The 144,179-nt window shown below is 33.5% G+C and overlaps 6 protein-coding genes and 2 pseudogenes across 8 annotated transcripts; 6 read left to right on the top strand and 2 right to left on the bottom strand.

The window, feature by feature from the left end:
• The first annotated feature begins 6,675 nt into the window (after positions 1–6,675).
• Positions 6,676–31,818, top strand: LOC111988362 (uncharacterized). Of its 3 annotated transcripts, none has more exons than XM_065775838.1 (8): positions 6,676–6,961; positions 14,477–14,809; positions 16,477–16,773; positions 24,784–25,080; positions 25,440–25,703; positions 27,442–27,939; positions 28,064–28,213; positions 30,911–31,818. In XM_065775838.1, the coding sequence occupies exons 2-8, from the start codon at positions 14,485–14,487 to the stop codon at positions 31,060–31,062; spliced, it is 1,983 nt and encodes a 660-aa protein (XP_065631910.1). In that variant the 5' UTR covers positions 6,676–6,961; positions 14,477–14,484; the 3' UTR covers positions 31,063–31,818. The 3 variants fall into 3 exon arrangements, with proteins under 3 accessions (XP_065631910.1, XP_065631909.1, XP_065631908.1); XM_065775837.1 differs by having other exon boundaries at positions 14,465–14,809; positions 16,441–16,773; XM_065775836.1 differs by having other exon boundaries at positions 6,677–6,961; positions 16,441–16,773.
• Positions 31,819–42,380: 10,562 nt separating this feature from the next.
• Positions 42,381–52,939, bottom strand: LOC111986742 (protein DMR6-LIKE OXYGENASE 1-like; annotated as a pseudogene).
• A 32,627-nt stretch (positions 52,940–85,566) lies between these two features.
• Positions 85,567–88,432, top strand: LOC136068542 (putative beta-D-xylosidase). The gene is made up of 3 exons (XM_065775835.1): positions 85,567–86,238; positions 86,558–86,971; positions 87,378–88,432. Exons 1-3 carry the CDS (start codon positions 85,878–85,880, stop codon positions 87,977–87,979), a joined length of 1,377 nt encoding a protein of 458 aa, XP_065631907.1. The 5' UTR covers positions 85,567–85,877; the 3' UTR covers positions 87,980–88,432.
• An 8,137-nt stretch (positions 88,433–96,569) lies between these two features.
• On the top strand, positions 96,570–99,457 carry LOC112012758 (MLO-like protein 2; annotated as a pseudogene).
• Positions 99,458–111,124: 11,667 nt separating this feature from the next.
• LOC112012754 (MLO-like protein 6) lies at positions 111,125–117,863 on the top strand. Its single transcript, XM_024045135.2, has 15 exons — positions 111,125–111,446; positions 111,831–111,888; positions 112,010–112,248; positions 112,898–113,014; positions 113,320–113,380; positions 114,316–114,404; positions 114,840–114,914; positions 115,098–115,192; positions 115,292–115,341; positions 115,578–115,618; positions 115,719–115,892; positions 116,008–116,043; positions 116,509–116,576; positions 116,723–116,783; positions 116,993–117,863. The coding sequence occupies exons 1-15, from the start codon at positions 111,324–111,326 to the stop codon at positions 117,431–117,433; spliced, it is 1,728 nt and encodes a 575-aa protein (XP_023900903.2). The 5' UTR covers positions 111,125–111,323; the 3' UTR covers positions 117,434–117,863.
• Positions 117,864–123,537: 5,674 nt separating this feature from the next.
• Positions 123,538–125,432, top strand: LOC112012761 (tetraspanin-5). The gene is made up of 3 exons (XM_065775834.1): positions 123,538–123,643; positions 123,867–123,894; positions 124,439–125,432. The coding sequence occupies exons 2-3, from the start codon at positions 123,883–123,885 to the stop codon at positions 124,850–124,852; spliced, it is 426 nt and encodes a 141-aa protein (XP_065631906.1). The 5' UTR covers positions 123,538–123,643; positions 123,867–123,882; the 3' UTR covers positions 124,853–125,432.
• A 10,199-nt stretch (positions 125,433–135,631) lies between these two features.
• LOC112012760 (uncharacterized) lies at positions 135,632–136,345 on the bottom strand. Its single transcript, XM_024045144.2, has one exon. The coding sequence runs from the start codon at positions 136,343–136,345 to the stop codon at positions 135,632–135,634; it is 714 nt and encodes a 237-aa protein (XP_023900912.2).
• Positions 136,346–142,382: 6,037 nt separating this feature from the next.
• LOC136068525 (MLO-like protein 12) lies at positions 142,383–144,131 on the top strand. The gene is made up of 5 exons (XM_065775817.1): positions 142,383–142,709; positions 142,811–142,868; positions 143,033–143,262; positions 143,658–143,774; positions 143,935–144,131. Exons 1-5 carry the CDS (start codon positions 142,578–142,580, stop codon positions 144,028–144,030), a joined length of 633 nt encoding a protein of 210 aa, XP_065631889.1. The 5' UTR covers positions 142,383–142,577; the 3' UTR covers positions 144,031–144,131.
• The last annotated feature ends 48 nt before the right edge of the window (positions 144,132–144,179 follow it).

The raw sequence follows: 144,179 nt of genomic DNA, 5'->3' as shown, positions 1-144,179 counted from the left end.
GCGTGTAGCAAGATTTTGAGGGGCTATTGTGGAGCCAAGAAATCGGGTAACCTTGGCCCACTCCAAGCCAAGCCCAAATGGGCCACGTCGAGGAAGGATGACTATCCGAGGCCAATTTAGGGAGAAACTCTTTTTTGGATCCACGCCAAGGACCTCTTCGTCCTCGGCATACTGAGGATAATTTTAGGTGGGGACAAGCCCAGAGCAAGTTGTCACCTCCACACTTAATATGCTCATCTAACCCTTTTGGCCGCATTAATGGGGATGTAACCCCTGGGCAGGGCGACATCGATCAGGGTGAACCACTTGAGCATGGATATGACCTCCGATGGGATAGACGGTTAGGGGGGAGGCCAATAGATGATCGACAGAAGGAAGAAGGAAGGGGGTGAGTGAGAGATATATAAGGAAGGGAAGCAAAGTGTAAAAGGGGGTTTTCTAGGGGGGGGGGGAAGATAGGGAAAGAAAAACCTCCTTGGCCATGGTCCGAGGAGCATCCCCAAGTTGTAAATTGTCCTTAGTATTTTTCAATAAAAGGAAAATAGTTCATGCTTCATGCACGCCGGCCAGCGCCTAAACCTTCGATCCACTCTCTACAAATTCATTGTTCTGGGTTCGTTGGGCCTTCATCCCATATCCTTTGGGCTTGGGCTACAAAAATCAACCCTACAGATGCATTGAATAATTAATTGTGTTTATATATTACAAATCTAATCAAATGTCAAATTGTTTAAAATTTTAATGAAGTGGCACATAGTACACTTAGTCCTAAATCTTTTGAGGCTGACTATTGATATTTAATAAATTAGTTAGGGTTGATTATATGTTAGATTCAAAAAATAAAATCTTAACCTTGAAATAGATTCCCTCCTAGTACGGTGCGAATGTCTTTCTTTATTGTCGTTAGACTTGAAGTTTGTCCTTTAGAATATTTAGGACCGTTTGAAAGAGAAGTTAAAATAGTATTGTTTGTAATTTCTTTACTGTCGTCAGACTTGCAATTTAAATATTTAAATAACTACATAGCTATTGATTTTAAATCATCTTAAAATTTTGTAAATATATAAAGTATAAGAAAAAAAAATAACTTAATGGTAGATTTGTTAAAATTTGCATTCAATAAAAAAAAATATATTGAATTGTATAAGATAGTTTAGGATTGAACCAAGTTTAACTCTCTCTCTCTCTCTCTCTCTATATATATATATATATATTCTTCTATTTACAAAATTTATTTCTATATTTTTATTTTATGAAGAAAAGGGGCATGGAGTTCATCCCAAAAAAAAAAAAAAAAAATAATAAAAAAAGGATAGAGAAAAATTATAAAAAAGAAATAAAAATTATCCCGAAAAAGTAACATTCCATGAGAAAAGGCTTTCATTTTCATGATTTGTTTACTTTTTCCTAGATCTCTAACATGCTTTCTCACATGCCAACCATTCGTCAAGGAACACCTTTGGACAGACACCTAGTGCGGTGCGAATGTCTTTCTTTACTGTCGTAGACTTGAAGTTTGTCCTTTAGAATATTTAGGACGTTGAAAGAGAAGTTTAAATAGTATTGTTTGTAATTTCTTTACTGTCGTCAGACTTGCAATTTAAATATTTAAATAACTACATAGCTATTGATTTTAAATCATCTTAAAATTTTGTAAATATATAAAGTATAAGAAAAAAAAATCTAACTTAATGGTAGATTTGTTAAAATTTGCATTCAATAAAAAAAAATATATTGAATTGTATAAGATAGTTTAGGATTGAACCAAGTTTAACTCTCTCTCTCTCTCTCTCTCTCTATATATATATATATTCTTCTATTTACAAAATTTATTTCTATATTTTTATTTTATGAAGAAAAGGGGCATGGAGTTCATCCCAAAAAAAAAAATAATAATAATAATAATAATAAAAAGGATAGAGAAAAATTATAAAAAAAGAAATAAAAATTATCCCGAAAAAGTAACATTCCATGAGAAAAGGCTTTCATTTTCATGATTTGTTTACTTTTTCCTAGATCTCTAACATGCTTTCTCACATGCCAACCATTCGGTCAAGGAACACCTTTGGACAGACACCTAGTGCGGTGCGAATGTCTTTCTTTACTGTCGTCAGACTTGAAGTTTGTCCTTTAGAATATTTAGGACAGTTGGAAAGAGGAGTTTAAATAGTATTGTTTGTAATTTTTTAAAATATATATAGATAAAAAAGTGTGTAAAAATATGTATAATGTTATTTAAAAGTTAAAAATGAGTTGTTAAAATGCTCTACTAAATGGGCCCTTAGATCCTCAAGTAACATACTTAAGGATCTAAGTATTCAAAGAGCATGTGTGTGTGTAATAATTGAGTTGGAATTAGATCTATAAGAATTTCTTATAAAGCCTTATATATTTATACTCTTCCTTAACCTTGCCATGTAATATCTTATTCAAATGATAAATTAAATAGTTTTATATACAAACATAATCATAATAATTACCATAATTATCATATTTTGTATTTAGGGGAAGACTAGTCACCCATTTCTTATCATCTACTTATTTGAATAATAATAAATAAGTGGGTTCCAGTTAACTTAACTGATAAAGTCTCTGATAGTTGTATAAGAGATTTGAGATTTAATCCCCGACTACACCAAAAACTGTTTAATGTCTTGGTCTGATGATAAAAAGATATCATCAAGAGCGGACGCCGTAGGTTGAAACTCTCTAAAAAAAATTAATAATAATAAATTTAAAAAAAAAAGAAAAAAAAAAAGGACTAGGGGTCACGTGAAATTCTGTACTAACTTCTGTAAGAAAAAGAAAAAAAGGACTAGTGGTCACGAGAAATTTTGTATTAACTTTTGTACCTAACTTCACCCTCAAAAAAAAAAAAAAAAATAAAATAAAATAATTGTACCTAACTAATTCAATAATCTCAACAACAAGTTTGGTCAACCTTTGGTACGCATTCAATATTCACAACGGTCTCATTTAAAAAAAAAAAAAAAAATGCTACTTATATAAAGTGTAGGATTATAGGTTTACATTGTTGTTCATGTAAAGCTTATACAATTATAATTATTTGCATGAATAGTATATGATATTGTACATTGTTAATGTAATGTGTACAATATTATATACATTTGTTCAATCTATAATATAAAGTATATATGAATAACAAATGTAAAAAAATAAATTTCCAAAATATTATTCATAACGTTCCATAAAATTTGATTGCCATATCTTTAAAAAAAAAAAAAAAAACATTGTAACTTTAAAGCTGGAAAAAGGTGAAAAATATAGTTTGTGAGATGTTTGTAAATTCAAAAATTTTAGTATCACATAAAATACTATAATTTTGTCATAATTAACTGTCCACATGAAATATTATGATCGGTAAAGAAAAAATGATGATTTCACGTGAAAGTGACAAATTACTAATAATATTACGCACATATTATAATTGTGACAAAAGTTTTGGTGCTTTATTTGGTAAAATGAGTAATTTTAAACTACAAAATTTTCAAATTTAAACATTTGATTAATGATATAGCAATTGATCTTTGATCTTTTAGAAATTTTACTAACATAGAGTATATAAGAAGAAAATGTAATCCAACAATATACTTAAAATTCGCATCCAATAAAAAAGATATTGAGTGAGAACCAAGCTTGTTGCGTAACTTGATGACCAAGAGTTTATTATACCACACACAATTTAATCAATTTTAATAAGTTAAGAGTTTTATAATTCAACTAGATAGTAATTCTAGACATTTTTAAACGAGACATCTAGAATTAAAAATCCTTGCTCCATAAGAAAAGGCTTTCATTTTCATGATTTGTTTACTTTTTCCTTGACTGAATTGTCGGCATGTGAGAAAGAATGATCTAGAATTAAAAATCCCTGCTCCATAAGAAAAGGCTTTCATTTTCATGATTTGTTTACTTTTTCCTTGACTGAATTGTCGGCATGTGAGAAAGAATGATCTAGAATTAAAAATCCCTGCTCCATAAGAAAAGGCTTTCATTTTCATGATTTGTTTACTTTTTCCTTGACTGAATTGTCGGCATGTGAGAAAGAATGATAGCTAAAAGAATTATTAAATCTATATTGCCCAAGGGTGATTTATTGGATGTCTAACTAGCCAACAAAATGTATAAGCTGGCATTTCGATTCGTAATTTTCATTGCCTATTCCTTTAGAGGTCCTGTAATCGGGTGCTTTTAAAATAATTGTTATTAAACAATTTCAGAAAAGTTTTAGTATTACTTTTAAGAAAGATATAAAAAGCTATTAAAATATTAATTAAATTTTTTCTTTTTTCATAAAAAGATTTTTTAAACAAATACTTGGAGCATCCATTAACTTTACGTTTTCTTTATTCAGTCAAGTATTAGTGAACTTAAAACTTTGGTAATTGATTATTATCATACATAAAGTTTATCAATGCTCTATTAAATAAGCAAGTTGCTGAAAAATAAAATAAAAGGCAAGAAGCTGAGTAGGAGGAGGAAAAAAAACAGAAGAAGAAAGAGCAAGTTGCTGTAATTTCAAAGGAGAGTAGTTCTTATACATAAGCAGTGTGGGTGTGTGTAATCATTTCATCAAGTGACACCTACCACTCAGTGGCACTTACGGGCAGCAGTTTTGGAAGACAGAACCCCCAACTTCTGTAAGTAATTACTTCAATTTACTTAAGGATCTAAGTATTCAAAGAGCATGTGTGTGTCTATTAATTGAGTTGGAATTAGATCTATAAGAATTTCTTATAAAGCCTTATATATTTATACTCTTCCTTAACCTTGCCATGTAATATCTTATTCAAATGATAAATTAAATAGTTTTATATACAAACATAATCATAATAATTACCATAATTATCATATTTTGTATTTAGGGGAAGACTAGTCACCCATTTCTTATCATCTACTTATCTGAATAATAATAAATAAGTGGGTTCCAGTTAGTTTAACTGGTAAAGTCTCTGATGGTTGTATAAGAGATCTGAGATTTAATCCCCACGTATACCAAAAACTGATTGATGTCTTGATCTGATTATAAAAAGATATCATCAAGAGCGGACGCCGTAGGTTGAAACTTTCTAAAAAAAATTAATAATAATAAATTAAAAAAAAAAGAAAAAAAAAGGACTAGGGGTCACGTGAAATTCTGTACTAACTTCTGTACCTAACTTCACGCTCGAATCAAAAAAGTAAAAAAGAAAAAAAAGACTAGTGGTCACGTGAAATTTTGTATTAACTTTTGTACCTAACTTCACCCTCAAAAAAAATAAATAAAAAAAAAAAAAAAATTGTACCTAACTAATTCAATAATCTCCACTACAAGTTTGGTCAACCTTTGGTACGCATTCAATATTCACAACGGTCCCATTTTAAAAAAAAAATGCTACTTATATAAAGTGTAGGATTATAGGTTTACATTGTTGTTCATGTAAAGCTTATACAATTATAATTATTTGCATGAATAGTATATAATATTGTACATTGTTAATGTAATGTGTACAATATTATATACATTTGTTCAATCTATAATATAAAGTATATATGAATAACAAATGTAAAAAAATAAATTTCCAAAATATTATTCATAACGTTCCATAAAATTTGATTGCCATATCTTTAAAAAAAAAAAAAAAAAACATTGTAACTTTAAAGCTGGAAAAAGGTGAAAAATATAGTTTGTGAGATGTTTGCAAATTCAAAAATTTTAGTATCACATAAAATACTATAATTTTGTCATAATTAACTGTCCACATGAAAGATTATGATCGGTAAAGAAAAAATGATGATTTCACGTGAAAGTGACAAATTACTAGTAATATTACGCACATATTATAATTGTGACAAAAATTTTGGTGCTTTATTTGGTAAAATGAGTAATTTTAGACTACAAAATTTTCAAATTTAAATATTTGATTAATGATATAGCAATTGATCTTTGATCTTTTAAAAATTTTACTAACATAGAGTATATAAGAAGAAAATGTAATCTAACAATATACTTAGAATTCGCATCCAATAAAAAAGATATTAAGTGAGAACCAAGCTTGTTGCGTAACTTGATGACCAAGAATTTGTTATACCACACACAGTTTAATCAATTTTAATAAGTTAAGAGTTTTATAGTTCAACTAGATAGTAATTTTAGACATTTTTAAACGAGACATCTAGAATTAAAAATCCCTGCTCCATAAGAAAAGGCTTTCATTTTCATGATTTGTTTACTTTTTCCTTGACTGAATTGTCGGCATGTGAGAAAGAATGATCTAGAATTAAAAATCCCTTCTCCATAAGAAAAGGCTGTCATTTTCATGATTTGTTTACTTTTTCCTTGACTGAATTGTCGGCATGTGAGAAAGAATGATAGCTAAAAGAATTATTAAATCTATATTGCCCAAGGGTGATTTATTGGATGTCTAACTAGCCAACAAAATGTATAAGCTGGCATTTCGATTCTTAATTTTCATTGCCTATTCCTTTAGAGGTCCTGTAATCGGGTGCTTTTAAAATAATTGTTATTAAATAATTTCAGAAAAGTTTTAGTATTACTTTTAAGAAAGATATAAAAAGTTATTAAAATATTAATTAAATTTTTTCTTTTTTCATAAAATTTTTTTTTAAACAAATACTTGGAGCATCCATTAACTTTACCTTTTCTTTATTCAGTCAAGTATTAGTGAACTTAAAACTTTGGTAATTGATTATTATCATACATAAAGTTTATCAATGCTCTATTAAATAAGCAAGTTGCTGAAAAATAAAATAAAAGGCAAGAAGCTGAGTAGGAGGAGGAAAAAAAACAGAAGAAGAAAGAGCAAGTTGCTGTAATTTCAAAGGAGAGTAGTTCTTATACATAAGCAGTGTGGGTGTGTGTAATCATTTCATCAAGTGACACCTACCACTCAGTGGCACTTACGGGCAGCAGTTTTGGAAGACAGAACCCCCAACTTCTGTAAGTAATTACTTCAATTTTTGGATCAAATTCTTCGTTTGCATGCATGGCTGTGTGATGAAAGTTATTTATTTTATATTTGTTGTTAGTAAAATGTTAATTTTCTCTACTGTTTTCTACACCCAGATCAGACGCTAGTCGTGGTGAGGTTTTCTGAATCTATGAACATAAAGTATGTTAGTTCATTAGGAGAGAGAGAAGAAACGAACTCAAATCCTCTATTTTTATGGTTCCTATTTGTTGAATAAAAAATACTATGGGACATATAGATACATATCTATGTTGGAACGGATCCAAATTGCCAAATCTTACTCTTTGCTTGCTTTACTAATTCCTCATGATCTCTTCTTCTTTGTGGAACACCTTCAAGTCACCGGAGAGGCTACTAGAGTCTCTCCTAATTTCCACACTCCAATTTCTAGGGAGCAGTAGATGAAGTCTTAGAGAGATGACTTATTTTGAGAGAGCACTAAAANGTAGTGGACTTGCACTTATCTTTATCACTAGTCCAATCAGCATCAGAATAACCTCTCAATCTCAAATCTCCATCCTGATAGCAAAGAATGAGATTCGATGTCCCACGAAGGTATCAAAAAATCCTTTATTGCTTGCCAATGAATAGGTCTTGGATTACTTTAATAACGACTAACCAAACCAACTGCAAAACAGATGCCTAGTCGAGTACAAAACATAGCATACATCAGACTTCCAATTGCACTTGCATATGGAACTCTTGCCATTTCTCTCTTTTCCTTTTCTAATTTAGGGCAATTTTCAAGGCTTAATGTATGTCCCTTCTCAATTGGAGTGTCTATTGGTTTGGAATTATGCATTCAAAATCACTCTAAGATCATCTTTATGTAAGTTTCTTGGGACAAACCAAGAAGTTTCTTTGAGCGATCCCTCAAGATCTTAACTCCAAGAATATAATTAGCCTCTCCCATGTCCTTCATTTCAAAAATAGAGTACAACCATCTTTTAGTGGTGACAATCATCTCCATATCATTTCCAGACAACAAAATGTCATCCACATACACAGACAGGATAAGCAAACTCTTTCCTAATCGTTTGACATACACAATGGTCATCTTCCATCATTTTGAAACCAATCGAAATGATAGCCTTATAAAATTTGAAATACCATTGTCGAGATGCTTGGTTTTGGCCATAAATGGAATGCTTAAGGCAGCACACTTTATGCCTGTGTTCCTTGACCTCAAAGCCAATAGATTAATCCATATAGATCTCCTCGTCTAGTTCTCCATTGAGAAATGCAATCTTTACATCCATTTGGAAGAGTTCCAAATCCAAATGTGCAACAATAGCTAGAATAAGACAAATAGAGAAAAATCTCACTACTGGGGGAAAGCCTTTTCATAGTCTATCCCTTCTCTTTGGGAATAGCCATTCGCCACGAGACATGCCATATATTTTTCAATTGATCCATCTGCCTTGCGCTTTATTTTTAAAACCCATTTGTTTCCAGTGGTCTTGCGCCCAGGTGAAAGGTCAACCAACTCCCAAACTTGATTCTTTGCCATAGAATCCATCTGATCCCTCATAGCAACTAGCCATTCATGTGAAGCAAGTGAAGCTAATGCTTCCTCATAGGAAGCAGGCTCATCAATGTCCAGTGAAGCACACATGAAAGATTCTCCTTCAATCTCAAAATGATGATGGGGAATAGTTCACCATTCACTTCTACGTACCTTGGATCCTTGTTTGTCACTATCTAGGGGTTTGCTCCCACTAGGAGCCAAATCACTCCTACTATCTTTGGTGATTTTAGGATAAAGTTGTGATTTTCCACCCTCATCCAAAGATGGTATGACACTTTCAAGTTCTTACAGCTCATAAATCTGAAGATTTTATTTTGCTTCATTGATGCTTGGAAAATCATCTTCAATGCAGTTGATATCACGAAACTCTATCTTAGTCATTCCACTATCAAAATGTTCACCATACATTACATACCCCTTGAGCAGTCTGAATATCGTATAAAGATTTTATTATTTGCTCTAGGGCCTAATTTCCCATACTTATGGGAAGTACTGTTAACAAAACCTACATAACCCAAGGTCACAAGTTCTCCAAATTGGGTTTTGCACCATTCCATAACTCATATGGTGTCGTGGGAACTAACTTAGAAGGCACACGATTAAGGATGTTGGCAGTAGTCATCAATGCATCCCTCCAAAAAAAATTGGAAGGCTAGCTTGTGCCATCATCGATCTAACCATCTCAAATAGAATACGATTTCTTCTCTTTGCAACACCATTTTGTTGTGGAGTACCAGGAATCGTCAATTGCCTGCATATCCCTTTTTCCTCACACAGTCCGTAAAACTATTTATACAAATATTCACAACCTCTATTAGTTCGAAAAACCTTTAGGTTCCTTTCTTTATGATTCTCAACCTCTGCCACAAAGCGCTTAAAGCAATCTAATGCTTCAAAGCAATGGAAAATCAGATAGACTTAACTGAAACGTGAATAGTCATCTATATATGTGAGAAAATAAGAGGCATCATGGCATGCCTTAACATTCATAGGTCCACAAATGTTCGAATGGACTAATTCCAAAGGCGAGTTACCCTTGGAGCCTTACCAAAAGGCTTCCTATAGGCCTTTCCAACTAGACAAGGTTCACACATAGGTAGGCTTACATTAGCAATAGACCCCAATAGGCCTTCTCTAGCTAGTCTAGCCAACCTATCTTTTCCTATATGTCCAAGTCTAGCATGCCATATAACAGAATCAAAAACATTATCATTATGAGCAATAAAAGAAAAGGAGGAATGATCTAAATCCAACATAAAGAAATCATTAGATAAATAACCATGTCCATACAAGGTTTTATTTAAATAAAAATCCAACTGAAGACCATCGAATTGGAAACTAAATTTAAGTCTAAGCATAGTAAGTATTGAAAATAGATTACATTGGACACCAGGTGCATGAAGCACATCATGAAGAAGTAATGTACATCCTAAATGCAATTTGATTTGGTAGGTTCCAACTCTTATGACTTCTTCTTGAGTTCTGTTACCCAAAATAACATACTGTATGCCTGTTGCTATTTTTTGTAATCCACATACCTAATTCTATCTCTAGCCATATGTTTGGTTGCTCCTAAATCTACAATCCAGCTAAGAATAGTATGAGCAACAAAAACATGTGTGCAAACAAAAGTAATACCAGAGTTGTTAAGAATGGATACCTTCTTCGGCTCAGTGCACTCACGAGCGAAGTGACCCTTCTTATCACAGTTATAACACTTGAACATTGCCTTGTCCTTTTTAGCACGCTTGCCCTTCTGGCACTTTGCTATCTTGCCTTCTCTAGGCCCAAGGTTACTAGCTCCTTTATCATTCCTCCCTTGTCTGCTGTGTTTAGGGTTGAATGCTTTTCGCTGCCTAGATTGAGCGATAAAGAGGGTGTTTTGGTATGCCTCCATGTGTTTTGCCTCAAGCTCGAGATGATAAGAAATATTAGCAAAAGTATTGATATTCTCACTGTGTCAAAACAAGCTTCCTTTGCCCCCTTGTAGGATCAGGTAGTGAATGTATCATCATTGTAACCTGCCATTCATTAGAGAGATTATTGCCAGCAACCTTTAGGTCACGGATCAAGGAAGACATCATCCTTAGATGTTTAGCCATGCTATATATGTTTTGAATCCATAACATATTGTTCAAACTTCAAAGTAAGAGCTCGCAACCTAGTTGCTGAAGTTGCTCCATATGCAATCTTAAGATGGTTCCACATCTCTTGAGCATTTGGGTCATCCTCAAACTCTCCAATTAGATCATTGTGCATGCTAGTTAGCATAGTGAACTGTGCACAACGATCTTTCTTAACCCAAGACTTATAGGTCTCCAAGTCACGGCGATGTTGGGTAGTATTCCCATTTTCAGGTTGCATCATCATATTGGTTAGGGTTTCAAGGACCTCTTGTTCATTAAGTAGATATTTAATTTTATTTCCAAAAATCCAACTAGACCATGATATTCCTTTCTACATAGTGAGATCAAAAAATTTTCTAAGCTCATAATCATCTCTCACTATGTAAATTGGAATAACACATCTAATTGATTTTAAATAAAATTTTGTGAGGAATAAAACATCTCATCATCCACATATCAAATCATGCATATAACTTGTATCCAAACATCTTTGTGCACAAACACATTGTGCATAGGATCCACTTTAAGTCCTATTGGTAATTCCATACAACATGCTAAGACAGAATTTGAAAATTATTGGTAACCGTGAAATACATCCCATTACATGGCTTCCAAAATTAAATTACATAGCCTTAAAATTACATTGCCAAAAACAATGACCCAAAGATAAATTGCCAAAAAACACTGGCCCAAAAATTAAATATCCTAAAACCCTACTACAAAGATTCTATTTGTAATTGAAAAATTGGGGATGCCACGTTACTAAATAATTTCAAGAATTGCCCTATCCATCCATAATAACAATAAATAAAAATATACATGTTGTATAACATATTACCAATACAATCTCCATCCAAATTCTCTAGAAAACATACATACATCAAATAGAATATATGGCGGCTTTTGGATAGAGATATGCTACAATCTTAAATCATAGAGATGAGCCAAAGAGTCTCACAAACCTTAGGACACATAATCATCACATAATAAATTACGTTAATGCATTCATATATATATATATATATATATATATATCAATTCAATCATATCACAATATGTTAAAAAGACATCATAAATTATTTCAAAGGTTAAATAAATTCCATGAATAATTATAAAGAAAATTAGAAAACTAATTTCACAATTTTATCATATTTTCACAATTTTATTTTAACATCACATTAAAAAAAAAAAAAAAAAAAAAAAAAAAAAAAAAAAAAAACGCCAGCACAATTACTTATATTAAAAATATGTCACACTAGAAAAAATGAGGTCAAAACAAGATTAAGAATATTTATAACATTACTATAAATTAAAAATAAGAGCCCACTGTGCATGTTATAACATTAGATTTTTCACGTAACCTTTCAATATGTGTTCTAACTCATTGCTACATAAGCAATAATTACGAAATCCACAACCAGAGCCGTGTGGCTTATGTTTGTACAATTTCCTTGTTGAAGTAAACAACTAGTATAACGTGTAACTAATACACCAACGTGGCCTTGCACAATATCCTTGTCAAAAGGAAACAAGGATAGCTAGCTAGTTGTGTTTAAGTAGAACTAACGCACTAACATCCGTGGGACTCCTATCTTCTTCTTCTTCTTCTTCTTTGTATTTTTATTTATTTTTATTTTTTTAATTTTATAGATAATCTCTCACGTAGTGGGATACAAAGTTTTTGGTTAAAAACACGTATAGTACAAACAATTTATACGTGCGTAAAAAACTATATTTCTTTTTATGGTTCATCGGCTTCAACCTTAGACATCAATTTAATTTTTAGATTTTATGTAAATATTTAAAATTACAGTTTTTTTCCCCCCTCTCTTTACATGCCATAACATACCTCAAAAAATATAGATCTGAAAATTAAAAATTGCTTAAACTTTTAATCTTTTTTAGCATGCATATAAGATTATATATTTCAGAGATCATAGCATCATTTAAGAGCGAAAACAAGCATAAAACGGCTCTGATGCCAATGTTAAATAAAAAAATACTATGGGTCATATAGACACATATCTTTGGTGGAATGGATCCAAATTGCCGAATCTTGTCTTTGTTTGCTTTACTAACTCCTCACGATCTCTTCTCTTTTGTGGAACACCGCCAAGTGGCTAGAGAGGCTATTAGAGTCTCTCCTAATTTCCACACTCCAAATTCTAGGAAATAGTAAATGGTGTTCCAGAAAGATGGTTTATTTTGAGAGTGCACTTTCCACATTCCAAATTCTTGGGAATAGTAAATGGTGTTCCAGAGAAATGACTTATTTTGAGAAAGTATTCAAAAACTATATATATGTTCATTCACTATAACTTTTAATCAATATCAGTAAGTTTAAATTTAAAATTACTTATCAGATAACCCATGTGGACGATCCATTGGGTCAAACCAACCCAATTTCTATCTCTATTAAAGTAGTTATGACTGTTAGAGATATAAACATATGACTAAGGCCAATCCTACTTTGTGTACAATCCAACTTTTTTACTTGTACTAAAACTGTATTCACCATATTTAGTGTATAGTTAGTTTATATATATATATACATATATTCATGTTAAGTTCATTGTAACACATGATTTATACTAGACTCTCATATAATTAAGATGTAGCTACACAACTCACATGTTTTTCTATTATCTATTCTATGCTTCTGTGCTTCTATATCTATTTTAGTATATTCAACCTAGTATCTGAGTTAATATTCAACTTGGTATTAGAGCCAAAACTTCTTTCGTGGTCTCTAGCAAATTATATAGACAAACTAATTTCTAAACATTACAATTGTTCATGATTAAAAACCTAAAAATATGGTCCTAAGAGCATTTGCATTGATTCGTGCAAAAATTCATGTTTATTTTAGAATAAGAACTTACTTTTTAAAACATTATTTATTAGATTATCTATTTTATACTACATTTCATTAAAACATTAAAATTTCTTATTTTTTATTTGTTTATCTTTCTTCACACACAACAATAATTATACACTCTTTTCCTTCATATTCAAGATATGTAAAGAAAAAAAAAACTATATGCAAAATGAATAGTATTAGTGTAAATTTATATGGTTACTATAGCAATAATGCATATTTACACAATTTTGGCTTGATGTGGGTAGTTCTTGTACAAAAATGTGTAAATTTGACACATTTTCCATTATACACCCTCTAAAATGAGTGCTCTAACACCCTAAATCCTCTTGCTTTAATGCCAAGTGAATAAGTACAACACTATTTCATAGGTTGCTAGAGATTCTATTAAACAAATTGAACTTTGTGCTAGGCTTTTGTTTTACTCACAAAAAACAAAAAGGAAAATAATAAAGTTTCAAACTAGTTTACAAAATTTTTGATATATTGCTGATATGGTTAGTGTTTATTAGGAAGTAAAAAGTAATGTCAATGGTGGGTTTAAAGGAGAATCAATAAGAATTTTCCTTATCAATAATTTGTAAAAAAAGTTTGTGTTTATAGTATTATTTGAAGAAAAAAAAAAGAAAAAAAAAAAGCTCTTATTTCAGTAAATTGCGTTATGATTTTTTAAGCGACTTTACTTATCATCATTCAATTAAAATGCCTTTCCATTTTCCTTCTTTTAGCCATTAGGGCATGTGTGTGTACTTAGCATATTAGGAACCTAATCCCATATTAATCAGGAAAAATTAAAAAGTAGCAAATGATTAAGTATTACATTAGTTAGTAGCCTGTACTCCCTAAAAGTAGCTTAGGGTTGTCAATCAAGCAACTATCATTGAAGCAAAACAAATCTTCCTTTTATTAATGCTGTATATATCTTCCTAATAGCAAGCAGATGTATTCACAGATTTAAACATGGCACCAAAGTCTGCCCCGACTGCACCTGTCAATACAATTCTTTGGGACCCAAACAATTATTTGGATTGGAGTCTTCGAGTGAAAACCAGATTGACAGATCAACAGCTCTGGGACATTGTGGAAGGAACCAATGAACCACCCAAAGCAGAAAATGATGAATTTGCTTTTAAGGCTTGGTCTGAAAAGAATGCCATGGCTTTACAAGTGATTCGGCATTCATGTGGATGGCCTTTTAATTCGGCGATTGGGAAGATTACTTCGGCTAAAATTGCTTGGGATACTTTGGCAGCAATATGTGCACTCTACAAAACTAGTTTCATAGGTATCTCTAGATCTCTCTCTAAAATGCGCATGCTCAAACATTTTTAACATATGACAGTTATAATATAAACCGTATAAAAAGTATATTATAGTATAAGGCCCCTAATGAAAAAAACCCTTAAAATTTTATTAATAGATCTATCAATATACCAATGATAGAATTAAGTAAGTACAAAATATTCACCAATAAATAAAAAGTAATTTTTTTATCAAAGAAAAACTATAAAAAGAAATTTTTTTTCATTAGATGTTTTTTTTTTTTTTTTTTTTTTTCCTTAGTTTTTTTAGTGTAGAACTTATTATTCTCCCACTAGTAAATAAATTTATTCTCAAATTTTATTTTGAGAAATTAAATATATAATTTTTTAAAAATTTTCAATCATAATTTTTTACTATTTGGTTGCTTCACTCATTAGATAATGCTTATTTTAGTTGTACATAGTCATTGAATAATACTATTGATTCTTTTTAATTTGTAATTTTATGTCTAAAAATTTAGATTTTAAATGAAAAAAGTCCAAAAGTTAAATGAATCTTTTATTAATGTTCAAAATATAAGAATAGACCCCACTTTAAATAGTAGCCTTAAGCCCCACAACAACTTAAGTCGACCCTGCTTTGTAATAAAAATTACTTTCTATGTTACCTACTTAACTTTGAATCAAAAGAGTTGGTTTTAATGGCTTAATTACTTCTATTGGCATTTTTTTTTTTTTTTAATTCACTTAACTTATAGTTATAAGTTTGATGTGTGGACATATAGAATTGTACACATATTTTTTCTTTATTTAAGTTTTCAATTGTTTGTCCATATTTGATTGTGAATCAAAATACTAAATTAATTATAATTAATAATCAAACGAATAAATAAATAATTTAATTTTTTTTATTATAAAGTTTCAACTTATGATGTCTGCTTCTAATTATTGTGTTTTGTATCATCAGATTAAGATACTAATCGATTTTTGGTGTAAGCGAAGATTGAACCCTAGATTTCTTATTCAATCATCAGAAATCTTACTAGTTAAGTTAATTAGAACCCACTAAATAAGTCAAATTTAATGTTACAACAAAATAGTATTGATATTTTAGTACATGTATATGCTCATTAGGATTTAATAAGATAATATGCCTTTTTCAAAAATTTTGTATTGAATATTATTTTTGCAATATATTTATAAGTTATGCAATAATTAATGTCAGGAGTCTCGCAGCTCAACTAGTAGTTCCTGGTAATTCCAAATAAAGACATTCACTTCTCTTCCTACCAACTATCGATTTAAGTTATGTAAATATGTTTACAAGCTATATCCTATTCTAATTTTGATATTAAAAAATTAAGACAAATGTGTCTACTTGGTATATTAGGCTCCTAATCCTAGTATACTCTCTTCTTCTTCTTCTTCTTCTTCTTCTTCTTCTTCTTTTTTTTGTTATTTTTTATTTTTTATTTTTTTATGAGAAAATATTTTATTGCTCTAGGTAAATTTTAAAAGTAGCACATAACGAATTTTATTGCAAGTAGCTTAGGGAACTCAATCAAGCAACTGTCATTGAGAATTTGATACATAACGAATCTTCCTTTACCAATGTTGTATCTATGTTCCTAACAGCAAGCTGACGTATTCACAGATTTAAACATGGTATCAATGTCTACCTTGACTGCAGCTGGTTTTAAACGTCTTGAGGACATAGAAAATTATATGGATTGGAGTATTCAAGTGAAAACCAAATTGACAGATCGACAACTCTGGGACATTGTGGAAGGAACTAATGAAATTCTTGAAGCAGAAACTGATGAAGCTGCTTCTAAGGCTTGGTTCGAGAAGAATGCCATGGCTTTAGGAGTGATCCGGTATTCATGCGGAGGGCGTTTATGTTGGGTGATTGAGATGATTACTTCGGCCAAAATTGCTTGGCATACTTTGGCTGCAATTTGCAAACTCCCCATAAGTAGTTACAAAGGTATCTCTAGATCTCTTTCTAAAATGCACATGGTCAAACATTTTTAACTTAAAGATATATATATATATATATATATCAAGCATGAAAGACCTAGGCTAACCAACGGTCTAAACCAAGCAAAACAACTGTAGTTATTACCAACCAAACAATAAAACCTCAATTATATATATACATACCAACCGATTACACCAACAATATTTTCTAGGATACCTACTTAACTCTGAATCAGTAGTACTGGTTTTAATGAATTAATTGATTCTGTTGACATTTTTTTAATGCATTTAACTAGCACGTAGCTCCATGAATATGCATGAGTACATTTTTAAGTATAAAATTAGATGCATTTTATAAGTCATACACATAAGCTTTATTATGTTCATTAAAATATATATTTTTTAATTCTTAAAAAGTCTTGTAAAAATATAATTTAGTAGAAAATGCAAATTGTTCATGCTTGTGAATTTTATTCTAGGAAAAAATTATTATCTTACTTCTTAACATAATTTTTTCTATTACAATGCAATAAATTACAGTTTAAGTTTTTTTAATTATATTTTTAGAAAGATTTTATTCTTGAGTTATCTTACTTTTTTTTTAAAAAAAGAAACAAACTAACTATTAAACACACACACACACTTTTTATTTTTCTTTTTTTGCTATAAAGACTGCAATTTTATTCAAAAATCAACAAGAGAAAAATACATCATGGTTAAGAGTTTGCACTAAGAAGTAAGGAGTCTCTTCCATCCATGTTATATAGTCAACAATACCTAAAGTATGTTTTGCTAATACATGAGCTGGTCTATTACCTTGCCTACGAATGTGTGAGAAGTCAACCCGGCAAAAAACCCCCCACAAAATACAAGCATACCCGATATGACAGATGCCACAGAGGAGGGAGGAGAGGAATGACCACAAAGAGCATTATACACTACCAGTGAATCCCCTTCCATAATAAAATCATTGATGCCTACATCCCTTGCAAAATGATGACCCGCTTCAACTACCTTCGCCTCCGCCTCCAAAGCTCCCAAAGGGGCGTTTATCTTCTTGCTTAGTGTTGCTACCAACTGGCCATAGGCATCACGGATTAGGACCTCTACCCCTACTGATTTTTGTGTTTTAAAGACTGTGCCATCCACATTGATTTTGTATCTTGTTGACGATGGAGGAGACCATCCCACCACTTAGGCCAATGGTGACAATTCCAGTAAGCAATTCGCACTCCTGTATTCTGCCAAGTACTGTGAACTCCATTGAATAAGAGCCTCCCCAGTCTTCTTAATACCTCCATGGTGAACTTCATTTCGATTTGACCATATTGACCATGCAATAGTGACCACCATCGCCACTTATCCTCATCCTAAGCATCCAGCATCATCAAATGCCACAATAAGTCAAAAAACGATTTGATGGTGGATGGTTCAAAAGAAAAGTGGAGTTTGGTACATTGCCATATCTTCTTACCTCGCTGGCAGCTCCAAAACAGGAGACCTGAGCTTTTCGATCGCTTACCCTTTGCACTCCTCACACCGATCCTCTTTCAACACATGGCATGGCATCAGGTTTACCTTTGTGGCTAGAATTTCTCAACAGGCTCTCCAGGCAAAATGTCACACCTTATGAGGGACTGGTATCTTCCACAGTAATCTCCAAAATCTTTGAAGCCTACTACCATCCGAGCTTGAGCTAGAATTTCCAGGCCGAGAGAGCTCCATCGCCATCCTGTATGCACTACGAACACTAAATAAACCATTATTAGTCTCAGCCCATATAAGTTTGTTAAGGAGTAAGTGTAGGCTTAAGGGAATGCTCTTTATATTGTCTGCTTTATGGGGAAGGAAAACTACCTCCACCACCTGCGATTTCCATCCAATTGGATCATGTAAAATCAGTTCACTAACCCGGGTATCGGCATGTAGGAATTGTCTAGGAGACACCACCTTGAACGTAGATGAAGTAGGCAACCATTTATCTCCCCATATTCAGATAGAATCACCATTTCCCACGTTCCATTGAATGCCATGTTGAACCAAATGTTGGGCTGCCATCATGCTTCTCCAAGCATAAGATGGGTTATTCCCCATTAAGGCCTAAATAAACTCTGTGTGAGGAAAGTATCTAGCCTTAAAAATTAAAGATGATAGACTAGTGAGTCTTGCATTACTTGGAGCCTCCATCCCTGCTTTGCAAGAAGAGCAAGGTTAAATTGCTTTAATTAGCGAAACCCAATACCTCCATCTGCCTTTGGCTCACACATTTTATTCCAACTAAGCCAAGCCAATTTTCTCTCATCTCCTCTTTTACCCCACCAAAAGTTTCGGATCATACTAGTTAGATCATCACAGAGAGGATCAGGTATTTTAAAGCAGCTCATAGTGTATGTTGTTATAGCTTGAGCTACAACCTTAATCAATACTTCCTTGCTTGCTTTTGAAAGAAGTTTCTCTTTCCACCCTGCTAATTTTTTGTCAAGCGCTTCTCCTTGATGTCATTGAAAGTGGTTCTCTCATTCCTCCCACCAAGGATGGTAAACACAAGTACTTCTCATGCTGTCTAATCACTTGTGCCCCAAATCTATTTTTTATTTCTTCTTTAATTTCTCCAGGAGTATTTTTGCTAAAAAATAAAGAAGTTTTGGCTCGGTTCAATTGTTGGCCAAATGCATGCTCTTAAACCCCAAGGATTCTTTGTAAAGTGTTACATTCTTCTAGAGTGGCCTTGCAAAAGATAGTTTTGTCATCAGCAAAAAAGAGATGTGATAATCGAGGACCACCCTTGCACACTGTTAGACCTTCCATCTCACCATTATCCACTAACTTCTTTATTAAAGCCAATAGTCCCTCAGCACTTAATAGGAATAAATAAGGGGATAAAGGATCTCTTTGCTGTATGCCCCTAGTTGGTATGATATGACCCCTTGGTTTTCCATTAATCTTTATTGAATAAAAAACCGATGTGACACACTTCATGATCAATTTCCTCCATTTCTCCTCAAACCCCAACTTTGCCATAATTTTTTAAAGACATACCCCTTCCACCCTATCATAGGCCTTGCTCATGTCCAACTTCAGCGCCATTTCACCTTTTTTTCCTCCTTTCTTCCCATTAATGTGGTGCATGGTCTCCAACGCTACAAGGACATTATCAATAATCAACCTTCCATGCACAAAAGCACTTTGAATGTCACTAATAATGGATGGCAAGATTTTCTTCAATCTATTTGCAATTATCTTGAATGTAATCCTGAAAACCACATTACGTAAACTAATAGGTCGAAAATCATTCACCCTTTTGGGTTCTTTAACCTTAGGAATTAGAACTATATGAGTCTCATTAAAATTAGGAGGAGACAAACCATGATTAAGAAAATCAAGAATAGTTTTAGTAACCACCTTACCTATGTTCGGCCAAAAATGCTGATAAAATAATGGGGGCATACCACTCGGGCCTAGAGCTTTCAAAGGATACACTTGCTTCAAAGCCACTTTTATCTCATTGGCTATAAAATCCTTGTTTAGGATTTGGTTCATATGTGGCGTCACTTTTGGCTGAATGGCTTGCAAAATTTCATTGAACTTTGTTGGTTGGCTTTTTAAGAATAAGTCTGTGTAATAATCCACCACTATATCACCCATCTTCTCTTCATCTTCTTGCCAAACATCCCGTGCATCTAACAGCCCTTCCAATTGATTTTTTCTTTTTTCTTTTTTAATTTAAATCTTGCCGATGCTTTTGCATGAAAAAGCTTTGTATTTTTGTCCCCGTCCCAATACCAGTTTATTCTTGATCTTTGATACCACATTGCATCCTCTTTCTCATGCCAGCAATTCAATTCCACTCTTGTGTTCCTCATGTCTTGAATGTTGCTTGGAGAAGTCAGTTGGAGCTCTAACCATTCAAGGTGTTTCTGCAGTTCAGCTATTTTCTTCACAATGTGTCCAAACACGTTGTTATTCCACGCTTCTAGCTCAATCTACATTTATCTATGCATGAAATTAAAGGGAAGTTCGTTTATGCTACCAGACCTTCACTCCAAGCGTTCAACACCACTTCTTCACAGCGAGGATCCTTGAGCCACATTGATTCAAACTTAAATAGTTTCTTCATTCTTTTTCTATTATCCTTTCTAACCAAGCGGAGCAGCAACGGGGAGTGATATGAAGCCGAGGAAGTAAGGTGGTGCAATTTTGCCATTAGAAACAAGTCCACCTAATCGACTGTAGCAAGTGCTCGATCAAGCCTTTCCCAAATCTGTCCTCTATCCCTCCTTTCATATATCCAAGTGAATTTCGGTCCCACAAAACTGATATCTCGCAAGCCACACCAATTAATTGCATCCACAAAATTCAGCATCTGTTGTCTTGGCCGACTACTCCCTCTCCTTTTCCGACATGCCACTGAGCTCATTAAAATCTCCAATGACCAGCCACGGTAGTGATGAAGTGGTACTCAGATGCTTCATCTTGGCCCAAGACTCTGGTTGTTTCGATGTTTTAGGATTACCATAAAACCGAGTCAAATGCCACAATCCATATTCAGTCCTACCATCCACTAGTGCATCAATATGTGACTGTGAAAACATTTGGATATTTAGTTTCACCTCTTCCTTCCATAACATTGCCAGCCCACCGCTTAAACCATTACTGTCCACAAACAAACCATGTTTAAAGTTACATTTATCCCTAACCATTACCATCCAATCCTTATTTGATTTTGTCTCCATAAGGAAGACAACTTTAGGCTCTTCTCTTTTAATAACCTCTTTCAAGGCATTAACTGTTCGGTGGTTTCTAAGCCCCTGGCAATTCCAATTTAAGAGAGTCATTAGACCCGGTGGGGTTGCTTAACAACCTCCGCTGATTTAAATTCTGATGCCAAGAGCATGCTTAAGTTCTTCGTTTCCTCATCCATTCTGACTTTCTTTTCTTTTTCTAGTACCTCACCCTCCTCATCTGTCTGACTTGCTTTCTTCTGTTTGGGCCCTTCCTTCTCATATAGACATGTCTCACTAGAGTGATACGGCCTATCATTAAGTCTAACCCATGTACCTTTGGGCCAAGGTCCTTCTTCATTTAAGACCCTTAAAGGCCCATTGCCTTGTTGGGGGTTTTTTTTTTTTTTCCTTTGTTTGAAGTGACCACTCCTTTTCTACCTNTAGAGACTCCCTAAGACAAAAGCTACCTCCGACGACAAAAAAGAATATGATAAATTATGTATCTGAATCTGGAATGCTACCTTATCAAAAGTAAGATCCTCAATTGGAGTGGAGATGTCATACTACTAAAAACTACCAAATATCTATCAAAGACCATGGTTCTCCCATTAGCACCTTTTCGATATCCTCTGCCGACTGAAAAGCAAATAACAGTCTGTTGTTCCTTGCATCACTCACTTTGAATGTGTTTCTAGTGCGCCATAGTGGTTTGAAAGTTTTAGCCACCACCTCAATGTTCAACAACGGCGAATGAAATACTTTGCTGCTAGAACAAAAATTATGGGCTTTTTTATTTTTTGACAAGTTGAACTTATCACCCTCTTTCTCGGATAGTGATAATTTTTTCCAATCCTAGTTAAATCCTCCATACCGATCCTATTCTGTATCCCAAGCCCTTTGAAAAAACAGCCTCCTAGCCCTACTAGTAACGTTGTTACTAGAGGGAACTCAACGTACTCCCCAAAGAAGGAGGGAAACAGTATGCTACGGTATGGAGAGAAGGAGGACCAACCCTAACCCTGCAAGAACAGAATAATAGTATGTTTACACACACACACACTTAATTACACTCTTTCACTAAGTTCAAACACATTACTTAATCCTAAGTATAACTACAAAAGAACCTAACTCTTGTATTAGTAAAGTAGGGCTTTAAACAATAGGAAAGAGTTACATTCAAGCAATGTGGGACAACACCCACTTTATCTAATTCATACACAAAACAATATTCTCTCTTTCAAATAATAAGGTTCTTTTAAAAATAATTTGTTGTCTAGTTGTCATAAAATAAGTTAAACTTTTAAAAACTAGTTCAATATGCTATAGAATTATTATATTTAAAAAGGAAATAGTTCTTATTGAAAGTGATGTTACATTTAATATAAAACTAACAAAACTCTCAATTGTTGCAGTTCGTGATAAATACTTGTATCAAGATTAAAAAATTTATTTGACACTTGGCACAAAATTGGACTTTAATTTTAAATTTAATTGAATTTTTTCTCAATTTTGGCTATATATTTAGTTAATGATTGAAAGAGTAACTAAATAGGTCACACGGGGAATGGATTAAGTACAAAGAGGCCCATGGGCTCAAAGGCCATAAGAATAAGATAAAAAAAGGAGAAGCAATAGGTCCAACCCAAGGCAATTATAGAAGGAACGATCCAAGCACCAATGGGGGAGAAAGCTAAGGGACCTTAATGGGTAATAAGGTCCGGTTTACTAAAGAACCCCTCTCTCTTTAGGCACATGGCTAAGGTGAATCTTATCCTCGGCCCATGACCAAGAATATGATCTAATCAAGGGATAACCAAGAAGTACTTGAAAACCATCAGAGAATATAGTTGATGAATTAGGGAAGGTAGCACCTAACCTAGCAACCTTCACCTCTACATTAAATGACTATACCTACCAGTCAGGATGCATTTGATATTGAATGACTTGTCAGAACAGTGCCCTTCACCCGTCCACCCAATTACTTTTTCAAAAGAAGGGAGGATACCTCTAATGTGACACATATCATCCTCCCCTTCCTCCACCATACAAATGATAGGAGAGAGAAAGTCCCAACATGTATAAATAGAGCCCTTCTACCATCATAAGAGGGATAAAAATATTAGAGAGAGAAAAAGTGTGAAGTGTAAATCCTAACTTGTAATAATTTTCATCAGCTAGTTCTGAAGGGAATATAAGAGCATTCACATTAGTTTATCTAAATTTTTCTATCTATTTGAGTATAAGAACTTACCTTTTCTATTTTACACAACTACTTTTACAAAACACTCACACCATATTATTTATTATACACTCCATTTTATTTAAATAATTATTTTTTATTCATTTTTTATCATTATTTTACTGAAGCTCACATGACCACCACAAAGGAAAACCTTCATGGCTAGACCTTCGTTTCCTTCTTCTGCTATTGCCATTGCCTTTCTTCTTCTTGGTTGCTTCTTTTTTTTTTCTTTTTCTTCTTTGATGATTCACATGGTTTGTATAAGGGTTTGATGACTTATATGATTTTGTATATGAGTTTGATGTGTTTGAGATCTAGATTTAGGATGTGTTTGATGAACTTGATGATTTGTAGAGCATTTTATTGAGATTTAAGAGGAGATGGAGAAGGAAGAGAGTAGAGGAAGAAAGAGAATTTGTTGTGAGAATTGAGAGAAAAAATTATTAAAAAGTAAAATACAAAGCTAGAGTAACTGTGTAATTGGTGTAGCAAAAATGGAAATCTATAATGTTTTATATAGATTGATATGGGGAGTTCTTGAAGAGAAATTTGTCAATTTGACACGTTTTTCTATTATACATCCACTAATGTAAATGTTCGAAAGACCTTTGCTATCAATACAATCATATTAGTCTTGATTTAATCTTTTGCTTGGTTCTTCCATTGTGAATTGCCTTCCATACTTATAAATTAATTGCAGAGTTAAGTTTACTCTTCTTTAATTAGTATTTTGACCAATATATGTCAGATTTAATGTTAAAAATTTAAAATAAAATAGTATTGATATTAATTTTGTACATGTATATGCTCATTAGGATTTAATAACTAAGATAATTAGTTATCTTCAAAAATTATGTATCAAATAATTTTGTTTGCAATGTATTTATAGGTTATGCATTGCCAAGAATTTTGCCACTCAACTAGAACATTTTACCATTTCTAAAGGAGACATTCAAGATTCAATTCCCCTCACTTCCAACTATCAATATAGGTTATGCAATATGTTTACAGGTTATAATCTACTCTAATTCTAATATTATAACCTATGCAGATGTCTTTAAAAATCTTGAGGATGCGGACAATTATTTGGACTGGAGTCTTCAAGTGAAAACCAAATTGGCAAATCAACTGCTCTGGGACATTGTGGAAGGAAACGATGAAGCTCCCAAAGCAGAAAATGATGAAGCAGCTTTTAAGGCTTGGTCTGAAAAGAATGCCATGGCTTTAGGAGTGATCCGATATTTCGGCGAAGGCCCCTTAAAGTGGGTGATTTGGAGGATTACTTCTGCCAAAATTGCTTGGGAAACTTTGGCAACAATATGCACACTCCCCAAAAGTAGTTTCATAGGTATCTTTAGATCTCTCTCTGAAATGCATGTACACACACACACACACACACACACATAAAAGTGATTAACTTTATTTTTTCTTGGGTGGTTATCGTCACAAGAGACCTGATTCGCTCCTCAACTCCATCACCTTAAACTCATGAAATTAATGTTACTAATTTATTTATAATATTAGGAGATATATTAAAGCCCAACAAGGTAATCTATCAATTTATTCTCTAATTTATGGAAAAGACAACTTTAGCGAAATATCATATTATCTAAATTCTATGAATTATGAAATGCAATTTATAACATCTTCACAGAACCAGTTTCGTATGTAACATAATATATTTAATTGCTGTTCTTCTACTTTTAGTTCCTGAGGAATATGATTATGTGGCTTGGAGCGTCCGGATGAAAGCCTATTTGAAGGCTTGCGAACTTTGGGACATCGTTGAAGCAGCCACCCAACCTCCGAAACCCGAAGATGATGAAATTGCCTTTAATGCTTGGAGCAAGAAGGATGCCATAGCTTTCTATTTGATCAGGGAATCGTCCTCTGCATTTTATAGCTCTCTGTTTCCTGGTGGAACTGCCCAAAATGCTTGGGATATCTTGGCAAAATTTTACAATTCAGAAGGTAGCTCCCTCTCTTTTAATTTGCTCCTGTACAGAATAGTAGCTGTCTCTCTTCAATCTTTTTTTTTTTTTTTTTTTTTTTTTTTTTTTTTTTTGAGAAGATTCTCTCTTCTATCTCTTGAACATGAACATGCTCAAACATTCTAAAATAGGCTTAATCCGCAAGACAATGACAAACTTATATATACAGTGTAAATCCATGAAAGACAAAGATACAATTCACAATATTAAAATTTTAATTTATTAATAATATCATTTTTACTTGATTTTGTCAACAATAAAAGTTCGCCCAAAGGGAAAGATAATAAGTGATCTTCATTTTTTTTTTTTTTTTCGAGAAGAGGAAAAGTGAATCTTTTGAATGGAAAGGATGTTTACATAAATGGAAAGATGATAGTTATAGTTATGAGTTATTCTAGGTGGAGTTTTTATTTATTTATTTAATAAATACGGTAGAATTTGAATTTTTGATGTTCATTCTTGATGATCACACTTTATCATCAGGTCTAGACATTAATTGTTTTTGGTGTATGCATAATTTCAGTCTATGTCTTTTATTAAAGTTTGAGAGAAAACATAATGCCAAGAATAATCCGTGCCATAATATTTGGGTAACTCTAGAGACAATATCACCAAGTCTTTTTCACTCTCTTTTTAATAATTATTTTTATTATGAATTTTGAGGAAGCATCATAGCCTTCATAATAGGACATCCTAAAATGAAAAAATTAATTTTCTTTTTAAATATAGTAATATAACTACAATCTTATAATAATCCTCACAAAATGATAGTTATGTCACTTTCTTTGTTATCAATAAGAAATAAGAAAGTGAAGTCTCAGTCTTTCGATAGACTCTACCCACGAGACACCTCAAAAGTTCTATGAACTAAGTGTGGTGGATTAAACCTGTGATCTCTGAATTTACGCTTTTCCCTAAACCAGTAGACTCATCACTTAAGTACCCACTTGGGGTGACCCTTGATGTGACCTTGATTGTTGTTAATAAAAACTATATTTTCACATCAAGAGTCTTATAACTCGATTGAAATCTCCGAATATTTCTAACAGTGATATTCAAAGTTTACAATGTCCCCCTCTTTCCAAGCCCCATTTGTGGGAATTAAAATAAAAAACTATATCTTCACATCAAGAGTCTTATAACTCGATTGAAATCTCCGAATATTTCTAACAGTGATATTCAAAGTTTACAATGTCCCCTCTTTCCAGCCCCATCTGTGGGAATTAAAAAAAAAAAAAAAGAAAAAAAAAAGAAAAAAGAGTTATATCTTCACTTAATAGACTCATCACTTAAGTACCCACTTGGGGGTGACCCTTGATGTGACCTTGATTGTTGTTAATAAAAACTATATCTTCACATCAAGAGTCTTATAACTCGATTGAAATCTCCGAATATTTCTAACAGTGATATTCAAAGTTTACAATGTCCCCCTCTTTCCAAGCCCCATCTGTGGGAATTAAAAAAAAGAAAAGAAAAGAGTTATATCTTCACTTAATTTGCACTGTATGTATTTTGGGTGGAGTTTAGGGTATAACTCTCGTGCAAATAAGATTATTTTTTTAGTTTTATTTTTTTCTTATTTTTTATAATTGGATAGTTGGGAGGTTTGATCCGTAACTGTTTTTATTGAAAACATCAAGAGGTATAAGTTGAAATCTAGATCAAAAATCTTGTAATTGCTATTAGATACTCTAAATCTTTTGTTAAAAACTTTGCAGGGAGAGAGAACAGTGAACTCCGTAAGTATGTATTACTTAAGCAGTATATTCGTGACGGTAATTGGGCCGCAGCTAATCAGTTCATTACTTCCAATCCGGGGGCAGAGAGTGCAATAATTTCAAATACAAGAAGTACGGCTTTGCACATTGCTATCATTGCTGGACATCTGCATATTGTGAAGGAGTTGGTAAACATGTTACCCACAGACAAATTAAGAATGACGGATAAAGATGGTAATACGGTTCTTGGTTGTTGTGCTCTTGTTGGAAACACCCAGATGGCAAAATGCATAGTTGAAAAGTGTCCAATGTTACTTAGCATTGGAAACAAATTTGACAAACTCATTCCAGTCGTGATGGCTCTTACTTGTAACTCCAATTCAATAGCTACGGCTCGATATCTCTATTCTGTAACTCCTCCAGGAAGTCTTAGTCCTGGAAAGGGCAGTGTAAATGGTGCTACGTTTGTTACTCGATGCATTTATTCAAAAAATTTTGGTAAGAAGTTTAATTAGATTTAAGTATACACTCATTATTATTACTATTATTTGACAATAACTATGCTTTCAAATATTAGCTATGATTCCCTTTCAATTAGTTCCTTCTGTTTGCAACTCAATAGATATGGCTTTGGATGTGCTGGAAAAATTCCCTACTTTGGTGACTGCTTTAGATATCGAGGAGGAGTCCCCTGTGCTGGCATTAGCTAGCATGTCTTTTCCATATACGAGTGAAAATCAACTCATATCTTGGAAACAATGGATCTATAACTGTGAGTCTCACTCTCTATTATCTACTGCCTATTAAATTATTTTGCTATTTTGCACACACCTTGGATGGATTTATTTATTTATTTTTTTGAAAAGGATGGATTTAATTTATAATACTAACTGCAGCACTAAACAATATTGCGAAGAGAACAAATTAGGATTTTATGTCATACATAAAATAAAATAAAAAGAATAAATATATCATTTAAAACTAAATTAAAAAATTCAAATTCAAACTAACATATATTCACTATATGTTAAAAAGGAATAAATAAAATAAAAATACTAAAAATAAATTTTCCTTATACATTTCTATTTATTCTTTTTAAAATATGGAATTTGACATTTTTTAAATTCTGAAAATGATCTTTAATTTATTTCACATTAAAATTTTCAGCAATTTTACTTTACCTATATAATATAATATTAATGAGTCTTATTAGAAAATTATCTTTCATTTTCCTTAAAAATTTTGTTTTAATAATATTTATGACCGAAAGGTCATATGCTACATAGTTTACGTTTCCATAATCTACTAATTAAATAAATGATATACATTATCTCATTATATTTCCAATATTTACCTAAACCAAAAAATAATTAGTGTTGACAAATAAAATTTTAAAATATAATAGCCAAGCCTAAACAAAAATTTGAAACCACTGATCCTCAACCCTCAATTGCTCAACATTATGTTTTACAACTAGTTTCTAACATGTACAATGCATAGGAAAGTTTAGCAATACATATTTCATTCATAAGTATTAAAATCATATTCTATACATATTCGATTATATGTATATAAACATATGAAGTTAATTCTACTTACTCTGTTGCATATCAAAGTTCCAAGACTTCTAAATTTCTATTAAGATTATATATAATTTTGTTAAGTGTAACTTATTTTAATTATTTATCTTTTTATTTTCATGTTTGACGAAATATTCAATTCTATACATTGTGCTTCCATCATATAATTTAAAGTATGTTTTCATTTACCAAAAAAAAAAAAAAAAAGAGTATGTTTTCAATTGTTTTCATTGACTATTTTATTGTTCATTTTTTATGAATATTTGTGAAATATTTTCTTTAATTTGCATATGAATTTTTAATAAACCCATGCCTCACGCGTGGGCGAATAATGATAGTTTTTTCGTAGACTTGATAAAAATTTAACACCTCATAATGATACTAATCAGTGTTAAGTATACTTAGGATTCGAACCTCAAATTTTTTGTCGTTATCAATATTGAAACCACAACGCGAAATGATGATAGTTTATACAATAAAAATTATGTCTTGTAATTTGCAATCACTCCATATGAATGGCCTTGCCCTTAGACGGTAGATCCTTTTACCCTTTATTTTATACATGTAAAAGTTTTTATCTTCATAAATAGAAGAGCTCTTACCACATAGTAGATATATTAAAATTATTATGTGAATTGTTATGAACAAAGTTTAGCTATAAAACTTGTTGTAGCCTAAGACTACAGCTCTACTCAATAAAATAAATGTTACTGCATACTTTGAAGATTTAATCGTTGAATTGCATGTTCTATATGCTCTTAATATACATGTCAAATTTTGTGTCAGTCAGATATTATTTACCATATTATCTATAAGCTTATATATTATGCATAATTTTAAACAACAAAAACTTGCAATTTAAACAATTTATTAATGACATAACTGTTGATCTTAAATTTTTTTGAAATTTTGTAATTATAGAGGATATAAGAAGAAGATGTAATCCAATGATGGATTTCTTAAAGTTCAGCTCCAATGAGTAAGTTTGTAGTCTTAGACTACAAACTCATTTTGTACCTAAACTTTGTCCAATTGTTATTTGAAATGTGTTTGCGCTCAACACTGGTACTGGGTGAAAGTTTTCATTTAATTGGTAAAATGGACAATTTATTGAATTAGGATCATGTGACTTGGACATGCAATTTTTAAAATATGGAGTGGTGATTGCTTTGCAAGTTTTAGTAGATTGGAGTGCAAAGTAGTGCAATGATCCCCATAATTTGAGGATGAATCAATTCAATTAATCCTAATTTAGAATATAGGGTAAAATACTATTTTGGTCTCTAAATTTTATAAAAAAGTATGTTTTTGGTCCCTAAACTTTAAAAAGTTTTTTTTTCATCTCTAAATTTTGTAAAGAGTTTTTTCAATAGTTTACTGACAAAAATAGGGATGAAAAAATAAAATTTTTAGTAGTTTAGGGATGAAAAAAAAAACTTTTGGTAAAGTTTAAGGACATGAATAAAACATTTTCAATAGTTTAAGGACAAAAGATGAACTTTTCAATAGTTTAGGGACAAAAAGAAAACTTCTTAAATTTTAAGGATGAAAAACAAATTTTTGATAAAGTTTAGAGGCCAAAATAGTTTTTTTTTTTTTCCATAGAATATATTTAGCAAATACAAAACCCAAATTATTCAAAATTTGTTTAATGTTAAGTTGCTTTAGTCTAGTGGATTTTAATTGTTTTCAACTAAAATATAACAGTTGATCGCTTCTTATTATTTCTCTTTAAGTTTTTTTAAAAATAAAAAGTAAATATTATAATGTCGACAAGGTTACGTAATAACATTGAAATAGTCATAAAATTAAAAATTAATTTTTTTTACTTTTACAATTATTATATATATACTTTTTACTCAAGATTCATTGGTCAATTCTGCTGAAAGGTATACGCATTCCCGGGGTTGATGACATCAATCAAATTCCTGTAAGCATCCAAAAACCAGAAAAGGGAAAAAGTACTCAAGTAAGAAATATCGGATTAGGTATGTTCCCATCTACACTCTCCTTTCTTAGGAATTTTATTTTGTCACAGTGAAAATCATATTTTTGTGCAACTTTATTTTTCTTTTCAAGAAAATTTAGAGACAACAAAATTTCAATACATTTTCATAATATTCTTATTTCATTTTATTAATTTGGACTTATGATGGTTTGACATATCATTTATTGTAAGAATATTGTGAGATATTGTAATGGTCGTAAAATAACTTTTTTTTTTCTCACACGGTAATGGAAAAATGATATTTAAAATATTTTTTGGTTGCTGGCAACAAAAATGGAGAAACTGATTTGGTTTTTTATATATACTTGATTAATCTGTAAGACATTGTTTGAAAATAAGAGAAAAGAGAAAGAAGAAATAAAAATCAAACAGAAAAGGCATAAGCTAAGATGTCAAAAGAAGGGAAAGAAAAAGAAATTAAGAATTTGAACTACTTTTTTGGTGATATTTAATATCTCAAGACAAATGTCTTGTTCAGAATTTATGTGATATTCTTATTTATTTTAAAATTTTCTTTTAATAAGGACTTTTACTTACTAAATAATGAAACTAGGAATTAGAAAAACGGAGTATAAAGCAAAAAGAGGAAAGATAAAAGAATTGTACAATGTTGAGAAGAAAGTGGTAGAAAGCCACAAACTAGCGAAAGGACATATATATATATATATATATATATATGCAAGTTGATGAGGAAACTTGACTTACTGATGAGTTGGTAGAGTTGACTTTCTGGACGGATTTCATATTGGTTCAAACTGTGAGTTGAGTTATTTGTCTTTCTAGAAGCAANTATATATATATAACTGAAACTTTTGAATCTTCCACAATTTTTCACATCAGCACAATATTTAAAAAAAAAAAAAAAAACATAATAAAACTTTTCTAAAACCCGACCTCGATGCTCTGCCTTCTCTTTCTCCAAAATTCACGCCATGCCTTCTCTCCCTCTACCAGCTCCCTAAATCCAACGCTCCCCCATGCTCCTCCTCTACTAGCTCCCCCAACGATTAGACCCACGGCAAACCAATAGCAAAGCATCTAAAGACACTGTTGAGGTCTAAAAAGTTACAATGCTACACCAAGGCCCAAAATGACACAATGAGTTGAACTCCATAAAAGAAAAATAATAAAAGGCTTGAGCTCACAATAAGGAAAAAAAGATTTAAGCCCAAGACCCACGAATAGATAGGCCTTAGGGCCCATGAAATGAAGGGAAGAAAGAAAAAGCTCAGCCCGCCAAGATTAGAAAAATACTAGGGAGTCTAGTGGTAAGAACTAGACCGGGGGACTGTTAGGAGCTCGGGGTCCTTGGGACTTGCAGTAAAACTAGGACGAGATTAAGACAGCTCAAAAGGATTGCCAAGAAACACAAGGAATGAAGAACAGATACATCCTTATCAGCCACCCAATGATACAGAAAGGAATCAGAAAGCTTGGAGACTAACAATTCATGAACAAAGGGCTAGTACCTCAGGGAACCCAGAAAGAAGAACCATGAAGGGAAGTAGCTGGGAAAACTTTCAACCTGGCAGCAATGGAATCGGCTTACTATGGAAAAATGACAAAAGGAAAGATAGCCAAAGAGTTGAGTCTAAAAAGGTAAGGTTTAGAAGCCTTGAAGGAAGAGAGATTAGAGGTTAGTTCTCTAGGGATACCCCAGAATGGAAAGTTAGCAAAAGGCTTTTGAGGAAAAAGAACCAAAAGAAAAAAATTACGAGAAACAAGGAAGGGACCAGCCACCAAAGTTGCTGGCACAACATTGGCTCTAGTACCTAAGGGAGCAAAGGAGGGGAATCAGGGGTACCCCGGAACCCTAAGATGACACTATAAAAAGGGGAAGCAACCAACAGTGAATCAGAATAGAATCATTGAGAAAACTCTGTCAAAAACTCAAAGAAAGTAGTAAAAGAAAGGAAAATATCACTCGATATCCTCAAACAGCCACTATAGAACATACTTGGATTCAAAGGGATTCAAACTTTGCAAGTCTTAGAGGCTTAGAGAGTCATCTAAGTCTGTAATTTTTGAACTTATTTGAACCTTGTAACACATCTTAGTGAGCACATTGTAATACACAATTAAGAAAAGTAATGAAATATCTCACATTGTTTTAAGGATCCTTAACGATTATTCTGTGTCTTTCTTTATCACATCGCCCCTTTACTGTTTCTTGTTGTTCCATGTGTATATATTTCTTGTTTGCTAGTATGTATATATTGTAGGATTTTTGCTTTGTGCACCACTTGGTTTGTAATCAGCCTATTTAGCTGTGGTGAACTGAGCCTAGTCTCTTAAAACAACAATTAACGGGCCTAAGGTCCTTGCTTCTTGTTGTAGGATTTTTGCTTTGTGCACCACTTGGTTTGTAATCAGCCTATTTAGCTGCGGTGAACCGAGCCTAGTCTCTTAAAACAACAATTAACGGGCCTAAGGTCCTTGCTTCTACTTGGGCCTGGACTTTGTCCAAAAAAGGACCCTCACAGACGCCATACCCACAGATTCCTCATCAAAACCCACCATACCCACAAACCAATAGACATCTTCTTCCTCAGAACAGAGGGCGATGTCTTGAAGAAGTAAAGTAAGAAGAATGCTTCCTCAGAATAGAGGTCGGCGTGGACCAATGTTTTGAATATAGTTCTATTCCGACCGGGCTGAAATGTGAACACTGAAAATTTTTCATACCTTGAGAGTGAAATCTTGGGGAAGAAGGGAGATGGGAGAAAAAAAAATAAAAGAAAAAATTGATAAAAAGGAAACTATGAACCTGGATTTGCAACAAGAAACGAAGGCTTGAGAATTGAGAGGAACAAATCGAAGGTGAAAACAACTGGTGGGAGTTACGATGCTGCAGAAGGAAGAAGGAAACAAGCAAAAGGAAGAAGTAAAAATAAAGAGTGAATGAATTTGTGGTGGGGGTTTGGAGAGAGAGAAGAAAATGTAAATAAAATAAAGATTGTTTGGCTTTGATGAGAAGTTGATGTGACAATTGGCTAGTACGGGGGAGGGAATACAGGATTAAATTGGTAGGAAAACTTTTGTTTTGGATTTGGGCTTAAGCTTAACTTTTAGTTGGGTTTGGGTTTAGTGTTTAAGCGTAGCTTTTGGTCTATTTAAATCAACTCAAAATTAAAATATAACCTAACAAAGATAATTATTTTATTCTTATAATACAAAATTACAAATAAAGGTAAAATAAACTAAATTCTAGACATAAACATATTTTATGTTTAAAAATATTTAAAAATATGCCTAAATATAAAATTTAATTAATCATTTAATTGTCGTACCCACTCTGTGTCGTATCCTTATTTTTCAAAAAATTTTGTACTCCCGTATCTGTATTCGTGTTGTATCCATACCCGTGTCCATGTCAGTGCAACTTAGGTCACGGCTCCACCATAGACTTCGTTCTTCACTATCCGCTTCACCGTGGACTAAGTGATACTTTACCTTGTGTTTTTGGTTAGAGATAGTGAGTTTTGTAGAACATGGGTCATTTATTTATGAGAAAGAGGTGAGGGTATGAATTTTTGGTTATATCCCATACTGACCATTGGTCTTAAAAGCCATGGTCAAAATGGTTTACAGCTAAGCTATTTAGATTTATTTTTTATTTATTTATTTGTATTTGTAATAAAGAGTTAAAATATTTTAATGGCATAAAGTCATAATCATATTTGATTTTAAAGATATTTTTATATTGACTATTGCACTAAAAAATATTTCAAATGATAAATATTTATTTAAAGTCTATAATAAATTGCTAGAAATGTCATTTTGTTTTTAAGCCTCCTTTATACTTGAATATCTTTGGATATTTTAAATATTAAATCAAGATCATTAATTTGTATATATTAATTTTATTTATTTCATATTAATTAATTACTAAATTAATTATATATGACATTATTGTGGTTTGACCTCGGTTAAACCTAGGTTCGACTTTAAAAATCTTGAACCTCTTTCTTTACCAAGTCTGAAAACCAAACCACATTTCATTTCAATTTTGAGATCCTCTGTTCCACCATGTTATATGTATGTCATGTTTCTCTTATCTTCTTTTGTCAACCTATTCTTCTTCTTTTTCATTATTTTTAGGTTCATATTATAATTGTAATATTCTAGAAAATGTAGTTGTTATTATTATTATTGGGTAAAGATTTGGGTTTGGTATTGATATATTAGTTAAAACATCTTAAAAAAATTATATGAATTTTGACCAATAATATATAAAGAAATATATGTTTCTATATTAAATTGGACTATTTTAATTAATTTTTCTATTTTTACTAATTTAATATATTTATTTATATTTTGAATTGGACTATTATTATTTTGAAACCTTTTAAGTTGGATTATTTTAGTTAATTTTTTTTTTATTTATACTAATTTAATATATTTTTCCATGTAAGGCTTTCTTTCTTTGTGAACAAATTTCAAATCCATTCCATGGGTTTATCTCAGATTTTTAAGATTGTTTAGCACTATCAACAACATTGCATAAGTGATAACTTAAATTCTTCATTCATTGTTAGTTTTAGTTTTTTAATAGTCAATAATTTTCCCATGCATCGCACGAGTTAACAACTACTTATAATCAGTAGCATTTCCAGAGAATCCTTATAATTAGTTGACGTGTGCAGTAGGAATTATACTGTCACATTACTTGGCAGGTGTTACTTATCATCATTATAAGGATTCTCTGATGTGTGAATGGTTTATCAATAGAGTTGCAGTGATTTATATTGCTATACTTATCATATAACATTGAATTTTTTTTCATTCCTTTGTTCCAAAATATATTAGATAATCGATGTTCTTGTATATATGTTCCATGAAAATTTTATTTTTAAGCGTCTTTTTTAAGTATACATTTAATTTATAATTATCATATTTTTGGAATGTAGATGGATAACCCATCACTTTCTGCTGTCATAATGGGGGTAGCTATATCTGTCATTGCTTTGGGTTGTTTTTTTTTTTTTTTTTTTTGGAAGAGCTAAGATCTAGGAGCGTTATACCTACAGAACCTCATGTCAATCAAGACTATGAAAGAGTCATATATGAGTGATATTCTCTATAGAGGTGATGCACGTTGTGTCTATAATATAAGAATGAGACCCTTTGCTTTTTATGCGTTATGTAGAATTCTGGGTGAGAATAATTTACTTCAAGAGACCAGTCACATGTCCATTAGAGAACAAGTGTTAATTTTCTTACACGCTATTGGGCATAATGTGGGGTTTCGAGTTGTTGGTGGGAGGTTTTGTAAATCAACTAAGATAGTGCACTGATACTTTAAGCATGTCCTTAGAGCAATTCTAAAATTGTACAAACATGTGATTAGACTACCTAACCAAGATATACCCTTGGAGATAAGGAATAGCAACAAGTTTAGCCCCTATTTCAAGGTAAGTTTTAAAGACTTTCATTTTCCTTATTTTATACTGAACGGTTTTAGATCCCTTAACACACAACCAGATTGAGTAGCCTAGTCAAATTAAGCAATTCTAGGTTAAAACAATCAAACAATCATATCAAGAATATATAGCAGCGGAATAATAAATAACACAAGATATGATCACCCAGGAAAACCAAACCGGTAAAAAACCTAGAGAGGATTTTACCCACCGATCCTTAAGGCAAAACTGAATTCACTATGAAAAAATCGAAGTTCATACAAAAGGACTTACAAGCTCCCCACTCGCTCCTAGATCTTAGCTCTTCCAAAAAAAAAAAAAAAAAAAAACAACCCAAAGCAATGACAGATATAGCTACCCCCATTATGACAGCAGAAAGTGATGGGTTATCCATCTACATTCCAAAAATATGATAATTATAAATTAAATGTATACTTAAAAAAGACGCTTAAAAATAAAATTTTCATGGAACATATATACAAGAACATCGATTATCTAATATATTTTGGAACAAAGGAATGAAAAAAAATTCAATGTTATATGATAAGTATAGCAATATAAATCACTGCAACTCTATTGATAAACCATTCACACATCAGAGAATCCTTATAATGATGATAAGTAACACCTGCCAAGTAATGTGACAGTATAATTCCTACTGCACACGTCAACTAATTATAAGGATTCTCTGGAAATGCTACTGATTATAAGTAGTTGTTAACTCGTGCGATGCATGGGAAAATTATTGACTATTAAAAAACTAAAACTAACAATGAATGAAGAATTTAAGTTATCACTTATGCAATGTTGTTGATAGTGCTAAACAATCTTAAAAATCTGAGATAAACCCATGGAATGGATTTGAAATTTGTTCACAAAGAAAGAAAGCCTTACATGGAAAAATATATTAAATTAGTATAAATAAAAAAAAAATTAACTAAAATAATCCAACTTAAAAGGTTTCAAAATAATAATAGTCCAATTCAAAATATAAATAAATATATTAAATTAGTAAAAATAGAAAAATTAATTAAAATAGTCCAATTTAATATAGAAACATATATTTCTTTATATATTATTGGTCAAAATTCATATAATTTTTTTAAGATGTTTTAACTAATATATCAATACCAAACCCAAATCTTTACCCAATAATAATAATAACAACTACATTTTCTAGAATATTACAATTATAATATGAACCTAAAAATAATGAAAAAGAAGAAGAATAGGTTGACAAAAGAAGATAAGAGAAACATGACATACATATTACATGGTGGAACAGAGGATCTCAAAATTGAAATGAAATGTGGTTTGGTTTTCAGACTTGGTAAAGAAAGAGGTTCAAGATTTTTAAAGTCGAACCTAGGTTTAACCGAGGTCAAACCACAATAATGTCATATATAATTAATTTAGTAATTAATTAATATGAAATAAATAAAATTAATATATACAAATTAATGATCTTGATTTAATATTTAAAATATCCAAAGATATTCAAGTATAAAGGAGGCTTAAAAACAAAATGACATTTCTAGCAATTTATTATAGACTTTAAATAAATATTTATCATTTGAAATATTTTTTAGTGCAATAGTCAATATAAAAATATCTTTAAAATCAAATATGATTATGACTTTATGCCATTAAAATATTTTAACTCTTTATTACAAATACAAATAAATAAATAAAAAATAAATCTAAATAGCTTAGCTGTAAACCATTTTGACCATGGCTTTTAAGACCAATGGTCAGTATGGGATATAACCAAAAATTCATACCCTCACCTCTTTCTCATAAATAAATGACCCATGTTCTACAAAACTCACTATCTCTAACCAAAAACACAAGGTAAAGTATCACTTAGTCCACGGTGAAGCGGATAGTGAAGAACGAAGTCTATGGTGGAGCCGTGACCTAAGTTGCACTGACATGGACACGGGTATGGATACAACACGAATACAGATACGGGAGTACAAAATTTTTTGAAAAATAAGGATACGACACAGAGTGGGTACGACAATTAAATGATTAATTAAATTTTATATTTAGGCATATTTTTAAATATTTTTAAACATAAAATATGTTTATGTCTAGAATTTAGTTTATTTTACCTTTATTTGTAATTTTGTATTATAAGAATAAAATAATTATCTTTGTTAGGTTATATTTTAATTTTGAGTTGATTTAAATAGACCAAAAGCTACGCTTAAACACTAAACCCAAACCCAACTAAAAGTTAAGCTTAAGCCCAAATCCAAAACAAAAGTTTTCCTACCAATTTAATCCTGTATTCCCTCCCCCGTACTAGCCAATTGTCACATCAACTTCTCATCAAAGCCAAACAATCTTTATTTTATTTACATTTTCTTCTCTCTCTCCAAACCCCCACCACAAATTCATTCACTCTTTATTTTTACTTCTTCCTTTTGCTTGTTTCCTTCTTCCTTCTGCAGCATCGTAACTCCCACCAGTTGTTTTCACCTTCGATTTGTTCCTCTCAATTCTCAAGCCTTCGTTTCTTGTTGCAAATCCAGGTTCATAGTTTCCTTTTTATCAATTTTTTCTTTTATTTTTTTTTCTCCCATCTCCCTTCTTCCCCAAGATTTCACTCTCAAGGTATGAAAAATTTTCAGTGTTCACATTTCAGCCCGGTCGGAATAGAACTATATTCAAAACATTGGTCCACGCCGACCTCTATTCTGAGGAAGCATTCTTCTTACTTTACTTCTTCAAGACATCGCCCTCTGTTCTGAGGAAGAAGATGTCTATTGGTTTGTGGGTATGGTGGGTTTTGATGAGGAATCTGTGGGTATGGCGTCTGTGAGGGTCCTTTTTTGGACAAAGTCCAGGCCCAAGTAGAAGCAAGGACCTTAGGCCCGTTAATTGTTGTTTTAAGAGACTAGGCTCGGTTCACCGCAGCTAAATAGGCTGATTACAAACCAAGTGGTGCACAAAGCAAAAATCCTACAACAAGAAGCAAGGACCTTAGGCCCGTTAATTGTTGTTTTAAGAGACTAGGCTCAGTTCACCACAGCTAAATAGGCTGATTACAAACCAAGTGGTGCACAAAGCAAAAATCCTACAATATATACATACTAGCAAACAAGAAATATATACACATGGAACAACAAGAAACAGTAAAGGGGCGATGTGATAAAGAAAGACACAGAATAATCGTTAAGGATCCTTAAAACAATGTGAGATATTTCATTACTTTTCTTAATTGTGTATTACAATGTGCTCACTAAGATGTGTTACAAGGTTCAAATAAGTTCAAAAATTACAGACTTAGATGACTCTCTAAGCCTCTAAGACTTGCAAAGTTTGAATCCCTTTGAATCCAAGTATGTTCTATAGTGGCTGTTTGAGGATATCGAGTGATATTTTCCTTTCTTTTACTACTTTCTTTGAGTTTTTGACAGAGTTTTCTCAATGATTCTATTCTGATTCACTGTTGGTTGCTTCCCCTTTTTATAGTGTCATCTTAGGGTTCCGGGGTACCCCTGATTCCCCTCCTTTGCTCCCTTAGGTACTAGAGCCAATGTTGTGCCAGCAACTTTGGTGGCTGGTCCCTTCCTTGTTTCTCGTAATTTTTTTCTTTTGGTTCTTTTTCCTCAAAAGCCTTTTGCTAACTTTCCATTCTGGGGTATCCCTAGAGAACTAACCTCTAATCTCTCTTCCTTCAAGGCTTCTAAACCTTACCTTTTTAGACTCAACTCTTTGGCTATCTTTCCTTTTGTCATTTTTCCATAGTAAGCCGATTCCATTGCTGCCAGGTTGAAAGTTTTCCCAGCTACTTCCCTTCATGGTTCTTCTTTCTGGGTTCCCTGAGGTACTAGCCCTTTGTTCATGAATTGTTAGTCTCCAAGCTTTCTGATTCCTTTCTGTATCATTGGGTGGCTGATAAGGATGTATCTGTTCTTCATTCCTTGTGTTTCTTGGCAATCCTTTTGAGCTGTCTTAATCTCGTCCTAGTTTTACTGCAAGTCCCAAGGACCCCGAGCTCCTAACAGTCCCCCGGTCTAGTTCTTACCACTAGACTCCCTAGTATTTTTCTAATCTTGGCGGGCTGAGCTTTTTCTTTCTTCCCTTCATTTCATGGGCCCTAAGGCCTATCTATTCGTGGGTCTTGGGCTTAAATCTTTTTTTCCTTATTGTGAGCTCAAGCCTTTTATTATTTTTCTTTTATGGAGTTCAACTCATTGTGTCATTTTGGGCCTTGGTGTAGCATTGTAACTTTTTAGACCTCAACAGTGTCTTTAGATGCTTTGCTATTGGTTTGCCGTGGGTCTAATCGTTGGGGGAGCTAGTAGAGGAGGAGCATGGGGGAGCGTTGGATTTAGGGAGCTGGTAGAGGGAGAGAAGGCATGGCGTGAATTTTGGAGAAAGAGAAGGCAGAGCATCGAGGTCGGGTTTTAGAAAAGTTTTATTATGTTTTTTTTTTTTTTTTTAAATATTGTGCTGATGTGAAAAATTGTGGAAGATTCAAAAGTTTCAGTTATATATATATATAGATGAAGCCGTCTGTTTTACTGTCACACTATTCTAGAAACGCTAAATTTCCTACTGCACTTGTCAACTGATTAAAGAAAAATAGGGATTTCACACATCCTAAAAATCATGTGGGGTAGTTATATTAAAAGACCCTATTGGTTTTGGCTTTACGCATAAAAATGAATAAACTCGCATAAAAATATATGCAATTATGTAAAGAAATTATGTAAATGAATAAACACGCATAAAAATCTTTAGCACTAGCCCATACAAAGCCAACATACTGTACAAATAGAAAACAAATAAACACGAGAGTTGAACACCATATCTGTGAGGGAGAAAACAAAGAAAAAAAGTACCGTTGTAGATTTGTTTGTCCTTGCAAGGAAGAGCTACTGACGGATCTGTGAGGGAGGAAACAAAATTAAAAAAATAAAATAAATAAAATAAAATAAAATAAACTTATCAGATAACAGTGTTATAGAGGGAAGAGAAACAGGGAGAATAGAGAGACAAACAAAAAGTGAAATCAATGGAGAGAGAAGAGACCAGAGAGCGACAGTGTGGGTGTGAGAACTGCGAAGAGAGAAAAAGTGAAGGGAAGAGAAGATTTGAGAGTGCTTACCTTGAGAAAGAGTGAAAGAGCGCCAAACCAGTATTGTTTCCCGTGGCAACCAAAAGAGAATATATATAGGGGTTAAGAGCCGTGAGGGAGAGAGCTTGTTTTCTGAATATTTTTATTGGAAAACAAGCGATAGAAAATAAGCCCTCTTTTTATTAGGGTTTTCCATTAACTAAAGCTAGTTTTCCTTTAACTGGTTTTTTTAATGCTATCAAACATTAAAAAATGTGAAAAACTATTTTTACAGAAGATTTTCCCACAAAACAAATAGAGCATAAATATAAACTATAGTAACTTTTTACTAAAGTAGTAAGACCCCACACGTTAAATAATCAATTCTAGTTAAACCTCAACAAGATGTTCCATGTCTCTAAAAAGAGATTATGAATTTTGTCTTAAGAATGCATGTTCCCATAATGCTACGTGATCAAGATAGATTATCATGATTGATATATTAGTCTTTATAGATGAAATGTTCAATTTTATTACTAACTATGAACTAGGGTTTATGAATTTACAAGAAACTTATGATTTAGTTATTATGTATGCAAATCTCATTCTTATACCAAAAGTACAACCAATGCATCATGGACTACAATATAATGTCCAAATATTCGAGCAAAAAGTATTCTCAGAACATAAAACAACTTTTATTATTTATAAGATAACGTCATACAATTGGATTTTAGGGGAATAGTCAAGATCATTGTATATTGTAGGCGACATGAAACCCTAAGTGATTATTATTAGTTCCTGACCGCTAAAAAAGACAACAACAATAACAAAAATAGGCACCTATACAGGGCAAATCAAGAGTTCAAGACCACATTCCTAATGCTACAGCTCAAAGCTCCCTTTACCCTCCTCGCTCCTTCTTGCCTGTAGAATTCATCCATATACTCCTTGTAACTATAGTTTCGATGCATTGGTGGGTGTCCCTTATTTATCAAATCCTCAATTGGACCAATTACAGGGTCATTATTTGGTGCATAGAACATTGGTAATGATAGTCGTGGCAACCGCTTGTTGGTTACAGCTTTGTGTACCACACTCTTGTACCTTCCATTACTCAAAACCTATACAAAGTGAAAACATGACCACAAAAAGTCAAAAATATTCGTATTAAATTTTAGGGTAAATTACAATTTACCTATCTGTGTTTTGACCAAAATTTAAGTTTTCTACCTGTGTTTTGAAATTTGACATTTTACCCACTTGAGTTCTGACCTAAATTTAAATTGCTTACCTATGGTTTGAAATCACATAATGCAAGTGTGTCGCTGGATTCTTTTTGATCTTATATTTTTATGCTTTTCTAGTTTTTTGAGAAAAGATACATAAAAGTAAAGCAAAATTACATATTTAGCCATGTTTTTAACATAAGTGAGTTATGGAAATCTAACTGAGTTAACCTCAAGTGAGTAAAGTGTCAAATTTCAAATCACATGTAAGCAATTTAAATTTCGGCCAAACCACATGTGAGTTAGTTGTAACTTACCCTAAATTTTAAATCTGCAACTTCTAACCACGCAGCACAATATATGTACGTGTTCAATTTGAAATTGAGTACTACGTGCAATGTTCAACAAGAAACTACGTCAACAATACTAATACCAACAGACAAAGTCACCCAACTTCATAAGAGAATTCCAACCATGTACACAATTGACTAATTTGGTAATCTAATCATTAAAAAAACAAGACTAATTGGCTTATAATGAGCATCCATTTGGCGTTTAATTGTTTAAAAAAAAAAAAAACAATTTAAATTTATTTATTTAATTGGTTTGCTAGAGAATTATTTCTTAGTAAAACTGTAAAAGATGAAAAATAACGATACTATCTCCATTTGATCAGCCATATTGACGACGAATGCATCCGGCACAGGTTCAACAGGTACCCACTTCCCATCTATGACCACTTGGAGGCCAGAGACCCCCTCCAACTGAAGGAGAACCATGAGTGCAACAATATCATTATGAGCAGGCAAGTCTAGGGCTGTAAATAAACCAAACCGATTGTGAACAGCTTGGGCTCAGCTCGAAAAAAAAGTTTGTCCATGTTTGTTTGTTTATAAATAAGCCAAGCTTGAACCTTAGTTTTAGGCCTGTTTAACAAACAAGCCAAGCCCAAGCAAAAAAATTTATTCATGAACAAGCTTGTGAGCTATTAGGCTTAATACATAACAATTCAAGCATGATTCATTTATAAGTTTATATGTGTTAGCTAAATATACTTATTACATATATCTTAATAATGAGATGGCCAACATGAAACCAATACTTATATTACCTTAATTTTTTCCTTCCCTTTAAACTGACCAAGAACCACTTTAGAATATGGTTACATTTAAAAATAAATAATTAATTAAGTAGGCCACATATAATCCTTCCCTATCAATCATCTAAATTAAAGTTATGAAACATGTTAGTATTTTCTCATTCATAATAATTACAAATAGGTATTTTTCTAGTCCTTCACCATCTAATGTGAATGTAAAAATTATATTTTGAACCATTGCTGAAGCTATAGACAATGAATAGTGAATTAATTAATTTAATTATGTAAATTATTAATTTGAATAATAGCTAATCATAAGTAAGATTAGATGCATGATAAAATGAGTGCACTATTTTTTTTTCTTTTTTCTTAATTTTAGAGATTTAAGCATTTAATAATATAATTTTTTTAGATCTCATGCTCAAAAACTTGACCTGAGCTCAAGTTTGAGCGTAATATTAAGCTTGAGTTTGGCTTGACTAATTAATCAAGCCAAGTCATGCCAAGCTCAAGCTTTTTGGCTTTCCCACATGTTCAAGCTCAAACACTATTTTTAAGCTTGTCACAAGCTCAAGCCAAGCTCAAGCTTTTGATTTTTCCTGACGAGCCAAGCTTGAATATGCACTACTCAACAAAGCATGGCTCGTTTACAGCCCTTGGCAATCCCATTGTGAGCTCAAGATATGGGCATGATGGATAGTAATTTGCTTGAGTATAGAGGGCAGGCCTCTCACCTATCTTCCTCTTTAAACAATCCTTCTCCAGGCCAAGCCCTTGGGACATCAAGCTAAGAAGCCTATCCATTAAGCCTCCAATCTCCCTTGCATATTCAGCAAAAGCTTCTCTATAACAATCAAACAAACATGCATGTGACATAAAAGTTATTAGCTTGTGCAATCAATCAAACTTAAAAATAAATAAAAAATAGAACCCTAAAGTTACAAATTTTTTTACAACAAATTTTACAGACTGTTAATATAATGAACAGTTATTAGTAAGTAAAAAGGAGATGATAGTGATGAGTCTAGATGAAAACTAATAAGAATTTGCCACATTAATACTTTGTAAAAATGTAATAAAATAGTTGGAAAATCCTAGATCTACAAATATTTTCTACAAATGACTGATGTGATGAGTGGTTATTAGTAAGTGAATTCATTACAATAATAGTTTGTAAGAATGTTATAAAATAGTTTATAGCAGTAGAATTACTATAAAATAAAATAAAAATAAAATAAGTTTGTATTTGAGCATTATACAAAAAAAATAAAAATAAATAAAAAAAATAAAATTGGTATCTAAGAGAGGAAAAACAAAAAAGAGGTAAAGTAGGCCAAAGATACCAATACAGAGGAGGATTTTGGGTAAGAAATGAGTAAAATATTCAGTAGGATGCCAAGGGTGCGTGAAGGTCTCTATCAGAAAAGCTATGGTAAAAACTATTTCTCAGTAATTAGAAAAAAAAAAAATACAAAGTTTCGTATATATATGTACAAAGAAGAAAGAAACTACCAAAAACAAACTAAGTTTCACACATGTTTTATAGTATCTATAACTAACATATAAATGCACTAACTACTAACAGTAACTATACTCTAACTAAAAGTCGCTTTGCTACTTTAAGCTACAGCTTCTATCGTTCAGCTTCAAGTCTGTTCTGCAGTTGACCTAGCAACCTTGATCCTCTTCTGTCAAGCCCCCATCTGCCCTTGCTTGTGTTTATTGCCATTATTCTGATACTCCCCCTTAAGGGAAACTGCTAAATGTATATTGATCATTCCCATTTTGCAAATGAGACTTGAAAATTGATTAAAATTCAATGTCTTGGTCAACAAATCTGCAAGCTAATAATAAGTCCTAACATGATTCAATTTAATGACCTTTTCCAACACTTTGTCTCTAACTACATGACAATCTATCTCAATATGTTTTGTCCTTTCTTGAAACATAGGATTTGATCCAATGTGCAAGGTTGCCTCACTATCACAGAACAGCAAGCCTTTTGTGTTCAACACCAATGTCTTTAAGAAAATATAGTATCCACACTATCTCACAATTAGCCACTTCCATTGCCCTATACTCTGCTGAGGACTGAGGATCTAGACACTGTAGATTGTTTCTTTGATTTCCATGAGACCAAGGAATCCCCTATGAAAATGCTATAGCTTGTGACAAACCTCCTAGTGTCAAGACAAGCAGCCCAATCAAAATCTATGAAGCCCTTTACATGTAACTCTGTCCTAGCTAAAAACAAGATGCCTTTCCCTAGTTCATTCTTCAAATACTATAAAATTCTATGCACTGCATCCAGATGTAGCTTCCTTGGCTTGGCCATGTATTGACTCAACCTATGAATAGCATATGTGATGTCTGGCCTAGTGATGGTCAAGTACAATAGCCTCCCAATAAGCCTTTTATAAGCACTTGGGTCTTTGAGCTCTTCCCCTTCATACTTACTCAACTATACATTTTGCTCCATCAGTGTTTTAGCTGGTTTACACCCTAACAAACCAACATCATTCAACACTTCAAGAGTGTATTTTCTTTGACAAAGTGATATACCCTTATCTGGCCTTGAAATCTCCAAACCAAGTACCTCAAGTCACCTAAATCTTTCAACTTAAACTTCTGATCCAGCAACACCTTGAACTAATCCACCTCCTTTTTGTCATTACATGCTATCAAAACATCATCCATATAGATCAATAAAATCGTGAAACAATGACCCTTTTGTCCAATAAAAAGGGGTAGTCTACCTTGGACTACTTAAATCCCAACTGAACGAAGGTGTTAGAAAATTGAACAAACCATTGCCTAGACGTCTACTTAAGCCCATAAAGAGACTTATTCAACTTACAAACCATCTCCCCCTGGCTCTGAAACCCTAGTGGAAGAGACATATAAACCTCCTTAGAAAGATCCCCAAGTAGAAAAGCATTACTGACATCAAGCTAACCAAGATACCAACCTTTCATAGCAACAACAACCAAAAGGCACTTAACAAAAACCATTTTGGCTGACAACAGGTGAGAAGGTTTCATTATAATCAAACCCTTCCTTCTGTGAGAAACCTTTGGCCACTAACCGAGCCTTATACCTCTCTATGGAACCATCAAACTTGTACTTGATTTTATAAACCCATTTACAACCAATGGGCTTCTTATTGGCAGGCAAGGGTGTCAAAGTCCAAGTGTGATTGGCCTTTAAAGCTGCTATTTCAGCAGCCATGGCCTCTTGCCATTTAGGATCAAAAACAACTTGGTAACAGTATGAAGGTTCAATAACAAAAGAGATTGGAGAACAAAAATGCTTATAAGAAGGAGAAAGAGAGTGATAAGAAAGATGAGAAGATAAATGATGAGAAGTACCTGAGTGGAGAACAACAGTAGTGTGAATTGAGGATACCTGATTACAGTGATAGGCTTGGAGGTAAGAAGGTTATTTATGAATCCTAGCAGATCTTCTAAGGGAATTAGATCAACCAAAGGCTCGGGTGGTTCAACAGGGACATCTTGTAAGAATTCATCATCAAGATCAGTGTGAACTTGGATAATAGGATCAACAATAGGATCAAATGATAGAGGGGCAGAAGGTAAAGTGGAAGAAGGAAGAATTGGATCAAAAGAATCAAAAGAAACAGAAGGAAAGCAAGGCAAAGGAATGGAATGAGCAGGTAATGAAAAGCAAGAATTAGATTGATAAGGAAACATAGACTCACGAAATACAACATCTTTGGAGATGAAGCAGAATGAGATTGAAGATCAAACAACTTATAACCCTTTACATCAAAAGGATAACCAAGAAAAACACATCTCCTTGCTCTGGGAGAAAGCTTAGTCCTAGTTTGAGCAACAGTAGAGGCATAACATTCACAACCAAACACTCTCAAATGATCATAGCAAGGAGGTTGTTTAAAAAGAAGCTCATAAGGAGTTTTATTATTCAATAAGAAAGATGGTAATCTATTAATCAAGTAAGTAGCAGTAAGGATGCAATCACCCTAAAATTGAATAGGAATATTAGACTGAAAATGTAGAGCTCTAGCTATGGACAAGAGATGTTAATGTTTTCTCTCCACAACAAAGTTTTGTTGTGAAGAGTAAACACAACTGTTAGGTTCTAAATGTTTAGAACAATTAGCAAATCGTGAACACAAACTTGTCTAGATATAGATCTTAGAGTCTATAAGTATTATTAGACAATGCTCAATGTGATTCAAGTCAAAATTCAAGAACATACAAGCTCCAGGAAGAAGATTTCATAATATGCCTAGTTCGATCGATCGAAGAACAGGCTCGACCGAACGAGAATCATATCTGTAGAATTTTAAGTTTGCCCAAACAACAGTTTAAGCCCATTAAGGATTAGGGTTTAAGATCTACTTCTCCCAGTATATAAAGGAAACCCTAAGCATGTTTTTACAACTTTTTAGAGAGATTAGAGTGCATTTTGTGCCTCCTTCGTAGATCTAGGGTTTTGTACCCAAAAGCTTTCTAAAGTTGCTCTTTATGCTGTGTGTGTAAATCCCTTGTGAGATCTAAAGGTGTTTGCCTTCACATACACTTAGGGTTATCAAGAACTAGATTTATGTCAAGAGCTTGATGATCAATTCAGTTGTTGTTCCAAGAGCTTAAAGATATTCAAGTGGGTGTGTTTATGCTTGCTATGAATCCAAGAAAGAAGTAGTCCGTGGACTTAGAGCTATCACGTGGTCGTGGTAGTAAGTTTCCTACTCGAGGTAGCAATAGGATGTTAGTGGTCTAAGTCGCTATTGTGTAAACTTCAATTCTTTCATATTGGATTTGTTTTACCTTGAGAATAGTTAGGTTAAATCCTCCCTAGGTTTTCAACCGGTTTGGTTTTCCTGGGTTATCATATTGTTGTGTTCTTTATTTTTCGCACTTTACAATGATATGATATATTTGTGTTAACCTAGATTTGATAATTTGACTAAGTAATCACTTGGCTAATTAACTAAGTTAATTTGGTTATGTTTTAAGGGGTCTAAAAACAAACAACAACTATGTTGATGCACAGTGCCATTAGAACTATAGAAATCTGGCATTTTAAATTCCATAGCATTATCAATTCTTACAGATTTGATTTTGCATCTAAATTGTGTAAGAAACATAGAATAGAAAGAAAAGATGAGGGGTCTAACTTCATATTTGGATTTCATTAAGTATACCCAAGTTGCTCTGGTTGCATCATCAACCACAGTTAGAAAATACTTAAAACCATCCATAGTAGGAGTAGCATAAGGTCCCCAAACATCTAGGTGAATCAAATCAAAGGCACAAGAACTGAGTTTATTATTGAAAGGAAAAGGCATACATTTTTGTTTAGCCAGAGGATAGACCTTACAAAGATCATTACATGGTTTTTTCAAAAAAGGAAAAATATGACCTAAAACTTGAAGCTTAGCATCTAATGGATGGCCTAATCTTGCATGCCAGAGAGAAGAAAGGGAGCTTGATGACATTGCATCAGAGAAAGGATGAAAAACATCACCTAATTTATGGTTGGCTAGGATATCTAAAAGTGCAATAGAAAAGGGTTGTTGAAAAGTACCACACTGTAGCGGGTACAGTCCATCAACTATATGTCCCACTCCAATCGTTCTCCAAAAGGCAAGATCCTATATGAATCAAAAGGTAGACAAAAGAAAAAGACAATATGGTTAAGATTTAGTAAAAGAATTGACAGAGAAAAGATTGAAGGTAAAGAAAGGTACACATAGAACATTGTGGAGGATAAGAGACGATGATAAAATAACAGTGCCAACATGTGTTACTAATGCTATTTCTCTAGTAGGCAATTGAACCATGGACTAAGTAATAGCAGTAATAGTGGTCAAAAGATGGACAGAACACACTATGTGATCTGTGGCACTAGTGTCACTGACCTAAGTATTGGAATCATATGCCCATTAACCACTTGTGCAGAAAAAACTGAGTGACTAAAATCCATACCTGCCATTGTAGGAGCATTAGAAGATACCACATTAGCCATGGTAGTAGTGAGTGTGTCTTTCCATTGAACAGGTGGAACTAATGGAGAACTAGGAGTGCCAATAAGAGCAAGTAGCTATTGATATTGCTCTAAAGTGAAACTAGGTGTCACATGTCTTGAAGAAGCCAAAAAAGAGAGATCTTGGGGCTGTGAAAGAAACACTTGATGTGCCATTGGATTTTTTCCTTTGAACTTGTAACTAGGAGGGAATCCATGCAACTTATAACACTTATCTATGGCATGACCAGATTTACCACAATGGGTGCAAATTGTCTTATCTTTTCCTTTATTCCCATTGTTACCAACATAATTGACCCCAGAATTGTCATTGAAATTCTGTGATTTAGCAATCAAGGCAGCTGATTCAACCCTTGTATTGGAACAATGAGCAACAGACCTTTGTGTTTCTTCTAGAATCATCAAGGAATAAACTTTATTGATAGATGGAAAAGGATCCATAAGCAAAATTTGTGTCCTTACTTGTGAAAAAGGGTCATTTAGCCCCATCAAAAACTTCATAACAGATTCTCTAGATTACAAATCATTAAGTCTCTTATTCACATTACATGTACATTTCCCACAAGTGCAAGAAGGAAAAGGACCATTGTTTTGTAATTGATCCCAAAGAACCTTAAATTGAGTGAAGAAATCAGTAATGGAAGTCTCACCTTGATGGAGTTCTGCAATCTCCTTTTGAAGGTTGTAAATCTTAGGACCATTCTTTTAAGCAAGGTGATCTCTCAAATCATTCCAAATTTCCAAGGCAGTGTCTTCATAGATGATACTAGCTTGAAGCTTAGGAGAAACTGAGTTTGTCAACCAATTTCCCACCATATTATCACACCTAATCCAAGCTTGAACAGCTGAAGGTGTGGACACTAATGGAGATGACAAAGTGAGTGTGCCATCAATTAAGCCTCGCTTGTTCTTGGTGAGTAGAGCTTTCCTTACTGCTCGTGTCTAAGCTGAGTAATTCTCACTCCCTGTCAAAGGTTGAGTCACAAGCACAGTGCTTGGACTCTCTCCATGGTGCAAAAATAGAGGATCTTCCATTGGAGAATCATGAGCAGATGGAGGAGCATTCTCTAATGTGGGAGCAAATGAAGAAGCAGCGGAAGCCATTGATGATAAGAAAAATCTTTGGCAAGTTGAGAGAAAGAGAAAATTGAGAGAAAAATCGAAGAGAAAAACCAAACCCTAAATTGGAATTGGGGAAAATATCTAGAAACTTAAAGAAAATTCTAGAGAGAGAGCTCTGATACCATATCAGAAAAGCAGTGGTAAAAACTAATTCTCATTAATTAGAAAACAAATACAAAGTTTCGTGTGTGTATATATATATATATATATGAACGGTTTTAGACCCCTTAAAACACAACTAGATTGGTTAGCCTAGATTAATTAGCCAAGTTGTTACTTAGTCAAATTATGCAATTCTAGGTTAAAGCAATCAAATAATCATATCAAAATAATAAAGCAGCGAAATAATAAAAGGCACAATGATATGATCACCCAGGAAACCACACGGTAAAAACCTAGGGAGGATTTGACCCACCGAGCTTCAAGGCAAACTTGAATCCACTATGAAAGAATCGAAGTTCATACAAAAGGACTACAAGCTCCCCGCTCGATTTCCTAATGCTACTCACCAGTAGAACTTACTGACACGACCACGTGCAAGCTTCGAATCCACGAACTCTTTCTTTCTTGAATTCTTCAATCAGCTACAAGCACCCATGCTTGATATTCTTTAAGCTTCAATGGTAGCAACCAAGTTGATCATCAAGATGTTGATACTATCTCTAACTTGAAAATCCTAAGATTTGTGTAAAGGAAAACTCCTCTAGATCTCACAAGAGATTTACACAAAACAGCAATGTATGAGCAACAATACAACTGGAGCAACTCTAAAAACGTGGCTAGGGTTTTGCCTTATATACCTAGGGCAAAAACATAAAACCCTAAACGTTTAATGAGTTAGGGCTGAGTTGGAAATTCTGCAGAAAACGCAATCTGGTCGACTTTCGATCGATCGAATCTATTCTTCGATCGATCGAGCCAGACCGAAATGCCCCAATGCATCTACAGTCTCTCGATTCCAACTTTACAATAATTAAACAACTTTGAGCACACTATAACAAGACTAAACATATCGTTTTGATCATAGTTTGTCAATATTACAAATTAGAGTTCTAAATACATAAATTCCTAAACCTTTAGAACCTAACAATATATGTACAAAGAAGAAAGAAACTACCAAAAACAAACTAACTTTCACACATGTTGTACAATATCTATAACTAACATATACACATGCTAACTACTAACAGTAACTATGCATTAACTACAAGTCGTTTTGCTACTATCATTCAGCTTCAAGTCTGTTCTGCAGTTGACCTTGTAACCTTAATCCTCTTCTGTCAAGCCCATCTGCCCTTGCTTATGTTTATGGCCTTCATTCTGATAGTCTCACCCCACATTAATACCTTTCCTTGGCCTTTAACCTTTTGGGAATAATTGAAAAGTTTTACAAGCTTGGTATGATCTATTGTTAGAAACTATGCCTTCTCCTCTGGATGCAACTGAAAGAACTCTATCACCACAGCCAACACTCTTTGACATAATTCTTTGGGGACTCATGGTTGATAATTTGAAAGAAACCATATTTCTCACAAGCTTGTGATATTTTTGAAACTAAAGCTCGACAACAATCTCGACAGAAAGATTTCTATCAAGATTTAAAGTTGAAACTCGACAGAAGCTTGACACAAGCTGTTTTTGTCGAGACTTACGAAATCATAAATTCCAGATCTAATTTTCGGCCCATGCTTGAATATTTGTATAGGGTTTCTTTTCTCACAACCCTAGACATATATAAGAACTATTTTAAAGGCCGTCGCACATGCAAAAAAGTAACCTAGTGCCTTGTTCTCTCTGAAAGAAGCTACTGCGTCTTTAAGCTGACGGTTTTGTGACCAAGGAGCTTCCTAATCTTTATTGTTAATGAACTGAAGAACTTTGCAGCTAACAACCTCTTCAAGTTGCTAGAGTTAGTCACGTACTGTGATCCATACATATTGGTTAGTCATGTACTAGGATTCGTGCATCAAGCAAAAGATTGCCACTACAATACAAGTCCAATTAGTTATTGAGGTAAGGGTTCAATTGTAGATTGGTATTTTGAGATAGGCCAAAGGGTTTAGTAAGATTCCTTATACATTTAACCACTTGTGTTTGATAATAGTGGATTCTTGGGAATGGTGACCTTAAAATCACCCGATGGGGTTTTGCCTCGATAATTTTTCCTATTCATAAACAAATCACCTGTATCAAATTTATTTTCTGTTGCATTTAGATAATTTGGTGATTTGTTTGTGTTACCATGCTATTGCATGAAATTTGATCTAATTAATTAACTTGGGTAATTAATTAATTAATTGCAAGGGTACATTTCATTTTGCCCTATCAAATGGTATCAGAAAAGGCACACTCTAATTAGATTTTAATCTTTACTGTGTGATCCATTGACCCCTATTTGTCATTGATAGAGGACAGTCTCTTAGTATACCTCTTTTATTTGATGGCACTAAATATGCATATTGGAAAGTACGCATGAGAGCTTTTTTACAATCTTTAGATGAGAAAATCTGGCAAGCTATGGAAATTGGCTAGGTGAAGTCAAAGGAAGCACCAGCTAATTGGGATGAGGCCAAGATCAAAGTGGCAAACTTCAACAGCAGATCATTGAATGCCCTATTCAATGCGATGACCAATGAGGAGTTCAAGAAAATATTCTTAACTGAAACTGCAAAGGAAGCATGGACCATCCCCCAGACAGCCTATGAAGGGATTAAGGCTATCAAGAATTCAAAACTCCAAAGGCTCACAACTAGTTTTGAGGAGATAAAGATGAAGAAGGATGAGACGTTCGATGAGTTCTATACCAAGTTGAAGGACATAGTGAATTCAGCATTCAATCTTGGTGATCATATTCCCAAGCCCAAGATTGTGAAAAATGTGCTCAGATCTCTCTTTGAGAGATTTCATGCCAAGATAACAGTGACTGAAGAATTAAAGGACATTGACACCATTCCTTTGACAGAGCTGATTGGAAACTTGCAAACCTATGAATTGGGTTTGACTAGACTTGGGAAATGAACCAAAAGTAAGAATATGGCACTAAAGGCCAAAAGTAATGAGACTAATGAGTCTTCAGATGATGAAGATTCTAAAATGAAGTCCTACATCACTAGGCAGTTTAAGAAGTTCATGAAGAATGCCAATGTGAAAGGTTTTGATAAGGACCGTAAGCAATCCAGTTCTTCTCAATTCAAAAGTCAAGACAGAAGGAAGAAGGATGCTAAAGATGACAGTCAGTATACTATTCCCTCCAGATCAAAGTGCTTCGAATGGCAAGATTTTGGACACCTGAAACAAGAGTGTCCAACATATCTCAAGTCGATTAGTAAAAGTAAGGCTCTTGCTGCTACCTTGAGTGATACCGAGCTTGAGACTAAGTCAGATGATAGTGATGACAAGGGAATCTTAAGTGTTGGGATTAGTGCCTTCAATCCTATTGTATGATGCTATGTATGATATTATTTATGACATTATGTATGACATGATGTATGACTTAATTTTGTGATTAATAAAGTTGTTTTATTATCATCTGAAATAATTGTAACATGAATATTCGGATATTATCATATAGTCACGAGATGCATAGTATGTTATTTATGTGAAAAGTCACAGAAGATATAAATCACAGGTTCTTAGTAAACTCAGAATTTAGTTCGTAGTCGATGATGAAATTGGGCGTTTCATTTGCAAAAACTATAACCTATTAACTAAGATGATTTGTCTTGATCATGGAAGTTGTGACTTCTAGTTGATATGTTGATATGTTTTACGAGTTAAGACATATTGAACTGGACCGCTATGAGATTTATTTTTCTCCTAACGACTGTTAATTGAATAATAAATCTCACGACTTCTATTTTCATGAACTCTTAATTCTGAGAGAATAATGGACCTGATCATGAAGTGTAGGTTGTTTTGATATATCAAAAGTAAGATCTAAAGTAACGGTCAAAACCTCAGTATGTTGGGCAGCTACATTTAGTGTTGATGGAACATATATTCTCAAGATGGAATTCATAGTCTCTTAATGAAGATATAAAATATTCCCTTGAGATAAGTTTAAAGGGTTTCTTATTCAGAGAGTTAGGCCTAAACACTTTAGTAAGACTAAAATATATATTTATGAAATTGGATTTCATAAATATATGGTGAATAACATTAGAGGATTAAACCGGGTACACAAGGATTAAGATGTAGTAATTTACAAAGTGGCAGTCTACATTCATGACTTTGTATTACTACGAATATTTTATGAAGGGGCTGTATGTACAATAAATTCTTGGAATATAATTTATTAATAAAGTCTAGAGTGCAATTATATTCTTATAGTGGTATTGAATATAATTAATGGTAACTTTGGACTTGTCAAGAGTTGACAGAAAAGCTCAAGGCCCATTGGAGCTAGAGTCTTATTTGTTCCATTTTGATCCCATTTCAAGCCACACACTAAAACCCAATTGGAAAGGCCCAAAAAGTTAGCCCAATTAGATAATTAGTTATGTAGAGAAAAACATACATAATTTTATGTGGAATAAAAAATGGTTTGTATGTAAGGAAGAGACACAGTCTTTGATTCTCTCTAGAACATACACACATAACTGATTAAGAGACCACACTTCTTGGGCATCAAGTAGAATTGGAGTAAAGATTAAAAGTATTCCCAAGTACTTTTGATTTTGGTTTTGAATTTCACCATACCAAGGTACACTCTCTTAATTTTATATTCTGAAACTTACATAGTACATGTTATCGATTGCGTATGAAGTAAATTCATTTAATTCTTCCGCTGTGCATCTTATTTTCCATCATTAAGTGCCTTCACCGCTACAGTCAATCCTCCTAAAGGGACTACAGAAGTTGCTGATGAAGAAGAAGACTTGGTGGAATCAAAATTTGAAAAGATGGATAAGCAGGATGACATCTATACAACCTATGCAAAATTATACAAGGTTTTAGAAAAGCATGAAAAACTGTATAGGTTGGCCACCAAAAAGCTGAGCGATGTGAAACTTGATCGAGAAGAGCTCTCCACAAAGTTTGATGAAGCAAACCAGACCATTGGAGCTTTGCAATTCAAGAACAACTTCCTTGCTAAAAGGACAAAGAAGCTTAAAACGGAACTATTCCAAGTCAGAGCTCAATTGGAGAGGACTTCCAGTGCAAAACTGGATGAGATGCTGAGCTTTCAGAAATCTACTTCTAACAAGACTAGATTGGGGTATGAATTCTCTATATCTCCTAATATTGCCTTTTCTAGTAACAATGTGTTTGTCTCACCTGCTAATTATGATATTTCTGAGAATGTTAACACTAAAACTGAAATAGCTAGTGAGAACATAGATAAGGGCAAATCTATTCAAGGAGAACCCCTTAAGTTTGAAAAGAAAGAGACTAGGAACCCTCGGACTAAGAAAGACAATAATAAAAAGTCTTAACAAAAGAAGTCGCATTTCTGTCATCACTGTGGAGTTTCAAGGCATACTCATCCAAATTGCTATAAGTGGTTAGCCACTCAAGAAAGCAATAGTATGCTCTTGTCTAGAAACTAGAATCGGTTTCCATCCTCTCTTGCTCCTCTAGGAGATCTTCTTAAAGCCATTATGTTCCTTTCGAACCTTAATGGATTCAATTCTTCCCCTTCACCTCAAGATCAAAGGTTTGCAAAAAGGAAAGGTCCTTCCTCCAATTCCAAAGTGTGGAAGGAAAAAGGCTCCAAGTGATTAAGTCACTTCCTCTCTCTTTTGTTCTTGCATGTCCTGTTTGTTTGTTTTTAAGCTTTTAAGTCAGTCTAGTTTTATGTTTTGTGTGTTTCCTTTCATATATATACATACATACATACATATATATATATATATATTGGTTGCTTTTAGTTTTGCTTTATTTTTTTTTCATAAAAATTTTTAAAAAATGAAAAATAAAAAAAATACAAAAATAGTTTGTGTCGTGTATATTGGTACTTGTGTACCCTGGATGGCCATTGGAAAAAAAATTTATAAACTTTGTATCTCTTGTAGCTTATGATAGGTCAAAAATGTATTGACTTCTTGTAATGAATTAACCAATTAATTAGCCAAGTTAATTAATTAATTTAATTAGCATGCGATAAGCATGGTAGCACAAAAAAATCACCAAGTTAATATGCAGCGGAAAATAAATTGACACGGTGATTTGTTTGAGAATGGGGAAAACCTACATGGCAAAAACTCCACCGAGTGATTTTAGGGTCACTACTCCCGAAAATTCACTATTATCATAACAAGCGGTTACAAGTAAAGGAATCTCAGTACCTTATACCAACCTACAGTTGAACCCTTACCCCAATACCCAATTAGACTTGTTTTGTAGTGACAATCTCTCCTTTCAATGGACAACTCCTAGTACATGACTAACCAATAAATGTGCGGATCCCAATACGTGACTTAATCACCAACTTGAGAAAGCTGTTAACTGCAAAGTTCTTTAGTTCATCAACACGATGAAGATCATGAAGCTTCTTGGTCACAAAACCTAACAGCATATAAACGCAACAGCTTTTTCAAGTGAAAGATAAACTAGAGCAAATTCTATCTCCGATCACAATTTACATGAACAAAACTTTGCTTCATACTCGTGCAACCTCTGACGACCCTTAAAAAAATCTTATATATGTTTCGAGTTGTGAGAAAAAAAAGCCCAAACATCTATACACGGATTGGAATGAAATCAAATCAGAAAAACCGATTTTCATAAATCTCGAAAGATACCTTATATATCGAGCAGCTGTCAAGCATTAGGCTAGAACAGCCTTTTTCTTAGGACATATGTGAATCATGTTAGAAACATATGTCAATATAGAATTAGCTAATCTTTTGACAAAATGCACTTTACTTGTAATTGAATAGATCTAGGATGTGTTTAATACTTCAAGGAACAAGGTTTCATATTCAAGTGTTAAAACCATGCAAGTCTATCCAAGAATTAAGTGAAGAAGTGCTGGATTTTAAAACTCGACAGCTAGTATCTATTGAGATATAAGAAGTTGTTTTAACCTGAGGCTCGACAGCTGCTCGATAGATAGAGTATCTGTCAAGGTTTATGAAAATCAGTTTTCCAGATCTGATTTCATTTCAATCCATGAATAGCTGTTTGGGCTTTCTTTTCTCACAACCCTAAACATATATAAGGATTGTTTTAAGGGCCATCGCAACTGATGCAACTAAATGCAAAAGTTTTTCACAAGCATATTGTGAACCGGAGATATATGCCCTAGTTCATCTTTCTCTTCAAGAAACTACTGTGTTTGTACAACATAAGGTTTTGTGACCAAGGAGCTTCATGATTCTCTTTGTGTGATGAATTGAAGAACTTTGCAGCCAACATCCTTCTCAAGTTGGTGATTAAGTCGTGTACTGGGATCTGCGTAATTAGTTAGTCACATACTGAGAGCCATGCATTAAAAGGAGAGATTGTCACTATAGAACAAGACCAATTGGGTACTAGGGTAAAGGTTCAACTATAGGTTGGTATAAGGTACTGCGATTCCTTTACTTGTAACCACTTATTGTGATAATTGTGGACTCTCAGGAGTGGTGACCTTAAAATTACCCGGTGGGGTCTTTGCCGTGTAGGTTTTCCCCATTCGTAAATAAATCATCGTGTCAATTTATTTTCAGCTTCATATTTAGTTATTTGGTGATTTGTTTGTGCTGCCACGCATATTGTATGTTAATATGATTAATTAATGAACTTGGCTAATTAATTGATTAATTCATCATAAGGGGTCAACATTCTTGGCCTATCAAGTGGTATCAGAGCAAGCACACTCTGATTAGGTTTCAATCTTTGCTATGTGATCCATTGACCCCTATTGTCATGGCTGCTACCGTCATGAAAGGATCTTTGTTTTCAAATACATCTTGTTTCTCTACTCTTTATTTGTTTAAGTTTATCAGAAAATGCAAGTTTAAACGTTATTTGAATTCTATCATGATGATCATTAGAAAAAATCTTAGATTGACAAAGAAGAAACTAGACTGTCTCAGAATGAACATATGCAAAGGAGTTTGTATGAGAAGAGTGAAAGTTAAAGGCTTGGTTCATAAAAGGCAGATGAGAGAAAACACCATTCCCACTAATCTGTCATCTAAGCACGAAGTGTGCTTCATGATGAAGTCCGCATTTAAGGTTATGGACACGTTTTTATGGTACCTTAATAGTAGCTGCTTAAGACACATAATTGGAGACTGATCTCTCTTCAAGGTATTCGAGTTTAAGAAAGGTGGCAATGTCACTTTAGGTGATGGGAGCAAATCACAGATTAAAGGAAAGGGAATTATCTCTCTACCTGGACTGCTAAACATTGCAAATGTTCTATATGTAAAAGGTTTGAGAGTGAACCTGTTAAGCATAAGTCATATTTGTGATCAAGACTTTATGGTACTATTCTCAAAAGGGAAATGCCTTGTCATGGATGAGTCTAGAAAGAAACTCATAAGTGGTGTTTGCACTCTAAACAATTGCTATGGTTTAGTCCCTGATGTTGATATTGTGTGCAATAGTATTCGGTTGCCAAACGAAGATTTATGGCATCAAAGGATAGGACATGCTACTTACAAACATCTCTCAATTGTATCTAAGCATGAATTGGTGTTAGGGATGCCCAAGCTCAGTAAGGTAAACAATGTTGTGTGTGGACCATGTCAACTTAGGAAAAAGACAAAAGCTAAACATCCACTACATCTAAACCATTGGAGCTACTTCATCTAGATCTCATCAGTCCAACCAAAATTGAGTCTCTTGGTGGAAAAAGATACATCATGGTTGTAGTAGATGACTTCACCAAATACACTTAGGTCATCCTTCTACAATCCAAGTATTATGCTCCTGAGCACATTGGAGCCTTGTGCACAAGATTGTAGAGTGAGAAAAGGTTGAAGATTGATCAAATTTGAAGTGATCACAGTAAAGAATTTGAGAACTCATACATAGAGTCATTTTGCACTAGATCATGTATATCTCAAGAATTATCTGCTTCTATTACTCCTCAGTAGAATGGTGTAGTAGAAAGAAAGAACAGGGTTATTCAAGAGATGGCTAGAGCCATGTTGCACAACAAGGATGTTGCTAGAAAATTGTGGAGAGAAGCTGTTAACACTGCATGTCATACGGTTAATAGGGTGTATTTTAGACCCAGTACCAAGAAGACTCCCTATAAGTTATGGAAGGGAAGGAAGCCAAATGTTAAGTATTTCAGGATTTTTGGAAGTACTTGCTTCATTCTCAAGGATAGAAAGAATGTAGAAAAATTTGACTCTCAAAGCGATGAAGGAATATTTCTGGGATACTTCTCTACAAGCAAGGCATATCGGGTATACAACAAAAGAACCAAGAAGGTAATGAAAACTGTGAATGTTGTTATCAATAAATCTTCAAAGTCCGGTTCTAAGAAATTTAGTGAGGAAATCCCCAAAGAAATTCTTTCTCTCGAGCCCCCAAGGACATTCAAGAAATTGTTGATCAAAAGCCCGCATCTCCAAGTACTCCCGGCACTCCAAGTGTTGTAGAAGGTTCAATAAACATACCTCCTTCTCCTGATTCTGAATCACATGAAGAGAAATGACCTTCCTCCAAGATTAAGTTAAATCATCCTCCTAAAATTATTGTGGGAAACATGAATGAACTTACACTAAGGAAGTGTACAGTTGATAAATGTGTTGCTAACTTTGTGTTTTATTCTTGCTATTTGTTACAAGTTGAACCCACTAAAGTTGAGGAAGCTTTTCAGGATGAAAGCTGGGTTGAAGCTATGCATGATGAACTGCTTAAGTTTCAAAGGAATAATGTTTGGACTCGAGTACCTAGACCAGAGGGTGAGCACATCATTGGCACAAAGTGGATATTCCGTAATAAGACTAATGAGGAGGGTAATGTGATCCGCAACAAGGCTCATCTTGTAGCTCGAGGATACTCTCAAATGGAAGGAGTAGAGTATGATGAGACATTAGCTCCAGTAGCCCGTATGGAGTCCATCAAAATTCTCCTAGCCCTGGCATGTCACTTAAAGTTCAAACTTTACCAAATGGATGTAAAGATTGCTTTCTTGAATGGGTTCCTTAAAGAAGATGGCTATGTGGCTCAACCAAAAGGATTCATTGATCCACACTTTCCAGGTCATGTGTTGTACCTCAATAAGGCACTTTATGGTTTAAAGTAAGTTCCTAGAGCTTGGTATGATTGGCTCACATAATACTTGGTGTCACATGGGTTCACAAGAAGAAAAGCTGATCAAACTCTCTTCATCAAAAGGGAAGATAGTGAGTTGATAGTTTCTTAAGTCTATATTGATGGCATCATCTTTGGGTCGACTAAGGATAAACTTGCTCATAGTTTCTCAAAACTCATGCAAGCCGACTTCAAGATTAGCATGATTGGAGAGTTGACTCACTACCTTGGTTTGCAGATCCGTCAACAAGATTCAGGTATATTCCTATCTCAATCTAAATATGCCAAAAATCTTGTGAAAAAGTTTGATTTGGAATCTACTAGTTTTGTTAGAACCCCTATGAGCCCAAATGTTAAACTCATAGTTGATTTGTTGGGGATTTTTCTCTTTATAGAAGCATGATAGGTAGTCTTCTTTACCTTACTGCTAGTAAACCTAACATTAGTTACAATGTGGAAGCGTATGCTAAATATCAAGCAAATCCCAAAGAGTCTCATACGATTGCTTTGAAAAGAATCGTATGTCAAAACCACTGCCGACTTTGGTGTGTGGTATAGCAAGGACACAAATGATGTCTTAGCTGGATATTCTGCCGTAAACTGGGCTGGGAATGCTGATGATAGAAAGAGTACATCAAAGGGTTGTTTCTATATAGGTAATAATCTTGTCTCTTGGATGAGCAAAAAGCAAAATTTCATCTCATTATCCACTGCAGAAGTTGAATACATCGCTACTGGTAGCTGTTGCACTCAACTTTTATGGATGCAAAACTCCTCCTTGATTATTGTTAAGGACATATTTTATGTAGTTGGCTAATCCTTTGACAAAACGCACTTTACTTGTATTTAGGTAGATCTAAGTTATGTTTAATACTTGAAGAAACATGTTGTTCAAGTCTAGTATTAAAGCCACGAAGATTGGACCAAGAAACAAGTGAAGAAAAGGTGTTCAATAAAGCTGGACAGATAGCTCGACACCTACGGATAGATAGCTCGATAGCTGCTGAACACCTCCTCGACACCTGGCTATCTGTCGAGCTCTTCAACTGATTCTTATCGCATTCTCGATAGCTTCTCGATAGCTAGTCGATCGATCGAGAAAGTTTTTGTCTCCTCGACACCTTCTCGACACCTCCTCGATAGCTGCTATTTGTTGAGATTCATTAAACCTCGACACCTGCTCGACACCTTCTCGATAGCTACTATTTGTCGAGGTTACGAAAAATCAGATTTTTTATTTTTGGGCCAGGCTTATGTATTTGTGTAGAGTTTCTTTTCTCACAACCCTAGACCTATATAAGGCTTATTTTAGAGGCCGTCACATAAGAGAATATAAGGAGAACATATGCAAAAAGGTGATTGATGCCTTATTCTCTCTGAAAGAAGCTACTGCGTCTTTGGGCCTTAGGGTTTTGTAACCAAGTACTTCTTGATCTTCATTGTTGATGAAGTGAAGAACTTTGCAGCCAACATTCTTCTTTCTTAAGTTGGTGAGTGAGTCACGTACTGGGATTCGTGCAAAGGAGTAAGTCACGTACTGGGATCCATGCAACAAAAAGGGTGGCGTTCATATATTGAAGAGTTCAGAGGTTCTGAAGCGATAGAAAGTTTCTGCTGTGAGTTCATCTATGAGGATTGTAAAGTCTAAGGACAAAGGTTTTGTACTAGATCTGAAACTTCTCTTTACTATAGTGGATTGTTTTTCGGGAAAGTTTCCCCCAGGTTTTTTACTGTGAAGCTGGTTGGTTTCATTGGTTTTCCTGGGTCATCATATCTTGTCTTATTTATTTTTTCCGCTGCATGATTTTGACATGATATTGATGTTTGTTTGTTTTAACAAGTTTGATTCATAATAAATCTAATTAACAACTTGGGTTTAAAACTTGTTAATTCTATCAACCGGGGTCTAAATTTCCCAACAAGTGGTATCAGAGCGGGTTCACTCTAATTGGATTAATTTCCTGAGTGTGATCCATTGACCCCTGTTGTCATGGATAGAGGACAATCTTTATTTATTCCTCCTTTATTTGATGGAACTAATTATGCGTACTGGAAAGTTCGTATGAAAGTGTTCTTGCAGGCTCTAGGTGAACAGGTATGGCAAGCTATTGAAGTTGGCTGGATTAAGCCGAAGGAAGCACCTATGGATTGGGATGATGCAACAATTGTAGCTGCAAATTTCAATAGTAGGGCCTTGAATGCTTTGTTTTGTGGGGTGACTAATGAAGAATTCAAGAAAATTTCATCCACTGAAGTTGCCAAGGAAGCATAAACTATTCTTGAGACCACCTATGAAGGTACCAAGGCAGTAAAGACTGTGAAGTTTCAACAACTCACAAGTAGTTTTGAAGAAATAAGGATGGAGGAGGACGAGACATTTAATGAGTTCTATGCCAAACTCAAGGATATTGTGAATTCTGCTTTCAACATTGGAGAATGTATTGCAGAATCCAAAATTGTTAGAAAAATCCTTAGGTCCTTACCTAAAAGATTCCATGCCAAGATTACTGTCATTGAAGAAGTCAAGGACATTGATCAAATTCCTTTGACTGAACTTGTAGGGAACCTTCAAACCTATGAGATGGGATTAGGCTCAATGGGAAAAAGGTGGAAAAAGCAAAAACTTGGCTCTTAAAGGTATAGAGGAAGAGACTGAGGACTCTGAAGATGAAGATCAAAGTGAAGATGAGGATGAGGATCTAACCTTCATAACTGATGAGATTATCAAGATTCTTCAGTTTAGGAAAAATGATAAGGGCAGACCTCCTAGGAAACCTAAATCCCCTAGGAAGGGCAACAATGAAAAACCCCTTATTCAATGCCATGAGTGCAAAGGTTTTGGTCATATGAGGATAGAGTGTCCAAACTACCTCATGAAGGAAACGACCGAGAAGCCAAAAGAGAAAGGGTTGGTTACTACCTTGAGTGATACTGAGGATGACTCTTCTGATGAGTTTGTGGATGAATGTCGTCAAGTTATGGCATTTGCTGCCACAACCGGTAAGGTGATTGTGGAAAGTGCTAGTGACAGTGAGGATTCTTTTGATGATGAAGTACCTAAGAAGATGACCCTTCAGGAAGCCTCTAATAGGACTGGCTTAAGATATGCTGTTTCCTCCAGCCCTTCCTTATCCACAGCTTCTAGATAAAGGACTATCTTTGTGCCACAATCTGAAAAAGGTAATAGAGGTATGAAATCCAAAACTGATTTGGCTAATTCTAAATCCTTTGTTAAGCCTTGTGTTTGTCATCATTATGGTGTTGCTAGACACATTCGTCCTAATTGCTTTAAGTTGTATCCTCATAAGCAATTGTCCAAACGGTCACAGGTTTCCTCTCAAGCACCTACACCTTTGTTTGGAGAGTTATTAAAAGTCTTGAGCTTTTTAACTCAATTTCAAGAGAATTCTAATTCTTCTATGTCCTTTAGTAGACATACTAGGACACGTGCCTTTTCATCTTCACGGCCAAAGACTCGTGCTGTGTGGGTGAGAAAGGAGCCTAAGACTTAATTGTCTTTTCTATTTGTCCTCTGCTTTGATTCTTTCTATCTAAAGTGGGACTTTCTTTGCTTGATTTCTTATCTGCTTTTGAAATCATGCTTTCATGCATCTACATCTTTCTATCATGCCTTCATGCATATGCATTTTTCTTTCATGCATTCATGTTGTTTATCTATTTTTGTTTGGTTGTTTAGTTTTTAGTTTGTTTTGTTTTCAAAATAAAAATAAAAAGGAAAAATCAGAAAAATACAAAAACAGTGTGTGTTTGTGTACATTGGTAATTGTGTACCTTGGATGGCCATTGAAACAAAGTTTTCTAAACTTTGTATCTCTTGTAGTTTAGATGAGCATCTCTATGAACAATTAAGCGAGTGAGCTTTGTGGCTCTTGTTTGTGATGAGTAAGATTAGGTTATCTCTGAAAGCTTAACACTCATATCACTCTTTTTGACGGGTAGGATTAGAAAATCCTAAGAGAAAGGCATAAATAACTATCTCACCACTGTTGCCCACCAATCATAATATGACACCTATATGCTTCGGCATAGCAAAAGTGCAGTGTCAAAGACATTCTTATGCTTCGGCATAGCAAAAGTGCGATGTCAAATGCTTAACATCTTGGGTATTTCTTTTCTCTCTTTTATATGCCCATGTATGATATGCTAAAATAAAAGAAAACATGCAAAGAAAATAAAAAGCAAAAAGATAAAAAATGCTTTAAATATGGTTGCAAACGTGTATTCTAGGAAATGTGAGAGTTATAGGATGTACCTCGAAGGTGATAGTCCCCATCAAACAGTTATGATTGTGTGTGAGTTAAAAGTTATTTTCTCTTATCTCAGATCGTCATAACATGTATACACATATGCAATCTTGCGATGTTTTTCACACACAACACGCAATATTCTTTGCTACTTTTGATACATATGCAGGTACAATGTGATTTGGCCATCACAAGGTTTTACGTGTGCTATTGTATACTCACTAAACTGTCTTGACTTGTTTTTGAAATATAAAATTGGTTAGACTTGTTTAGTGCGTGTGTGTGTCTTTTTGAATCTATGTGCTTAACATTTTTGTTGAGAGATTTGTTTTTCACATGGTTTGCATTTTTTTTCTTGTCATCCATAGCATCTTGTTTCATTACATTCATGCATTTATATGGATTTCTTTGTACCTCCTTGATCATCCTTGATCATCTTTATGTTTCTCGGGTTAAGCTTTCTAACTTCTTGTACCCTTTGTCAATCATGACAAAAAGGGGGAGAGAAATTGTGACTTTGTGGTTTCTTTTTTAAGATTCTACAAGTTAGGGGGAGAAATACATTCCTTTGTAAGGGGGAGATGTGATTCATCTTGTTAGGGGGAGTGCTTACTTCCTTCTTCTTGTACCTTGGGTCTTGTGACCATGTTTACATACATTGTGCTTATCTTCTTTATATGCTGATGTATGTTTCTTTCACCTATCACTACATGTGTTGTTTTTTTTCTTTCTTTATACACATGTTTCTTTACTTGTATGCCATCTATTTATTTCTGTTTCACACAAGATGCCTTGATGAGTTTTGTTTAAAGTGTTTCAGAAATACAGGTTGTCAAAGTCTACTTGCCATAAACTCTCTTCTTGCAAAGTTTTTCAAGAGTTTGTGTTACGATACATTTTATTGTGTTCAACAAGTGAGTATGAGTTGAGTGATTTATGACTCTCTCATATGTTGATTTGTTTGTTGTGGTTTTGTCATGGATTGCCAAAGGGGGAGATTGTTAGGATATATGTGGTTCACTTGTTAAGAACATATGTCAATATTTATGTAGTTTGCTAATCCTTTGACAAAACACACTTTATTTGTAATTGGGTAGATCTAGGATGTGTTTAATACTTCAAGAAACATGTTGATCAAGTCTAGTATTAAAAACATGAAGATTGGACCAAGAAACAAGTGAAGAAAAGGTGTTCATTAAAGTTGGATAGATAGCTCGTCACCTGTGGACAGATAGCTCGACAGCTTCTCGATACCTCTCAACAACTGGCTATCTATCGAGCTCTTCAGTTGATGTCTATCGCAATCTCGACACCTTTCGATAGCTGGTGGATCGATTGAACAATCTCCTGTCCCCTCGATAGCTTCTCGACACCTCCTCAACACCTAGGTTTCTATCGAGGTTAAAATCTCGACACCTCTTTGACACCCCGATCGATCGAGGTTACGGAAAATCAGAATTTTCAGATTTGATTTTTGGGCCAGGTTTATGTATTTGTGTAGGGTTTTTTTCTCACAACCCTAGATCTATATAAGGCTTATTTAGAGGCCATAACATAAGAGAATACAAGGAGAACATATGCAAAAGGTAATCGATGCCTTATTCTCTCTGAAAGAAGCTACGCATCTTTGCGCCTTAGGGTTTTGTAACCAAGTGCTTCTTGATATTTATTGTTGATGAAGTGAAGAACTTTGTAGCCAACATTCTTCTTCTTTAAGTTGGTGGTGAGTCACTTATTGGGATTCATGCAAAGGAGTTAGTCATGTATTGGACTGTGTAACATCAAAGGGTGGCGTTCATATATTGAAGAGTTCAGAGGTTCTGAAGTAGTAGAAGGTTTTGCTGTGAGTTCATCTACGGGGATTGTAGAGTCTAGGACAAAATTTTGTACTAGATCTGAAACTTCTCTTTACTATAGTGGATTGCTTTTTGGAAGGTTTCCCCCCAGGTTTTTTATTGTGAAACTGGTTGGTTTCATGGGTTTTCGTGGGTCATCATATCTTGTCTTATTTATTTTTCTGTTGCATGATTTTGACATAATATTGATGTTTGTTTGTTTTAACAAGTTGATTCATAATAAATCTAATTAACAACTTGGGTTTAAAACTTGTTTCTATCAACTGGAGTCTAAATTTCCCAACATCTTCATTTCAAAGCACACCTCCTGTGATATCTTATAATTCATGTGATACTTTTTGTTAATGATTTTTTTAGAGATAATTCTAACATGTTCTAATTTCGCAATTTAACATTTTTTCTCTTAGACTCCTAAATATTGTACATAAAGAGGTATCATTCAACTATAAGACCCTTTGCTTTTCGTAATGACTTGAATAGGAGAGTAGATAAAAACAATTTAATGAAATAAGTGGATACCACAGGAGATGGATTAGAAAAATTAGAAACTAATGGTATCAATAAAAACTATATCAACTATAGTGAATAGGTGAGTATTTTGGAAATTATAAAGTATTTTTGAAGTACAACTAATACGATATTTCCCTCAGAGAAAAAAAAAAAAAAAAAACCGATATGGTATTCCAAACTAGTTACCCTTCAAGTTTTTCAAAAAATAAAAATAAAAATCTAGTTACCCTTCGAATCCATTAATTTTTGAGTTTATATCATATTTTATTATTATTAATTAATTTGTTTTTATTGGTCTGAAATACCATGTCATTGTATTTTGGAATCACCTAGTAATTGCTTGTGTATTTTTTATCAGTTTTATATTTTGGGTCTTTAACTTTCAATACCAAATTAACTGTGCAAGCCATTTATATATATTAAACATATGGATAAACAGTTATACATGAATTAGTCTTTAGATTATAAGGATGATGATCTATCAAATCACTGCTACCTGTGAATTTGTGATATTATGATTGGAAATTTGGAAGTGGTTCATGGCTTCTACGGCTAGACTGCTAGAGGGCAATACCATTATTATAATAGTGAGCCACGTAAGGACGATAAGTATTACAACGAGTCTAACGATATAATAAATTTCATAATTTTTTTTTAACAATTATTAAAATGTAGAAATTGTGATTGATGTATAATAAAAATAACGTTAATAATAATCCCATTTAAAAGTGATATGGCACACTAATCTTAGTTTACTATCTCAACATGTTGTGAAAGTTAATAAAATATTAACATTGTTCTGAATATTATTGTCATTTTATAAAAAAGCTGAGTCATCTTGGCATTACTTGGGTCCCCTTTAAAGTGGAGGAAAAAAAAATCGTAGTCAAGTTGTCCCGACCAATTTGCACTTGCCCTTAACTAGGGTTGTCCACGGGTCGGGCCGGGTTGGTTTTGGACTTAACCTGAACCCGACTCGCCGGCGTCGGGTGGAAGGCAGAGGGACCCGAAACCGACCGTCGGCGTCAATCGGTCAAGTCGGTTCGGGTCCTGGTGATGCACGGATCGGTTCGGTCGTTGGAGAGAATCGCCAGATCCTACAAATGTCGCCAGAATCTTCAAAAACTTCGCCGGAATCTGCAAAAACTCACTCCATTTGCACAGAAAATCACCGAGATCACGAGATCACCACTGGATCTGGACGGAGAACTCGAGATCTCCACTCGATCTGGGCGAAAATCGCGAGATCTACATCGGATTTGGGCGGAGAACTCAAGATCTCCACTTGATCTGGACGGAGATCTTGAGATCTCCACCAGATCTAGGTGAAGAACTTAAGATCTCCATCGGATCTGGGCTGATCTGAGAGAGAAAAGGAGAAAAATCAAATAAATCTACCAATTCTTTAGTTGGGTTGACTCCGGCAGGTTGAGAGAAGTGAAAACCGAAACTCGAACCGACGAGGGTCAAGTTTCATTGGACAAAACCGTCACCGACTGAGGTGGTGCTCGGGTCGGTTGGCTTTCGGTTCAAGTGGCGGCGGGTCAGGCGGTTCCGGCTGGTCGAGCAGGTCCTGGACACCCCTACCCTTAACAACACAACAACCTTTATTGACCATCCATCGTGAGGATGGGGAGAGCCAGTTAATTTGACCAACACAGGGTATTAATATATGGAACTATCATTTTTTTTCTTTATTAATCACACTCTGTTATGTTACTATTGTAGTAAAAAGTTGTAAAAATTTTTATGGTTGTAGACTTTTTCAAAATCAAATAAAGAAAAATTAAAAAATTGAAGCAAGCCAGTTGCATTGAATTTTCAATTCGTGGCCGGCAGAAATATTTACAATCATGACTAATTTTCATTAGTTTTATAGCCCTATGAAAGGGTAATTCTACTATACCCTCATTTTTTTTTTTTTTTGGTACGGTATCAATATCACATGTGAATGTACTTTTGTTACATTCAATGGTTCTCTTATTTATTTTTTTACATTTGATGATTCCATTGTAACATTGGGCATTACTAACATCTTATTTGACGTCACATTGGGATTTGGGCAGTACCAACATCACATGTAATTGTATTTTTGTCACATTCGATAGTTTTCTTAATTTTTTTTTCTCACATTTGATAGTTCTATTATCACATTAAGCAGTACCACATTACATATGACAGTACTTTTGCCACATTTGGTTGTACTTGTATTTTTTTCTAACATTTGATGGTACCATCTTCAAATTGAGTGATACCAAAATCACATGTGATTGTACTTTTGTCATGTTTGATGGTTCAACTTTTTTTTCGTCAATGATGGTTCTATTGTTACATTAGGCAGTACACCAACATCACATTTGACCGTATTTTTTTCATATTTGGTTGTACTTTATTATTTTTTCTCACATTTGACGGCGCCGTCCTCACATTGTGCTGTACCAATTCATATGTGACTGTACTTACTTGTTACATTTGGTGCTTCCTTTATTCTTTAATCACGTTTAATGGTTTCATTGTCAAATTAGGCAGTACCAACATTACATTAGACCGTACATTTCTCACNTCTATTAGTAAGTAACCTGATATACCAGGTTATCAAAACATCATATTTAATGATACTATCCTTACATTATATAATACTAACATCACATGTGACTGTACTTTTGTCACATTCAGCGGTTCTCTTATTTTTTTTTCTCACATTTGATGATATTATCCTTAGATTATGCAGTACCAATATCACATGTGATTGTACTTCTGTTATATTTAGTGGTTCTCTTATTTTTTTTCTCACATTTGATGATACTATCCTCACATTGTGCAGTACTAACATCATATGTGACTGTATTTTTGTCACATTCGGTGGTTCCCTTATTTTTTTTCTCACATTTTATGGTTCCATTATCACATTAGGCAGTACCAGTATAATATTTGATCGTACTTTTCTCACATTCGGTGGTACTTTAATTTTTCCTCACATTTGACAATTTCATTATCACATTGGGCAGTACCAACATCACATGTGACTGTACTTTTGTCACATTCGATGGTTCCCTTATTTTTATTCACATTTGATGGTTCCATTGTCACATTGGGTAGTACTAACATCACATTTGATAGTACCATCCTCAAATTGTGCAATACCAATATCACATGTGAATGTACTTTTGTTACATTCAATGGTTCTCTTATTTATTTTTTTTACATTTGATGATTCCATTGTAACATTGGGCATTACTAACATTACATTAGACCGTACATTTCTCACATGGTTCCCTTTTTTTTTTTTTTTTTTTTTTCTCACCAATTACCATGAGACCTCCAAAATCTAAAAAATGACTCAAATACCTTTAGAATCTAAAAAATGACAGAATCACCATAAAACTCAAAAAAATTTACCAAAATTACTATAAAACCCAAAAAATGATTGAAATAACCATGAAACTTAAAAAATGACCAAAATACCCTTAGAACAAAAAAAAAATTGACCTAATGACCCTGAAACTTAAAAAAAAAGGATAATTACACATAATCCACCTGTGGTTTGGGTGAAAATTACTTTGCCTACCTGTGGTTTGAAAAGTGTTACTTAACCCACTTGAGGTATGTTCCGTTTGTTTTCCGTAACCCACCTTTGATAAAATCATGGGTAAATAAGTATTTTTGCTCATATTTTATATCTCTCTCCTCCCAAAACAAAAAAAAGACACTAAAACAAGAGAAAATAAGATCAAAAAATGCTATTTGTAAGAATTTAGAAACTTGTCTCAAGAACTCCAATAAATCACAAACTATATTTTTGTAACACACTCAAAAGAAAATAACACAAAAGGAAAATTTTACTCATCACATTAACTTATTTTCTTCTCAATACATTAATTTATTCCTCACGCAAACACACAAGCAAAGAGAGAGAGAGAGAGAGAGATAGAGAGAGAGAGAGAGAGAGAGTATCACAGTGAGACACGGAAGCAGTGAACCCAACCCTTGAGCTTGAAATCGACCTCACCGATCTTACCAACCTCACTCTGTTGTATGTCTTTCACTCTCTGAGACACACAAAAATTTATTCCTCACGCTTTTTCTGCCCCTCTCTCTCTCTCTCTCTCTGTTTTGTCCATGTCTCTCTCATCTCTCACATTCCAGTTCAGATCGTTGGTAGCTTTGGGTCGTGGTGGCTTGGGTGATGACTGTGGAGGAGCACGAGTTGGCTGTGTTGGTTGGGTATAGGTTTTGAGGAGGAGCACAGTGTTGGATTGGGTTTGGGTTTTGAGGAGGAGCATGATGTTGGGTTGGATCTGGGTTTTGCCAAATGTCGTCATAATCGACTCTCCCATGTCAGCGAAGTCTATCTTAGTGGCAATGGCAACGACAAAGGCGACGGCAGAGGCTAGAAGACTAACGGTAATGGCTTAAAGATTGGTCGTTTTTGGGTTTATATTGTGTGGGTCTTGGGTTTAGATCAATGTTTCAGTGGTTTCTTGGTTTGATTGATGGTTATATCTTGTGGGTTATGGGTCTTGGGTTTGATCAATGTTTTCGGATTTCGAAGATTGGTCTTGGGTCGTGGTGTTTGATTAGTAGTGGTGGCTGGTGATTCGGTGGTGGGTTTGGCAGTGGCAATGGGTGTGGATCTTGGTGGTTGTTTGTGGTTTTGTGGGTTGGAAATTTTGTTGGAATTTTTGGGTTTGTGATGTGTTAATGCTGTAGTGGTGGTGGCCGGTGTTGTGGTGATTTTTTTTTTTTTTTGGATTTTGTGGTGTTCTAGTGGTAGTGGTGGTGATGGCTTTGGTGGGTTCTTCATGTTCAAAATTTGTGTGAATGGAGAGAGAGACAAATACCAATTTTTGATCTTGTTTCTCATGCATTTTTGTTCTATTTTTTGTTTTGGGAGGAGAGATATGAGCAAAAATACCTATTTACCCAATTTTAATAGAGGTGGGTTATGGAAAACAAACGGAACATATCTTAGGTGGGTTAAGTGACACTTTTCAAACCACGGGTAGGCAAAATGATTTTCGCCTAAACCACATGTGGGTTATGTGTAATTATTCCTTAAAAAACAAGGACCAAAATTACCATAAAACCTAAAAAATGATCAAAATAACAATGAAACCTAAAAAATGTCTGAAATAATAATGAAACCTAAAAAATGACCAAAATACTTTAGGACAAAAAAAATGACCACATGACCTTGAAACTTAGAAATTGACCGATATGACCTTGAAACCAAAAAAATGACCAAAATGATCTCGTAACCTAAAAAGTGACTGAAATACCCTTAGGACTTAAAAAATGACTTAAATATTTATAATCCACTTAATAATAGTGAAAAAAACATTTTACCTAGTACTTGATTTCTTGAAACTAAAGTATCATATAAAAAGAAAAAGAAAAAAAAAGGATAAAGATAAATCACTCCACAGTCTATACTCTAAATACTTATTACTATCTTAAATATTTATAATTCACTTAATAATATAAAATTTACAAAAGAAAAAAATGAAAAAAAAAAAATTACTCAGTACTTGATTTCTTGAAAGTAAAGTACTATACAAAAAGACAAAAAAAAAAGAAAAAGAAAAGAAAAAGAAATATAAATATAAATATAAATTACTCTGCAGTCCACAAACTAAATACTAATTACTATTTTAAATATTTATAATCCACTTAATAATATAAAATTTACAAAAAAAAAGTGAAAAAAAAATTACCTAGTATTTGATTTTTTGAAAATAAAGTATCATACAAAAAGAAAAAGAAAAAGAAATGATAAATCACTCCACAGTCCACAATCTAAATACTAATTAATATCTTAAACATTTATAATCCACTTAATAATATAAAATTTACAAAAGAAAAAAAATGACAAAAAAATTACCCAATACTTAATTTCTTGAAAATAAAGTACCATACAAAAAGAAAAAAAAGATAAATCACTTCACAGTCTACACTCAAAATACTAATCACTATCTTAAATATTTATAATCCACTTAATATAAAATTTACAAAAGAAAAAAAAAAGTGAAAAAAATTACCAAGTACTTGATTTCTTAAAAATAAAGTACCATACAAAAAAGAAAGAAAAAAAGATAAATCACTCCACAGTTTACAATCTAAATCTTAATTAATATTTTAAATATTTATAATCCACTTAATAATATAAAATTTACAAAAGAAAAAAAAAGTGAAAAAAATTTACTCAGTACTTGATTTCTTGAAAGTAAAGTAACATACAAAAAAAAAAAAAAGATAAATCACTCGATAGTCCAAAATCTAAATACTAATTACTATCTTAAATATTTATAATCCACTTAATAAAAAATTTACAAAATAAAAAAAATGTGAAAAAAAAAATTACGCAATACTTTATTTCTAGAAATTAAAGTACGGTACAAAAAGAAAAAGAAAAAATGGTAAAGATAAATCACTCCACATTCCATATTTTAAATACTAATTACTAACTTAAATATTTATAATCCACTTAATAATATAAAATTTACAAAAGAAAAAAAAAGTGAAAAAAAAATTTGCCTAGTATTTGATTACTTAAAAGTAGAATTGCATGCAAAAAAGAAAAGAAAAGAAAAAGATAAATCACTCCACAATCCATAGTCCATAATCTAAATACTAATTACTATCTTAAATATTTATAATCCACTTAATAATATAAACTTTTAAAAAAAAGTAAAAAAAAAAATTATCAAGTACTTGATTTCTTGAAAATAAAGTTCTATACAAAAAGAGAATAAAAAATAAATCACTCCACAGTACATAATCTAAATACTAATTACTATTTTAAATATTTATAATCCACTTAGTAATATAAAATTTACAAAAGAAAAACAAGTGAAAAAGAAAACTACCCAGTACTTGATTTCTTGAAAGTAAATTACTATACAAAAAGAAAAAGAAAAAGAAAAAGATAAATCACTTTGCAATCCACACTTTAAATACTAATTACTATTTTAAATATTTATAATCCATTTAATAATATAAAATTTACAAAAAAAAAAGTGAAAAAAACTTACCTAGTACATGATTTCTTGAAAGTAAAGTACCATACAAAAAAAAAGAAACTAAAAAAAAAAAGATATAGATAAATCACTACACAGTCCACGCTCTAAATACTAATTACTATCTCAAATATTTATGATCCACATAATAATATAAAATTTATAAAAGAAAAAAAAAGTGAAAAAAAATTTACCCAGTACTTGATTTATCAAAAATAAAGTATTATACAAAAAGAAAAAGAAAAAAATGGATAAAAATAAATTATTTGACATTCCGTACTCTAAATACTATTTACTATCTTAAATATTTATAATCTACTTAATAATATAAAATTTACAAAAGAAATAAAAAAAGAAAAACCAATTTTAAATACTAATTACTATCTTAAGTATGGGTAATTCTACTGTATACTCCCTTTTTTTTTTGGGTATAGTACTCACTAGTAGACAACCTGCTATATCAGGTTACCAAAACATCACATTTGATAGTTCTATCCTCACATTGTCTAGTTCCAATCTCACAAGTGACAGTTCTTTTGTTACATATGATGGTTCTCTTATTTTTTCTCACATTTGACGGTTCCATCCTCAAATTGTACAGTTCTAACATCATATGTGACAGTTCTTTTGTCATATTTGAATCACATGTGATACTTCTTTTGTTATATTTGGTAGTTTCCATGTTTTTTCTCACATTTGATGGTTCCATCCTCATATTGTGCAATTCTAACATTACATGTGACAGTTCTTTTGTCACAATTGATGGTTACCTTATTTTTTTTCTCGCATTTGACGGTTTAATCCTCATATTGCATAGTTCTAACATTGCATGTGACAGTTTTTTTGTCACATTTGATGGTTCCTTTATTTTTTCTTGTATTTGACGGTTCCATCCTCACATTGTGCAGTTCCAACATCACATGTGACAGTTCTTTTGTCATATTTGTTGGTTCTCTTATTTTTTTCTCAAATTTGACGGTTTCATCCTCATATGATGCAGTTCTAACATCATATGTGATAATTCTTTTGTCACATTTGATGGTTCTCTTATTTTTTATTTGGAAATTTAGACCCCGGTTGATAGAATTAACAAGTTTTAAACCCAAGTTGTTTATTAGATTTATTATTAAGATGATAGAATTAACAAGTTTTAAACCCAAGTTGTTTATTAGATTTATTATTAAGAAAACTTGTTAAAACAAACAAACATCGATATCATGTCAAAATCATGTAGCCGAAAAAAAAAAAAAAAAGACAAGATATGATGACCCAAGAAAACTAATGAAACCAACCAGTTTCACAGTAAAAAACCTGGGGGGAAACCTTCCAGAAAAGTAATCCACTATAGTAAAGAGAAGTTTCAGATCTAGTACAAAACTTTTGTTCCTAGACTCTACAATCCCCGTAGATGAACTCACAGCAGAAACCTTCTACCGCTTTAGAACCTCTGAACTCTTCAATATATGAACACCACCCTTTGATGTTGCACGGATCCCAATGACTAACTCTTTTGCACGAATCCCAATATGTGACTCACTCACCAACTTGAGGAAGAAGAATGTTGGCTGCAAAATTCTTCACTTCATCAACAATGAAGATCAAGAAGCACTTGGTTACAAAACTTTAAGGCGCAAAGACGCAGTAACTTCTTTAAGAGAGAATAAGGTATCGATCACCTTTTGCATATGCTCTCCTTGTATTCTCTTATGTGACGGCCTCTAAAATAAGCCTTATATAGGTCTAGGGTTGTGAGAAAAGAAACCCTACATAAATACAAAAGTCTGGCCCAAAAACAAAAATCTGAATTCCTGTAATCTCGACAGATAGCAGTTATCGAGGAGGTGTAGAGAAGGTGTCGAGGGGACAGAAACTTTCTCGATCGATCGACCAGCTATCGAGAAGCTATCGAGATTGCGATAAGCATTAGCTGAAGAGCTTGATAGATAGCCAGGTGTCGAGGAGCTATCGAGCAGCTATCGTGCTTTAAAATTTATCACTTTCTCACTTGATTCTTGGACAAACTTGCATGGCTTTAACACTTGAACTTGAAATAAGGTTTCTTGAAGTATTAAACACATCCTAAATCTACTCAAATACAAGTAAAGTGCGTTTTGTCAAAGGATTAGCCAATTACATAAAATATTGACATATGTTCTTAACAAGTGAACCACATATGTCCTAACAAAGTTGTTAATTAGATTTATTATGAATAAAACTTGTTAAAACAAACAAACATCAATATCATGTCAAAATCATGCAGCGGAAAAATAAATAAGACAAGATATGATGACCCAAGAAAACCAATGAAACAAAATAGTTTCACAGTAAAAAATCTGGGGGGAAACCTTTTCGAAAAGTAATCCACTATAGTAAAGAGAAGTTTCAAATTTAGTACAAAACCTTTGTCCCTAGACTTTACAATCACTGTAGATGAACTCATAGCAGAAACCTTCTACCGCTTCAAAACTTCTGAACTCTTCAATATATGAACACCACCCTTTTTGTTGCACGGATCCCAGTACGTGACTAATTCCTTTGCACGAATCCCAGTACGTGACTCACTCACCAACTTGAGGAAGAAGAATGTTGGCTGCAAAATTCTTCACTTTATTAACAATGAAGATCAAGAATCACTTAGTTACAAAACCCTAAGGCGCAAAAATATGTTCTTCTTGTATTCTCTTATGTGACGGTCTCTAAAATAAGTCTTATATATGTCTAGGATTGTGAGAAAAGAAACCCTACACAAATACATAAGCATGGGCTGAAAATCAGATCTGAAAATCTTAATTCCCGTAATCTCGATAGATAGTATCTGTCAAGCCTCATTAAACCTCGATAGATAGCTATTTGTCGAGCAGCTGTCGAGATATAAACTTCAACAGATACAACTATTGAGAAGCTGTTGAGGAGTTGTCAAGAAGACAGAAGATTTTTCGATCGATCCACCAGCTGTCGAGAAGGTATTGAGATTGAGATAACAATCAACTGAAGAGCTCGATAGATAGCCTAGCTGTCGGGAGGTGTCGAGTAGCTATCGAACTATCTGCCTGCAGGTGTCGAGCTATTTGTCCAGCTTTTTAAAATAATTGTAACATCACTCATTTTCTCCAAATTGTCACCCATGTTTTGCAATAAAGATGCTGACAAGTGACTACAGCAGATAGAGGGATGAGTGAAACCAAAAATCAAGCTCATCCTCATTTTTCAACATGATTGACTGGACACGTGTATGTTTGAGGTAGGGTTAAAAGTTAAAATTATTTTACTATTTAGTTTATTTTTGTTACTATTTATAGGCCTCACGATATTTTTTGATATTATTCATAAGTTTTACTGTACTATTTCAACTAACTTTTACCTTTATTTACAATACTTTCAGCAATAATTTTTTAATTTCAGAAAAATAAGTTATATTTAAACACATCCTAATACATTGTCAATGGTCGCATGCGAGGTCCAGTTGCAATTCGCAGCAGAGTATTGTCACGAAATTGTGGGAGGTAATCCCACCACTTCTCCAACTTTCTAGTAATTAATTCCGATATAGAGTTGTTCAGAAGTCATAGCCTCTATTAAATCAATATGAATTTTTCTTTCGTACATTATTGCTAAAAGTATTATACGTTTTTTATTTTTTGATAATCTACAAGTTATCTCAATGCTATCAGGGCACATGCATTGAATCATTGTGCCACCCAATTGGACAAGATTATTATTCCTAGTTAAGCAACCAATATAATACGTACCTTGTTCCAAGTCTACGGCCATGTTGGGTCACTTTTTTCTGACTATCCCCACTGTGGATTCAATCGTGTCATTTAGTCTGTTGGCTATTGTTGTTGTTATCAGAGAGACTCCAAAGCCATGCAAGTTGGCTATATTTAATTTTATTGTTTTTTGAGGGAAAAGGGGACCCAAGTGTAATGCAAGGATGACTCAGCTTATAATCTAAAAACTAATTCGTGGGTTTTTTTTTTTTTTTTTTTTAACCTAACACATGTTTAATTGTTTGTCACCACTTTTCCAACTCGCTCTTTTTGGGGAATATGATTTTATAGAGGTGGAAATGTTCAAACTTAAAAGTGCTTCATGTTTTGTAGAGCAATGCTGGAGATACAAACTTTTTTATATCGTTTTTCATAATTTGTTAAAATGACAAGCTATCATTGGAGCAACTTTAATTTCACATAGGTATATCATTGGCATAACTTTTATTATGTATCAATCACAACATACCATATAAAAAAAGTTGCCAAAATAATTATAAATTTTTTTATGCCACTAAATCTAGTGGCAGAGCTAGATTTCATTTTAGGAGGGGCAAAATTGAAAGACAAAATTAAAATTAAAATTAATCTAAATATTTTTAATCGATATAAATAACAAAATAGATAAACAATTATATATTAATATGTAATTGTCATACAAGATCAAAAATAATATAAACTTTAATTTATATTTGATTACCTAGTTTAATTTACTCAATTGGAAGATTTGCAAAATATACTTTGATACAAGTTCGTTTAGATATACTTTGAATCGAAATCATTATTATGATTAGGCTTCTCCATAATCTCAATTGCTTATAAGTATATATTTTATATCATTAAAATAAAGAAAATTAGTTCATAGTTAATGACAATCGAATTAAGAGATTAATCTAAAGATAGAGAATTTAAAAATATAGTTTGATTCCTTAAAATAAATTGTGAAAATAAATCAATGTGAAAGTGTTAAGAATATATAAATTTACTTGCAAAGTATTACTCTCATGGCCTTGAATACTCTTAAAAAATTACGTAGAATTCAACATTTCTTTATCTATTCTTTTAAGTGGTAAGAACTAAGAAGTTAAAATTTGGGTCTATGGCAAAAATAAAGTGTTTGAAACTGTAAAAAAGTTAAGATAGAAGAGAAAAAGATTAGTGGAGGCTAGGGTTTTATGTTACAAACTCATGGGTATAACTCGTGGCTCCATTCATCTATCAGTTTTATTAACTCGATTACTCGAGGTGGTGGTTGGCTTTGATACCAAATGTTACAAATCCATGGGTAGAAGTCACCCTTGAAATCCAGCTGGCAAGGGGATGGTGCTCGAGAGCTTATATACACATGTTTAAACTTTCACTTAAGTAGTGTGGGACACTAGGATTATAACATTTAGTTTAATATAAAAGGTGTTAGGTTCTAAATATTTAGTTATAAATGTTTAGGTTCTAAATTTGTTGTATGTTGGTAAACTAAGAACAAAAACATATCTGGCATAAGATCTTAAGGTCTTTGAATTGTTTTAGACATTGCTCAAGTTGATTCAAGTGACGTTTCAAGAACATACAAGTTGCAAAAAGAAGAATTGCAAAACTGTATGTCAAGCTCGATCGATCAAAGAGAAGCCTTGATTGATCAAACTACGATCTGTAGAATTTTAAATAAGTCCCAACAGCTCATGAAACGTTTAGAGTTTGAGTCCAACACTCTTAAGTATAAAAGGAAAACTCTAATACATGTTTTTCAAGTCTTGAGAGTTACTCTTGTGAGATTTTGTACCTTCTAAATTTATCAAGCACCTACTAGTGATCAAATCCATATTGCTAGTAATGGTGGAGTAAAGTTCAAGGTATGAACATGTGGTTCTTGTGAGAACAGATCTAGATCAAAGAAGTCTGTGGAGTTCAGAACCTAGTTTGGTAACTGTGTCAGATTTACTATGAAGTTGTTATCTTAATTGTATATCTCATTTTGATATAGTGGATTGTTCTCTTAGGATAGTTCCCCCAGATTTTTTTACCTTGAAACGAGTCATTTCATTAGTTTTTTTGGGTCATCACATCTTGTGTTATTTACTTTTCCTTTGTGTTTGTTACATTTGATGAATGTTACATTTGATGAATGTTAATGTAGATCTGAATAATTAACCTAATTGACAACTTGGCTAATAAATTAAGTTAAACATATTGTGTTTTCCAGGGTTTTAAATCCTTACAAAAGGTCTTATATTTTATTTATTTTTGTTATGATTATGTGGGTCAAATAATTCGAAGGACAAACTGTGTGAGAAAGGCACCGTGGGATAAAAATTTGTCGTCACTTAAGAACATGTGGCTAGAAAAATGGGATTATGGCTACTAAGAGCATTCACATCAGGTGTGCTAAATGATAAAAATTTAGCATTTAGCACACCAAAAAATAAAAACCTTCCAATACCAGGTGTTCCAAATGCCAAATATTTTTGACATTTGACATAGTGCCATTCCATCTTTGGAATGGTACGGACAAGAAATGGTAAAAATTTATTATTATTTTATCTAACTTTTCTCTCTTCCCTCAGCATATATCTCTCTCTTTCTCTCCCATTTGCTTTTCTTCTCTTCTCTTCCCCTCTCTGAACTCTCTCTCTCTCTCTTTCTCTGTCACAGCCACCCCCACTGATCTCACTACATTGCCCATAAACCCACGTCCTCGAGACTGTCTTGCCGTCGACCTCACTCATCGCTGTCCACCATGCAGCACCGTCCACCTCCCACGTTTTCCACCATTCCATGCCGCTGACCTCCCACCTTTGGATCTCTTAATCGGCCACTTTTTATTGTGGTTGTTGTGGTGGTTTTTTGGTTATTGCCTTGAAAAAAAAAAAAAAAAAAAAAAAGGTGGATGTGGGTTGAGTTTCATAGGTTATAATGGGCTGATGTTGGTGGGTTATGGTGGTGGGTGTGGCCTGATTTTCATGGGTTGTGATGGGTCTATGTTGGTGGGTTATGGCAATGGGTGTGGGCTGATTTTGGTGGTTTGGTTGATTTTGGATTTTAGCTATGGTGGTCAGTGGTAGTGGGTTGGTTTGTTGATTTTGGGTTTTGGTTATGGTTGTCAGTGGTGGTGGATTGTGGTGGTTGTAGGCGTGTGCTATGGGCTGTGGTGGTGGTGGTGGTGGTGGTGGTGGTGTGCCATGGGCAGTGGTGGTGGTGGGCTGTGTAGTATATATTATTATTTGAAGTTTTTTTTAAATGTTATTTTAATGTGTTGGATATATTATTTTAATGTATGGAATTGAAGAATAGAACATGTGATGTAGGGTATATTGTAAATGGTCGTGTTAAAATAATAAGGTAGGTTTTTTAGTGTGTTAAAATGACATATTTATAGAACACTTGATGAGAATGCTCTAACTATCAAGTGGGACCTAGAACACTGTGTTTTGTTTGGAAAAAGACAAATTAACCTACTTTAGTGTTATTTCTTATGGAACCTATGTAAGGTAAAAGAAAAATGAGTACTATTTCTTCTCTAAATACTACATGGGTACGTTACTATATAGTATTTTCTAATGAACTTTCTCTCTTATTCTGGGAGAGAACTGAGAAATTTATTTTAGCTGTCTTATTTAATAGATAAAGGTTTCTAAATTTGTTGTTCCGTCTCTATAAGTACTAATCTTTGAAAGGGTCAAAGTTTTTTAAAGGTACGTTTGGTACACTGAATGTAAATTACAAAAAGAATGGTAATCTTTGTAATGGAATAACTAAACCTATTAATTAGTTTGGTTGTGAGTTGTAACATTAGAATAATACTTATGATCTATTTTAGGAAATATCTCATTCATACAATTATATTTCTTAGAAAATAATATTTTTGAAATTTTAGAGAGATGAGTTATTTTTTTAATGATTTTTTATTTCCATAATTGTTAGGTGGATATGGAAAGTTTATTTATTTATAAATATATTAATGTTAGAAATTATTACATATACTAAGGAATAACTATTACAGCTCTCTTGGAGATGAATAGTTATTCCTCATTTTAAAGAATAGCTATTCATAAAGAATGACTAATTTTTGTAATAAAAACATAATCAAACTATAGAATAACTAAACCATAGGAATAACTGTTATATTACAGTACCTATTACAGTTTACTAAACGTGCCATAAGTTCTAATAGTCTTTGTATTACTACCTTCTCTGTCTCATCTGTAGACTTAGACTTAATTCATTTCTACTCTCTATATAAACAACAAACGAACTCTCTCTACGCACACAGCAGAATAACTTACGTATATATACAAGCTACAATTATTTTGTTGTGGATATCATCATCACGACAGTAATTAATTTCCTCCATTGTTTCTTTGACATTTCATTGTAAACTTTCTTAGAGTTTTGCTTCCATGGTGGGCAAGGACATTCCAAAGCCAGGTGAGTCTGAACGTTCAGTGGAGCACACTCCAACATGGGCTGTTGCAGTGGTCTGCCTTGTGTTGGTTGTTATTTCTCTCTTCCTTGAACATATTATTCATATCATTGGAAAGGTAAGCTTATCTATTTATCTTAACATTCGTTTGGGTAACCTGCAGTTTCTTTTGTTTGTATTTATTTTTTCTTAATGAAAGATTCTTGCATTCCTATGTAGTGGCTAAAAAACAAAGACAAGTTACTCTTTACGAAGCACTTGAAAAAATCAAAACAGGTACGTAGCGATCATGATAAACTACCAAAAAGTGAACTTAATTTATTTAACTATTATTCCAACGCTCATAGTTTGATCTCTAACATATCTTAAAAAAAAAAAAAGGTTAAGTCTGTCCAAAGCCTAACACTTTTTCTTTGTTGGATATATATTTTTTCCTTTTTCAGAGCTTATGATATTGGGATTCATATCCTTGCTCTTAATAGTGATTCAAGCGCCAATTACTGATATATGTATACCCAAGAGTGTTGGAGCCACTTGGCACCCCTGTAAAAAGGGGTACAAAGAAGAGACAGATTTCCAGGATAAATGCCCAGAGGTAAGCTCAATGATTTTTTTTAGTTTTTTTATTTTTTGGATAAGACTCTTTTTATTTTATGTTTCCAAATATGTTGGTGTTCTGGTGTAGCTACTTAATTTAAATGAATTTAATATTGTGATACCACCAATGAACTAGAGAAACGTTGTTGGAAACTTGGAATAGAATCAATGAATGTTCCCATCAAAAATAGAAAAGAAAAGAATCAATGAATGTTATAAGTAATAAGCTGAATATCATAATAAATAAATAAATATTTGAATGATTTTTTTGTGACCTGTAATATATCAATTTGTAAAGTTTATAAAAGAAGCGGGGATGATGAATTTCGTTGTAGGGATATTGGGCCCGAGAGCCCATCATTTGTTCGTGTTACGGGTTTGTGGCCCAATCCGAGGACAAGGGGTTGTCCGAGGAAAAAGAATCTATATTAGAAAAGACCGTGTTAGTAAATAGAGGTTAACTTTGACCATAATGGCTCAAGAAGGTGGGCCGAGGGTAAATACATCCTCGGCTGATTGATGCCGAGGTCTGAAAGGGTTGTCTATCACTCAGGGTGATGTTCCAAGAAGTCTAGTTGTTGTTGATAAGTACCGTGGAGGTATTGGATAGGAAAGTACCCTAAAATATCTAAGGAGAAAGCTGCTGTCTCCGTATTAAATGCACTGCAGCTAACTTTCTGGACGCATTAATATGGAGATAATACATGAACAGTGTTGTTTCAGCCTTACAGCTACTATACAATGGCATAGGGGAGGGGCTGATAGGATAAATATTAACACCAACCCTCCAGTATACACGTGTGAGGTGGGAATGAGAAGAAAAGATGATATAAAAGGAGAAGAAGGCAACAAGAAGAGGGGATCGGGAATTGAAGAGAAAAACATTGTAGCTTTCAGGAACTAAATTGGTAACCAAATTTGAGAACAATATATAAGAACAGATGATAGGCCACAAACTGAATGACCCCTTGTGATTAAATCAATTAATTAATTAGCCAAGTTATTAATTAATCAATTTATCATGCAAACGCATGGAAGCACAAACAAATCACCAAATAACTAAAATATGCAGCGAAAATTAAATGACACGGTGATTTGTTTACGAATGGGGAAAAACCTCATGGCAAAAACCCCACCGGGTGATTTTCAAGTCACCACTCCCAAAAAAAAAAAGATAATCATTTGTGTTCAATTAACTTTTTTAAAGACCATAAGCTTGACAACGTTCTAGAGCATATCAATTAATATTGCCTAGTTCTTCAAATGAAAAGAATTGGATCTGAGTTACTCTCTCATTTATTGTAAGGTGAAAAACCCATCAAAAGCAATCAATAACATTGTCAAGGGAAAAGGCAGATGTACTTAAAAAATGAGTTTTTTTTTTTAAGTTGTACATAATCACCGTACACACTTGGTACGATAGTCACTCCACAAGTATAAATGCTTGTGGAGTGTGAGGGTAAGGGCGGGGTTCAAGTATTCAAGAGAAAATTTTACATTCATATGCATTTAGATTAGGTTAGAGTAAAATTTCTATTATGTAAAAAAAAAAAAAATTAAAAAAAAAAAGTTGTACACAAATGCAACAATTTACAATATACTAGCTAGAGTAGGCCACAAAAACAAGACTTCAACGTGTATTCTTGTAATAGATCCTTCGATAATAACAGTGACTAATGACATGTTTGGATGTTTAGAAAAAGAGGGGGAGTAGAGTAGAGGGAGGGAGAGTAATGCAATTACCTTATTTGGAAGTTTTTTAAAGAATGAGGGGGAGGGGTTTGGAGGGGTTTGGAGGAGTTTGGAGGGGTTTGGACTCCCTCTAACCCCCCAATTTTAATTCCCCCAAATTGGAGAGATTTGGAGGGGGAGTAGAGGACATAAACTATTGATCAAGTAAATTACCTAATTTATCCTTATTATATTAACAAAATTACACAAGGGGAAGGGCTAATTACTCCCTTCCCCCTTACTAATTTTAAAAACATCCAAATAAGGTGGAAGTGAATCATTCTCCTCTACTCTCCTCTCTACTACTCCCCTTCTCTCTACTCCCCTCTACTCTCCTCCCTCTCTAAACTTCCAAACAAGCTATAAATTTTGTGTTATCTATCAACCGACTGCAACCATTCTCTTTTTAGAACTTAGGTCAGGAAAACAAAATGTATGATACTAAGTGAAATAAAAAACTGCACCTAAATAGATAAGTTAAATAAAATTTGACTTTAAGGAATATTTTGGTCATGTTTTCAGGTTTAGATTTGGACTGCGGGCCTTTCTTGGCTGTGCACACTGAGGATGCAGTTAAAAAAGGCTTGTTGAATGAGATAGATGTCAACAGTGCTTTAGCCAACACACTCAATGTCCAAGTGAGACTTGGGATGTTTGATGGAGAACCGTCTAAGCATCCATTTGGGAACCTTGGCCCAAAAGATGTGTGCACCCCGGCTCACCAAGAGCTCGCCCTTGAATCAGCCAGGCAAGGCATCGTTCTTCTCAAGAATCGTGGGCCTTCACTGCCTTTATCCACTCGGCGCTACCGTACTGTCGCTGTTATTGGGCCTAACTCCAATGTCACAAATACCATGATTGGCAACTATGCTGGTAAACTTATGTTTCCTTTTTCTTCACTCACTCTGCCTTCCTTTTAAGCCTTTTGTAAGTGCTATTCAAAAACCAAAGTCCACCTCTCATTTTCTTGGGATACTAATCTGGGCACGGGTCAATATATTGTGTGTTCTCTAAGACCCAAATTTAGGTGCATAGATATTTCATCCAAAATGGGCTCAAAGCCCTCACCAGTTTCTTTTGTTGGCCTATTAGCTACTATTTAGTATGCCCCAAAAAAAAATACGTGGTCGATCCTAACTAATCCCATTGAGATTCCATGTCCAACGCTTGATTGTTGTTATTGTTTTACTAGGTGTTGCATGTGGATACACAAGTCCCCTACAAGGAATTGGGAGTTACATAAAGGCAATTCACCAACAGGGTTGCGCCGACGTAACTTGTGCCGACGACAAGCTCTTTGGTGCAGCAATTAATGTTGCTAGTCAAGCAGACGCAACAATTTTAGTGGTTGGGCTTGACCAAACTATTGAGGCAGAATTCAAGGACAGAGCTGGGCTTGTTTTACCAGGGCGCCAACAAGAGCTTGTATCTAAGGTAGCTGCAGCCTCAAAGGGTCCAACCATATTGGTGTTGATGTCTGGTGGGCCTATTGATGTGGCTTTTGCTAAGAATGATCCACACATTCCTGCCATCTTATGGACCGGTTACCCGGGTCAAGCCGGAGGAGCTGCCATTGCTGATATATTGTTTGGAGCATATAACCCAGGTTTGCTTTTCCTTGACAAAATGCAATTCCCTTTTTTGTGGAAAATCACATTTAAATCCTAAACTTTAGGATTAACAAATTAAACTTTGTAGTTTTAAAAGTAACAATTTAAGCCAAAAGTCTTATAATTCAACTAATTAGCACTTGACACTATTTTTTCCTTAAGAACTACTTCTGATGTTTCTGATGGGGACATCTAAGTTCAAATCCTCTCTTTATAAATTATCGAATTATAAAAATAAAAATAAAAATATTAACAACTGAGACAGACTTAAATCTAATAGTTTCAAAAATAACACCCTAAACTACGAGGTTTATGTAATTTTCCCTTTATTTTTTGATTCTATGGGCTGCTCAGGTTGGCCTTTCCCCCAAAAACAACAACTAACCTTTCTGTGCTTTGCAGGGGGCAAGTTGCCTATGACATGGTACCCACAAGGTTATCTAAAAAATTTGCCTATGACAACCATGGCAATGAGGTCTAGCCAATCCACAGGCTACCCTGGAAGAACCTACAGATTTTACAAAGGTCCAGTAGTGTACCCATTTGGGTACGGAATTAGCTACACAAAATATGTTCACACCATAGCTAGTGCTCCAACTGTGATTTCTATCCCCCTTGATGGTCGCCATGCTCGTGGTAACACAACCACATCTGGTAAGGCAATCAGGGTGACCCATGCAAAATGTAACAGGCTTTCAATAGGAGTGCAAGTAGAAGTGAGAAACAAAGGCTCTAGGGATGGCTCTCACACTTTGCTTGTATTTTCTACACCACCTGCTGGGCATTGGGTTCCACACAAACAATTGGTAGCCTTTGAGAAAGTGCATGTCCCAGCAAGGGCTCAACGGCGAGTCCTGATTAATATACATGTGTGCAAGTACCTTAGTGTTGTGGATAAGTCTGGAATTCGAAGAATTCCAATGGGCTTACATAGTCTTCATATTGGTGATACCAAACACTCAGTGTCAATCCAAGAAGCAAAACTTAGTGTTATCAAGTCTTAAATTTCTTCGTGGAAGGACACCCATGTGCCATTTTTTGTTATGGCAATTGTATCATGGTCATGGGCATAGTAGAGAATATTTCTAGATACTAATTAGCACTCATTATTTTCAACTATTACAGTAGGCGTTTCAAGGTACAGATTGAAGGAAATAATGGTCTACAAGAAGGAAAATAGGAAAAAAAATTACAAAGAAGAGCGGAAGTTTAAAGATTGCTTTGTATTTGTATGAAGAGGAAAGGATATACCAATCTATTCTTCCATTTGAAAATTTTTCCCCAATTTTTTTCTAATATTGAGATTGTAATTTGGCTTTGATATTGAAGCCGATTGTTTCAATTGTGCTCCTATTGTAATATTTTGAGTGAGCTTAGTATGTAACATGCATGACTATGGTCATGTCATTAATTTGTTGTGCACATTATTGATTTACGATGACATGGTTATTGGAATATCTTAAGGTAACATTATAAGATTTTCCCATTAAATCTTTCAAATTCGTTATTTCTAGTTTTTATTCAAAATGTGAGACACATTACATTTATTCAATTTTGTGTGATTTTCAATTTTTTTAAGAGCATGGGATTTTTTTTTTAAATGCAACACATCTTTAATATGAACTCAAATTGGAGACAATTTCCATGAGTCTTGTAGCTTAAGTGCAATGTTTGGTAACGTTGTTTGTATTTTTTGGAAATACGTGTGGGTGAAAAAATGTGTGAAAATACGTGTAATGTTGTTTAAACACTGAAAACTGTTATTCTAGTTACACTACCAAACAACCCCGTCTGTACTTCCTAGTGTTTCTAACAAGAACATTCAGGATTTAAATCCCCACACCTCAAAAATTTGGAGAAAATTAGAAGATTTAAATGGAAGGGGATCCTTTAGGCTAGTATGGACATAATTTCAATGGCATTAACCATGTTCTTGTTTTTAGGTCCCTCACCATTTGTGATTTGCTTTGGATAATTATAGATTTATATTAAGCTAAGAAAGCGGAACAAGGCGAGAGCAAGTCATCGCTGAATTATCCATTATAAAACACCACAAAACGATTACAAAACACCCCAAAACAGAAACAGGGGAGGAAAAAACAACAAAATCTAAGACTTAGGTCCTTCCCAAATTGGCCAGAGCATCAGCGGTGCTATTTGCCTCCCGGAAAGCATGTTGGGCCATATTATTGTGGATACTAATTGATATCTAGAGAGACAAAAAGAACAACGAGCCCAGTAATTACCATACCATTGATTCAACCATGGTCCATATGACTACTGAAAAGAAAGCAGCATATGCGTATCCTAGTTCAACACCATCTCTTTTCTGACTCTGTTGAGTGGGTATGGAAATTGAAGCAACAACAAAAGGAGGAGGAGAAGGAGGAGGAGGCAATACGCTATCAGAAATATACCAGAATGCGAAGAAGGTACAATTGAGGACCAGAGATGCTCGAGTACTCCATTGCTGGTGTTGGTTTGGACTCACCAGAACTATCAGTTTCAATCAAAACAAATTATTGTTGTAATAAATTGCTTAGAAATAGGTTTAATGTTTCTTCAGCTGCTATCTAGGCTGTGTTTGTTTCGTGTAAAACGTTTTTCGGAAAATACATATTTTCCGGAAATGTTATTTTCCGGAAAAGAAAAATATTTTTATGCGTTTGGTTGAATTATGAAAATTGTTGTGGAAAATATTTTCATGTGTTTGGATGTATTCTAAAAATGCTATTTTCCGGAAAAAATTTCACATTTTCTCAACAACACAACAAATTCCGGCAACAACACAACAATAACAACAACAACAACACCAAATTCCGGCAACAACAACACAACAACCACAACACGACAACCACAACAACAATCAGTTCATCAAAAAAAAAAAAAAAAAAACTTGTTCAACTTTTCTGCATTTAAAAAGAAAAATAAAAAGAATTGCATTGCCTCTAATCAAGATACAAGATCATTCAATTGCATCAACTCTACCTATAAGTGGGTGAAAAAACAACAACAACTAATGGATCCTCAACAAATTAGTCTAGGTTGGCCATTGCACAACAATAGGCGAAATCTATGGGTCACTACAATCCACCCTGCTCTACATGTCCTTGCATGTGGGGCCCATATCCCTACGGTTTTGTTCTCTCCCAAAGTACACAGTAGTGGAGGAAAATGTTTCTACACATTTACGGGAAGTCATTCCTTATAAGCACATTCCCTAGGCAATGTGGGATTCTCATTGATTGCAAGACCGCTTTTGGGTCTGTAACGACTTGCCCCCAACTGTGTATTCTGGGCCCCATACCCCTCACAATTTTATTCTCCCCTAAAGAAGACAATACTACATAGTTAGGGCGGGGTCATTGCAATAAAGGCTCGAGAAAAATTTAAATCCAATGCTGGAAGTGCAAAGATGACAAGATAATTAGAACATACAATGCTGTAAAGGACAATTATGCACATACTTAACATGTGTTAAATTAAATTTGAGTATGAGAATAATTCTCCCTCTCTCTCTCTCTCTCTCCTCTCTCTCTCTCTCTCTTCTCTCTCTCTCCCCTTTTTGATAGGAAAAGGAAAAAAAAAAAAAAAAATCAAAAAAGAGGATTTGGTTGGTTAAGCCGTTTTAGTTTGAATTCAAGTACTCACATTAGGAAAGGCAATTTTGATAGAGAAGCAAGATAATTGGTCAAACACAATGAGATTTGAAATTATTATAAATTAGGGGCTGCGTTTGTTTTGGGTGAAAAGCATTTCCGGAAATGCTTTTCTGAATTTACGGGTGTTTGGTTGCATTTGAAAATTGATTTTCCGGAAATTAATTTCCGTTGACTGTCGGTCAGAGGTGAAAATGGATTCCGTTCCTATTTTCACTTCAAATCCTATTTTCCGGAAAACCAAAAACAGAGAGCACGAAGAGGGAAAAGGGAGAAAGAAAGAGAGAGCCCAGCGCCATCGTCCATCCAAGCCCAGCGCCATCGTCATCCAAGCCCAGCGCCATTCGCCGGCGGCCAAGAACCGCCGATCCAAGCCGAGAGACCATCGCTGGCGACCACGAACCCACGAACCCAGTCCCCATCGCCTCACTGCAACGATCACGCCTTCGATCTAGTCACACCTTCGATCGCGCCGCGCTGTCGCCGTCGCCGTCGATCGTTGATCCTTTGAACCCAGCGCTCTTCGCACCGGCGAGTCACACCGCGCCGCGCCGCGCCGTGCATCGATCGTCGTCTTCCTCGATCTCTCCGTTTTTTTTTTTTTTAAGTTATTGTTGNAATTCTTTTTTATTTTTCTTTTTTAATGCAGAAAAGTTGAACAAGTAATAGAAGAGGCTGAATCTTTAAAACAAAGTTTGGATAAGTATTTCTTAAGGAATTAAAAAAGGGTGATGGAAGCCAAAGAGAGGGCAGAATTGCTTGGAAGAGCTGTATGTAATCCATTCTTTTGGTTAGGAAATGATACCGAATTCGTATGGGGCAACCCAAACTTAATCAATATAATAAATGGAAATAGGCTGGATGAATTTATTATGTATTTTCTGGTTTTATGAGATAAGAAAAAAAAAACACTCAATAATTTAAAGGATAGATAAGTTCACCACTTAAGTAAACCCAAAGAGATATAGAGGGCACCACCCAAAGGAATTTAGCTAAGAATATAGAACTATTTTGGCTCACCACTCTATGAGATACAAATTAACACCACCCAAGAGATATACTCGCCACCCAAAGGAATCCAGCCAAGAGATAAGAGATGATTTAGAAGAAATCCATCTTCTAAAAAACACAAAATTTTTTTAATTTTGAAAATATACTCTAAATTTTATTTGATTCAGCTAAAGACTTAAATAGATCTTGAAACAGCCCCCCAAGCATAGGAAAATGAAAATAATAATAAATACATTCACTTAACCTAACCAAAATCAAATATGACTCTTAGGAATTTTAGAAACACAATAAAATACTTGTCTGCCTAGGAGAAATAAAAATAAAGTCTAATTCATCCTAGGAGACACTAAATAAAGACTATTTGATTTATTTTTTTTATTTTTTTTGAATGGAAGATATAGAGACTATTTGACTTGATTAATAATATAAAATAAAAAAATTAATAAAAAAAAAAACATTTTAAAAATAGTGGTTGTTATTCTGATCTTCAAGGAAAGCTTTTAGGTCGGACTGACATCAGATTAGGTTTGTTGGATCTTGGGGGACACTTCGGTGTCATACTTTCTGGCTTGAAAAGGACTTGCCCCAAAGTCCACTTCATCTTCTTGAGCTTCATAGTAAGGATAAAGATCAGAAACATTGAAGGTTGCTAAAACACCATAATCTCCAAGCAGCTCAATCTTGTAAGCATTCTCACCAATTCGTTGCAACACCTTAAAAGGTCCATCTACTTTAGGTTTCAACTTAGAAAACCTTTTGGGGGGAAATCTTTCCTTCCTAAGATGAATCCTAACCAATTCACCTTCCTTGAAAGTTACTGGTTTTCAATACTTATTGGCTAGTGGGTCAATTATAAGCAAACTCAGCTTGGGCCAAAAGAAGATCCCACTGTCTAATGTTCTTCCCCACAAAGCTTCTTAAGAGATTTCCCAAACTTCGATTCACAACTCCAGTTTGCCCTTCTGTTTGTGGATGGTATGAAGAGCTGAATTGCAATGTAGTTCCAAACTTCCTCCAAAGAGTATGCCAAAAATGACTTACAAACTTCAAATCATGATTAGAAGTGATAGTTTTTAGAACACTGGTGTGCTGTCGTAGGCAACCAAAAATAAAACCTATACTTCTAAAAATATATGTAGTAGTGCAAGTAAGGATCGTTCCCACAGAGAGTATCTAGCCTAATTTTATGCTACATGAACAAGGAGAGGAGGGGTTTTGAGTATAATGAAAACAATTTAAAGAAAAACAACTAAGGAACAATTCAAATTAAAGTATCAAAATCAATCAAGAGAACAAACCTTGGTCTAAGTCAACATCCACCATCTGAATTTTACAACTGATCATCGATGCAAGTATATATCAATTCACACTTTGAATATTCACCGTTGGAACTATTTTCCTATCTTTCTTTAGTTGCAGTTAATTAGAAAACAAGCGATCTAATTAACCCTAACTACTAAACAACCCAAGACAAGCGCTAAAGGTTTAATCTAGTAGCAGCCTTAAGAACTAGAGAGATCGATGAAACTAAACAACACAAACACAAGCGGTTGCATTTAATTTAGTCGAGCGTTCTTCCTAAGATCTAATAATTTCTGATGCAGCAAATCATTAAATCTTGATTGCTTCACAAGTTAGAGAGATCAAACAATTACGGATTTGATATCTAACCTAGTAGTAGATTGAAACGAATAATAAACTAGTAGGCCTACTAATAATTAAACGAGACAATCATGAAAATAAGCACAGAAGAACATCCGATATTCAAAGCATAAATTAAACAATAAAAACAAATTAGATCTCACAGTTTTATTGATTCCGAGGCTTCAGTTTTCTTCAACCAAGTATAAAAGTTTTAGCCACACAAAGCCATGACAGAAAACACAAAGGAGAAAATTAGAGAAAAGGGGAGAGAGAGGCGTGTGTGTGTCTATAATTCTGATTTATCCTCCCCTTTTACACGTTAATTCCCCCTTTCCCAAGCCTACAAAATCTCCTAAAAATATTCTAAATAATAACATTCAAATATGACTAATTAAGGAAAAATATTAAAAATAAAACAAAGTCCTAATATAACTAGGAAAGTGGTATTTTTCAACTGGAAATTTCGTGCATCACATCTGGAACCTTCCAAAAATAAACCACATTAGATCCATGTATTAGAATTTCAAGTAAAGGAACATTCCAGAACGTCAACAGTGCAGGTGCAGCAAATTCAAGCCCGATTTTGACCTTGATGCGGCCCGTATCTCTAAAAACTCAAAACATGAAAGTTGTAGAGCTTTGTTTTGGCGTTCCATAGCATCTTGGATCATCTCAATTGGAGCTCTGATGAGAGAGTTATGCCCAGATTATGAAGCAATGTCAAAGCTATCCAGAATCACCCAATTAACTACGTTTTTGCATCCTAAATCAAAATATAAGAATAATGAGTACATTTAGGCACCAAATAAATATAAAAGACTAAACATTAAGGGATAAAAATATGACATTTTGCATTTTCATCAAACACCATGAAGCTTGACTATTTCTCTGAAATACAAATCAGCAATAAAAGATGCATCTGCAATTTTGTTACAAGGAACAAAATGAGACATCTTTGAAAATCGATCAGCAACCACCATGATAGAATTACAATCCTTGTTCTTTGAGTTTGAGGTAAACCCAAAACAAAGTCTAAGTTGATATCTTCCCATGAAGCCTTGGGAACTAGTAATGGTGTGTACAACCCGGTGTTCTGACTGTGACTCTTAGCAATTTGGCAGGTTCTGCAACTTCTCACAGGATACATAACATCATGAGTCAATTTGAGCCAATAGAATTTTTTTTTGCACAAGAACCAAAGTTTTTTCTCTTCCAAAGTGTCCGGCAATACTTCCTTTATGAGCTTCTTGAATAATTGCTCTTGGTAAAGAACATTAAGGAATGCACAATTTGTTTTCTTTAAATAGAAAACCTTCTTGCTTCAAGAAATGATTAATAGAACTGTTGGAACAATTTTTCCACACATCACCAAAGTCTAAATCATTGTTATACACCTCTTTAGGAACTTCAAAACCTAACATTTGCACCTCCATAGTGTTTAGCAATGAATGTCTTTTAGTCAAAGCATCTACCACTTGATTCAGCTTTCCAGACTTGTGTTTGATAGAAAAAGTCTATGATTGAAGAAATTCAACCCATCTAGCATGTCGACTGTTAAGTTTTTTGCTGACTATTCAAATACTTCAAAGCTTCATGATCAGAATGAAGTAGAAACTCACTTGAAAGGAAATAATGACTCCAATGATTCAAGGCACGAATAATGGCATAAAATTCTTTATCATAAGTAGAATACTTTTTCTTGCATTCATTCAATTTCTTACTAAACAAAGTAATAAGCTTACCCTCTTAGCTGAGCACAACACCAATTTCTACACTTGAAGCATCGCAATCAACTTTGAACAATTTGTTGGAATTTAGAAGTACCAAAATCGGAGCTTCCGTCACTTTTTCTTGAGCAACGCAAAACTCTTTTGGGCTTCTTCATTCCACTGAAACTTTCTTCCTTTCAAACATTAAGTAACAGGGGCAATAAGGCTACTAAAGCTTTTGATAAAACACTGATAAAATGAAGCAAGCCCATGAAAACTTCTAACATCATGGAGAGACTTTGGCACGGACCAACTAAGTATAGCCTCAATTTTGCTTAGATCCATCTTAATTCCATCACCTAAAACAACATAGCCTAAGAACACAAGGATGTCAATTAAGAAATGACATTTCTTCAAACTCGCATAAAGCTTTTGCTCTCAAAGAATTCGAAACACCTCATGAAGATGCTCCATATGCTCCTGGTGAGATTTGCTGTACATTAAGATGTCATCAAAATACACAACAACAAAGTGACCAATGAATGGCTCGAAGACATGATTCATTAAGCGCATAAAAATATTAGAAGCATTAGAGAGTCTGAAAAGCATCACCATCCACTCATACAACCCTTCTCTAGTTTTAAAGTTGTTTTCCACCCATCCCCTAGCCTCATTCGAATTTGATGATAATCGTTACGTAGATCAATTTTTGAGAAAACCATAGCTCCATAAAGCTAAGAAAGAAAATCATCTAATTGCGGAATAGGAAAGCGGTATCCAATGGTGTTCTTGTTTACTACTCTATTGTCAATACATATACACCATGAGCCATCCTTTTTGGGAACAAGCAGGGCTAGAACAGCACAAGGACTCATATTCTCCCTTACAATGCCTTTTGTTATCAACTCTTCAACCCGCTGCTACAACTCTTTATGCTCTTTTGGATTTATTCTATAAGCTAGTTTATTAGGCAAAACAGAACCAGGCACAAGATCAATGCAGTGTTGCATATCTCTCATAGGTGGAAGACTGAAAGGAATTTCATCAAGAACAACATCACCAAATTCCTCAAGAAAGGGTATCAATAAAAGAGGAATATCCACTGGATTCTTCTCTCCTCTAACCACAATAGCAAACTTTTCACCAAATTCTGCCAGTGCTCTCTCCACCTCAATTCTAGTCAATAAGATGCTTCCCTCCCCAAGTGAAGGTTTGGAAACATGGATCATTCTTAATGGAGCCATAGTTATTTTAACCCCATCTATTTCAAAAGAGTAAGTATTTTTGAAACCATCATGACTAGGCTTCCTATCAAACTGTTATGATCTCCCAAGTAATAAATGACATGCATCTATGGATATTACATCACAAATTACTACATTATAATGCTTGCCAATAGAAAACTGAATTAAGCACCTCTTATTCACCTTCACCTTATTGCCTTTGCAATGCCACTAGAATTTGTGTGGTTGGGGATGATTTTCAGTTTCTAGCTTCAACTTTTCCACCATGGTTGCTGCAATAACATTCTCACAACTTCCTCCATCAATGATAACGTCAAAAACTTTTCCATGAGAAGTGCATCTGGTATGGAATATATTGTTCCAAAGCCATTCATCTTCTATATAGGCTACCTTGAGGCTTCTTTGAAGAACAAGCGCCTCTCCTTGGACAGCAAAGACCACCTCCTCATTGTAAACAGTAGGTTTATGAACAACCAATGCTGATTCATCCTCATCTTCTATCTCCACATCTCCCTCCACCAAAGAAACTATCTTGCGATTTTGACAATCAAAAGCAATATGTCCTCAAAGCCGTGACATTTGAAACATCTATAGCCTGTACCAACAGTGTTGGGATGATTAGAACTTGATGCATTCTTTGGTGGTTGCTTGACAGTGGCTGTCTTGTGTAATGCTATCCTTTGAAGTGGAACCATTCCTTCAATTAGAAACACCCTCTCGATTATAGGATCGAAAGTTACTACCATGCCTTTCCTTCAATTGCTTCTCCACTTTCATAGAAAGCTTGCAAACTTCATTATAGGTTCAATAGGTNTGGACTCCTATGTTACACTCTATGTGATTTACAGGCACATTCGGCACCAAAAAGTGAAACAGAATTTGATTTCCAAAAGTACATTAGCAGATCACTTGAAAAGGATTTTAAAGTTGTGGTGGGGATCAGGTTTTTGCTCAAACACTTTAACTTTAAGGTGTTTGTTTATTTGATTGATTTTCAATTATATTAGAATCTTAATCTTACTTCTCATGAGCAGTCCAATCATATGGTTCTTTGCATTGTTATTCCTCCTGTCCAACACATATGGTAAGCTAAATTATACTTCTTGGATATCAAACTGTGGTCACAATTTTCCATTCTAAGGTCGGAATAGGATCCTCTCTATTTTAAATGAAACAGACACAGTGCAATATTATTGAAAAATTTAAAGAATACACATTTTGAAATATTTAATTCAAATCATGAAATCGATCCATTTTAAATTGGGAGGTCATTTTGCTGTTTTGTGTCATTCTCTTTTCTTTAGTCCAATTTAGTGGATTGTCTTGTGATTTCTGATTAATTAGAAATGTTTCTTTCTATACAATGATAGGATGGCATTCTTATTTATGGCTACCATTTCTCCCATTGATTGTAGGCAACCAGAAACAAACTTGTACTCCTACATTCTCATTTTGGGTTGTCAGTTTAATGGAAGTTAATGTGGTTTGCTGTGAATTTCACAGATAATACTCATGGTGGGGACAAGCTACTGGTGATAATTACACAAATGGGACTAAGAATTCAAGAGATAGGAGATGTGGTTAGGGGTGAACCTCTGGTGCAGCTAGGTGATGACCTCTTCTGGTTTGGCCTCCCCAAGTTCATTCTCTTTCTCATTCACTTGGTTCTTTTTCAGGCATCTCTCACTTACTTACATCAAGAAAATTACTAGCATTTTAATCTATAAGGATTCTAACATTAACTTCCTTTGCTTTTGGCCTCTCTATGTGATGAATTTTAATGGCAGAATGCATTTCAATTGGCCTTCTTTGCTTGGAGTACGGTAAGCATTTCCTTTCTACTCAATTATTCCATTATTTACAAGTACTAAATGATGTCTGCACTACTATACACAAAGTTTCATGTGACATTTGCTTGGCTGAAAATCATATATCTGGTGCAATAAGTACATAAAATTTATTGAGTCACGAGCTGTACTGCTGATGTAACACCTTATGATTTGTGCATATACTGTACTGCAATACGTATAGGTGCATAAATTTTTTACTGCTAATGTAACATTTTAGAATTTGTGCAAAATAAAATTGGTGTCCATAATGAGTTCATTTGAAGGTGATGTTGCTCTAATAATAACATATTACCTTAATATATTGTTAAAAACAAGTTGTGAAACATATTGAGTCCTTAAAATTACTTAACCTTAATGTCAGTAGTCTAAGCAACATGATTGTGTTCTTTAAAACCATTTTTAGGACTTAGAATTTCGCTACAAGAGAACTATAAGTTGAGAGGGTTTTCTAACTTTCCTGTTACATATATATTTTCATCTCTTTCAGGCTCAGTTTGGCTTAAGTAATTGCTTCTATAGTCGCACTACAGATATCGTCATCATAATCTCAATGGGGTGAGTTAAGTTTCATCACAAATACGCATGCATATAATTCTGTATGAAGGTGTCTTTGCAGTAATTTCACCTGGATGATTAAGGACTAGTGATTATTGATTGTCATTCAATTTAAGAATTACTAATCTAAGTACAACACTGACATTTTCTCCAGGCTCATTATACAAGTTGTATGCAGTTATGTGACTTTGCCTCTCTACGCTTTGGTGACTCAGGTGAGATATTGTATTACACCTATAGGTCATATGGCTTGAAATGGTACAAAACTAAGAGCAAAATTAGTTTATTCTAATTCAACTGATAAAGATCATTGTTCTAGAATAAGGGATTCGGATTCGATCTTAGCCTAGTGTTAAAGAGTAATAATTATGGATTGGATGCTATAGATTCAAATTATGTATATGAGCTAAGTAAAAGAGAACCAAGTAAGAAAATTACCACCAATTTATAACAAACTTAATTATGATTTGTTTACCTGATTTTACAGATGGGATCTAGGATGAGTCCTACCATTTTTAATGATTAGCATGCAACAAGATTAAAAGATTGGCACTGCACAGCCAAAAAGAATGCTAAACATAGCAATCATTCTGAGACTAAATCACCCATTTCAAGTACTACGGCAACTCTCACATGTGGCACGCCCCGATTCACCTCTCGCACAACTATCACCATAGCAGCCATGATAGCTTGCGTAAATCTCCAAGAAGGTGTCATGTTGAAAATGATCATTGGGACAATAATGAGAGTCACTTGAGTAGTCATTCGGAGCAAGAGAAGCCGGAAACTCAAGAGTCAAGCTCATTGTAGTTGCCATCAGCTCCACCAGGAACCATTCCTACTCAACATGAAATCAACATTAGTTCATCTTTTGCCTTTAGGAAATGAGTAAGCCAGTGTATAGGAGAATATCGCTTACTTATAACATGGTGTGCATGGTTAGAGCGAGCTCCTAGAGACTAAACCAAGGTTTTGTATCTATAAATAGCATCACTTTTGTAAAGTACAACAATTCTGAATAATAGCATTTAGTTCAAATACGTCTTGAGAGCTTTGTTCCAAGAGTATTCTTGAAGAGTTGATATTTTTTCATTCTCTTCAACACAACTTAGAGTTAACAACCTAATCTCTTTCTAAAACCTAGCCTAGCCTTTAAACAGTTTGCATCAAATATTGTTTGTACATGCGAGATGTTGCTTCCTCAGCATAAGCACTTATTGTCAGGTCCCAAACCTGATGAGGGCCTAGAGCTTGAGGCAACAAACTATAATTGTCAGAGCTCTAATACAAAATATCCATTTATCTTTCCAGCAATAACAATAATTAAAATCTTCCAGCAAAAGGAAAGTTCAATCAATATTAAACTATTTCTATAGAGTATATAGTCCAAGTTTCTCAAAGAAAAATTACATCAAAATTCCAATACAACATCCTCAAAAAAGATTCTTTAAAAAAAAAAAAAAATCCAGAAGTGACACAAGTGAAAGACACAAGAAATAGAACATGTTTCTTTGAAGATAATAATCTTTAAATTGTGAGTTCTAGTCATATATAAGTAGACCCCAAACACGCGGCTATAGGATAGAGCCACGTTTACAAACACGGCCTAAATAGCGCAATAATAGGCCTATAGCCGTGTTTTTAACTGTGGCTATAGGATTCTGGCCTATAGCTGCATTTTTAAAAAATGCGGCTATATCCCAGCTTGGAGCTGCGTTTATAACCGCAGCTAAGGGTTCGGACCTATAGCAGCGTTTTAAAAACGCGGCTATAGGTTTTTAAGAAACAAAAAAAAAATATTTCTAGTTTTTTTTCTTCCAGAAAATTCAAAATTCAAATAAAAAAAAATTCAAAATTAAACGCAAATCCAAAAAATTCAAAATCAAACACAAACTCAAAAAATTCAAAATTAAACGCAACATACTCACAATACAAAAACACCCAAAAAATTCAATATCAAACACAAACCCAGAAAATTAAAAATCAAACATAACATACTCACAATACAAACACACCCAGAAAATTCAAAATCATACACTATGTGCTCCAAAATATATATAAGAGCAGAAACTCATTTAAACATAATCACAATATCAGCAACACAATAGCACAAATTCAGGCACAGATCCAAAAAATTCAAAATCAAATATTGCTAGAATATCCACTTCATTCAAAATTTTCAGCATCTCCTCCATTTTCTTACTAACTAAACATAAAATAACAAAAAAAAAAAAAAAAAAAAAACTAGATCTATTGACAAATCAGTGTGCTCGAGATGAAGAAAAAAAGAAAGAAAGAAAGAAAGAAAAAAAAAAAAAAAAAAAGAAAAAAGCAGCAGCTCCAAAGAAACAAAGAAAAAGAAAAAGAAAAAGAAGAGTTACCCAGATAAGAAGAAGGAAGAAAAAAAAAAAAAGAAGAGTTACCCAGATGTGAAGAAGGAAGAAAGAAAAAGGGAAAAAAAAAGTTACCCAAATGTGAAGAAGGAAAAAAAAAAAAAAAGAATCTGAAGAGTTACGGTGGATAAGTAAGTGAAGAAAAAAGAAAGAAAAGAAGAAAGTGGGGGTAGGTGGGGATGTAGGTAGGAAAGGTGGGGCACGTGAGAAGCTGAAGGAAATTTTTTTTTTTTTTTGGTTGTTAAAAACGCCGCTGTAAAGGCCAATATAGGCCCTCTTAATTACATATTTATACGACTGGAGCTATAGTTGCGTTTAAAAATGCGACTAAAGGTCGGCTATAGCCGCTTTTTCCAAAAATGAGGCTATAGGTCACCATTAAAAAACGCAGCTATTGCTCACCTGTAGCTGCATTTAAAAACGCTGCTAAAGGTCAGTTATAGCCACATTTTCCAAAAACGCGGTTGCAGGTCACCATTAAAATTTTTTTATCCGATTGGACCTCCTTTAAAAAATTATTTGGCTAGACCAATAGCCGCGTTTTTTAAAAATGCGACTATAGCTCACTTGTAGCTACATTTAAAAACGCGGCTATAGGTCATTATTAAAAAAAAATTATTGTACTGGGCCTATAGCCGCATTTGAAAAACATAGCTATAGGTTAGCTATAGCTGCATTTTTGAAAAATGTAGCTATAGCTTAATGCTTTAGCTGCATTTTTGAAAAACGCAGCTATAGATTAAGGCTTTAGCCGCGTTTTTTGTAAACACGGCTAAAAAAAATGCGGCTATAGCCTGCTTTTTTTGTAGTTAAAGGAGAAAAATTTTCTCAAAATTTATTAATAAAATTTTGAAATTAAAAAAAAATAAAAAATGTTTATGATTGGAGGCCAATTTATGGAGGATTGACAAGTACAAATATTCTAAAAATATCATAATTGATACCATACCATGATAAGTATGGATGAAATCCATCCTGTATTAACCTGCCACACTCCACACCTATTACAATAATATAAAATCACATTTAAAACTACAATTGATCACACCAAATCAATTATTTAACAAGATAATTTTGAAAAAAAAAAATCATAATATCCAAAAATTTTAATACTTAAAAATATAAGATAGTAGGAACTCTAGGGGGTGTTTTGAAATAAAAATAAAATGAATTGTATTTTTTGCAAATATATGCGGGCGCGGCTAGGCAATTTAAATCCATCATTGCTTTGTCTTGAGATGTGGGGCAAAAATCTCACCCATCTCTGACCTGCCTCAACAAGTTTGTGGGGTGAAAAATATCTGTGTAGAGCAAAATAGATTGGGGCAGGAGACCAAAATTGTCATCCCCAGATTCCCTACATTAACAAGGACTCTTAGTTAATTAAAAAGGCATTAAAGACCCAAAATCAAGGAAATACCAATTCTATATCTAAAATTTAGATATATACTAGAAAATATCAAATTAATAAAGAACAAAAATTATACTACATGTTTTGTCCTACATGCACTTGAGGCCTTTTTCTTACCGACAAGGACTCTACGTCTCCAAGCCTTTTTCTTACCGACTTCTTTTACTGCTTTTTGTATAAAGATGGATTTAACTTCAATCAAAGATTATATTCATATTGCCATTAGTTTTTACTTGACATTGGTGGAGAATTTAATGCGTAAAGCAGGTTAGTTGAAGTAGATGGAGGTTGGGAAATAAATAAATATGTTGGTTCATGTTATTGACGAGTGATCATGGATTGGGTCAATCACTACTCTTAAGTCGGTAAAATGTCTTGACACTTAAGGGGGCTCACAAGTCCCTTTACCATTAATGCTAGAAATTAATGACTTAAGAGTTAAGGGGGCCCCTTATAAGTCTCTTTACCATTAATGCTAGGTTTACAAGTACAAATTATTAATTGTTATCAAATTATCAATATGATTAGCCTATTAGGGACATCAACGATTTGGTGTGACTAGGAATTCGGTGATTATGAAACAAAAGCAAGTTTTTCAAGCCACATATTCAAAAGTTGGGTACTAATTTATGGCACATATATATATACTCATTTATCATATCTTCATTTCAAAGCACACTTCTTGTGATATCTTATTATTCATGTGATACTTTTTGTTAATGATTGTTTTTGGAGATAATTATAATATATTACTAATCTTGTAGTTCGAACTTTTTTCCTCTTAGACCTTTAAACACTTTGTACATGAAAATGTACTAATTCAACTATAAGATCTTTTGCTTTCGTTTATAATTTAAATAGGAGAGTAGATAAAAACAATTTAATGAAATAAGTGGATACCACATGGGATGGATTAGAAAAATTAGAAACTAATGGTATCAATAAAAACTATATCAAACTATAGCATATGTCAAGGTGTGTATTTTGGAAAATGATAAAGTATTTTTGAAGTACAACGGATACGGAATTTCCCTTAAGAAAAAGATATGGTATTTCAAACCTTTTTTTTTTTTTTGAGAATATAAAGTATTTTTAACACACACACGGAAAAGGAGAGAAAGTCTTAAAAAACCTGACAATGGTATATATCTAAAATGGTCTAACTTTTGGATACACAGTATAAACTTTTAACCTTTTTAACTTACACTCATTTTTTAATGTAGGATTAACCCATTATTTTTCCTTTTTAAGAATAAAAAATTAATTACCTTTCGAATAATTAATTTTTTCACATTAATTTTTGAGTTTATATCATATTTTTTGTATGAATTAATTTGTTTTTATTGGTTTGAAATACCATATCACTGAATGTTGGAAGCACCTAGTAATTGCTTGTGTATTTTTATCATTTTTATATTTTGGGTCTTTTTAACTTTCAACACCAAATTAACTGTGCAAGCCATTTATATATATAAATCATATAGATAAACAGTTATACATGAATTAGCTTTTAGATTATGAGTTGTGCTAGGGTCATCAAAAATGGCATAATTTTGTACCACAACTTATCACGTGGCGAGTTGTGATTGGTGAAGGAGTGTCTGTGGGCCATGTGAGGACACACATTCACCAATTATAACTCGCCATGTTGCGAGTTGAGGTACAAGGTTGTACCATTTTCGATAGGGTCATCATTTTCCTTAGATTATAAGGACGATGATCTATCAAATCACTGCTACTTGTGAATATGTGATATTATGATTGGAAGTGGTTCATGGCTTCTATATATGGCTAGACTGCTAGAGGGCAATACCATTATTATAATAGTGAGCCACGTAAAGAGGATAAGTTTTACAACGAGTCTAATGATACAATATATTTCATATATTTTTTTTTTAATTATTAAGATGTGTAAATTGTGATTGATGTATAATAAAAATAACATTAGTGATAATCTTATTTAAAAATGATATGACACACTAATCTTTGTTTATCCTCTCATCATGTTGTGAAAATTATTACTTTTATAACATTGTCCTAAATATTATTATGAAAAAGCTGAGTCATCCTGGCATTACCTGGGTCCCCTTTAAAGAGGAGGCAAAAAAAATCATAGTCAAATTGTTACGACCAATTTGCACTTGCCCACAACACAACAGCCTTTAATGACCATCCATGGCGGGGATGAGGTGAGCCGGTTAATGTGACCAACACAGGGTATTAACATATTTACCTATTATTTTTCTTTACCAATTACACTCTGTTATATTATAGTTGTGAAAATTTTGAGGTCTTAGACTTTTTCAAAATCAAATAAAGAAAAATTACAAAATTGAAGCAAGCCAGTTGCATTGAATGTTCTATTCGTGGCCCCCAGAAATTTTTACAATCATGACCAATTTTCTTTAGTTTTATATCCCTATGATAAAATAAATTTCATTTTTTTTTTCTAATTATTAAGATGTGTAAATTGTGATTGATGTATAATAAAAATGACATTAGTGATAATCTCATTTAAAAATGATATGACACACTAATCTTTGTTTATCCTTGCAACATGTTGTGAAAATTATTACTTTTATAACATTGTCCTAAATATTATTATGAAAAAGCTGAGTCATCCTGGCATTACCTGGGTCCCCTTTAAAGAGGAGGAAAAAAAAATCATAGTCAAATTGTCACGACCAATTTGCACTTGCCCATAACAACACAACAGCCTTTAATGACCATCCATGGCGGGGATGAGGTGAGCCGGTTAATGTGACCAACACAGGGTATTAACATATTTACCTATTATTTTTCTTTACCAATTACACTCTATTACATTATAGTTGTGAAAATTTTGAGGTCTTAGACTTTTTCAAAATCAAATAAAGAAAAATTACAAAATTGAAGCCAGCCAGTTGCATTGAATGTTCTAATCGTGGCTCCCAGAAATTTTTACAATCATGACCAATTTTCTTTAGTTTTATATCCCTATGAAAACATCAAACTGACTTTTAAACCCAAACCAACAAAGGTTTTGACTACAGAAAAAGTCCGTGTATGGTAATGTGGCATTTTCTTAATCTTGATGGAGTCAAATAGAAATGCCTTTTTTTTCTTTTTCCTTCAAATCAAGGGAGTCAATACCGTACCGGAGGCTGTATCGGTTTGCCCAGGAGTACGGTATATTTCGGATACCGGTCAATACCGGTGTACTGTTTCGGGTTTATCGCTATTTTTTATATTTTTAAATAAATATATATATGTATGTGTATGTATATATATTATAATAAATATAAAAGTTTACCATAAAAAAAAAAAAAAAAAAAAAAAAAAAAAAAAAAAAAAAAAAAAAAAAAAAAAAAAAAAAAAAAAACCTTTTTTCTGTATCGGCCGGTACGCCCGGTACCGGCCGGTATTGCCCGAAATTGGCCGGTACATGGCCGGTACGGCCGGTATTTAAACCGGTACGAAACGTTAATGTTTCGATACCGGAATGCAACCGGTACGGTACGTACCTGCCGGTACGGCCGGTACCGGTACGATATCGACTTCCTTGCTTCAAATTTGTGTTCCAAAGTCCAGTTATATTAAATTCACGTAGGCATATTTTGTAATGGAGTAAGTATTGTATTAGGTAGTTTCATAAAATTTATGTTTCAATGAACTGTGAGTCTCATGCATGTGGAATCCACATGTCTGTGAGACCCACGTGTCATTGAGACATAAGTCTCATAAGACCGTCTCATACAAGAATTTTTCTTTACAATGATGGTGAGTGAATTTTTTTTTTTTGGTGAAAATGACGAACTCAATTAAGTATAAGGTAGTATATATATTAAATAACATTTTTAGCCTTATTAGTCTTTGCTTTCAGAGTTATTACTTATTAGTCTTTTGTAGCTTACTTGGGCGAAAGAATTTTAAATTTTAATGTGATCCACAGTGAGGAAAATATTGTTTTCCATAGTGTAGGTCATCATTTCTAAATAGAGTCCCATCCACGTCATTCATAAGCAGTAATAGGAAGAAAAAAGAAAAGAAAAAAGAATCTATATTCCTTATCATGTAACATACACATGATATGCGGAAAACTTATTCTTTATATAAAAAATTACAATTAGACTTTTAAATCCAAACCCACAATTTATGGCGACAAAAATGGCATACAATCAGTCAATAACATAGTTTTGTTATTGCTGTAGCATGGAGTCACATTTAATTTGATGTCTTTAATTTTCCCTTCAAATTTTGGTTTGAAAGTCAAAGTCAAAATTAATGAACCACCTTTGAACCAAGATTGCCAAAAATAACATGATCAAATAAAAAAAAGATTGCCCCAAAAAAAAAAACTTTCTCATTTCGTCTACAGAATTTCAATATCAAGAACAAGTCTATGCGCGTTTGGCATGGCCATCAATGTCATTTAGCAATATTATTGAAGTCTTTTGACTTTTTCTTTTCTTTTAATATTTTATAAATTTGATAGAAGGAAGAAGGGGACTTGAACTATGAGTGTCTCGTCAAAAATACTAATTACTAAGCCAACTAATTTAACTACAAAACTCTTATTTTTTTTTAAAAAAAATCATTTTATATGCTATATTGATACATCCCAAAATTTTGAAATGTGAATAATGTTGCCATAGCATCAGTTTGGAAATTGAAACAGTCTGTGTCTCTCAAGTATCTTTAATCATTGATTAGTCTTTGACGAGTGATGACTATACCAATTGTAGGGGTATTATATTCTTGTCATTTTGCAGACCAAAAATAAGACTCTTGAGTCTTGACCTTTGAAAAAAAGAAAAAGAAATTTGTATGCAAAATTGAGCAATCCCAAAATTTTTGAATCTATTTAGTTGTTTTTGGGTTAAATCCGGCTGTGAGTAAGTGGGTAAGTACAGCTGAGTTTTTAACCTTGGTTTGATTTTCTAACCATAGTTAAAGCTAATGGCATCAGTGGTGATGTGGAGCTGAGTAAGAAAATATGGCTAAGTGGCATTTTTAAATTGGGTGTTGGGACCGGAGAGGATCACATCAGTAGTCCTACAGGAAGTCCCAATAATTTCTCGAGTACTTGATAAGTATAACATCACTATCACGTTGTTAATCATTAAAGAATATGATCAAAACCAGTGCCGGCCGGTCAAGGGTAAAGTATTAAGTAAGTACTAGAAGAAAATGGGAATTTTAAAAATCTCCTCGTGGTCCTTGAAGAGCTCGAATAGTTATTATATTACGTAGGTAAAACAACTTGGCCACTTGCTAATGTTTCCATTAGAGTCATCCAATTTTTATTATTAAAAAAAAGAGTAATATATTTTTATTTATTTTTTAATTTTTTTACGTGGATCGATTAGAGTCATCTTCTCTTCTTCTTCTTCTTCTTTTTTTATAATTTTTTTTTAACTTTGAATTGGACATAGTTGAATATATATTTTAAAGGTCAAAGATGTATATATAATATAATATAATTATATAATAATAAATATTTTTAACTTTGAATTGGACATAGTTGAATATATATTTTAAAGGTCAAAGATGTATATATAATATAATATAATTATATAATAATAAATCATTTAGGGGAGAGGGGTACACCCTCCCCCTTGTATTTCCCTCCCCGCTAGAATTTTATTCCAAATAATAATAATAATAAAGAAATGAATCAAATATATATATATATATATATATTACAAGCCAATGTTAGAGAAAATTAAATTAGAATCTAAATTGAATTTCAACTAGAGTTCAATTGTGTGCTATGTGCCTATCTAATTTTTAATTTTTGTGCCAAGTGAATTATTGAGTGTAAAAATAGAAGAGTTTTAATCCAATTAGATCCAAAAAAATTATATTTCAATTGAAGTTTAATTTTACGTCACATGTACATCTAATTTTTTAAAATTTTTGTGGCAAATGAATTATTGGATGCAAAAACTGAAATGTCAATATATATATATATATATTAAAAGCTAAAGTTCAGAGAAAATCAAATTAGAATCCAAATTGAATTACAATTGGAGTCTAATGATATGTCATGTGTCCTATCTAATTTTTAATTTTTGTGCCAAGTGAATTATTGAATGTAAAAATAGAGGAGTTCAAATCTAATTATATTTCAATTGGAGTCCAATTTTGCGTGTCCATCTAATTTTTTAATTTTTGTGGCAAGTGAATTATTGGGTGCAAAAACTGAAGAGTCAAAATCCAATTAAATTCTAAATCTCACACACACACACATGAATAATGAGAAACTATTACATATTTTAGAAATTTATGGTTCAAAAATGTGTAAGTTAATACTATGTATAATTTCAACATTTTATATATAAAAAAAAAAAAAACGTAATTTGAACCATGTAATTGTGATTATTTTTAATTGTACCTGTGCATATGCACAAGGTTACACACTATTGATAATTGATAGTATTGTTTTTAGATAGTAGGAGAAGGAGGAGAACCATAGCCATAAAGTCCTAAAAGAAAAAAACATTATCAATTTACCACTAAGCTAACTTGAATCCCCATAATTGATGGTCAGTATTCTAATTAAATAACAATTAGCTTATAAATATACTTTTTTTTTTGGATAAATACAATAGTATTTCAATCTATGGAGTCTATTATATAATTATTACATTTTATCATCAGATTAAAACACTAATTGGTTTGTGAGAAAAACTCTAAATTTTATATTCAACAATAAAAGATTTTGTCAGTTGAGCTAATTAGAACTCACAAACGTACATATTAAATACACACACACACACATATATATATGCATAATCTTTTTTTTTTATTTTATTTTCTAATATATGAATTTGCATGTAAAAGTAATTGATAAAAAACTAAAATATAATTGGAAGGACACTTGACATGAAATTAGGGGATATTTAAAATATAGAGACATTTGGCATGAAATAATAGAATAATTAGAATGACACATTTGACAAAATTGAAATACAATTAAAAATCTAATAGAATATATATAATATATGATGTGTTATATACATATTTGTCAAAATCAAATCTTTGTAAAATCACGTTTGTTAATTTTAAAAGCAAATAGAGATAGAATCATTTCTAGATCCAAACTACTTACTCAGATTTATTTTTTCTTCTTTTATTTTGGGGGTATGAATTACCCATTTACCTTAGTCAATGTTTGAGGGAGACTCATAATTCTTTACTTTATTTATTAATTGGAAGGTAGAATAAAAAAGTTTAAGGGTAGAAATAAAAAGAAAAGGATACAAAATAAAATAAATTTCTAGCACAATTCACAGCACTATGGTAGAGACAAAAGGAGAAAGAGACAATGGACATTTGGTGTTGGTGTTGCTCTTGTATATAGGCATAGGATTGGTTGATTCACGTTAAACTTTGTTGCTTTGTGTGCATGTTTCAATCTTTTGTTTGCTTCAATACAAATTTTCTTGTCCACAAAAAAAAAAAAAAAAAAAAAAAAAGTTCTAAAGTTTTTGCTACCACAATAAATAAAAATATTTATTTATTTATTTATTTTCTTGGTTTGGAACACAAGAAAAACGAGAGGGGAAAAGTGTTATAATAAATTATTGTTACTCTTTAAAAATCAATTAAATTATTAAAATAGGGGTTAATCAATCAAATAAGATTATTTGTCAACTTACATTTTTTTAGTTCTCCTACTTTTACTCCCGCGTTAGAGAGTGTTATAAGTTATTGAGGGATTGAGAATGAAAAAAGAGGAAACAAAGAGCATGAATAAGATTTTAAATTGGTTCAACTTACCTATATGTCTACAACATTCTTCAAGTACCAGATTATTTAGATTCCCTTAAAAATTGTCTAAAGTTATTGGCTAGAAGTTTCGAACATAGAACCTTTCCAATCTCACGAGAAACAAGATCACGAGACTTTAAAATTTTGAAACCACTTAACCAATTTTTGGAGAAATTATAAGATTCACATGGTGGATAAGTAACGTGGTTCACCATTCCATTTAAAAACAGCTGCCACTTGTTTAAAATTATTAGTTAGAAATTTTTTTTAAACATAAATTAATTACTGACTCAGCAATTTTAAGCAAATGGAGGTTTTTTAATAGAATGGTGGACAAGTGACGTAGTCCATCAAAAGACTCTATAATTTCTCCAATTTTTGGGGTTCTTAAATTCAAAGTTGGTCACCACTTTTGAATCCCACTTATTGAGTAAAATATAAATCACAAATAAGAAAAGCAGTAAAAGTAAATGTTTTAATACATCATCTTTTAAGTACTGTTCCTTAAGTTCCTTTCTTAAGATTCAATTATGCAGCTACTTAACTAAAAAATACACTTCCATCTCATGAAAAAAAATCCACATAACAAAATTTTAAAATGAGAACTTAAAGAACAACATTTAAATACTGTATCTAATTCTTGCCCAATAATATAAACCCCACACTTAGAAGTAAAATAAAAGAAAGTTAATTTAGCGGTATTTTCTAGCTCTCTCTCTCTCTCTCATCCACCAAAAAATTAATATTGGAGAAAAGTTTCTTTTATTTCTTCTGTGAATAGATCAACTTTTTGATACTAGTGGTTCTCTCTCCCCAAACGTCTGATCTTTGGAAATGTCAAAGTCTTCTATTTCTTGTCTTACTTTCTCGATCTCTTCTGTAACCTTAGACTTTCTTCACTATATAAACAACAAACACTCTCTCTACATACATATACATTTAGCATTAATATAAGATGCGTATAGAAACTGCAAGCTGCAATCATTAAATCTTTGCTGTGGACAACTTGTAAAGAGTTATCCATATCTTCATCCCTGCAGCAATCTCTTCCATTTTTTTTTTTTTAAATTCTAAACTTTCTTAGAGTTTTGCTTCGATCGAGGGCTAGGACACTGTGATGGCCGTAGGAGAGTATGAACGTACACTAGAGGAAACGCCAACATGGGCTGTTGCGGTGGTGTGCTTCGTGTTGGTTCTTGTTTCTATCTTCGTTGAACATATTATTCATATCATTGGAAAGGTAAGGTTACCTATTTATCTTAGTGTCCCACCAAAAAGTTTTAATAGTTATCTTATATAGTATAGTTTTTAAGGTGGTAGATATATAGCTATTCATGATTTCTAGACATTAATCTTTAAGTTTGCCAGTCGATCGGTTGGCTTAAATAGAGATCTATCTATTTATAGTTCACGTTATTCATGCAATGAACTTCAAAATTAAAGTTTGGGGTCAGACCTATATACATAACAATAATTTTTTGTGTCAAATCTTCTTGAATTTTGCTCTCTAATACTTAGAGAAACAAAGAAGTTGTTTGTGATGTCCAACCTACTATTTTTGTTGTTCCTATATTGTTTGAATTTTCTTCTTGATGATGACTGAGATTCTTTCATTTCCTTGTAGTGGCTAAAAAACAAACACAAAAGAGCTCTCTATGAAGCCCTTGAAAAGATCAAAGGAGGTACTGACAAACCATAATCATTTGTATATTATTACAATTAATACTCAGTTTATCTAATCTCAAACATGTCTTAAAAAAAAAAGTAAGTTTATCCAAAGCCTAACCCTATTTTTTCCTCCAGAGCTTATGATAATGGGATTCATATCCTTGCTCCTAATAGTGCTTCAAACACCCATTACTAATATATGTATACCCAAGAGTGTTGGAGCCACTTGGCACCCTTGTAAAGAGGGTGACAAGAGTAGTAGCGCATACACAGATTCCCAGAATGAACGAAGGAAACTACTCCAAATTTTGGATTCTGATTTCGGTTCGCGAAGAATGTTAGCTGCAAAAGTAATTGACAAATGCACAACAAAGGTAAAGCTAGCTCATGAATGATTTCTTTTGTCTCTTTTTTTATTTTATGTTTCCAAATATATATATATATATATATTGGTAATCTGGTATAGCTACTATAGCTACTTAATAAATGAAGTTAATATTGTGGTACCACCAATGAATAGTCTTTTATCAATGGGGGCAAGAGGGAGTTGGAAACGGAAACTTATTAGGTACTTTTAGAGTACCATATATGCGTAATCTTCCTTCTTATATGAATAGTGGGTCTCACCATGAATTTAATTAGAGAGACCTACCATTCATGTGAGAGGAGAGAGAACGTATTTATGATACTTCGGGAGTACATAATAATTTTCTTTTGGAAACTTCGAATGGAACAAATAAATTATGAATTGGCTGTAGAAGCTTGATTTCAGCTTTGAAAACCAAAATGACAAATGGCAATCAATGTAATTTGTGCTTGTTTAACATAATACTCCTTCTATCTCAATTTGTTTGTTCTGTTTTAAAAATCAAACTTTTTAAATGAACAATATTTATTGTCTTGTCTGTCTTATGTTTAAATTATAATTTATAATTTATTATACATTAATTTGTAAAATTTATATAATAAAATTTGTAGTATTTCTATTTTCTGTAAAGTTTTTATATTTTGACATTTTGGCAGGGTAAAGTGGCCTTGGTGTCTGCATATGGGATTCACGAGCTCCATGTATTCATTTTTGTATTAGCTGTTGTTCATGTGCTCTATTGCATTACCACCTTGGCTTTGGGCAGAACTAAGGTACTTAATTTACCATACACAATTGCAACACCCCTTTCTCTATCTCTCTCTCTCGATTATCTTATGCACTATATCTGACAATATGTCAGCTCAGAAAATATCTTGTACATAATAATCTCTCTCATAAATGTGTTTTTTATTATTATTATTATTATTATTATTATTATTATTATATATATATTCTGTATATGTCAGCATAAGATAATTATTAGGGAACCCCACAACACGTGCACAAAATATATACCTCCTCTTACTTTGAAATTTGAATGATTACTAATTAAATTCTTGTCTGGAATGGATTGCAGATGAGAAAATGGGAGGTTTGGGAGGACCAAACAAAGACACTTGAACACCAATACTATAACGGTAAGTCTCAACTCTCAATAAGTACTACTTTCAGACGGGTCAATATAGCTAACCAATCAAGTTTTGTTTCTCATTATTTTATGTGGGAATACACGTAGCAGTTTCAAAGCTACTATACACCACTGCGATGCCAGCTAATAAAAACTAAAAACAAACAATTAGTTCGTAGACAAATAAAAGATATCCGTGACCGAGTTAGCCTAACGTTGAAGTCAAAAATGCACGCACGTTGTCGTCTAAAAATTGTACCCATTTCAAGTAAGTTAAATTAGCTAATTTATTCTTATAAAAAAAAAAAGAAAAAGAAGAACCTAATTTGTCTATTTATGGACTTGGTCAGAGTTCTCTCTCTCTCTCTCTCTCAATTCGTCAAACACCAAAAAATAATTGACAAAACTGGCTCACGAAGTCATCGCATCTTTGTTCTTTAATATAAAATAAAACAACGGATTATTTTATATTTACTTGTCAAAAAGATAATAGTTGCACAATAATTTTCATAATTTTTTTTTAATTGATAATGTGATTTGTTATAAACTTATGATTGATACTAATAATAATAAAAATGGTATGACTAATAGATTCATATAAAAGAGATGTTACTCTTATTACAATTTACCACTTTAACAATCAAGAAAAAAATTATGAAAATTAACGTGTCTAACATTACTCATGCTGTTTTTAGCTATGATAGCAACATTAATGTTTTATTTATTATACCTATTTTTGCTGATTGGGTGGCTAGTTAAGCTTCTGTTAATTAGTGTATTTATTATATTGCACGTGCAATGTCAAGTTGAGGTTTGCTGATGCCAATTTAAGTTAAAATAAAATGATTTTTTTTTTTTTTTTGATAGTAATGTTAAAAAAAAAAAATTGTATGCACTTGATGGGTGTGACATATATATATATATACAATGATTTATGTGATGCAGATCCAGAGAGGTTTAGGTTTGCAAGGGATACAACATTTGGGCGAAGACATTTGAACTTTTGGAGCAAGTCATCAATTTTACTTTGGATTGTAAGTAGGAATTAAGTTTCCAATTGAAATTAATTATAACATTTTTACGCAATTTATGTGAATTTATTAAGGAATCAAAAATATTTTTATTGATTTATTATTTAAACTAATTACTCTGCATGTGCATGATATAAATGTATGGAACCTAGGAGGTGGTCAGATATTTTTTGAAATATATATATATATATATTTAGGGAGTTTTTTGAAAAATATTTTGGGGAAGGAAAAGGCCTGAGAATGCAATTAATAAAACAATAATTTCAGAAAGTGAATGGTTTTAAGTACGATTAGGTCTTCCAACTACTATTCTATATACTGAAATTTTGGTATTCTTTTTATTATTTTTTTTTATTTGCTTTTTGTTTGGAAAATTAAAGGCATAAGACTTAACTGTGGTACAAATTTTAAAGTTTCTATTTCTCCTCCTTTCATCAGGTGTGTTTCTTTCGACAATTCCTTACCTCAGTTACCAAGGTTGATTACCTTACACTGAGACATGGATTTATCATGGTAAGTTTTTATATATGGAGTAACAAAATATTCAAGCTTTTATACACTTTGTTTAGAAAAAAAAAAAATTTATATCTTGTTTTTGGTGTATATGTCATCTCCTAAAAAAAGATATATATATATATATATATATAAATTCATGTTTGTAACTGGAGCTCCAATGTTACATAATGTGATTTTCAGGCACATTTGGCACCCGAAAGCGAAACAAAATTTGATTTCCAAAAATATATTAGCAGATCACTTGAAGAGGATTTCATAGTTGTGGTGGGGATCAGGTTGGTGCTCCAACATTTTTAGAATTTGATTTCTTTCTTTAATTGTTTTTCAATTATCTTAGAATAATCCTAATTCCTAACCTTAATTCTCATGTGCAGTCCAATCGTATGGTTCTTTGCTGTGTTATTCCTACTGTCCAACACATATGGTAAGCTAAACCCTACTTCTTGGACATCAAATTATTGAAAAATTTCGGCAGAATTGTCAATTTAGAATATGGGCCTAGCCAAATTTGAACTTGAAGCACAGTGTATGACTTTTGTTTTGACTAGAATACAACCAGGGCCCATTATTTTGTGTCAATTCTCATTTCTGAGACCAAATTTGGTATGGATTGTCTTAGTGATTACTGACTAATAAATGCGTCTTTCTATATTTGGACAGGATTGAATTCTTATTTATGGCTACCATTTCTCCCATTAATTGTAAGCAACCAGAAAAAAAACTTGAACTCATTCTAATTTTGGGTTGTTGCATAATAAATGGAAGATAATGTGTTTTTTTTTTTTTGTGTGAATTTTATAGGTAATACTCTTGGTGGGGACAAAGCTACTAGTGATAATTACAAAAATGGGGCTAAGCATTCAAGATAGAGGTGATGTGGTTAGGGGTGCACCTGTGGTGCAGCCAGGTGATGACCTCTTCTGGTTTGGACGCCCTAAGTTCATTCTCTTTCTCATTCACTTGGTTCTTTTTCAGGTATCTCTCACTTACTTAAATCAAGAAAATTACTAGTATGTTAATCTATATATGAGGATTCTAACATTAACCTCTTTTGCTTTTGGCCTCTCTATGTAATGACTTATAATGGCAGAATGCATTTCAGTTGGCCTTTTTTGCTTGGAGTACGGTAAGCATTTCATTTCTGCTCAAATATTTTATCATTTACAAAGTACTTAATGATGTCTGCACTACTATAGTAGTCGTTTGTGACATTTTCATTGCTCAAAATCATGTCTGGTGCTTATATGATGACAATATCAATAATCTTTTTTTTTTTTTGATGAATTGCAAGCTAGCTGTAACAATAACAACAATCATAGCCTTAGGGATCCTCATTCTATTCTATCTGAAATCATGCTCTTTGAGTCACGAGCTAACTATACAAATAAAAATTAACAAGGCAACTTGATCATACATCCTGTATTTAACATGTTTAATTCTTAATTAATATGTCACTTTGTTTCTTGTCTAACGTGGAGCAACATGATTCTGTTCTTTTAAACCATTTTTAGGATACAGAATTTTGCTACAAGAGAACCATATGCTGAGAGCATTTTCTAACTTTCCTATTATTTGTTTTCATCTCTTTCAGTATGAGTTTGGCTTAAGGAATTGCTTCCATAGGCGCACTGCAGACCTCGTTATCAGAATCTCAATGGGGTGAGTTTCATCACTAATACCCATGTATAGAATTCTGTATGCTGGTGTCTTTGTTCAGATTTACATAGATGATTACGGACTAGTGATTATTGATTATCATTAAATTTAAGAATTGCTAATCTTAACAACACTGTCATTTTCTTCAGGGTCGTCATACAATTTCTATGCAGTTATGTGACTTTGCCTCTCTATGCTTTGGTGACTCAGGTGAGAAATGATAGCATATCTTTTTCTAACTTCTTGATATAGTACTATTACACCTATAGGTCTTGTAGGTAGAAAAAGGTACAGAACTAAGAATAAATTTAGTTTAAACTATAATACCATAGTAAAAGAGAACCATTTTTGTGAATTGGTGATAATTACCATCACTTTATAACCAATTGTTTTTTTTTTTTTTTGGACTGATTTTACAGATGGGATCTACCATGAAACCCACCATTTTTAATGATAAAGTGGCAACAGCATTGAAAAATTGGCACCGCACAGCCAAAAAGAACACTAAGCACAGCCATCATTCTGAGAGTACTACACCCTTTACAAGTAGGCCAGCAACTCCAACACATGGCATGTCCCCGGTACACCTCTTGCACAACTATCAACATAGTAGCCTTGATAGTACGCATGCATCTCCAACAAGGTTTAATTTCGAAAATGATCATTCGGACATAGAAGATGTGCCATCCCCAAGTAACAAAAGTGGACCTAATGAGAATCACTTTAGTAGGCATTCCGAGCTGCAAAGAGGGCCGGCAATTCAAGATCCTAGCTCAATGCAATTGTCTCCAGCTCCAGGACCCATTCGTACTCAACATGAAATCAACATTGGTTCCTCGGATTTCTCCTTTAGCAAATGAATAAGCCAGTGGAGATTGGATCATAGGAAACTGTTACATACTTATACCACAGTGTACATTTTTTGTACATGACAGATTGTTGGCACTTGTGCACCAATAGTGGCAAGGATTATTCAAGCATTTGTAATTAGGATTGACAGTTTTTTTTTTCGAGGGCTTGAGGCATAAAAAAAAAAAAAAAAAAAAAAAAAAAAAAAAAACAAAAAAGAGAGAGAAGAATTTTTTTTGTTTATTTGCCATAAATTTTTTTTTTTCTTTTCTCAAGATAAAACAGAAAATTTTTAGTATGAGTGTGCAAATGTGTGAGTACATATTAGTTTGATGGTGATCCTTTATTAGTTGTACATGAACAGCAATGAAACAAGTATTGTAGCCTCCATATCAGGCCTCTTTGAATAATCTGCCATTGCCAAGACCCATGTAACTAGCAGGGCAGTTCTACACAAGTTCTTTTTTTGCCTGCCCAATAATACATATCAGTGTGTTTTGGCCTGCAATAGTTTTCTTTTTTTGATGAATGAGCAGAAACTTTATTAACCTTAACAATCTATACTACAAGCAGTAAATAGGAATAGCTGCAAAACTGCAGGAGCATAGCTACATACTAGCAAAAATACAAGCCAACAGAGAGGCTAAAACCAAGACCAGCATCTAACTAAACCTGTTCCACCTACACTTTGAACACTGAGCAAGGAATGCCCCACAAGTTACAAAGAATTCTGTATCTGTAAAGGAGTATTTAAAGTTCTTGAATTAACCAATCCTAGCCTTCACATCCCTTTTGATAGCATGAATAATGCTTTCCCCAGTCTTGATGACCACATTTGAAAATTCTAGTATTTCTTTAGAGCCAAATATCATATATTGCAGCAGCCTAAGCAACTTTTGCAGATTACAGATTTTAGATTCCCTTTCCTTTCAAGTCCTTAACACTCCATTGAAGGAGTTCAGGCCTGGTCTGCCTTCTTAATTAACCGAGTTAGGCGTAAGCTTTCAACCTGGAGCCATAATTCTCTTGTTCAATGGGCATTCAAAGAACAAGTGATCCATGTATTTCATACAATCCCTACAAAAAAAGAACACAAATAGTCACCTTAGTAACCCCATTTCAATAGTTTATTCTGACTAGTCCAGCAATCTTTGAAAAGTAACCAGCAAATAAAGCATCAAATCTTGTTGGCAACTTGGCATCCAACAAAATATGATCATATGAATTTGGATTAGATTCACATATATTTATAACATTAATCGTTGTTTACTATTTTTTTTGGGCAAAATTTTAATGGTTGTTAACCTAGAACATATAGATTTTTTTTTTTTTTTTTTTTTTTTTTTTTTTTTTTTTTTTTTTTTGGGCTCAAAAAAGCTCAGTAGAAGTGTAAAACAACATTAAAAGAAATGTTATGAGCTATAGGGTTAAAATCTCTGGAAATGGAAACATGATAATAATAATAATAAAATCCCCAAAAAAAATGATTTTACAACATAGAATAAATTGAAAATTAGACATCTTGGCCATATCATTTAATAAACTGCAAAATAAACGAACTTTTGTAGATGTATAGACAATTAGACATAAATATCTGGCTACACTATAAAAAAAACTAGGGTTCATTGTATCTAATAATTACAAATAGAATGTCAATCATTATAAATTAATTCCATTTCTATAAAGTGGATTCCGTAGACCCCATCAATTATTGAACTCTTATATTATTGTACGGGAGCAATTCTAACTAGTAAGATGTCAAGTTTGATTATATTACCCAATTTTTTTTTTTTTTTGATTGAAATTAAAGCCGACATTTTTGGCAATATAAACCAGCTCCCTAAAAAGCTTATATTGATTTTGCTGGCCAATAAAAAAAAAATTCATACATGATGCAATGTAACAACCTCAAAATTATGTTTAATTTTTCAAATTATACAAACAAATGAACTCATAATACATTACTTTATTACCACATATATTTATGTGTTGTTTATTTATTTTCTTTTTTGATTTAGATTTGTGTGAGACTGTGAGTATGTGAGCTATGGATATGTAGTCTGACTCTGATGGCAGTTAGCTGGGTGCCCTTTCCTTAAAAGACAAAACAATCAAACAATGACATCAAGACAGAATTTAGCACAAACGTAATTCTCAGATTAAATTAAAAAAAAAATAAAAATAAAGCATAAACGTCTTTACAAGTTTCCCTTCCAAACATATTATAGTTTAGATCAATATCATTTATCTTATCATTATCAATAATTTAATGATCTTCAAAATCAAAACCCACCTCAGGAAAGTTAGCTTTAAAGAAGCTAACTCTAAATTTTGTACAATTTTTTAATAAGCTGTTGAGTCATTAATCATTCCGTTACTATTCCTTTTTCTTTTTTTAATTGTTTATATGTCAATACTGTTCCTGGTTATATTAATCTTTATATTGAAAAAAGTATTAATCTTTAAGCATATTTTTATTTCATAGACAGGTAGGATTAGCAATTTACGTCCACAACAGATGTCTTGGCTACATTATTTTAAGGAGTTTTAACTTATGGCATTTGTACATGATATTACTATTTATCATTCAATTAAGATACCAATTCATTTTTGGTGTAAGCAAAAATCAAATCTCAAATATCTTTTTTATTATTTGACAATAAGAAAATTTACTATACCTATCTAAAATAATATATGTATACTAGTTAGGGTAGCCTGTGCAAGGCACGTTCTATTCATGGAAAAAAAAAAAGTAGTGATTTGGATCAATTCTAAATTTTATTGGTATCACAAAATAAAGATATAAATCATTTGATTTTTAAAATATATAGGGATTTACATTAATCAAAAGAGACATTAATTTTAAGAATTTTGTTAATTATGTCATAAAAATTTAATCCAATTCGTATAAGACTGTGACGAATCCCAGTCCAATATTTTATTATTTTATTTTGACCTATAACTTACACCTCAATAGTTGTGAATATATTGTAATAACAATAATATGTCACGACCTTTTAGTTGTGCTAGATCTAGGTATGATATTTTATTATTTTATTTTAACCCATAAGGAATTAACACATGCATCACAATATTTTCACAATATCTTTATATATACATTGTACTTAATTACAATGTAAATTTATATTGTAAGCACAAAAAAATTGGCAAATTTTGTACATATTTACAAAATTTGTACAATATTTACCATTTTTTTGTGCAAATGTGTATTGTAGGGTCAATTTTTGTGGCCTAAGCCCAAAAGATCTGGAGTCTGAACCCAATGAACTCAAGACAATGAATTTGTAGAGAGTGGGTAAAAGAGCTGGGCTGGATAGGAATTAAACAACGGGTAGCATGGGATTCAAAGATAGATAAACATAAAGGCACTCATAAAGCCATATTGAATAAACATCCGAAAAGATAGTTCATAAATTATAATCTTATTCTTGAACTCTAACAATTTTTTGTACTACAGTTTCTCTTCCTTTTCTCCTCTCTCTTTTTCCCCTTTCTTATGGGGGATCTTTCACATTATATAGTGCCTTTTGGATCATCTTGATCGTACATTTGTTAGTCATCTGAGCATCTACTTGAGTATATATCCTATCAAACATCTTTTTTGGTTCTCTATGAGTAATGGTGGTTGAGAGTGCATTGTTCAGGGGTCTTCTCCACATTAATGCAGCTAGAAAAGTTGTTGCAATGCATTTAATGTGGTGGTAGCAACTTTTCCTCCAGATATTTATCCGTTCTTATCATCTCCATATATGCTTGAAGTTTATCCTTATTATTGGAACCGTCAGGATGGCCACTTGAACCACCCAGGTACTTGCTTGACCGAGAATCACCGTATCCGAGGAGAACATACTCTTCGGACCACTGACACTCTCTTCAGACTATACTCTTCACTCATTTCCAGGTATATTTTGCCCACCTGGGTCCTTTCTCAATCACTTTCTCATCTTCGGACACGCCCTAGTCTTCGATTAGAGCCTTAGGCCCATTACATAACTCTGGGCTTTTACCCCAACATGTATAATATTAATCACTTTTGTGTATTTACAATGTAAACTTGCATTGCAAATACAAAGTAAACATATAAAGATCTTTAAAAACAAAAAAACAAAAAACAAAAAACAAAAACAAAAACAAAGCTCAAACTGACTCACATACTTGAAGGAAAAAAAAAAACAAAACAAAACAAAAGAAAGAAAACAAAACAAAAAGTGCACCCCACTAATTGAATAAACCAAAAAAATACTATTCATGAGTGTTTGGCTCTTTTTATATAGTTAATAGATATGTCAGCTTACATAAATATTTAAAGGAAAAAAAAAACATAAACTGATGACTAGAAAAAAAAAAAAAAAAAAACTTTAGGCACTGTAGAAATTAATGTTAAAATATTGTGGACTTAGAATTTTTTTTATTTGATTTATAAAAAACTGAAATCTCAACAATTGTGAAAATATTGTGATAACAATAAGTGTTGTAACATTTTTTCAAAACATTTATTTTTAGTTGTGGTTGATTATAGTATCATATTTTATTATTTTATTTCGACTTGTAAAAAATTGACACGTCAATAATTATGAAAATATTGTGAAATTTTTTATGTCAGTATAACAATATATATAAAAGTTTACATAAATATTTAAAAGAAAAAAAAATACAAACGATTACTGGAAAAAAAAAAATTCTACCGTGCTAGTTGAATAAACCAAAAACACTACACAATAAGTGTTATAGCATTTTCTCAAAAAATTTATTTTTAGTTGTGATTGGTCACAGTTTCATATTTTATTATTTTATTTCGACTTGTAAGAAATTGACAAGTCAATAATTGTGAAAATATTGTAAAATTTGTTGTGTTAGTATAACAATATATATACCAGTTTACATAAATATTTAAAGAAAAAAAAAAACACAAACCGATTACTTAAAAAAAAAAAAAAACGTTAGGCACTGTAGCTACCATGCTAGTTAACTAAACTAAAGCACTGTAGCTACCATGCTAGTTAACTAAACTAAAAGCACTGTAACTACAGTGCATATGCTCATTTGTAATAAAGCAAAAGCACTGCACAATAAGTGTTATAACATTTTCTCAAAATATTTATTTATAGTTGTGGTTGGTCATAGTCTCATATTTTATTATTTTATTTCGACTTGTAAGAAATTGATACGTTAATAATTATGAAAATATTGTGAAATTTACTGTGTCAGTATAACAATATATATATCAGCTTACATAAACATTTAAAAGAAAAAAAAACACAAACTATTACTAAAAAAAAAAAAAAAAACTTTAAGCACTGTAGCTACAGTGTTGCTTAGTACTGTATTGAAATTTGTTATATTAATATAATAATATATATATCAGCTTACATAAATATTTAAAAGAAAAAAAATACACAAACCAATTACTTAAAAAAAAAAAAAAACTTTAGATACTGTAGCTATGGCGCACTTGATGCTATAACTACTGTTCAAAACATGAAAAAATAAAAAATAAAAAATAAAATAACCACGAAACAAATTACATGGATACATCAGGTGCAATACCTAGGGTATTGCACCGGTGCAATAGCTATTAAAGGTTGAGATTGAAAGTTGAAAAAGCAACTCAATCTCAGCCATTAATAAATATTTAAAAAGAATAAAAATAAAGTTAAAAAGTAAAATTAAAAATTGTGAGAAATTGCCTGGTATTGCACCTGATGCTGACATTACTATAGCGAGCACGGCAGTGGCATAACTTTTTTATATAGTTAATAAATATAAAATTAAAAAAATAAAAGGAAGAATATTCGTAACAGATTAAACTACCATTCACAAACACTAAAAAAATCAAAGCCAAGCCAAGTGGCAGTGCCAAACTACTAATTTCCCAAACAAACATTTCAAAATTGATTTCATTTTCCACTATTTATAATTCATCGCTACTCATCAGACTACCAACTTCATTGATTTGATTGATTGATCGATCGATTAAATCACAACCGTTGAATCCGGTTTTTTTTTTTTTTTTCATTTCTGATAGGCTCTCTCTCTCTCTCTCACAGTCTCACTATCTCGATCTTGATCGTAGATTCATGGAGGTCCCGACAGCGGAAACGCGTCGATCCCGCAGCCGCATCATCGCCATGCAGTGGCGGCTCCACCGAAACAGGCCGCCAATTCGCCTATCCCGTCGACATATCTTCTGTTTCTCAGAGGTCTATCCTCTTTTTCCTCAAATTTCTGTTTGTTTCCCGAGAAAACAATAACAAGAAAGAAAGAAAGAAGTTTTTTTTTTTTTTTTTTCTTCTTTTTCCTTGTGTTTGGTTGACGAGAAAATTTGAAGAAGGAATGATAAAAGAAATTTAGACTTCAAATTCTTTAGGTTTTACACAGATTTATTTAATTATTTATTATTATTATTATTATTTTTTTTTGCAGGCTTCAAAAGGAATTGATGTCTGTCATGGTATGTTTTTGCTTCGATATCTTCTCTGTCGATTCGTGCTGATTTTCTTGAAACTGCATATTTTGTTTGATCAATCTTTGTCTTTCAAAGGCTAATGAAGTAGTGAAATTGATTAGGGAATTGCTTTCAGTTTTTGAATTCTCTTGGATGATGATTTTTTTTTTTTTTCAATGAAAATTTGTTTATGCTGATTAGAATCTTATGGAAGGTTGAATAGGAAATGGATAAAGATTTGTTTTTTTAATGAAAACTTGTTTGTGCTGATTAGAATCTTATGGAAGGTTGAGTAGGAAATAGATAAAGATTTGTTTTTTTTTTTTTAATGAAAATTTGTTTATGCTGATTAAAATCTTATGGAAGGTTGAATAGGAAATGGATAAAGATTTTTTTTTTTTTAATGAACAGAGGAAAAGATTTAAACCTTCTTAGCACAAGTAATAAAGAAATATGTATAAAGTATAAACCTTCTATGTTTATTTCAATTTTAGGGTGGGGCCAAAATTAATTAGTTTATGCTAATTAATCCTAATAAATTTCTATGCAGTCTGATTGCTGTAAGCCACCAACTTCATGCAATAACAACATGGCAACAGCGGTAGCCCAAGACCCGGATTGCTACCATTGGAACAATGCGCCCGACTTGTTGTGCTACGAGTGTGATTCTTGCAAGCCCGGGGTGCTTGAGAATGTGAGAAGGGACTGGCACAAGCTCTCTGTTCTTAACATTGTCATGTTTGTGTTCCTTATTGGGATTTATTCAATCGGCTGCTGTGCTTTCCGAAACACAAAACGAGCTGAACTGAATACCCTTATGGCGAAAACCGAGTCAAACATATCAAACCCAGATGGGATTACCACTGTGAGTACTCAGACATTGAGAGAAACACTCTTGCAATTGTTCCATTCTCTCACATTTTTAATTACATGGGCATTTCACATTTGTTTGGTTATTAGGTGAAAAAGAAAGAAAGGGATAAGGTAAAAAAAACATTTTATTACTAACTTTTAGCTTTAGATAACATAAAAAAAAAAAGTTATTCAAAGAGTTTTTGAATAACTTGGACATTGACACTTTTTCTCTTTACCTTAGTTTTGAATTATTTTTTCAAGTTTCAAAGGCCTAACGGACCCTAAATGATCTGGTGGGCCTTAAACTTGGTCCAAGGCATCTTTAGAGGCTTTGTCATACTAGTTTTGGATATGCAGGCCCAGTTGAAAATTGAAACTTCAACCTTTTTCTTTCTCTCTATCTTTCTCTTGCTCATGCTAAGAAATACTTTTTTTTGACTTACTTTTCTACAGGTGGAGATGGTTGCAAGACAAAAAAGAAGGGCTTTATTAGCTAAAGAAGTTCTGATGTTCTCTCAGATTCAGTTTGTGTTCCTGAGTGCTCTAATACAGATGGGACAGACAACGCAGTTTATTTTCCAGTATTGCATTTGAGATCTCCATGTCTTCTTTTTATTTTACAGACTTCTTTTGCTGCTTTTTGTACAAAGATGGATTTAATTTTAATCAAAGATCGTGTTAATAGTTAATACCAGTAGCTTTTACTTTCACTTTACTGCCTTTTGACATTGGTGGAGATTTTAATACTTAAAGTAGGGTTGGTTGAAGTATATGCAACTTGGGCATTAAAGAAATTTGTTGGTATATGCAACTTTGGGCATTAAATAAATTTGTCGGTATTGCTGCCTTCCAAAAAAGAACAAGAAAAAAGAGATCAAGCTCCTATTTAATGCTTGGAGTAAACTATTAAGAGCATTCACATTAGTTCTTGTAAATTTTTTGTCTATTTTATACAAAAAATTTTATTTTTTTTATTTTACACATCCATTTTTATAATACACTCACATCAGTTTATCTATTTTACACATTTATTCAATAAAATATTCATTATTTTACAATTTTTTATTATTCAGTCCCTCGATGCCCCTCTCTCTCACAGACCCATAGCCACCATCACCACCATCATCAGAAACCAAAAGCCATTAACCCACACAGATCAACCAAAATCAAAGAAAAACCAACATCAGATCAACCCCGATCTCCACCCAAAATCAAAGAAAAATCAACATCAGATCAACCCACACAAAGAAAAATCAACGCCGATCAAAATGCCATCGTCTCCACGCCTCCACACATACCCAGATCAACCCACAATCCAAATCAACCCAGACCAAACAAACCCACACAAACCAAGACCAACCTACACCATAAAATCATATTAAACCACCATCGAGATCACGCCACGTGTCGATCTCACCACGCCGTGACCCACAGTGCCGATCTCGCCACACTATGAACTCCGGTGGCATGCTTTGAATGAGAGAGAAAGATGTGAGAGAGGGAGAGAGAAATGAGGATGAAAGGATGGAGTGGGTTTTTTTGTGAGAGAAAGAGAGAGCGCAGCGTCTGGGAGAGAGAGAGGGAGGGGAGAGTCAGGTAGAGAGGAGAGAGAAAAAACTATTAAAAAAACTAAATACACGAGCTATAGTGCCCGTGTAAATTTACACGAGTACTGTAGCTCATTGATAATTTTACACAAGTTTACACGATTTTAAAAGGACTGATGTAGAGTGTTTTTTGGTTCAAAATGTGTAAAAATGGTCAAAATGTGTATTTTACACATTTATAAAAGAGCTGATGTAAATGCTCAACGAGTGAGATAACTCAAGTGGTCATGGATTGGGCCAAACACAAGATAACTCAAAAAAAGAAAAAAAGAAAAAGAAAAAGAAAAAGAGAAGCAAGTTTCTACTTTCTAGAGAGTAAGATGTCGTAGGTGAAGAGGAATTGAACATAAATTAAATACCGAGGGTACAAATATTATTACTGATAAATTTGTACCTTTCCACCGATAACCTATGCATTGATATGACCACAAACCCCTTAATTGTAAAGGGGCCTCTTCTCCCAAAAAAAAAAAAAAAAAAAGAGAAGAAGAAGAAGTTAGCCAAAGAGAAGACTAGTGGGAAAAAAAAAATCTGTCTTACTCTCAATGTTTCCCTCTATACTCCACCAAAAACTAATATATATCATATTATGTGTTTAATTTTTCTTCTATTTTAAATTTGGGTTATTTTAAAAGGAAAACAATTAGTCGTATGAAGGTTGTATAGCCTATATTTGGTGAAATATAAAGTGTGTTAAAGATCATATTGATATTGGGTTTATGTTTATTATATGCACTGGTCCAAGTGGCCCAATTTAGTGTAAAGCTCATCAACATCTAACCCTAGACCTTGTAGCATCTTTATATACCCAATTAGGGGTCTTTGTATTTCACACAAATCTAATATCAAATATGTAATTTTCTAGGGTTTTATCTTATAGACATAAGCTGCTAGACTGAATTACATAACTTTCGTGTTTTTTATCTTCTTCCTTTTCTCCTTGCTTTCGCCTTCACAAGTCTTTAATTACATCTTCTCTATAATGTTTTTCTTCTTCATATTTTAACAAAGTGAAAGACTAAGGACCTATTTGGTTAGCTTGAAAAAAAAAACTGTTTTTTTGTTTTCATTTTTAGTTTTTAGTGGGTCCCACCACTTAAAAACTAGTTTAGTTTTAACATTTGTATTCAGTTTTCATTTTTCAATATCCTAAAAGTTGGATTTGAATACAAAAAATGAATACAACTTTTCAGCGTTTTCATTTTCTATGAATACGAATACAGTGGCATATTCGTAAATATTGTAAAGACACAAAATTACCTTTTTTGTTAGTGATGTGATGTGTGTGAGTGAGAAAATTTAGTTTAAAAAAAAAAAAAAAAAAAACAATGACCAAACCCAAGTATAATGTATTCTATATCCAAATTATATATTTAAAATAACTTACCAAACATTACCAAATGTGGAAATAAATACTTTTTTCTATATTCAAATTCAAGATTTGAATATAGAATAAAGAAAATAAAAAGTAAATATACCACTTTTTAAAACTAAATAGGGATGTAGTATTTTTATTCAACCAGTAGCTTTAGAACTCTCATTTGCCAAAATTCAACCTTAGGGTTGTGGTTGACCCCATCCATGACCACTTGTGGTCAATAATTTACTCCAAGTACCAACAACAGGAGCAATTTGCAAAGGCTATTGAATTCAGATTGCAATTTGCAAAGGACATGTTGATTCAAGAGTTTGTTTTGGAGGGGGACTTGTTTGTTTTGGAGGGAGACTCGTTGATTCTCATAAGTGCTTTGAAACAGACTTAGGGTTGTGGTTGACCCCATCCATGACCACTTGTGGTCAATAATTTACTCCAAGTACCAACAACAGGAGCAATTTGCAAAGGCTATTGAATTCAGATTGCAATTTGCAAAGGACATGTTGATTCAAGAGTTTGTTTTGGAGGGGGACTTGTTTGTTTTGGAGGGAGACTCGTTGATTCTCATAAGTGCTTTGAAACAGACTTAGGGTTGTGGTTGACCCCATCCATGACCACTTGTGGTCAATAATTTACTCCAAGTACCAACAACAGGAGCAATTTGCAAAGGCTATTGAATTCGGATTGCAATTTGCAAAGGACATGTTGATTCAAGAGTTTGTTTTGGAGGGAGACTCGTTGATTCTCATAAATGCTTTGAAAGAGATCTCCCTCCCTGCCTTCTTCAATCGCTGCTATTGTGGATGGTTCCTTGTCTACCTCTCATGATTTTCGTCAAGTGGAGTTCACCCATGTTTGTCGGCAAGCCAATAGACTAGCCCATCTCTTAGCTAAATATGCTCTAGGCATTGATGACTTTTCTATTTGTATAGAGGAGAGCAGGGATGGACCCAGGTGGGGGCTCGGGCCCTCCCTGGGCCCAAAATTTTTTTTTTTAGTAGTTTAATTTTTAGTAAAAAATAAAAAATTTAGACTTGGGCTCTTTTACTTTGTAGCTTGGGCCTCTTCAAAATCATGAATTATGAACCCAGCCCATGTAAATCTTAAAAAAAAAAAAGTAAAAAAACAATAGTGTTTTTTGTATTAAGAAATAATAGTGTTTTGTGTCTTTTGTTTTTTTAATAGATGATTGCATTTTAATATATTAATAAACAATGATTTTTGTGTATTTGTCTTGATTGAAAGTTTCTTAATACTATATGGATGTGTATTTGAATTTTTTTTTTTTCCGCTTATCTTCAACCCCTTTTAGCTTAAAATCTTAGGTCCATTCCTAGAAAAGAGTCCTTATTTCCTTAAACAAACTCTTCTAAATGATGTATTGTTGTTTTCTTCGTTTCAATAAAGTTTTGGAAGGATTTTAGATCCCAAAAAAAAAAAAAAAAAAAAAAAAAAGTGTATGCCTAAACAAGTTGTATATACCAAGTAGTACATGCGGCGTCATTGGCATCGTGGGGAGATAGAAATTAGAATATAGATGTTGTAGACTTCTTATAAGGACGTGAGTTTACAGGCACCGTTTGTTTCTATCTACCACCATTTGTTTTTTTGCATTTTCTTGAGTTCTTATCCATTAAATTGACTTAACAATAAAGAATAATTGTTCCTTGACATCAAAAGAATAATTGTAACTTCCAGAATAATTTTACTCTAGATTGTCACCCACGTTTTGCAATAAAGAGGCTGACAAGTGAGTACAGAAGATAGAGGGATGAATGAAACCAAAAACCAAAGCTCATTTTTGAACATGAAATTGACAGGATGCGCTAATACATGGTCAATGGTCCCATGCGATCGTGGTCCTATTGCAATTCGCAACAGAGTTGTCACGGAATTGGGGCAGGTAATCCCACCACTTGTCCATCTTTCTAGGAATTAATTCCGAGATAGAGTTGTTCAGAAGTTACATCCTCTATTATTATTATTATTTTTGCTGTACTTGTATCACATCCTCTATTAAATCAATTTGAATTTTTTTTCGTACATTATTGCTTCAAGTATATATATAAAAGTCAAAATTGAGATATAATACTTTAAGTGCTGTTTTTAGGTTTTTAAAAAATTTTAGTTATGTGATTACTTAATTAAAAAATATATTTTCTTTTCATGAGAAAAAATGTCACATGGTAAAATTTTAAAAGAAAAACCTAAAAAATAGAACCTAAAAACTATACTTAAGTCCTATTATATATATATATATATATATATACACACACATACTTGTAGCAACAATGTACGAAAGAAAAAAAAATTTACCAAAAAAAAAGGAAAGAAAAATTCAAATTGATTTAATAGAGGATGTGACTTCTGAGCAACTCTATCTCGGAATTTTTTTTTTTGGTAAATATGGAATTATCATTAACTAAGAAACACTGGCAGTAGCACCAATAATACAAATTCTAGAGCGAGATATGCCCCTCATATCATCATACAGGAGCTGTAAAATAACAGGGGGAGGGGAGACAAAAACAAAAGACAAATCTGCAGAAGCCGAGCCCAGTTTAGCTAAAGCATCGGCACAAAAATTTGCTTCCCTGAAGCAATGTGATAATTTAACTTAAGGCAGCCGCAGCAACAATTCCCTGCAATCATCAACAACACCAGATAAATCTCCCTTAGCATTGACATTGCTAGACACTAAAGAAATTGCTACAGTAGCATCAAGTTCAATCTCCACAGCAGTAATCCCCCTTTCTAAACACAGCCCCAGCCCTTCCCTCAAGGCCCACAACTCCGCGGCTATACTTGAGCTAGAACAAATGGACTTAGCAAAACCCACAACCCACTGCCCGGCACTATCTCTAAGTAAACCGCCACACCCTACCAGCCCACACGAGCTGACAACCGAACCATCCATATTTAGCTTGTGCCAACCATCAGCTAGCTTCAGCCATTGGACCTGTCGCAGACATCTATCCTTCCCCATGTTAGGCTCCAACACACAATACATGAGCTCACGTGTTTGCATTTCCACCAACCGCACCAGATTTAGGTTGAGGGATTATTGCTTGAAAGTCTTTTTGTTCCTTTGCAGCCACAAATTCCACAAGCCCAGTAAAAAGCAAGTACACCAGTCATAATCCTTACTATGGGCCTTTGAAGAGTCTAAAGCATTCCTTTCTATCCATGCCCCAAAATCATCCGAGAAGGACTGTTTAAGACTATTAGGACAGCTAGATTGCTCCCAGAAGTTCTTTGCTACCGGGCATTCCCTCAACACATGATTAATGCTTTCATCCAATTCAATGCAACTATCACAGCCTCCCAAGCTGCCAATACCACGATGTGCCAAAATGGCTTTCACAGGTAAGCTCATGTGCAAGCATTTCCAAAGGAATAATTTAATCTTGGGCAAAGTTTGGGGCTTCCAAATCCATTTCCCATGAAAATCTGGTGTCTCAAGGTTCTCATCAATTGCCAGAAGATATGCATTTCTTGAGTCAAAATCCCCATTTAAGCTGGAAATCCAGCTCTTGTGATCCCCCTTCACAGCAAATCTTCTAAGTGGGATGGCTCTTACTGCCTTCAAAATGTGGTTAGGGAAGACAAAGGAGAGGTTCGTCAAATCCCAGCCATTGTTCATAGTCACCTCCTTAATGCACATCTCACTCTCTCCTTGGTTCAAAGGACCCTCAATGAGGGACCTAATATTGCCAATATTCAACCACTTATCATTCCAGAAGCTTAGTTGGTTGTTGCAACCCACAGACCACTTAGAGCCCTTCTCACAAATGCTTCTTCCAATCTTCATTGCATTCCAAGCTCTAGTATGCGCCTTTGGCTTTCTAGCATGCCCAGACATGTACTTTTTCCTCAACACATCAGCCCAGCCTCCATTCTTCGAGTTCTCCATTTGCCAACACAGTTTGGTAGCTAGAGTTAAATTTCTTCCTCTTGCTTCCTGAATGCCTAAACCCCCTCGGGACTTCAGTTTAGTAACTTTTCCCTAGCCAACCATATGCAGTTTATTATGCTCTTCTGTCGATCCCTACACAAAATTCTTGCTGACCTTATCAAGATTATTCAGAATTCGGGTAGGGAGCATGCACCCTTGCATCACATAGGCAGGGATTGCCAAGAGGACTGATTGGGCAATCAATACCCTACCAGCCATTGACAATAAGTTTGTTTTCCAGCCTTGCAGCTTATTTTGCACCCTTTCCACCACAAAGTTAAAGTCGTGCAATGTTGACCCCGGGTGCTTAATCGGGAAGCCCAAGTACTTACCAAGATTTGGGGTTGAATGAATGCCAAGCACCCCACACAACTCCACTCTAGACTCAAGACTAATATTTGGGGAGAAATAAACTTTAGATTTATTTAGGCTGACTTTTTGACCCAATAACTCACAGAAGGTATCCAAGGTCTCTTGCACACTATTGCAATTCCGCAAATCAGCTTTTGCAAAGAGAACAAGATCGTCGGCAAAGAAAAGATGAGAAAAAGCTTGCCCACCTCTTGACGCCCGGACTGGATCCCACAAGTTTTCCTCACATCTCCGCGAAATAAGGAAACCAAGCACTTCCATACACATGATGAATAAATACGAGGAGAGGGGATCCCTTTGCCTAATACCCCTTGAAGGATGAAAGGGCTCAAGTTTACCACCATTGAGAAGAATAGATATCGACGAACTAGACACACAACTTATAATGAGTTTTATTAGGGAGGGGGGCAACCTGTAGAGCTCAAGAACATCTCTAATAAAGTGCCACTCAAGTCTGTCATAAGCTTTCTCCAAATCTATTTTAATGGCCATAAACCCCGTCTTCCCCTTTTTGAGTGTCATAGAATGAATAAGCTCTTGTGCGATGATCATATTATCCAACCCCATTCTCCTCGGCACAAAGGCGGTTTGGAGGGGAGAAATGAGTTTAGGCAGAAACGGAAGGAGTCTCTTGACTATGATCTTAGTGACCACTTTGTACACTGTGTTACATAGGCTTATAGGTCGAAAGGAAGCCAGAAAATCAGCCCCTGGATGTTTTAGGATAAGGGTGATAAGGGTCTCATTTAGGTGTGGGGGCATGGTGGAGCTTTGAAACACCTTAAACACTTCATTTACCACCAAAGTACCAACTTACTGCTAGTAAGCTTGAAGAACCCCGCATGAAACCCATCAGGTCCTGGGGCTTTGAGAGGCTTGAGACTCCCCAAACCCTCCTTTACTTCAAGTCTGGTCAGATTTGCACATAATGTGCCAGCATCTTCATTCCCTAGGAAACTAGACCAAATGCTCAAACTCCACCTCATTCTAGGGACACTAGTGACACCAGTAGAGAAGATTTTTATGAAACCGCTTCTAATCAATTCAGCGATATCGCTCTCACCCTGAACCCAATTCCCAAGGCTGTCCTTAAGGCAAAGGATTTTGTTCCTTCTCCTTCGAATCAAAGCCGAGGTATGGAAGAAGCTCGTGTTTCTATCACCTTGTATAAGCCAGTTGTACCTTGATTTTACAGACTAGAACTCCTCCTCATATTGAAGATCTTCGAAATACTCCTTTCTAAGATTACATTCTAGGTTTAGGAGATGACTATTATGTCCATCAGCAATTCGAGTTTGAATTCCTCCAAGTCTAGCCTCTATTCTTTTTTTTTTTCTTTGGAATATATCTCCAAAGACTTCTCTATTCTAAACCTTTACATCAATTGTGAACTTTTCCACATTTAATTTCAGAGGTCCATCTTCAGTCCAAGAGTCATTAACAACATTCGGAAACAAAGGGTGAGACATCCACATGGGTTGGAATCGAAAAGGCCTGCATAAATTGGAAGGGCCATGATCATCCATCTTAAGGAGCATAGGGCAATGGTCAGAATGTGTACGGGCCAAGTGGTGTATTGCCACCTCTGGATGAAGACTTCTCCATTCAGAATTAGCAAACCCTATATCCAATCTTTCTTGAATGAAGTGACCCTCCTCCCTTTTATTGACCCAAGTGAAACGAGGCCCATGGAAGCCCAAATCCACCATACCACAAGTGTCCAAACAATCCTTGAACATTTGAACTCTTCTAGGATTTAGAGGCTTACCTCCCAACTTGTCCCCACTAGATAATAACTCATTAAAGTCACCTAGCATTAGCCAGGGTAAATCATGCATGGGAGCAATAGAAGCTAAATTTTTCCACAGCAATTTCCTTTCCTCTAATCTAGGATAAGCATAGATTGATGAAAGTAACCAAGAGGAATTAAGAGCATGTACCTTAACCACCACGTGAATTTCCTACTCAGTTTTTGCTAATTGAGTAACTTCAACAGCATCAGACTTCCAAAGCACCCAAATACTACCTGAGTAACCAATTGTGTCAGCATGTAAAGCTCCATCAAAAGGAAGCCTATCAGTAATATCCTTTGCCCTCTCTCCACCAACTGGTGTTTTCGTAACAATCATAATTGAGGGAGAGTGGGTGTCGATCAAATTCTTCAGCGTGACATGAAAACGAGGGTTCAAAGCCCCTCTACAATTCCATAGAATAATATTCATTGGGACAGAATCAGGGGTAGCCCACACGTCATCATTTAGATTCTGAGCTTCCATCTTGCTCAGCAATCTCCATCCTAACTCCCTCAAAGGTCTCCTAGAGAATTCCACTCCCTGTGCAATGAGCACCATGTGCTCTAGTACTCCCACCTGATTCTCCCTTGATGAGATCAGAAGGTTTGACCCCCCCCCACTGCAGCTTCGGCCTGAATCAGACTCTTGGAAATTACGTTTCCCCAACAACTCGCTACCCCCATCTTGGACATCCAAATTTTCCTTACCTCGTCCTCTTCCTCCAGTTCCACGTTTTTCAAGCTTAGCTCTAGAGATAGCGGCGATAGCGCTTTCCACCCGAAGATCTGTGCCTCCCTTTTTGTCAGTCTGTCTGATGGAAATATCCACCAGGGGCAAGCCCATTCCTTCCATGCTAGGTCTGTCACTAGAAGCCACCCCTTCATTTTGCTTTTTGGTGTTAAAGGGAAGATGTGTTGCCAAGCTTGCATCTTGTCCATTTCGTAACATCCCCAGATCATTGTGGGACTTACTTTTATTTGTGCCAGCATGCTTGGTGATACCACCATGATTTTTCCCTTTCGAAAAATTGCCCATTCTTGCTTGCTCTGGCCTCCCACCTCTGTCATCTTCTTTCTCACAACTCACCGAGCCCAAAGGAGTGGTTGTAACACTAGCACCTTTAATTCCCAAGTCAAAAGTAATAGAAGTGCAAGGCGAGGAAAAGTGTTTAGGATTGAACTCAATACCAAAAGAAAAGATATGAGGACTGCCAGATTTATGAAAAAGGAGTTTCTTGAGCTGACTTGAGCTTCTGATTCGTTGGAAGAGAAGGTTGCTTTTGCCTTTCTCTGATCGAGGATGGGCTATGTGACATCCTGTGACCCGCTTCCATACTTTCTTCGTCAGACCCATGCCTATGACTTAAAGTTGGCTTGTCATGTGGCTTATAAACCTGCCTATTAAAAGCCTCAAAATTCCTAGAATACCCTTTGCCCAGACCCACATCCACTCCTTGATTGGATTTTCGATGCTCCTCGGACTTAGCTACTGATTTCTTCCTCTTAACAAGCAACCAAGGGCCATACACTTCCTATCCATCACCTTTCACCTCAGAATCCACCTTTCCCGCCTCTTTTGAAAAGTCACCAGCCTCACCACAAGGTTCAACTTGATTGGCAGAAGCAATATTCTCCTCCACCACCGCAGCTGGAGTCTTTTCTTGGACTGTAAATGGGCATACTTCCCGCCGATGTCCCACCCAACCACAGGAGAAGCATAGAGTGCTAATACCCTCATAAAGGACTTCTTGGACAACCCCTTCAAGGAGAATGGACGTGGTCAGTGGCTAATCCAAGTTAACTTGGATGCAAATTCTTGCAAACCGGCCCCTCGCCTCTGATGCCATATTAAAGTCCACCCTCAGGACTGGTCCAATGGCATTACTGATTTCCCTTAGCACCCCAGGGTCATAATATTCAAATGGAAGCTCAGGTAGCCTAATCCATACAGCCACCATGTTACACACTGCCTGAGCTGGCTTGAAGTTAGGTTCCCACGCTCTAACAGTCAAGAAATGTCCGCCGATAAACCACGGACCTCCCTTAATGACGTTCTCATAATCCTCAACTAATCCGAACCTCATGAGGAAAAAATCCCGACCCAGATCAACACAGTCAAGCCGCCCCGCTAGCTTCCACAAACTCAATACCTTTGAGTGTAGATAATGAAAACCCACAATCTGTCCAAAAACCTTCACGATCAATGCATGGTTCTGTCGAGACCTAATGGATTTTCTTGTGTTCGGAGTTAGGTTGACAGCCACCATGCCATTTATTAGCTCACCCATTTCCACCAACGGTATGGACAAGTCCATCTCGTGACTATCCAGATTAAAAGCTTGTGCGAAGGCGCCTGGCATCTCACCGACGAGCTTATCCCTATAGGAAGGAGGAGAACCAAACTCTGAGGCTCCCTTCGCATCCTTTACCTTCTTGTTGCTCCAATGGAGCTCAGCTTCTTCTTCCTTGGACTTTTTTGTTTGAGAGAACTCACACTCCATATTTTTTTTAAATTCCTTTCACAATAAAAGGGAAAGTTTTTTTCTTTTACTTTTTTGCCAACTTTCTTTCCGTTGGAGAGGTCCTATCTTGGAATTAATTCCTAGAAAATTGGAGTAGTGGTGGGATTACCTCCCTTAATTTCGTGACAACTCTGATGCGAATTGCAATAGGACCTCGATCGAATGGGACCATTGTACTGTGGATCAAATAATTCATAGGACAAATTGTGTGAGAAAGGCACCCTAGGATAAAAATTTGTCACCGCTTAAGAACATGTGGTAAGAAAAATGGGATTATGGCTATTAATTAACTATCAAGTGAGACCTAGAAAACTTTGTTTTGTTTGGAAAAAGACAAATGAACCTACGTTAGTGTTATTTCTTATGAAACCTGTGTATGGTAAAAGAAAAATTAGGACTATTTCTTCTCTAAATACTACATGGGTTATAGAGGTGTTTGGTATATGCACTTAAAAATTAAAAATATATGTGAAAATATGTGCGGGTGAAAAGTGTGTAAAAATACATGTAATCCATATATTACTAAAAGTTGAAGCGTGGAATTTAATGTTGTGAGCTTCTATCTTCTTTTTTTATTTGTCTAAAAATTTTAAAATAAATTTTATCAATTATAAAATCCTAATAAATATAAAATAAATACCAGCCCTATTCACATAAAGCCTACTTCTTATGCAGTTAATTCCACAATAAAGCCCAAACCCAAAGCCTTTTCAACCTAAACCCTTTCTTAAACCCTTTATATTCACGGTTTCAAACTTACTATTTTTCCTCTCCCTTTCTCACGTTTCAAATTCATCCCCCTTCCCCACGTTTATTTTCTCACGCAAAACCCTGTGTCTCTCCCCAGTTTTACGGTTTTAAAAAAATGGTTTTTAATTTTTAACGTAGACCCTTTCTCTCCCCCCTCTCACGGTTTCAAAAAAATGGCACTTCAGCTTGCTAATGCTAGGCTCTCTCTCTCTTCCAAAGACAGCTTCAAATCTTCAGACTTTGGCTTTCTAACGTCAGCCTCTCTCTCTTCCCACCTTCATCTCTATTCAGTTTAGGTATCTCTAAATCCCAATTGCTCTTGACCTCTATTCTTCTGACTGTTCTGCATAATAATTTAATGTGAGGATTAGATTAATAATATTGTTTCCTTAGATTTCTTTCTTTTTTCTTTTTTTCTTTTTTTTTTTTTTTAAATTTTATCACTATCTCTTTTGTGTTGTAGGTCATATATGAGTCTGTCTGTTTTTAGTATTTGGGGTGAATCTTATCCTCTGTGATTTCAACGACTATGTTTGACTTTGATTTCTTCGTGTAGTGTTGTGGTGTGGATGATTGTTATGTTGCCTTTTCTTTCTACTTGATTTTTTTAGGATGTTCACAACTAGAGTACGAAACTAATTTATCACTGTGCTAGGCATGAGTAGATGGAATACACCAACTGTTATATAGTTTAAAGTATATTGGGCTGTTCATTTTCTGCAAAATACTGACGTTGTTGGTTTCAGAATATTTATAAAGGGTAGCTTTGTGCAAATAATTGCAGGTTCTTCTAAAAGTATTAGAACTGTTAGTTGTGTCCTAAATTTGGTCTTAATGTTGGCATTTTTCTGTTATTTTCAAAACAGATCTTCAGCAGGTGATCTTTGCTATGCAATCTTCTAACTCCAAATTTTTAAGCTATGGACTTTTAGTTGTGGATATTTTAATATTTTATGCTCTTTCTAACTCCAAATTTTAAAGCTATGGACTCTTAGTTGCTCCTATTTTAATATTTTATGCTCTGTTGCCAGGATTGCATTAGTGGAAATTCAATTTCATTCCAGCCAAGCTAAATAGGGTTGCTGCAATGTTAGCTAATTGGGCAGAATGAGGTTATCTTCATTTTCGTGATTTCTCTTTTATGTACATTGTTACAATTTACAACATTATGTTCAAAATCCTAAATTCCTTGATGTCCATCACTCTCTTTTTGTGTCATTGCTTTGGCTTTTTTAAATTTTGTTCATAATAATAATGGTTTTTGTTTGGTTACTGAGAAATTGTAGGAATCAAATAATGAATAATTTTGGGGTTTTATTTAGTGTGTTTGGGATTCAAGAATCTTTATATAGCTGTTTTATTAGTTGGTTGGTGTCAATTTTTATTCATGGTTATTTTGTTATTGACTTTCTATCTTCTGGGTATTAAATTTTCATAATTGAAGAATTTGGATCCTTTTTTGATGTTGGACGATTTTTCATGTATGAAAAATTACAATCTTATCTTTCTTAAAGTTTGAATTTTCTTTGATTGGTATGGATGGCAATGACTCCTCCCAGTGGATTTCCAAATCATCCACACAGAGGTTCTGCATTCATTGTTGTTTTTGATGTCATGTACATTCATTAATCGTGACTCATTGTATATATTAATTCAGTATATTTTGATGTGATTTTTGTTTTATAGGTTTTGAGACTGTCACGCACATGTTACAGGTATACTTTGTCTTAAAGCAATTCAATTACTTGATTATTATCGGGTTTAATTGTAAAGAAACTGAAATTGAGTTTTTTTGGATTTTGGGGAGGCATTACTCATCAAGATTGTGTAGGTCATAAGTGTACAAGTGGACCCGGTGATGTCCAGGTAAGACATATCAATTGCTGGCTTGCTGTTGATCAATAGGAATTAGAAGAATTATGTCAAAGCTTTATTGCATAAAACTTATTCTTCTTTATTTCATATATTTTTTTTGTGCATTGGATGACAACAGGTAGAGGAATTATCCACCCTGAAATGCTTACAAGAAGAGAAACTCAAAGAGATTATAGCTTTGGATCAATTTATCCTCCAAAGACAAAATGTCAGAACTCTTCTTTCTGCTGAAGGGGTTCTTAAAAGTAGTTCTCAAATTAATGATTCCATCAAAAGTTTATTATCTTGGGGTAAGTATTTGTGTCTACACCTTTTTAAAGTACATAGTATATTGTTCTATCCCCATTAACATCCATGACTTAGATTTGCTACCAGAAGACAAAAAAAAAGGGGCTTTAAGTGGATAATGTTTGGGTTGGTTGAAAAATTCTTATTATAAATAAAATTATTGGGAATATGTTATTATTCTATAAGTTTAAGCCTGTAAATTTATTTATATAATCATTTCTATGTGAATTTGTGATCAAAATGACTAATATTTTGGTAATTGATAATTCTCAAGCGAAGTTGTATTATATATTCTTTATATGTCTTTATTGATTTCTTTAAGTTATAATTTTGTTTATATAGAAATGTTAGCATTTAGATGTATTTGTGTAAGGTTGTCTTTAGAATAAATAGATTATGGCATTGAGAATTTACTTTTTGACCTAAGTAACTTATAAATCTTTGGGCTTTGAAGCTAATTCCATTATAGTTTGTCACAACTCTATTATATATGACCTATTATCTATGACTTTCAAAGAAAAGATTTGTGAAAGGGTCTTGGTCTGTTTGATGTTTTGTCAATGGATATCATGACATTAATCTAAAATCTAATTGGCATGTACAAGTTAGAAAATTTCATAGATGATGAAATTAGACCAACAACATCCCAAAAAGGCCATGGATGAAGATTAATGTGAGCTTGACAATTAATAAACCCAACAACACAAGCACTTATTTATATTGATTCTTTTGAAGGGATGGACAAAAAACAATGGTGTTCTTAAGTTAGTATCTGATAAGATGACTGATATTTTGGTAATTAAAAATTAACAAACCTAGCTGCATAATCACATTTATTGATGGAATCATTTATATTATTTTGTGAAATTAGTACTAGATTTTTTTTTTTTTTTTAGCTATGTACTAATTATAACAAGTAGATATGTTATCTAAGAATAAAAAAATTATCTCTAATCTAAACCCTTTTTTTTTATTGGTAATCAAAAAGCTATTATAAATGAGAGAAAAATGAAAAAAACAAGAAGTTCATGAAGATGAACAACAAGAAAAAAAGAAACAAACAGCACAACAAACAGAGGATAGTTAGGAAACTAAGCTAAGGGAGGACAAAAACTCAGAGAGAGAAGAACAATCCGTAAAACCCCAACAACGAGACCACTCCAAAAGACTACAAACCCCATAGAAACTCACAAAGAAAAACTTTTCATTTTGAGGTAGAGTTGGCTTCTTGATATGTACAATTTATGTACAGTTGATAATGAATTTATAAAAAAAAGTATAATGCGTGCTTCATGGAATTGATGGTTCTTTTTAGGTGTATGTTTCCAAATTCTTTCAATTTCTTTTTGGTTTTTTTTTTCCTCCTCCAGTTTTATAGTATCTTCTAATATACTTTACAAATTCTAGAATGGTAGTGCACATTTAGTTGGAAAGAGGAAAAAAGGAAAAAGAAAAGTTGTGCACATCACTTTTAAGGATTCTAAAATCACATGCTGCTGAATGCAAATTAAACTTGAAATATCATATTTACATTTTTGCATGTACCAAATTAAAATTTTCATATTGATTTTCCACATACTAACTTGATTACTCATATGCATATTAAATTTTTTTTATTTGATGAATGAATGCTCATGCATTTTGGTAGTATTTGAGAAGAGTACTAAAGATTCATAATAATATCACTTAACTGTTTAATATTGTTATTGTTGATGTGGTGCTACTTTAAAGTTTAAAGTAGTGAGAATGGGAATTTGAATTGTGCATGATGATCTATAGAACAAATGGGGTTCGATGGAAGTGAGACCACTCCATAAACATTTTCATGGATGATAGATTTGAAAGCATACTTTTTTTTTTTTTTAACTCTTTGCTTTCTCTTTGTCAGTTAAACATTAAGTTTGGGGATATAAAACTTTTTTAAAATATTAAATTCCTATTTTGCAGATTTTAATTTTGAAGTTAGATCAAGAGCTGTACTTATCAAGTTAAAAAAGTGATCAAAGAGATTCATATTGGGAAACTAATTCAATTCTAGGTTTTTACATTTTGTGTTAAGTGTGTACTCAATACTTGATATATTCATTTTCTTATTTGACATGGCAATGTTTTAGATGATGATTTACAAAACACATGCTCATATCTTTTGATTTTCATGATGGGAATGATGGATAGTATGTAATTTAAAGTTTTTGGTGTTATCATTAATTTGAGTTACTAAATTCAACTGTGGATTATTGAAACTAATTAAAGAATATGATTTTTATTTTGCTGATTGGGCATTTTTATGTGGAGGTCTTTGTTATTGTCAAGGAAGTTAATAAGTTATTTTCTTTTTCAAGGCATATAAGCTGCATTTTTGGGAGATCTAGGGTACCATGGAAAAGAAAGAGCACTGCTAGGGTTTGAAAACAACTTTATGTTGCTCTTTGGGACCACAATTTAACTTTGCTTTGAGGTTAAATATGAGATTACATCATACAAAAATACAATTGTATACAATAATGAAAATTTTCAACCATGAGAAGTGGAAGCAGACAAGCATAAACTAATTATTTTTGTATTTATTTGTATATGAGGTTTTGATGCTATGTTATTGCAATTTTAATATGGATATTGTTATATGAACCTATAGTATAGCCCTCAGATTACTATAAACATTCATTTATTTGTTCAAATATAATATGTAGATTACATATATAATATTATATCATGATTAATATGAAATTAATTAAAATCTTATTTCTTAGCGCTTAATAAAGAAAACAAATACATATAATATATTAAAATAAAATTGCTAAACTTTTCCGTGCATAGCACGGGTTAGCGACTAGTGTTATTTAAAAACTGAAAACATATGTTTGAAAGGTTGTACCAAACACTATATAGTATTTTCTAGTGAACTTTCTCTCTAGCTTATTCCGGGAGAGAACTGAGAAATTTATTTTAATTTAGTTGTTTTATTTATTAGATAAAAGTTTCTAAATTTGTTGTTCTCTTTCTCTATAAGTACAACTACTGATCTTTGAAAGGGTCAAAGTTTTCTAAGTTCAAACAGTCTTTGTATTACTACCTTCTCTGTCTCATCTGTAGCCTCAGAATTAATATCTATAGACTTAGACTTGATTCGTTTCTACTCTCTATATAAACAACAACCGTACTCTCTCTACACACACAGCAGAAAAACTTATGTATAGAAGCTGCAATTATTTTGTTGTGGATATCATCATCACGACAGTAATTTCCTCCATTGTTTCTTCGACATTTCATTGTAAACTTTCTTAAGAGTTTTGCTTCCATGGTGGGCAAGGACATAGGTGAGCCTGAACGTTCACTGGAGCACACTCCAACATGGGCTGTTGCGGTGGTCTGCCTTGTGTTGGTTGTTATTTCTCTCTTCATTGAACATATTATTCATATCATTGGAAAGGTAAGCTTATCTATTTATCTTAATATTCGTTTGGGTAACGTGCAGTTTCTTTTGTTTGTATTTTTTTTTTCTTAATGAAAGATTCTTGCATTCTTATGCAGTGGCTAAAAAACAAACAGAAGTTAACTCTTTACGAAGCACTCGAAAAAATCAAAACAGGTACGTACCGATCATGATAAACTACCAAAAAGTGAATTTAATTTATTTGACTACTATTCCAACGCTCATAGTTTGATATCTAACATATCTTAAAAAAAAAAGGGTAAGTCTGTCCAAAGTCTAACACTTTTTCTTTGTTGGATATATATTTTTTCCTTTTTCAGAGCTTATGATATTGGGATTCATATCCTTGCTCTTAATTGTGTTTCAAGGGCAAATTACTGATATATGTATACCCAAGAGTGTTGGAGCCACTTGGCACCCCTGTGAAAAGGGGTACAAGGAAGAGACAGATTCCCAGGATAAAGGACGGAAACTACTACAACTTCTGGATTCTGGTTTCGGTTCACGAAGAATATTAGCTGCAATAGAAATTGACAGATGCACAAAAGAGGTAAGCTAAATGATTTTTTTTTTTTTTTTAAATTTTAAAATAAGACTCTTTTTATTTTATGTTTCCAAATATGTTGGTATTCTGGTGTAGCTACTTAATTTAAATGAATTTAATATTGTGGTACCACCAATGAATAGCCTTCAATTATTGGGGAAGGAGTTGTTGGAAACTTGGAATAGAATCAATGAATGTTCCCATCAAAAAGAGAAAAGAAAAGAATCAATGAATGTTATAAGTAATAAGTAATAGTTGAATATGATAATAAATAAATAAATAAATAGTTGAATCATTTTTTGTGATCTATAATACATCAATTTGTAAAGTTTATAAAAGAAGCGGGATGATGAATTCAGTAGATTGAAGTTTTTTTTTTTTTTGGTTTGGCATTTTGGAAGGATAAAGTCGCGTTGGTGTCTAAATTAGGGATTCACCAGCTCCATATATTCATTTTTGTGTTAGCTGTGGTTCATGTGCTCTACTGCATCACCACCTTGGCTTTAGGCAGAACTAAGGTACTTTCCTTGTAATTATTTTCATGTTTGTGAGAGAGATGATGTAGCCATCAAATATATAGTAATAAATTGACCCCACACCACAATTGTACAAAATTTATACATTTCTCTAGTTCTTTTGCTTCTTTGAATGTTCTCAAAATTCTTGCTTGGATCGCAGATGAGAAAATGGAAGGTTTGGGAGGAAGAAACAAAGAAACCTGAATATCAATACTATCATGGTAAGTCTCAAATACTGTCAAACGGGTCAACGTAGCGAAGTTTAATTTTATAGGGTGTACATTTAGTTTGAAAGCTACTCTACACCACTACGACACCTAACAAAAACAAACAAATTTCAAAGTTGAAAAAGAAATACACAAAAGTGGCTCACAAGTCATCGAATTCTTGTATTTTAGTATAAAA

The sequence above is a fragment of the Quercus suber genome, unplaced genomic scaffold (genome assembly GCF_002906115.3).
Source record: "Quercus suber isolate HL8 unplaced genomic scaffold, Cork oak 2.0 scaffold_120, whole genome shotgun sequence".
NCBI classification, from domain to species: domain Eukaryota; kingdom Viridiplantae; phylum Streptophyta; class Magnoliopsida; order Fagales; family Fagaceae; genus Quercus; species Quercus suber.
The sequence above is the reverse complement of the archived record's forward strand: the minus strand, read 5'-3'. Positions and strand labels throughout refer to the sequence as shown.

What these genes read in the sequence shown, in the direction of transcription:
- LOC136068525 (XM_065775817.1), top strand. Translation starts at nt 142,578, where the DNA reads ATGGTGGGCAAGGACATAGGTGAGCCTGAACGTTCACTGGAGCACACT. An exon ending in TTATTCATATCATTGGAAAG is followed by an intron (nt 142,710 to 142,810) that starts GTAAGCTTATCT and finishes ATTCTTATGCAG; the next exon opens with TGGCTAAAAAACAAACAGAA. An exon ending in ACTCGAAAAAATCAAAACAG is followed by an intron (nt 142,869 to 143,032) that starts GTACGTACCGAT and finishes TTCCTTTTTCAG; the next exon opens with AGCTTATGATATTGGGATTC.
- LOC136068542 (XM_065775835.1), top strand. Translation starts at nt 85,878, where the DNA reads ATGTTTTCAGGTTTAGATTTGGACTGCGGGCCTTTCTTGGCTGTGCAC. An exon ending in CATGATTGGCAACTATGCTG is followed by an intron (nt 86,239 to 86,557) that starts GTAAACTTATGT and finishes TTGTTTTACTAG; the next exon opens with GTGTTGCATGTGGATACACA. An exon ending in GTTTGGAGCATATAACCCAG is followed by an intron (nt 86,972 to 87,377) that starts GTTTGCTTTTCC and finishes TGTGCTTTGCAG; the next exon opens with GGGGCAAGTTGCCTATGACA.
- LOC112012754 (XM_024045135.2), top strand. Translation starts at nt 111,324, where the DNA reads ATGGCCGTAGGAGAGTATGAACGTACACTAGAGGAAACGCCAACATGG. An exon ending in TGAACACCAATACTATAACG is followed by an intron (nt 113,381 to 114,315) that starts GTAAGTCTCAAC and finishes TATGTGATGCAG; the next exon opens with ATCCAGAGAGGTTTAGGTTT. An exon ending in ATAGTTGTGGTGGGGATCAG is followed by an intron (nt 115,193 to 115,291) that starts GTTGGTGCTCCA and finishes TCTCATGTGCAG; the next exon opens with TCCAATCGTATGGTTCTTTG.
- LOC112012760 (XM_024045144.2), bottom strand. Translation starts at nt 136,345, where the DNA reads ATGGAGTGTGAGTTCTCTCAAACAAAAAAGTCCAAGGAAGAAGAAGCT.
- LOC111988362 (XM_065775837.1), top strand. Translation starts at nt 14,485, where the DNA reads ATGGCACCAAAGTCTGCCCCGACTGCACCTGTCAATACAATTCTTTGG. An exon ending in AAAATTTTACAATTCAGAAG is followed by an intron (nt 25,704 to 27,441) that starts GTAGCTCCCTCT and finishes AAAACTTTGCAG; the next exon opens with GGAGAGAGAACAGTGAACTC. An exon ending in CATTTATTCAAAAAATTTTG is followed by an intron (nt 27,940 to 28,063) that starts GTAAGAAGTTTA and finishes GCAACTCAATAG; the next exon opens with ATATGGCTTTGGATGTGCTG.